The sequence below is a fragment of the Pimephales promelas genome, chromosome 22, assembly GCF_988280905.1.
Source record: "Pimephales promelas chromosome 22, fPimPro1.hap1.1, whole genome shotgun sequence".
Classification (NCBI taxonomy): domain Eukaryota; kingdom Metazoa; phylum Chordata; class Actinopteri; order Cypriniformes; family Leuciscidae; genus Pimephales; species Pimephales promelas.
This window is the reverse complement of record NC_142790.1, coordinates 41748-155495: the sequence shown is the minus strand read 5'-3', so window position 1 is coordinate 155495 and position 113748 is coordinate 41748. Positions and strand designations below refer to the sequence as shown.

Genomic DNA, 113748 nt, shown 5'->3' with positions numbered 1-113748 from the left:
AAACATGTATGAGTTTATTTTTTGTTGAACACAAAAGAAGATATTTTAAAGAAAGTTGGTAATCAAACAGTTGACAGCAGCATTAACTACTTCAGCATTTTTTATTACACAGCACTTACAATAATGTTCACACACACACACACACACACACACACACACCGCTGCTACTCCTGATCTCTCCGGAGAGACGCGTCTCATCGCGCTCTTCCACGCGTCGCGCAGCGTCAACGCTCGACAGGACTGACTCGGACTCTCTGTGTCTCTCGGACTCTGTCGGCTTTCTTTCCTCGAGCTCGTCGCTTCCACACGATCATATCGAGGCAGGAACTTCAGTTTCTCTCTCATCAGGTCAGTGTTCACTTGTGTCTGTGAGTCAGGCTGACGGACATTTAAACAACATACAGAGATTATATGGCTTTAAACTGTCTTCTTATCACACGATCAGTAGACAGTAGCGATCAGACTCAGAGGTGTCCAGATGAGATTATGCTTTATTTATGGTTGCTTTATTTCACTGTTTCTCTGAGGTTTGATGCTATAGTTTATGTGAGAGGTTTAATAATGAGGATGTATTGGTTTCACAGTAGGCTATATTAAGATTACTTTTAATATTAAAATAAAATTATATATTGTTGTAAAATGTCTTAAATTATTAAGTCATTTACAAACAATCTGTAGGCTAGTTCATGAACATACAATATGAATATTAAAACATGCAAATTGTAACTATTTAAATGCAAACATTTTGTTATATCTTACTTTAAGAGACGGTCAGAAGTTATTATATATAAAAAAATATTGCCTTTTTAACCTTTTTTAGATAGTAAAAGCCTATTCAGATTTGGGCATACATTTTGCGCTACAATGACTTTGAAAACAACTTCCAAATAATAACAATATTAATAATAGTAATAAATAAAAAAAAGCTTGAGACTCAAATTGTAGATGCAATAATTTCCTAGTTTTTTTTATTTTATTTTATTTTTTATAAAAGTATATGCAGGTCTTTTGTCCGCTGGACCGACTCATCACATGAGCAAAATGAAGATATTTATTTCATATATATTATAATACATATTATATTGTTTGCTTAAAACCTTTTCTGCCAATAAAAGTATGATGCCCCTGAAAGGAACTGCATTAGTTGTAGGATTTTAGTTTTATTCATTAAGATCTTATTTGAAACATAGCCTAATGTGAATAATTCTAATGATTTTTTTGTATATGTGTTTAATATTGAATAAATTTGCAATATTCAACAGGGAAAACCAATCCAGTAATGAATACCGACAGTTTTTACTGCTTCAGATTTGTGTGGAAATCGTTATGTATTTAATTTTTCAGGATTCTTTAATTAATAAAACGTACAAAAGAATGATGAAGATTTAAATAAAAAAATACAATTATTATTATCCATAAAAAGATCAACAGAATAAATGGGTTAGTAAAATGACAGACAGACCCCTGTGAGGTTTTGGACGTGCTGACTGAAGGAGACGACTGTGGATCTTCAGGAACATCTTGATATTTTAGCTTCACTAACAACATAAAGAATATAATATCAGCATAAAGAAAAACAGAAAGAATGATGCCAAAAACTGAAGTATGACGAATGCTCTTGGAGAAACTCATAACTCTTTATCTTCTCTGTTCTTTATAGTCCTTTCAAATGCATTTATTGTGTCTCAGACTGAGTTATGCTCTATCTCTCTCTTAAATTCAAATGGCTTAATTGGCATGACTGTACACACACACACACACACACACACTTGGTCACTGCAGTGGTGGGCAGTATAGGGAAACACACTGAGGTCAGACACACACACACACATTACACATCTCTGTCTGTCCCTAATATCATCTTTATCTGCTCTGTCTCAGTCATGGCTGTAAAGGTCTTCATTAACTGAATGAATCGGTATATTTAGAGGTGTCTCTGGACTGTATTATGACGAGCGTCTCTGTCTCGATCTCTCGATCTCTGTCTTTGATCGGGACTCAGGATCCGTCTCTCACACTCTGGAGATATTCTCAATATTTGATTTCAGAGTTCGGTAGAATTGTAATTACGGTGTGTTTTAGTTTCCTGATCCCAGTGTTCCAGATGTGTATTTTTAGACTGTTTGATAATCTGGTTTATTCTGATGTGTGTGTGTGTGTGTGTGTGTGTGTGTGTGTGCAGGTGGTTAGTGTTAGAGTTAGTCGGGTTAGGAAGTCTCAGACCTGAGGGACTCTTTTTGGCGTTCAGTTCTTGGGTTTGTATGCTTTAAAATTGAGCGATTCTGTGGTTCTTTAATCTAGATGCATCCAGAATTTGAGGCATCTGTTTTGCATATTAATTAATGGAAATCTGCCTAATTTTGCCTTATTTGCATTATTGGGTGTTTTCCTTTGTAGTTTTTGGAGTTTGCAGATGTGTGTGTGCATGACATCATGACTTTTGCATAAACATACACGCCTCTTTCGAGTCAAGTGGCGTGTTATATCGACGCATTTTGAGCTATCCGCCTGTATCCGCGTCACCGCGTGTATGTCTACGCCATTAACGTCCGAGTGATTCCGCGTGTCTGTACACGCCGTCAAATGTCCGAGCGAAATGAAGCAAAATGTACATTTACATCTGCGGAGCGATATTTTTTTTCCTAGGATGGTAGGGGAAGACTCATAAATGCCATTAACCCCAGTGACGGGTAGGTTTAGGGACGGGGTTGAGGTAAGTCATATATTTATATACAGTAATAACGTTAAGTCAACCGCGTTCATAAACACGCTGAAAAGCGCGTTGATAGCACGCCAAAAATGGAAATATGAATTGCCGTGTCATACACACACTACTTCCTGAGATCAGTCTGGTGTGTGTAGGTCCTCTGCTGGATATCTGTCCCATTACATCTAGTGTAGCTCTGTTCACTGAGTGGACCCCCCGCCGTCTCTCTCTCTCTCTCTCTCTCTCTTTTCTCAAAATTGTTCCTAATGAAGAGGATGTATTATCTGAGTTTTTTATTTTTCCTATGTTAGATGATGTTTCAGGAATTTTTTTAAGCTCTGGAAAATCTCTATGTTTTAATTTTTTTTCAAGTACTGGTAAATCTTTTTATAAAGGTTGTGTTCTTGCTTTTAATAAAAAAGCGCTTAATGAGAGGGTTGATACACCATGGCGTAATGTTCTACAACTTGATGATGATAATAAACCAGAGTGGAGATCATTGTATAAGCCACCATTAGGTAAAAGAGTTGGGGACATACAATGGAGACTTTTACATGGTGCGATAGCAGTTAATGCTTTTATTTCAGTTTTAAATCCTGATGTTTCTGCAGAATGCCCTTTTTGTTCTAGTAGAGAGACTGTTTTTCATGCTTATATGGATTGTGTTAGACTACAAAGGTTGTTTTAGTTTATTACATAATTTATTTTATAGTTTTAATGAATCTTTTTCTATAGACGTATTTATTATTGGTTTTAGGTATGTTAGAAGAAATAGGTTTATTTGTCAGTGTTTAAATTTTCTTATAGGTCAAGCGAAGTTGGCAATTTATATGAGCAGAAAAAACAAGATAGAAGGGGGTGCTGATCAAGATATTAATATTATGTTTTTAGCCACTGTCAAATCCAGAATACTTATTGATTTTCCTTTTTATACTTCCATGAATGATGTTATTACATTTGAAGAGAAATGGTGCAAGAATGAGGCTTTGTGCTCTGTTATTGATGGACAAATATTTTTTTTCTCATCTACTAATATAGAATATAGAATGTAGAAATAAATGGAAAATTAGTAAATGGTCTTTTACTAATCTCTCTCTCTCTCTCTCTCTCTCTCTCTCTCTCTCTCTGAGTGTTTGGGTGCGTGTGAGAGTGTTCACGAGTAGAGGGTGAATGAAACATCAACTTTTCTGCTATTTTTGTTTTCTCTTTCTTTTAACTTATGGGGATTATTTAAAAGTGAGACCCTAGAAGGAAAAGAGCTTAATTTATTTATTTGGCGCTTGTCGCCGCGAGGATTGTTGACGGGGTTGAGATGGGATCTCGGCCTGAGGGCGGAGAAGCGCCACCAAGTTCGCTCCGTCATGGCGTCAGCTGTGAGGTTGAATCGAGTGTGGCGGTGGAGGAAGTTTTAGTATCAATTGGAGAACAAGTTGGATATGAGAACATTTCTTCGGCATCAAGAATGAATAGAGCTGTGGTGGTTTTCTTGAAGGAGGAGATTTTGGTTAACCGTCTAGTAAGCAGTGTAATTTCGGTAAGTGGACTTTTTGTATCTATTTCTCCGCTGGTGAACCCGACCCGAAAGGTAATCATTTCAAACGTGCCTCCTTTCATTCCTGATGATGAAATTGAGCGTGCACTTTTATTGTACGGGAAGTTCGCTAGTACGGTAAAAACTATTCCACTCGGATGCAAAAACACTGCGTTAAAACATGTTATGTCGTTCAGGAGACCGGTGGCAATGTTTCTGAAACAACCTGAATTGGAGAGGTGTCTTTTACAGTTTCACATGAAGGGAAGACATGGTCTATGCTAGCACAGGCAGTTTAAAGTGCTTCGAATGTGGAGATGTGGGACATAAAATGTCGAAATGTCCTCATAAGGCTGGTAGTAGTGGTGTTAATAATGTCGTCACTCCGGCCGAAGATTCAGAGGACAGTGAATCTAATTCTAATCGAGAGCAAACGATTCCTACTGTAATCCCTGTTGTGATTCACACTGTTGATTCAGAGGTAAGAAACGAATCCAACGCAGAGCAAATTATTCAAAATGAAATTAAAGAAAGTGATGGCGGTGTTGTTGCATCATGTGCTTAGGTAGATCATGGGAAAGGGACTTTTGACAATACTGTTGCACTTGAGGAAAGCCTTGGATCAGAATGTAAGGAAATTGAGGATGTTCAGATGAAAGAAGTGGCTACAATGGAGGTGAATGAGATGTTGAGTACTCAGTTGGTTGGGGAGGAGGAATTAAGGGATGAGGATACCCTTTCGGATATTTCTGAGATTGGTTCTCAAAATTTATACTATGGTCTGGGTGAATACTCGATTCTGATTGGCTGCAGAGTGTCCGTTAAAAAGTGATAGAGGACACCTAGTAAAGTAGTTCTGGTGAAACTGCCTGTTTACCATTCGAAATGAATAAATAAATGCGCTGCCTACAACGGCTGTGAGTAACCATAGCAACAGGCAGTCACATGCTCTATCATCTAACGTTAGATATTATAGCCTAATACAACAATGAGCGACTTCGTGCTATTTCTTTTAACATTTATGGAGACTATGGCAACTTTGACGACTGGTATGCTGCTGAAGAAAGAAAAAATGTAAATAAAACGGAGAAAATTACACCGCTGCTGCTCTGCTCCATTGAACTCTATTGGTAACGACGTAGCTAACTTGCGACCATAGTTGGATAACGATGCTTTCGGGAAACGCACCCCTGAATGAGACCCTGCAGGAGTTTTACGCAGCTGTCCAGACAACCAAGGCAGGAGAAGGCTGACGTTACAGCGTTTCAAGCCTAAAATCCTCTCTTTGATCTGATTAATTTATTGCCCTCTATAACGTTAAGCGCAAATCGCTGGAGATCAGAGCTAATTGTTTTTTTATTGTTGTTTGATTAATTGTTTTATGTGTAATAAAAAAAAAACTATGCCTACCTTTGTGTTTCATGAAAAAAAAAATGCATTTGTGAAACTGAAGGGATACGAGCTAAGCGGACTATATATCCGGTTGCTAAATAAACAGTCAGGCAGGCAAGGCAAGTTATTATTTGTAAAAACTAGATTTAGCCTAATTAAAATATAAACTAATGTTTTATTTGGCAAGTGACCATGGTATAAGCGGGTTAATGCCCTCCGAGGTGTCCATTGTCAGGTTTTAATGGACCTCGCCGTCGTCCATTAAAACCTGACAATGGACACCTCGTCGGGCATTAACCCTTACATAGAAGAGATGTACTCATTGGATGAGATCAATGTTTTTTTGGACACAACATTTGGTAAAGTAGAGGTGAAAGATTTTTTCCCAGATGTGGAAAAATTTGTTTTTTCTGTGAAAGTACTGCAGCGCACAGCGAGTTATGATGTATTGAGTAAACAAAAGAGGTTTAGATTAAAGAAACTTGTTACGAAATTGAGGAAAAATAAAGGGCCGTCTCTTTTTAAAAAATAGTGGCTAAAGTGCACTGGGTGACTCTTATGATGTGTTATTTTTCTCTTTTTCTGTCTCTGTCCACTTTATATTCTAACTCTTTTATGGACAACTTAAGGGTGGGCTCTTTAAATATAAACGGAGGAAGAGATAGGACAAAATTAGCAGTGATTTCTGAATTCTTAAATATAAATCAGGTTAATATTGTTTTTTTGCAAGAGACTCACTGTACTGTACTATTAATTCTGTAATTGATAGGAATGGTGAAGAGCCACATAGTCACTCTAGTAAATTTCTGTCTAATATAATGGGAAAATATGATTTAATGGATGTGTGGAGAAGAAGAAATATTGGTGTGAGACGGTATACATGGATTAAAGTTGCAGAAAATACGGTTAGTGGGGCTAGACTGGACAGGTTTTATTTGAGTAAGTTGGTGGAAAACAGGGTAATGAGTGCATTCATATTGCCAAATGGTTTTTCTGATCATCATTTGATCTTATTTGATTTTAATATAAAACAATGTTCAAGACCTAGGTATTATTGGCATTTTAATGAGAAAATGCTTAAAGATGTGTCCTTTTGTGATAGTTTTAAAATGTTTTGGGAGAAATGGAAAGAAAGGAAAAGTGATTTTGAAAACCTTAGTCAATGGTGGGATGTAGGCAAGGTGCAAATTAAAGAATTTTGTCAAAATGTTTCTGCTTGTAATATTACAAATGTGAAAAAAAACTATACAGAGCTTGCGAAAGGAAATTGAATGTTTGGAAGAGGACTTGACGAATAATGAAAGAGCACAGGACAATGGTATGCTTTTAAGCAAGAAAAAGAAAGAACTTGGAACTGTGTTACAAGAACAAGTGAAAGGGGCACTTATAAGATCGAGGATTTGTTCAATCAAAGACATGGATGCTCCAACTTCATATTTTTTTAACTTGGAAAAAAAGACAGTTCAATATAAACAGATGCATTATCTTCGTTGCCAAAATCGATATATAACAACAAATCCATCTGAAATGAGAAAGTTGGCGATGGACTTTTATTCTGTGTTGTACAGTGCAGAAGAATGTGATCCTGGTAGTGCAAAAGATTTACTAAACGATTTAACGCAGTTGGAGCAAAGAAAAAGTCAGTTGTAGTTTCTGTAGTGCTGAAGAAACGATAGAGCATTTGTTCTTACAATGTTTGAGGCTTGGAGGTCTTCTTGAGTTGCTTGATTCTTGGTTTCAGGGGATTGGTGAGGAGTTTTCCCATAAAGTTTTTATTGGGGGACTTAAATACAAAGTGCTCGATAGAGGTAAACTGTGTTTATTAAATTACCTCAAAGCTTGCAATATGGAAAACAAGAAAAAACAAAGAGTTGAAAGTTGGTTCAACAAATGTAGAAATGATGTTGAAGTGTATGGTAAAAGGAAGGATAAAAATAGAATTTTCATATTATAAGCTGATTAATGATGTTGAAAGGTTTTTAAGAATTTGGGGTATAAATGAGGTTTTGTGTGTTTTTGATGATGCAGATTTATTTTTTACTTTTTAGTATATGTTTTAAATTATTTGTTGTTGAGGTAAAAGGATACAGGTAACAATGGTGTTGTAAAATCCTGAATTTAATGTAACAATAAAGATCTGTCCAAAGGCACAGGTGCTGATTCTCCCTTTATAATACTGTGAAATATTGGAGGTAAACAGAAGCAATTGGATGAAACAGAAGCGATTGAACATAATCATCCAAAACAGAGAAAATTCAAGAAAAGACAAACATTGTATTGGAAAATAAAATTGGGGGACATGTGATAGAATTAGATGAACTCATAAATCATCTGAGCATAATAAGGATATACTGTAGTTACGCTTGTCAGAGCTTTTGCAGCACTTTGGAAAGCCAAGTTATAAATGTCAAATTCGGAGTGAAAAATATTTCCTCTTGATGTACCTAACCCATTCATAATGCATTACTAATTTCTAAAATAACGTTTTATCTAATCCCTGTTCTCTAATTTCAACTTCTTTGCTCTTCAAGGCCTGCCAATAAACTGTCCAAGCTGCTATATGGAGATTGAATGTTGATTTTTTTTCGGTCGCTGCATGGATAGTAGATGATAGGATATTAATAGACTATTAAGTGTGAAAAATGAGTTAAATATAACAGATAATAAAAGTATTTGCAGTCGAATTGCAAACAATGTTCTTTGAAACAGGCCTCCCAATTGCAAAAGCCATACTTATACATAAACATTTGTGACGATCGGCAGCTGTAGTCCCCTAAAGAGCCTCAGGAGGACACTCTTTCCCTGCTTATTATTTGCATCTTTTCTCTCATTCTCCATCTGGTCTCATTACCTTTGATTTTGTGCACCTGTGTTTGATTATCTTGGTGAGTGCACCTGTCTTAAGCCTGAGTGGTCTTTTGTCCATTGCTGAGTTTTGTAAGTGTCATACTGCATGCTGAGCGTTTTCCTAGTTCCTAGTTTCTTGTTTCTTAGTGTCATCAGTTTCACAGTTCCTGGACTCCCTGTCTGTATCTGGTTTTCCCGTTTGCCTTATCCCTGCATGGTATGTTTGCTGATCTGGACTGCTAACCTGGTTTTGACTTCAAAACTTAAAAACAGAACAAAACAAGAAAAAAAAAGGAGAAAAAAAAAAAATTTCTTTTGTGTAGTTTACCATAGATACAGTTGGTCTGGGAACGCCCCCGGGAACGCCCCGTCACGTGATGTGAATTTAGCCCGTGGGGGAAAAGATTGCCTTGGCGCTCATTGAAATACATGTGACAATCATGCCGAAGAGTTGCTGTGTCGTTTTCTGTACCACCACTAAACTAACAAAATATAAATTGAAGTTACATCTACATCGTTTCTAATAAACATACAGAACCGGATAGGAGGACAAAATGGTCAATTTAATCATAACGTATTAGATTACTGTGTGAGTAGAGATCCCTGTGTGATGTAGTACTAGTATATGTTTAACTTGTATTAGGCAGTGGGCCAGATTTGTCTGACGTTACATCCCTTACGAAAAAGAACTATAGTAATCCTATGGCTATACGTTTTCTATAGTAGTGTATAATACTTCTGTGATGTTCTGTAATACCTTTGTACTTCTAGGCTTTGTCCCAAAATACTATAGTATTCCTATAGGAATCATAGGATTATCGTTACTATAATATTTTGTCCTAAAATACTACAAGATTCCTATAGATGTCTTTCATAAGGGATGTCTCGTTCACATTAGCGTTATCAGCTGAAGGTTATCAGCTCAATACAGACTGTAGTCTATGAGAATTCGGATAACTGTCAGCAAAGTCCCTCTGCAACTTCGTAAGCTAGTAGCTTCTACTACTGATCACCGTTTTACAAAAGGATTAAAAGTTTGGAGTGAAGCATATACAATTGATAAGAGACAAGGTTTTATGCACTTATATTAACTTATACGCAAGTTGATAGAGTTATGGGCTTGTGTTGCCGGTTGCTTCCGCGATGTCTTACCTGGAGATTCATCCAGATAACAATAGTCTGGAAACGACACCTCTGGCCATTTGGTTGGGTCATTGACCCTGTGATAGAGTGCAATGCTCTGAAGGGATAATACTGGTCTGACAGTTTCTTTTGACAGAGCTCCGGTCAAGGAGAAGGGCACGGAGAAATTATTCCAGCAAACTTTTTAATTATTGAAGTTTGAGTATAGACATCGTTGTACAAACAGTAATATATGCATTTCTGTGTGTGTGGTCTATAAAAGAAACAAGAAAATAAAATAATATTAGTCACGATGTACAAAGTATGAATATGTACAAATGTATACAGTAATATCCAATATAATAATAAACATTGAATTAGAATTCTAAAACAAATCAGTTTAGTCAAATATAAATCGGAAAGAGCCATAAATAACTAGTATACAAGCGGATCAATGGCCAAACATACATTCCAAATGGATTCGGCGCTCCCCACTTCCCTCCAGTGGAAGCGAGCGCAACTGCACCCCACGCTCCCAGCACGCGAGGGGCCCGGAGCGGGAACCAGACTCCAAGCGCGTCCAAAGACGACACATCGGCCAAACACGATTCAACTGTCGGACCAAAGGACACAACAACTGAAATATAGCACTCAAGAACACAGCCAAAGCTGAAACAGCGCAAAGGAAACAATCTCCAGCCCGACATGTCCCACAACAGTCCCACAACACCCATCAACTACCGAAATACACACAAAGCATGCATGCAAGAGACCCAACAGGAAAAAAGACCACAGCAAACAACATCCAAACAAGTCCGATGGCAACACCTGCATCCCACCACTGAAAGAAACCTACCCCCACCCACACTACGCACACGAGGGCCACCATCCCACAGAATGCAGAGTCGGTAATAAGGAAATGACGCACACAGAACGGAAATTATATCACTACAGTTTCAAAATAAAAGACCCTCTGACATAGCCGCCCCCAAATTTAGCAATAAATTTGAATCCCCAAAGAAAGTCTACTTAGTTGGAGTCGTCTTCATCCTCCCAGGCTGGCAATCGCACAAGGCGCACAACTGGCCGTAGGTAAGTCTGTCCCTTGATCTTGACTTCAGCCGCCCTGACTCGTCCATCCAGGCCGGAACGGGTATTCACCACTCTCCCGATGGGCCACTGGGCTCTGGGTAGCTGCGAATCTACCACCATTACCACCTGGCCAGCAGTCAGATTATCTGTGTCCTTGTGCCACTTCGACCGCTTCTGAAGATCCGGGAGATGGCGACGGATGAAGTTGGACCAGAAATGGTCTGCCAGGATCTGGCTGTGGCGCCATCTTCTTCTGCCGAGAAGGTCGCTAGATGCATAGACAGCCTGTGGGAGTGATGCATCACGGCGTCCCATCAATAGCAGATTTGGTGTAACAGGATCCGGGTCTGCAGCATCGGATGAGATATACCCAAGCGGTTTAGCGTTGAGCATTCCCTCCACTTCAATTAGTACAGTTTGCAGCACAGGTTCGGCAACGGTGTGGTCCTGAAGGATGACTTGGAGAGCTGACTTAATCGACTTGATCTCTCGTTCCCACGTTCCTCCAAAGTGTGGAGACCCAGGGGGATTGAAACGGAACTCGATCTGCTGCTTGGCCAGCTGCTCTTGGAGAGGACCTTCTAAAGCGGTGAAGCTAGCTTGTAGCTCCGCGGCTCCACCTCTGAAATTGGTTCCTCTGTCTGACAGGATCTCAAATGGCTTGCCTCGACGGGCGATGAATCGGCGGAGAGCCATTAAGAAAGCATCAGTGTCTATGTTCTCCAGTAGGTCAAGATGTACACAACTCGTCGTCATGCACTTGAAAATCAGACCCCACCGCTTCTCAGTCCGCCGGCCAATCTTGACGTTGTAGGGACCGAAACAATCGACCCCAGTAGACCAGAAAGGTGGCTTGTATAAGCGAAGCCTGGCAGGGGGTAGGTCTGCCATCTGAGGTACCACTGGAGTAGCGCGCCATCTCTGACATTCAACACAGCCGTGTTGATGACGCTTAATAGACTCTCTTCCTCTGAGGATCCAATATCTTCTCCTCATCTCGGCAAAGACCCGCTCGGGACCAGGATGTAGCAGTTCACAGTCATATTTCTTAATGAGCAGCTGTGTAACATGAGATTTGGGATCAAGGATGATAGGATGTATCGCATCTGGGTCAAGATCTTCTGCCCTGCGTAGTCTACCTCCCACTCTCACTAGGCCAACAGATTCATCATACTCGGGAGCAAGCGTGAGCAGGCGACTCTGTCTCGAGATGGGCTTACCAGCAGCCAGAGCTTTCACCTCTTCAGGGAAGGACTCACTCTGAGATTGTCTGATGACATGTAGTTCTACTGTTTGGACATCAGCTGCTGTCATGGTAGGACTATTCTGGCCATCAGCCGCCCCGTGAAGGCTCTCACGGGTAGCCTTGATAAGACTGTCCCAATTGTCTATATCAGACATAAGGGTCGTGTTTGGAGAGCAGGTGGTGACTCCACAGAACAATGTCTTCCGAAGTTCTTCTTCGTCAGCTTCTTGGGCTTCTATTAACTGAAGCACTGGCCAGGAGTCTGGATGTTGTCGGAGAAATGGTGGACCTTGGCTCCACCGGTTCGGCTGGCTAAGCTCGAGCAAGGGTTTACCACGAGTAAGGTCGTCTGCTGGATTGTCAGTTGTGTTAATGTACCGCCAGGTCGAGCTTTCAGTGTGTTCTTGAATTTCCGCGACCCTAGTGCCGACAAAGACCTTGTAGCGACACGAGTCGGAATTGAGCCACGTCAAAACTGTCATCGAGTCAGTCCAGAGATTGACTTGTTGTGAAGGGATTGACAGTTCTGTCACAATGACTTTAGCCATCTGGGCTCCTGCTAAAGCAGCACACAGCTCAAGACGTGGTATAGACAGTTGTTTACGAGGGCTAACTCGTGACCGAGCCATCACAAAGGCAACATGCACTTCACCTTGATTGTCTTGGGTGCGGAGGTAAGCGACTGCCCCGTAGGCTCTTTCAGAGGCATCGCAGAAGATGTGTGCCTCAAGTCTGAGTGAACCAATGCTTGCTACTGATGGGACATAGCATCTGGGAATCTCCACTTGTGGAAGATGGACTAGTTCACTTTCCCATTGTCTCCAGATATCCAGCAGAGCCTCTGGTCTAATAGGTTCATCCCAACCAACTCCCACTCTCCACAGGTCTTGAATCAGGATCTTCGCTCGGGTAGTGAATGGAATCAAGTATCCTATGGGATCATATTGTGTTGCCAGCACCTTATAGACATTTCTCAGAGTTGACTGTGAATACTCTACTGGTCTGTGGCGGTACCCAAGACAATCGGTAAGGCAGTTCCATCGAAGGCCTAAAGCTGGCTCTTCAGGATCCTGTCGAGGTTGAGACAGCCACAACTCAGTGCTTGCCGCTCTCGCTTCCAAGGGAAGATGCTCAACAACTGTGGGAATGTTACTGGCCCACTGCCTGATGTCAAAGCCTCCAGCTGAGAGCAGTTTACGCATCCGGTCAACAATGTTCTTGGCTTCATCAGCATTAGTGACACTGGTCAAACAGTTGTCGACGTAGAAGGCAGTCTCCACAAGGTGCAAGATGTCCTCATAACCGCTGCTGTTATCCTTCACATGCCGCTGAAGGGCGTATATGGCACAGCAGGGGCTGCATGTCGTCCCGAATGGCAAAACCTGCCACTCATATACTGTTGGTTCCTCCTCCCTCTTCATACCTCTCCAGAGAAAACGGAGAAGGGGCTTATCTTCTGGTAACAGTCGAACTTGATGAAACATCGATTTGATGTCACCACTGATCGCCACACTGTGTTCTCGGAACCGGAGAAGTACACCGAGGAGAGTAGGACCTAAGGTCGGACCGGGCAACAGTTGACTATTGAGACTCTGGCCGTTGTGCTGGTAGGAACAGTTGTAGACAATCCTCGCCTTACCATTATGGTGAACAACGTGGTGTGGCAGATACCAGGACTCTGTGGAGCTGTCTACTGTGTCAGGAGGTAGAGGTTTGGCATAACCCAACTGTTCAAGCTTCTGGATTTCTTGACAGTAGGTATTAGCTAAAGCAGTGTCTTTGGCTAGACGACGTTCTATGCTCCGTAGCTGTGGGAGCAATGTATGCTTTGGAGCCCAGAGTTTAGGTCTAGCTTTGCGCCTCAGCAGTGGAGTGGCATACCTTGGTACTCCATCCACATCTACCTTGACAGTGCCCCGTTCTAGCAGTTCTAGGGCCTGCTGATCTTCTTTGGAGCGAATCACAGTCTTGGCGTTGGCATACGGGTTTACGTCAACTTCCCACAGTCGTTCAACGTGCCGCTGCAGCTCTGAATTAGGAGACATGGTGAAGTAACAGTGTGAATGCTCACCAATGAAGTTGAAGTTAGCGGGGCCTTGCAATGTCCAACCAAGAGCAGTACGCACAGCCACAGGGCTCCCAGGAGGACCTGCTCGGATCGGTTGTTTGGGAAGCAGCAGATGTGGGAAGTCAGAGCCTATCAGCAGGAGAGGTTGGACCTTGTCAACGTTCGGCAGAGGAAGACCTTGCAGGTGGGAGTATCTGCGCATGAGCAACTTGACAGGATAGCTATGCTCAGACAGGCTCAGCTCACCGGCTGTGAAGGCATGAAAGATGTTGTACCTTTCTTTGGGAGAATGAGCCGGGGAGATGTCAAACGAGACAGCAGCTCCTTGTAGATGGATCACCTCATGGCGGACAGTACGCAAATGCAAACTCTCAGGTTCTTTGTGTAAGTGGAGATGCTGGACTGCTGAGGGAAGGATGAGGGTTCTCTCTGATCCGTCGTCCAGGATAGCAAACCCTTCCAGAGAGTGCTCGGCATTGTACAGGCGCACCTGGACTAGCTTCAACATGACTTTATTCGGACGACTAGGACGGTCAACGTATATAGTGTTGGGAGCAGCACTGACCATTAACACTTTCTTAGCCTCTTGGGAACATACTTCGTGGAGCACGGTCAGGTGTTGCTGTTTGCACACTTGGCAAGGCTTTTTCAGAGTACATGCCTCAGGTTTGTGGTTTCTGCCACACCTCCAACAGCCTCTGTCCTTAATCCAGGTAGAAATCTCTGATGGAGTGAGCGTTTTGAATTTGGGGCATAAACTGAGGTAATGCTCACGGGCATCGCAGTACGGGCAGTAAGGCTTCATACTGGGTTTACTTTTAGGTGACTTTGGGCTACGAACAGGATCTGGAAGGGTTACCTTTGCTCGGCTCTCAGTGTTGTAAAACACATTGGATGAAGGACCCTGGGATTTCCTTTGGCCCTTAACTGGCTTAGGCTGGTCTTGGAACATCAGAGCTGCTCGAGATGAAATGCGCTTGGCTTGTGACTTTAACTGAAGCCAAACAGAGAAGTCTTCAAGTGTATAGGTCTGATCAGTGCCAGTCCTCAGGATGCCGCGGTTTATGCTGTACTCCACAAACCCATCTCGATAGTTAGTAGGCAATTTGCTGAGCAGCCTGTCGACATGGGAGCCGCATCGTAGTTCATAGCCATTTTCACCCTCAAGGGAGCGGAGCATGCCAACAAGACCTTGTACTGATAGAGCAAAGTTATCAAACGCCTCTGGATCTCCAGATCGTACGGGAGGTGAGTTTAAGATAGTACCAAGCTCACTCTGCACAAGCTGACGCGGTTGCCCATATTTATCTTGGAGAGCCTGGAGAGCTGAGGTGTATGGCTTTGGATCGTGCATGTAGGCTTGGGCTAGCTTATGAGCGCTTGGCAGTTTCAAATGGTCGAGGAGGACTTGATATTTGAACTGCTCTGTAAGGTGAGCATGTGTATTGAGCAGATTATCCAAAGCCATCTTGAGCAGGGCAAAGTCTGACTCTTTACCTGAGGTGAAGTGAGGTAGAGTAGGTCTAGGAAGGCCATAAGATGTAGCAACTAGAAGCTCCATGAGGTCTGTGCCTGGTGCTGCCCTGTAATCTAAAGGCGCTGTGCCCGGTCGTGCCAAAGATGGAACATTAGGGTAAGGATAGGACTGCGTGTTGGCAACTGATAGCACTGGTTGTAAAGGATTAACAGGTGGAGGCACATGTCGGATCTGGGCTTGGTTATAGACCATCTGTGGCTGGCGAAATCGGCCCATACTCTGTTCTACTGACAGTGGCGGAGCACGTGAAGTAACGGCACTCACAGCTGGTCTAGGAGCCGACTGTGACGCTGGGTTGATGATTTCAGGAGGAGGAGGGGGGAGCATCGTAATATACGTAGGCTGAGGTTGAGCGAGTATACTAGTAGTAGTATAAGCACTCACTTGTGGAGCAGGCTGGACTGATAGAGGACTGGTCGAGTCAGATAAACTAATGACTGCATTGGAGACTGGTGTGAGAACATGAATAGGAGTAGAATGGAGCAGTCCATGTACACTTGATGAGTCGAGTATAAGAGGCTGAGCTTCTGATGAGGACCTTGGGTTGTACTCACATTCACTAAGGGGCCTGGAAGAACGAGGACTTTCACTTCCTTCTTCCTTCAGGAAAGACGTGATTAGAGCTGCTTGCGCCAATTCCATCTCTTTCCCTTTCAGTCGCTGTCGAAGCATCTGATGCCTTGTGATAGCCTCTTTATTCTTGTATGCCATCTGCGCTTTCTCCTCCAGTCGACGTCTATGCCGGTCTTGTTCTCTGATAAGTTCCTCCTTCTCCTCTAGAGCATCTCTGGCTTCTTTGTCCAAAAGAGTACACTGCTCGTCCACTAGAGTCTGCTCCATAATCTGCCGCTGTGCTTCTGCTAATTCCATCCGCTTGACCTGTTCCTCCAACATGGCACTCTGTAGTGCGGATAGCCCTTCTGCAACGGACCTCTTAGTTGATAAGGCCTCACTGACTTGAGATCTCGTTCTGCTACGATGAGAAGATACTGAGGATCGACATGACTCAGCTCTTACCAACGGCCGTGAAGGTGGATGAAGGATCGGGATGTTGTGAGCTGGGATTGCTTCTCGGAATTCCCCAGCTTTGGAGGCAGGAGGTACTGTAACTCTCGGTCTGTACCCAACTTCAAAGTTTGCAAGGGATGCTGGTAACTGTATCTCCCGCTGGGGTCGAGAACGCACTGCTGGATCTGCAGATGGTTGTCCTGGCTCCATATTGTCTCCAGAAGGCTGTCAGATCCGGCTCGAAGGACCATGTGATAGAGTGCAATGCTCTGAAGGGATAATACTGGTCTGACAGTTTCTTTTGACAGAGCTCCGGTCAAGGAGAAGGGCACGGAGAAATTATTCCAGCAAACTTTTTAATTATTGAAGTTTGAGTATAGACATCGTTGTACAAACAGTAATATATGCATTTCTGTGTGTGTGGTCTATAAAAGAAACAAGAAAATAAAATAATATTAGTCACGATGTACAAAGTATGAATATGTACAAATGTATACAGTAATATCCAATATAATAATAAACATTGAATTAGAATTCTAAAACAAATCAGTTTAGTCAAATATAAATCGGAAAGAGCCATAAATAACTAGTATACAAGCGGATCAATGGCCAAACATACATTCCAAATGGATTCGGCGCTCCCCACTTCCCTCCAGTGGAAGCGAGCGCAACTGCACCCCACGCTCCCAGCACGCGAGGGGCCCGGAGCGGGAACCAGACTCCAAGCGCGTCCAAAGACGACACATCGGCCAAACACGATTCAACTGTCGGACCAAAGGACACAACAACTGAAATATAGCACTCAAGAACACAGCCAAAGCTGAAACAGCGCAAAGGAAACAATCTCCAGCCCGACATGTCCCACAACAGTCCCACAACACCCATCAACTACCGAAATACACACAAAGCATGCATGCAAGAGACCCAACAGGAAAAAAGACCACAGCAAACAACATCCAAACAAGTCCGATGGCAACACCTGCATCCCACCACTGAAAGAAACCTACCCCCACCCACACTACGCACACGAGGGCCACCATCCCACAGAATGCAGAGTCGGTAATAAGGAAATGACGCACACAGAACGGAAATTATATCACTACAGTTTCAAAATAAAAGACCCTCTGACAGACCCAGTTTTTAATTAAATAAGAGCAATCATAACCTCTAGAGGTTCAAAGGGAGTCTCAACCAGACCCTCGAGGAATATAGTGATACAGGATCTGGTGATACAGCAAGAGGTAGGGAAGGACCCGTCTCTTGCTCATCACACAGATCCATGCGGGAGCCCCACGATGATAATGTGGGTGAGGTCTGGAAATAGTTCAGACGAACACACAGCATTTTCACTGTGAACAGTTCACAATACTCGCACTCGCCAGAACCGTGTGCTCCTCCACCAAACAAACAAAGCAGTAATCCTGTGTGTCCAGCTCAGACCTAGGACAGGATCGTAGAGGAACACAACGCTTACCGTGCTGTTGACTCATTTCTCTTCTTTTTGGACTTTTTAAACTCTATTACTGTAAAAAACTTTCAGAGAAAAAGATTGAAAAATGAGAAGTTTCTGCGCACTGCCAGTTAAAAACTAACTCCTAACAAAGATCTGTAGTCATATATAGAGTGAGAGAGAGAGTTTTGACGCACACATGCACAGAGTGATCTGAAGAAAAAAGATCTTGACGATGCACTTGTGTCTAAAAGTCTATTAATAGCCTTGCGCTGCGGTTGCGCGCCAATGACGTAATCGACCGAGGCTTTATTACCTCAAGGTCAATTCTATTGATGTGTTTTCATACAATATTCACAGCTGGTCACAGGTGTGAATAGAAAACAAAAAATAGAATACATTTTTACATACATATTTTTTTTTTTTTACAATTTTGTGTGGGGGGAACACCCTAAAAAACATAGCAAGTCATACCCTCTGCTTTCAGCAACACCCTGCTAACCACCCAAACATGGCAGGGGGGATTTGCTGCAACAACTCTTCTTCAGAAAGTCTACAATAGTTGAAGGCATATCCTCACCCTTGTTTTATCTCTCTTTCTCTGACAGGCACCAGAAACTCCTCCTCAACCATCAGAAATTATATCACTGTAATCACTTCAGGGATTTTTAGGTTTTTGCACCAACAACTTTGGAAAATCCACAAACTGCAAGGGTTTGTCTCTTCATGATCTGCATTGGTGATATTTCAGAATTTTGTATTTTCGTTCAGTCTCTGATCCATCCCGTGTGCTGATCCTTCACTCCCGTGTGCTGATCCTTCACTCCCGTGTGCTGATCCTTCACTCCCGTGTGCTGATCCTTCACTCCCGTGTGCTGATCCTTCACTCCTGATTCTTCACATTGACCAAGATGAGTGTTTGTGGCCGTCTCGTGTGTTGTACCGTCTGGCTCCTCGCTGTTCAGAACATGAGCTGGTCTGCTGACACGACCCCTGACACGACCCCTGACCAACCCCACAAACAGCCCACACACACACGGGACGCCATGCAGAGACAGAAACGCAACTGGGTTTGGAATCAGTTCTTTGTGCTTGAGGAATACACTGGGACGGAGCCGCTGTATGTGGGCAAGGTAAGACCTCTTCACTTGTTCCTCACATGGAAGGATTGTTTTTACAGAAGTTTAGTGTTTAGACTCATGAATAAGTTCAGTCAAGTGCTATACAAACTTGTAGTGGTATTTTTTTATTCTCTCTGAGCTACACTAATGCAATATTTGCTGCATAATTGGTATTAATTTCAGTAGGGTATTACAGAGTAGACTTCACAACACACAGAGAACGGCGTAAATCTTACAATATTACATTCTTTTTGCCATTTTATTTCTGGAACCTTTTGCCGTTTAGTAAACTGAAACTTTTGAGTAAAATGATTGACAGCTGCCCAGACAGCAAACTGACATTGAATCAACGTGGAAACGACGTCTCTCATGACATTGAAACAACGTTGATTTTGCTCATCGAATTAACGTTGAACCAACGTCAGACGCGGCATTCTTCAAAGCTAAATGAAAATCGAAAATTGGTTTGCTTTCATAACGTTGAAACAACGTGTTGATTTCAAGTTGATTTTCCGTTACTTTTGAAAGAATGACGCGTCTGACGTTGGTTCAACGTTAATTCGATGAGCAAAACAATGTCAGATCAACGTTGTTTCGATGTCATGTTTCCATGTTGATTCAATGTCAGTTTGCTATCTGGGTGTTCACCACATGTTACCATGATGTCAAACGGTTGGGGGAAAAATCATTTCTTGCAGATTTTAAAGAGATAGCAATCAAATGTTGGTGGCTTTTGTTTTCAAATATAAATAAATTGGGTTTTTTAAAGGATGAGGCTTCGTCAGTGCTTCTTAAACTTGTCCTTGTTCCCAGTGCACATGTGTGTCCATCATCAAACACACCAGATTCACTCAACAGGGCATCAGTCGCGTCCGCAGGATCAGGGAGACACACAGAAAGTGGTGTGTTTTACTATTCGGGGTGTTTATTTAGGCTGTTCTTCTCATCTTCGCTACCTCTATTGAAACAGCTTTGCATCATGGACGTTTGCCATTGCCAGCAGTACCAACCATACTTGGCACATTTCATCATAGTGTAATACATGCATTGTTTGTTGATGTTGAATCACAAATGGAGAGCATGAATGCACTTTTACTTCAAAGTATTCTGAAGCAGAACACAAATGCTCGTAAGGGCATGTCTGTGACCTTTTCTCCTGTTTTCTTGTGAAATGATAGAGCTGAAAGTTGACAACTCAACCACTTCAGACTGAAACAGAACAAGAGACAAAAACTGAACACGAAAAAGAAGGAAGGTGAGAGAGTGGATATTTCCACAGGCGAATGTGTCATTTGCATTTATATGATTTTTCCACGCTGACGTCCCTTAGGCAAGCCTGTTAGCAATGGCATCATGCCAAAGACTGAGATTAGATGAAGCAGCAGATAGATATTTCCTGGATAAACGTATGTAATGACAACCCTCAGACAACTTCAGAGCATGCACACATTGTTCGAGGAACTGAGCTAAAGCTTGAGTTAATGTCTGAGAGGCACGGAGATCTGATGTGCGATTCGATTAACTGGATCTGGCATATCCCAAATGCAACAAAGAATGTATTCATGCATGTATGGATTTTGTTGGAGGAATTGATAAAATACTTATTAACGCTTTTGGGTTTGACTAATTTGGGAAAGGCTCTTATGTGTGGGAATACACTGAACCTGTCTTGAATCTGGGTTTGTTCATTGGTGGACTCGTATATTTAGCTCGATTTCACACAGAGACTTGCATATTATGCATACGAGGAAGCACTTGTGGCTTTATCTTTATCTCTATAGATCTTTATCTTTGTCTTTATCTCATCAAAATGTAGAGCAGCATGTTAAGGCTTTTAACTCCACTTCCGTAAAGATCTTTAATGATTTTGCTCCTCCGAGGAATAAACACATCCAAGCAAACATCCAAGTCAGTTCTTTGGTTAAATGATGATATCAGGAATGTCAATGGAAGAATGCTGTAATCTTATCAAAGTTTCAAAATTCTGTGAAAGCAGCAAGGACAAAAATATTTTTCTGAGTTAATTGCAAAGAAATGCTTTTTATTTATTACCACATCAATTAGCACACCTATGCTCTCAGCATGAGAGGAAGCCTATAGACACGTTCGACTCGAGTCCTCAACAGTTTCAGCATCCCTCCTTCACCCTGAGTCCTCACAGCCAGCAATCGGGAAAACTGTGGGATTGGGCTCGGACCTCTCCTCAGACAGCACACCAGACACACACACCATTACTCTATCTGGCTTATTTCAGATACACACACCATTACTCTATCTGGCTTATTTCAGATACACACACCATTACTCTATCTGGCTTATTTCAGATACACACACCATTACTCTATCTGGCTTATTTCCAGTGGTGGAATGTAACGAAGTACAAATACTTCGTTACTTTACTTAAGTACATTTTTCACGTATCTTTACTTTACTTAAGTACAATAAATAGAGCCTACTTTTTACTTTTACTTCGTTACATTTTGCAGCAATTATTCTACTTTCTACTCCACTACATTTCTACAGCTTCTGTTACATTTTCGTTACATTTTCTGATCAGTTTTTCCCCTGCCAAAACGTAATCTGACCGTCCGTTCGTTGCACGTTTGTCTCACCAGTGACGTTTGGTTGCCATAGATACAGTATATCAACCCGGTCACACTAAATGCGTCTCGCACGCAGTGTGTTTATCGAGCCCGTTCTCGCGTTGGTTTATCGTGCAACTCATACGCGAAAATTTGTTTTTACGTGCATAGGAAACACACCGTGTGTAATATATGTTTGGTTTGGTTAGGATTATGGCAAGCCAAGAGGTTCATAATTACACCATAAATGAATCTCGTTTACTGCCAAACATAGTTATTAACATAGTAAGGATAAGCATGATGTGTATATTGCCTAATTGCAAGCTTGTTTCAGAAATGGTGACATTTTTTTCCATCATTATTGAACATCATTATAGGAGTATATTAGGTTGAATGAGTTAGAATTAAATGTTTTATTAATCATTAGAAAATAGACATTAAGATAATAAATTGTGATGCAAGTACTTTTACTTTTAATACTTAAAGTACATTTAAAATAAAGTACTTTTTACTTTTTACTTAAGTATGGTTGTCATTGTGTTACTTCTACTTTTACTAAAGTAAATATTTATCTGGGTATTTGTACTTTTACTTAAGTACTGAGATTCAGTACTTCCTCCACCACTGCTTATTTCAGACACACACACCATTACTCTATCTGGCTTATTTCAGATACACACAACATTACTCTATCTGGCTTATTTGTAAATGTGAATTTGTGGAAACCCGGCAGTCCTAGTGTATGTTGAAGTTGGGCTTGAACACGGTCTCTAATGATGTTTGCCGCTTCACCCGATGGAGGGACATAAGCAACACTGATCACAGTGTTCCCAAACTCTCTGGGTAGATATTAAGGTCTCAAACTTAAACATAAAAGTTCAATGTCTGGATTAAATACTGTGGACTTTACTGTTGTATGGCTACACCATCGGCCAGATGTCACTGCCTTTGCTCTTCTCTGATGGACAGATCATTCTGTCTGAACTTGTTCCTCTTTCAGCGAGCTTGGCGTCTTCAGTCGAAGCCCAGCTTCAGTAAGATCCAGCATCCCGAGACTCAAAGCTGGCTCTAGCTTCTTGAATCCTTCTATTGCTCAGGATTATTGCAGGTAACGGGTTAGGGATAGATTTGCAGGATTATTGCAGGGAACGGAGGTTTGCATCTTGGTTTTAGAATTGAGTATGAAATACTACTTCTCATGCTTTAATCATTCAAATGGTTTCAATCCTATCGTCCAATCACAACCCTTTGATAGATAGGACTACGCTGAAATCGATGGGCGAATGTGTTCTCGGCAGCGGCTCCTAGAACCGCTTCCACGTCTGCTGTTTTAATTGGTGGTTTATTCATTAAATAAAAATAGCTCGTTTACAATTGAGGTTTCAATGTTTGCTTTTATCAAAAATCATTTAGTTCAGTATAAATCCATGTTCCAGTTCTATTTGATGTTTAAATGTGCAGATCATGATGTATTTGTAGTTCAGACTGTTTGACACTTTCTACTGATGTCAAAGTATACTTTAAGGATTCGATCACTTCTGGCTGTTTTAATTTAATTATTTAATTTAATTTAAGCAATGCCTATATTAATGGCTCTTTTTTACATCACAGATTTAGCATTTGTCTACACCTGACTCTCTTCTATAGTGTTTTCTCTGTGATGGTGTGATTGGTCTTCCCGCGCTCCAGAAGATCTATAATCAGAAGTGTATGAATCGGTTGTGACTTTGATGGGAAGCTGATTGGTCTGTGAGCGCTGAAGCTTGTCTTATCCTCAGCAAAGCTGTCTGAAGATATTTTCACATTTGCATTTGTAAAGGGCCGTCTGTAGATGGTTCAGAGCTACTGTCAGCGTATGATGCACATGGCTGACTGTGCCGAGCTGACAACCTGCCTCACCATCACTCACCTTCAGTCGGGTTTAGCACACAGCAAGAGCTTTCACTCAGACACATGGAAATGACCATGACCCTTTATTGACCATCTGATGGATATCACACTCAAAAAGGCCAAAAGCTCCAATCTGATTGGCTGATTTTCAACTCCCAAAAGTCAGTGCACCTGCTTGAATTGGTAAATTACAGTGATGAGTATGTTGGACATTAATGTAAGGAAACTCAGACCATCACTAGATTTCTCTCAGGAGAGTCAGAAAACATTCAAAGTAGGAATTCATCTCTGTAGTGGTTTTGAAATATTTCTAAATTACTTTGTCTTAGCTAGACAACATCTATTTAGCACATTTTATTTTATAGGGTTAGATGCATTTCTGAGCATAAATATACTCAACCTTCTGTTTTTTAGCTTTAATGTGGATATTGAAAGGATGCTTGTAAGGCAGTATTTGATGGACCCAAACAATGCAGATATTTGACTGTTTACTGAATGGAAGATGACACTGTCTTCCCCCAGGACAAGAAGAAGACATGATAGACCTGGTCGACTTTTCTTTTCTTGTTTTGGAAGGGGTACCAGGGGTTGCATATGTCGAGGAAGCGACACCGTTGTGTAATGCAGCCGTAGTTATTGAAGTCGTTGCGCACTTGTTCACGCAGACATCAGACGTCATCCGCTCGTTCACGTTCACTGTGCAGAAAGAGCGAGAACGGCAGTTCTTACGTCCGTTACTGTAGTGCTGTCACTCACTGTACTGTAAAGTCTCTCACCGGCGAACGACACAGGACAATAACGCTGTCTCTGCTCGTCTCGCTTCTGGTGTGTGTGTGTGTGTGTGTTCATGTGCTTTGGAGGAGGCGTGGCTTTTTGACTATTTACAGGGAGGGTGGGATCACATCCTTTTAATGCTAGCAGGCTAAATTTAGCATTTCCCAGATCACATCCTTCACTCATGGGAAAAAGCACATGGGAAAAAATTACGCAGTTTGAAAATCGTATAAAGTATCCAAACATACATAAAACAATCAAAATACTCATAAATATGAACAGAAAACACTCTTTACAAATTAATCTGTCTATTATGAGAAATCCCACAAGTAATTGTAAACCGTTCGAGATGAAACTTTTAGTGCAGAGCTTACACAGAAACGATTCGCCCACAGCAGATCTCTTTAACTCTGCTGAAGATCGCTCGACCACAGTAGCCTATAGCGCCACCAGCCTATAGGAAGAGGAATCCCATTATTGCAGGATTTAATTAAACAACTCTCAACCTATAATATTTAACCCGTCACACTAAGAAAACTTCAGAGGTGAAATTCGAAAAGTTGAAATAGTAATTTAGGTTTATTATAACTTCTCTGTAATAATTGATTGTACTGTTTTGTTGAAAAGCTGTAATACATTTATTGACATCTAATGTGATTAAACAGCTGTAGAGTGTGTTCTGGTAGTGTATAAGTGTGTGTGTGTGTGTTTGCACAGCTGCATTCAGATGTGGATAAGGGTGATGGAAGTGTCCGGTACGTGTTGAGCGGGGAAGGAGCGTCTTCAGTCTTCACGATCGATGAGGACACAGGAGACATCCATGCCACCAAACGCCTGGACCGAGAGGAACAGGGTTATTACACGCTGCGCGCTCAAGCCGTGGACCGCCACACTAGCCTCGCGCTGGAGGAAGAGTCGCAGTTCATCGTGAAGGTCCAGGACATCAACGACAACGAGCCCCAGTTCCTGGACGGGCCGTACGCCGCACGAGTGCCCGAGATGGCTCCTCTCGGTACGTCTAATCGAATCTTTGCTCGTCTTCAACAGCGTATGATTACTTTCTTAGAAGGATACCAATAAAAATACATTTAAAAATAGCCAAGAACTACCATTCAAAAGTTTGGGATTGTTATGATTATTTATAATGTTTTTAAAGCAAGTCTCGTCTGCTCTCGAAGACTGCATTTATTTCACACACAAGGGCTGTACAAAAAAACTTGTGTGTGTGTGTGTGTGTGTGTGTGTGTGTGGACACTGCTTCACTGATTCAGGATCTGACATTGCTAGTTTAAAAAAATGTCTAATGTCTAAATAGAAAACATCATGTTAGAACAAGGAGAGATGAAACGGGCTGTTTAGACCCCAACTAAAGAAACTGATGTACAGAATGAGATTATTACAAAACTCCTGTGAGTTAGGAGATGATCTGCTTTTTCTGTGTTCTCAATATTTTCTCGCCGATCGGTTGCATCCAGCCGCAGCCGATGTCGAACACACCTTGTGTGTGGATCAGTCACATGACAGGTGTATTCAGTGTGTGTGGATCAGTCACATGACTGCAATAACTCTGGTATTTGATATCAGTAATTAAAGGGGAATCTGAGGGGATGCAAGCCTAAAAAAACATTGTGAATTCAGTGTTTCGCTCATTTCCTAGACACAATAAACCACAGTCTCACAATGTGACTTTTGTGTTGATTCTTGTGTACAGAAAACAGAAACCAAACTAGTGATCGTAAGAAAATGAGATATAGTGATCATAACGGTCAAATTTCAGCTCTTGTTTGGGGGAGGAATATGAAAAAGTGTCATCTCCTAAAATTAGTGGAGCTTTATTTATTTTCATTACTGAGAGATGACAGTCGGCTGCCTCGAGCACAGAACTGATGGAAAACCACAGACATGCATTTCTAGTACACAGAAAATGAATGGAAACCTGAGAATGTGATCATTCACTGTAATGAAGATGGACAAATGAGGGATGACAGAGAGAGAGAGAGAGAGAGAGAGAGAGAGAGAGAGAGACGGAGAGAGATTAGACTTCAGCTGCATAGTGTGTGTGTGTGTGTGTGTGTGTGTGTGTGTGTGTGTGTGTGTGTGTGTGTGTGTGTGTGTGTGTGTGTGTGTGTGTGTGTTTGTGATTTACATGCAAGGCGGTGAATGTGTAAAAAAAAAGCTGTTGTTTGATTTCTTGTACATTCCTAAAGTTTGTTTTTATGATTTGCTTTTTGTAGTAATCAGGTTAAAAGCATCAGTACTCCCTCTGCAGCAATTCTGTGACTTTAATCACTTATTTCAGACAGACTAATATGTTTCATTAAGGCCGTATCAAAATGGAACAATACCTCATCTTTTCTCTGTGGCGTTTTCATACTGTTTTCTTCCATGTGAAATGTCTTTGACTTTGACCCATGCAATGTGTTTCGTTTGAGATGAAAATAACAAACTATATATTAGCTTACTCTAATGATGTGGCTCCCAAAGACAGTCAGCACGAGCTCATGCTCAACAAACGCTTCCGGTTTTTAGCACATCTTGCTTAAAGTGGCTTTTGTTTATTGTGCAAAATGGATAGAGAATAGTCCCGATATCTCTGCCTAGATAAGCCCAATTATTTGTCTAGATATCTAAAGCTTTGCGTCTTGTTTTCTTTTCATGGTCAATTCATTTAGTAAAATACAATACATGCAATTTTTTATTTTGTGCAGCACTTTTACCTGGCCTGACTACGTCAGACTTCCTACTTCCGCTAATTTCATTTCGCTCCTGTAGTCAGTCTGAGATAGCAGCCTATCAGTTTACCAGCGGTCTTCGGAAGGCCGGCCAATCAATGAACAGAGGGCGGGCTGAGAGCCGTGACATAGACGCTAAGCCCCGAGGTTTACATTGTAGGCTAGAAAAATCAAAAACCAAAACGACCGTGGAAATGGGAAACGAGACAGGGGATGCATGCATGCACCTTTCTTTCCCAGTCCTTAAATATTTCCATGTCATGCTGTAATCTTGAAGTTTCCGACAGACTCGTGAGGAACGAAGAGCTGTGTTTAAAAGATCTAATCCTAAGTTTGAGAGTTGGCTACACATATTTTCTGGTTTCACTCTGGCAAAAATAAGTTTAGGGGCCGTGATTGTACCGTGGATGCGTAGATGAACTTCGCATAATCTACACAAGTTGTTTCCAGCCATGTTCATCAAGTGTTTACATAGACGGTGGACCGAGGGGAGATTTCGTGTTTTCAGACGATCTGTGTGGCTGGAAAACCCAGTTTTTTATAAAGAAAAATTGATACTTTGCACATCACTATAATATCTGTAACTGTTTCCAGGTTATTTTCCCGGCGAATAGAGCAGGCAGGGGTCCGACATGCATGACGTATTTGTTGTGTGTGTGTGGGAATGTGTTGGTGTTGGTGACGGCGGGTTTGCCAACACACTGGCACGCTGATATGAAGTTGCTATCTGTGCACATCTTTTCGAGAAGTGATTTTAACCCAGGAAAGACTGAACTGGTAAATCATTTTGCCCACTTATGCTATTTATTCGGTTTGGCACAAAATGTGAATGTAGAGAGAACATTATTCATTCTCACTGTTTTTATTTTATGTAACCATCTTTTGTCATACGATGTCCTGTCATTTCATTGTAATCTTTAATAAATATAAGTTCTGATTTCACATATTTAATCCATGGTATTGCTTGGACAGACATCAACATAAAAAAACAACCAAAAAAAAAACAACCAAAACGATTTGCCAAGGAACAATTTACAGATTAATGAGACCAAAGATCGCCTGTTAGGCATGACAAGATCGCCTGACATCAAACGCCAGAAGCTTTAACAGTTGAAGTTTGATCATGAATTTGAGGTCGATGCATGACGTCTGTGGTTTGATGCGGCTGTATCGGCGCATAACATGCATCATAAGTAAACTAATAAAATAATTAAAACTAGCAAAATAATTTTAAACTTCAGAGAAGCGTCCCCTAGTGAGAGAGAAAACACTTCTCTATTATGCCATTCCAGACTCTGTCTACGAAGCAAAGTGAAGTAGAGTCTGGCATTACCAGGCTAGCTTTTACCTACTATTACCTGCTTCCCCTTTGGTGGTTTAGCTTGATTCAAGTTGGCGATGGGGTCTCGAAGACACTATGGTGGTCTCGAAGTGCACAACAAAACTAAATTGATATAACTTTCATGATATATTGAGCAGACAACTTTGGTGACCTAACAGGCTTTTAGTTCCCTTTCGTCCTGGGAACGCCGACGTGTCGTCGGGGGAGTTGCCTGACGAATTGGGATCACGCTAGGGAGCCAACTGCCTTCGAGAGAATTAAAAAAAAGTGGTCGGAGCCCCCTCGGGTGGTTCCGGTTGTCTCCTTCGGGGTGCCACCTGAGGATCAGATGTCGATCGCGGCATCTGAGAAAGACTGGTCATATTCTGGTGATGACTCGGCGGGACTACCCCCTTCGGGTGTGGTGGCTCTGGCTGAGCCGGACCCAGAGATGGCTGCGATGTTCGAACGAGCGGCCACAAATTTCGGGCTTGTGTGGAACCCTCCACCGGGTCCCGAACCTTCGCGGCTGGATGATTTGTGTCTTGGAGTGGGCCCTTTTGCCGTGCCCTTGATGGCGGGGCGGCGCACGGGTACAAGGGAATCCCGCCATTGGAGCGGTCAGTCACGATGCAGCTGTGTCCGAAGACCGCTTCCACTTGGCGGGGTGCCCCTTCACTTCTCCCGTGTGGATCAGGTAGTGAACCTGCAAGCGCTGCCCCAAGAGGAGGCAGACCTAGCCCTTGCTTTTCTCTGTCCCGTCCGCGCCCTGCGGGTTTATATTGACAGAACGCAAAGCTTCAGGACCTCAGATCAGCTCTTTGTCTGTTACGGAGGCCAGCAGAAGGGGAAGGCTGTCTCCAAGCAGAGGTTAGCTCACTGGTTAGTGGATGCTATCACTTGAGCGTATGAGGCGATGGGTGATGCTTGTCCTCCCAGGTTGTGCGCTCACTCTACTCGAGGTGTTGCTGCTTCCTGGGCTTTGGCTCAAGGCGCCTCGCTGACAGACATTTGTAGAGCTGCGGGCTGGGCGACACCGAACACGTTTGCTAGATTCTACAGCCTACGTGTAGAACCTGTTTCCTCCTGAGTACTCGCTACAGCCAGTGGTGCGAGAGAATAGGTTGTGTCGGCTTGCTGCACCACTCCGTGCCTAGGCTGGATACGCACGTCTTTTTGCTCCGTTGGTGCCCTACGTGAGACTCATGAGTTCCTCCATCACCCGTCCGGTGCCAGGCGTGGTGGACTGCCAGGAGCCAGGTCTGCTACCTCTAATGGAGTTGTTTGTAGATTGGATGTTATGTCCAGTCGTTCTGTCGTCCCTGTTGAGTACGCTCCCACTTTACTTGGATTGGGACTGCCATATGTTCACTAACCCTCTGGGCTAACCCATGTGTGTATTCCAGGCCTTCATCAGGCGGCTGGCTTCCTCAGCGTGTTTTGACTTCTTTCCGTTGTGACTTGATTTCATTGTGTTATGAACTAATGTTTTCTTTTAAAACTGTGTTGTGCAGTGTTTCCCACAGAATTAGGTTCTATTTGCGGTGGTGTGGTGTTTGGGGACCAGGGCCCGGGGAGGGGGGTGAATAAAGGACAAAAGCTTAGGCCGTGCCACAGGGGCTTATATGTATTGTAATAAGGCAAAAAGTCAAACTTTAGAGGCATGTTATCAATAACCTTTATTGGAATATAAATGTACATAAGCTTAACTGGTGTACCCAGGGCAGGCTTAGTAACAAATACCCTTGTATGGTTGTCTTCTCTATATACACTAAAACATTCTGTTGTGTTGTGATTGTTTTCTTTTTCAATTCCGTTGTGTTGTGCACTACTGGGCCATGGTAAGACACAGCATTGCCATGGTGCAACTCACATCACATCCTGTTCCCTTCAGCTACAGTACATTGTTTCCTGATGCTCACTAGCGCATTGTGTTGCGTATGTTCTGCACAGGCACGACGGTGGTTCAGGTGACAGCGACGGATGCTGACGACCCCACTTACGGCAACAGCGCCAGAGTTGTGTACAGCATCATACATGGACAACCTTACTTCTCTGTGGAGCCCAAGACAGGTAACTTTATTTATTTTATGTGAGGTTGGCAAGCTTTCTGACATGATGAGCAAAGACTCAACGAATTGAAAAGTGAAAACAGAGTGCAAGAGGCAGGGCAGAAACCCATTGAGATGGTACATCGTGGTACATGGTACACGATGGTACAAACCCATTGAGATGGTACATCGACTTACAATATGTTGAATGACACGTCTGCTGTAGCCTGAAGGTGTCTGTATGCTCAACTCGTGTTTGATTGCCATCTGTATGTTTTCGTCATGGCCGAACAACAGCTACAAGAAAGAAGGCAACGGTTTTATCAGAGGAAACTCAATAAATATGATTCTGGTTTAATGTGCTCTGCAGTCTGCTGAATATGTACTGTATATATATAACCCTAAATGTGAACAAAAGTAATAGGGATCTTGCCTTGGCAAACACTAAATTACATCAGTATATATGACAGAAGCACTGACTGTTGATCCACTGTGAGGATGATTCTCTCTCTCTCTCTCTCTCTCTCTCTCTCTCTCTCTCTCTCGTGTGTGTGTGTGTGTGTGTTCATACCTGCTGCATTCTCATTACCCAGCATCCTATGCTCTCTGGCTGCCACCTGCAAAGCACTCTGGGATGAGTCTGAGACAGAGGCTGTAGGTCTGCTTGTTAGGAGTGTGTCGAGCGTCTCATTATTCTCTGATGCCCGTGGTGTTCACCAACACGTCTGCATGCTCCATATCATTGTTCATCTGTCATAAACTTTTTCCTTTTGATTCAGCTGAGGTCCCACATCTGAGGAGTTTTATAATGTTCCCGAGGCATGGTAGATGACACACACACACACACACACACAGATATGTGTTGTTAATGCCTTTTAGTTATTAGACTGTCTTTTCTCGCTCTTTCAAGCTAACCACGGTCATATGAGCTTCATCTTGGGCCAGGCGTACATGGAGCTGTTCTGACAGTCGAGGTCTTGATCCTCCACACAAACAATCACAACATCTGCGCTATTCCAATCTTGCCATTTTGACATTAAAGAGGACCAATTTTTTAATCTTGATGTGTTTCAGGCTCTCCTAGAACAGGTTTTCCTGCTTGAATGTTGATTATTCTCCTCATATTCTCCATTGTTGCGGCTCCTCTCTTCCCAGTCTGTCAGTAAAGCTCTGTTTACTTCCTGTCTCTATGAAGCCCCTCCTCCCTAAAGCACACTGTGCTCTGATTGGTCGGCTGGATCGGTGTGTTGTGATTGGTCAAGCGCTTCGAGTGTGTTTTGGAAATGCCCCGCCCCTTTCCATAACCGCCACTTTAACACACTACTAACTAACTCAACCAGGCCCCGCCCCTTTATTCTGCGCATGAATTATTATAATGAGGAATATTGTGACGTGTTCGTTCCCGGAAGAAACTCGAGATACAGTGGAGGCGTTTCAGGAGTTCAGGAACACTGACACTCATATAGAGAAGAGCTGGAGCTTCTCATGATCTAACAGCAAAAAGCAGAATACAACTCATTTAAGTTAAGAAATATATTTGATATGAGGCCCGCTTAAACCGTGCCAAATTATTTTAGTTCACTTTCAGATCAACTGCACTTTAGACATGATCAATACAAGATGCCATTACTGACAGCATCTCATCAATCATTCATAACGCCTGACCGACAGATGTGGACACATTTACAAATTTGGCAAAATGGTGATAATTTCTTTTAGCAGGCATTTCAATTTGGAAATACCATTCCTAAAAAATGTGCAGAAGATCAGTACAATGGGTATAGACCATTTCACGAGATGTAAACAACACTGGTCCAGAAGCACTTCCTGTTTCAGTTTTTTAACTCTACATAAAAGCTGGGATAAAATACAACCAACAGAACATTTAAAACTGAATCAAAAAGTTAAACAAACATCTTTAAGATGTTTTCTTTACATGTGAAATAAAGAAAACAGCTACAAACTGAAACAGGAAGTGCTTCTGGACCAGTGTTGTTTACATCTTGTGAAATGGTCTATAGACATTAACATTGAAAAGTTTCATATTTTTGGTCTCAATCAGTTATTACACCCAAAGTTCCTATTCCTTGTTTTGAGTCAGATCCGAAGTGCAGTAACTAGTAACTTGCTACTTGAATAGTCTTTTCATTGGATACCTAACTCAAATAATCACTAACATTATCACTTTTGCTTCTGCTTACGTTATTCTTCTACATGACATTATTTCTGTAACTTTTTCCCACCTCTGGTGACGTGTACACATCTAGCACCAGGACCAGATGGATTCTCTGACAAGTTTTATAAAAATCTTCTGTAGAGAATTTCAGCAATACATATTTTTATTGTTTTATTTTATGCATACTTTTTTTTTTCTGTAAAATATCAATCCATTATTGGTTTATGTAGGAGCACCAAACATGTTCAAACAGCATTTCAACAGAATGGCAAACATATTCACGCTGTGGTTGATTTGTGTAATCCAAAGATGTTTTAGATTGAATTACATGTTTTTCTTTGCACATCAGTGTATATTTCTAGAGACTAAATAAAGGCTGTTTCCCTCAGGCATTATCCGGACAGCCCTGCCCAACATGGACCGAGAGACGCGTGACCAGTACGTACTGGTCGTTCAGGCCAAGGACATGGTGGGTCAGATGGGAGGCCTGTCCGGCAGCACCTCTGTGACGGTCACACTCACCGACGTCAACGATAACCCTCCGCGCTTCTCTCACAGTAAGAGCTCAACATGTCTGACCTCTGACCTCTGATGACGAAGGACATTGGCTGGTTGTGGAAAGTGAATAAGATCTAATTTTCCTCATTAAAAGAAACACGTGTGGTTTTCAGTGTGAGACACATATTCACGCACCATACACAGTCCATCTTAACTGGGTACCAAATGCCCTTTACGTCTCCTACAACACTATGGGCTCTATCTTGCACCCGGCGCAAATGACTTTATACACAAACGCATGTCTCATTCCTATTTTGCACGTGCACAAAGCGGGATTTTCCCTCCACAGACGCACGTCGGTAAACTAGGGAATGAACTTGGGTGGATCGGCGCTAAAAGGAGGCGTGTTTCGGCGCAAACAATCCCTGGTGCTATTCTACACTTCCAGAACACAACTCCGCCGCTCCTTGTTTCCTGTCTGCCATTATTGGTCAAATTGATTAGTTCAGGTGTGCCTGACCTCAGTAGTCACGGCAACAATAATCAGACACACCTGAATTAATCAATTTGACCAATAATGGCAGACAGGAAACAAGGAGCTGGCTGAAGTTCAGGAAGTAGTGCAGCTGTGCATAAAGCCCATTGTAGTACTGAAGGATCAGACCTGTTTGCCCAATAGTGGCGAGACACATACATGTGACCCTAACCCTACAAATATTACAATGATATTGTCACTTAACGTTCAGTTTATTTAGTGTTCATGGGCTTTTAGTTTGTATTCTCTAATCACATGTGCTCCTTTGTTTGATTTTCATCTGTTATAATCAACACTAACTCTATCATCACAACTGGTCATGATTTGTTGAATCACCGTGTGTATTTCAGTTCCAGTGTGTGTTCGATCTGCGTAGTGTGTGTTGCCCTGTCGGAGTGTTGTTTGTATTAGCCTCATTGGACTTCAGATTGGAACTGTATTCTTCATCTTCGTCTGCCTTCCTACAACTTCCTGTGACAGATATAAATATATATATATATATCATCAGGCTAAAAACATAGTTAAGTGGATTGCAGGAAAATGTGCCTAATTGTCATGAAAAAATAGAAAATCATATGATCCTAAAATGAATGCAAATGAATTAATTCATTTCAAATCAAATCTTTCCTTTGATTTATGAGCTGGACATCAGCAGGTTCATGACAGGTCTGAGTGTGTCAATGTCGATCATGTCTCTGCCTCTAGAGTCGTACCAGTTCTCCGTGCCCGAGTCTCTGCCCGTCTCCTCAGTGGTGGCCAAACTGAAAGCCGCGGATGCTGATATCGGCTTCAATGCGGAGATGGACTACCGCATCATAGATGGAGACGCTCCCGGGGTGTTCAACATCAGCACAGATGAGGAGACTCAGGAGGGAGTCATCTTTCTGCTGAGGGTGAGATCATGAATTGACCAACTGCTGTCTCTGGCCCACTTAGGCAGGAAACATTACAGACACATTTGCAGCGGGTTGTTCTAGATTGCTAAGAACCTTCTGCGTCTATTTCAAGGCCATGTCTGCATGTTCCAGATTGAGGACAATCCGCATCCCACAACACTTTGTGTTCAAGACTGTCAAAGTGGATTCTGGTCTTGTCCAACTTCACTGACACCCAGCACATAATGAGTCGCATTGAATATGGTAAACAGAAGCTCAACTGTATCTCCAAAAAACAGCATTAGTTCTGGTGTCATATGCAGGGCTTGACATTAACTTTTTTGCTCACTAGCCAATGTGGCTAGTGGTTTTCCAAAGTTACTAGCCACACAGCACTTTTACTAGCCACATTTTTGTTGTTGGAAAATTAGGTTTTATATGATTAAAGTTGACAATGGGGATTAAAACCTGCTAAAATGTACTAATATTATCATTAGCTCTGATAAGGTTGTAGGCCTAAAGCTCCTTTTTTTGAAAACATGTCTATTAAGATAAACACATACAATAGCTTCTTATTGCATATAATAAAAGTGTTGCACCTTTTTTTACAGCAGTAAATACTGTAATACAAAGTAGAACAATTATCGAGCAACGAGCAAAGAGTAATTATTTTTTTCTACGAAAAAATCCACAATTAAGGCAACGGAATAAAACTTTATAAAGCCTTTGGATTGTTTGTTTTGCATCAGCATTTCCTCAGAGCTCTGACTTATTAATTATCATCAACAAGTATAGACATACAGGTCTTTATTTTCCAGATTATTCCCAAAAACACATCTCCTGCTTTCTTTAATGGCATGATTAACTTTATTAAAACATAGAATTAACTCTGGAAAGATAGTTGTGATATAAGGTGAAGTCACCTGTGGGGAAAAAAAAAAACAATCCGAGGCGACGGTTTTGCAATCCGTCCCCTCAGTTTATAAACTGTACTCACGGATTCTTAAACTGTTCCCTCGGTTTAACAATTCGTGCCCACGGATGAATAAACCGTACCCACGAGTTCCTAATCCGTGCTCTCAGATTTGTAAACCGTGCCCTCAGTTTTTGCAATCTGTACCCACAAATTCATAAACCGTGCCCACGCTTTCGCAATCCGGACTCACGGGTTTGTGGCTCGTCCGCGAGAGTGTGCCGCATGAATCAACCCTCCTGTTTAGATGCGTTTTTAAAATCCTTTTTTAAAATGGATAATTTCTTGCATTTTCTAAAAAATTAGGCTAGATTTAGGCTACTTTTTTTCTTTAAAATCCATTTTAGAGGAAAAAGCTCAGTATAATAAGCGAAAAAAATGACTAAAATAGGCTAATAACACAGAGTTCAAAATCTGTAAAAGGTTTGGTTATAAGGTATAGATTATTTTATGTTAAACATATTACTGTCTTCGGTGAACTCATTCATAGTAATAAACGCAAATAATAATTAGCTATCAAAATCCATTTAGGCTACATAGGCCTATTTAGAAGACGCTTTTATCCACAAAAAAAGAACAAAGCAATTCGTCAAATGTCAGTCTTAAGCTGCAACGCATTAATGGGCTAAGACTATAACAATTATTATATTTTTTAAGATTATAACGAACACAGGTTTTTAACGCATATCCAACTGTTTGTGTGAAGTCTCTCTATGGTTCCCGAGACATGCTCTTCTCATTTAGCACTGCGGGCAAAATATAGTTATATTAATTAATCCATATTAATTTGCGAATATTTTAAATGTTTAATAAAGGCAAAAAGTCAATGTTATTTTTTTTATGTGCACAAACATAAATATGCGTCAAATATCTGTGTCATAAATATTTGCATCAAAATCTTGTGTTTATTTGTGAAAATCTCAGCCCGGTATTATTATTGTCTAACCTGTATTATGACTTATATTTGACGAATTGCTTTGTGTCTTTTTTTTTTTTTTTGATAAAAGCATCTTATATCTAAATATGCAGCCTAAATGTAATAATAATAGCCTAATTATTATTATTAGACCTATTATTTGCGTTTAAAACTTTAAATGAGTTCTCTTAAGACAGGAATAGACCTATGTTAATCATAAAACAATTTATGAATGTTTTATTTTATAACTTTGTGTTTGTGTTATATTTATTTTTTTGTATGTGAAGTCCTTTTAAAAACAATGCATCCCGCATCTAAACAGGAGGGTTGATTCATGCGGCACACTCTCGGGGACGAGCCACAAACCCGTGAGTAGCCTACAGATTACAAACCCGTGAGTTCTTTCTAGTACAAACCCGGGTACCTAAGAGGGCACATGACGTCATCAGAGACACAGCACACCCTCAGCATATACTGTTCAACTGTTACCGTCTGGCAGACACTATAGGAGCATGAAAGCCAGAACATCCAGACTTAAAAACAGTTTTTATCCACAGGCCATCAGGCTGTTGAATGAATGACTCGATAAACTCTATACTCGCACTTTAATCACTGTTTGCACTACACTGTGAATGTTTGCATTGTTCAATGTATATGCTTTTTATAATGTTTTTAATGTCTTTCTGCCAAATGCAGTTCTACACTTGCATCTTTTACATAAATTGTGTGTATATTGTGTACAATTCTATATTGTGGGACACTTTTACAACTTAAGAATTTCATTGCATGGTGCAAATCTGTGCATATGGCACATAAACATCTTGAATCTTATAGTTTTTGTTGTTTTCTGAAAAGAAAATATCATACACTGACTAAGATTTTATTTTTGTTGTGTTTGTTGCTTTTCTTCTTTTAGCATGTCTTCTTTCATTCTGTCTTTAAATGTACTCTCTCTCTCTCTCTCTCTCTCTCTCTCTCTCTCTCTCTCTCTCTCTCTCTCTCTCTCTCTCAGCCTTTGGACTATGAAACTAAGAGCAGCTTTTCTCTGAAGATTGAAGCCACTAATCGGAATATTGACCCTCAGTTCCTGAGCTTTGGGCCCTTCAGTGACTCTGCGGCTGTAAAGGTCACAGTAGAAGATGTAAACGAGCCGCCGGTCTTCTCACCCCGGATCAGTAAAATGGTGGTGTCGGAGGCAGCGAGGGTTGGTTCTGTCGTCGGGGCGGTTTCAGCCCGAGACCCAGACTCGTCCAACAGCGCCATCAGGTAAATGTTTGATTTATTTGTGTGCTATGTGATTCATATCGCTGTTCATCTTACTATTGTCCTCTTAGCCATATATAATACAGTTGTAAACACTGACTGGACATCAGAAAGCACCCGTCAGAGTCTGTATTAGTGTCCTACTTCAATTCAAGTCAAGGAGATGATCAATTCTACCCAGCAGTTATGTCTTCATCAGTTTTCAAAGGACTTCCTAACTAACAAAGTTAGAGCCACTGGTCTGTAGTCATTCAGAATCTTTGGGTGGTTGCTTTTTGCAATGGGGATAATTTTAGAGTTTGGGACTCTATGTTGGCACAAAGACAAGTTAAAAATATAATAAAAAATGAAGCCTAACTGATCCGCACAAAGGGTCAGCATATGCTAATGCTGTTGGGGCCAGGGCTTGTACAAGACTTGCTATGTTTAAAAGTGTTCACAACATTGCGTTCAGAAAAAAAAGGAGTAAAAGGACCAGAATTAATTATACGGTCCCTTAATGCACCCGTTTCTTTGCTACAATCGTGGACATCGAACCTAGAATAAAACGTGTTAAACTCCTGTGCCAGAGCAGAATCTGCCGTAAAACCTTCTAAAAATGCATTTTCCTTGATTTGTCATTAATTCCAACAATGTCCCAGGCAGAGCCTAAATTATTGATACTTGGTTGTCTTTTAACTTTATCTTTGTTCCCCAATTTGCACCATTTTATTTCCCATTTGATCTCTTTTTCTATAGATTTTAATTCAGTGACACTGCCCCGTTTAAAAGTATTTTTTTTCTTATTTAACAGAATTTTAAGATGTTTGCTCACCCAGCGTTTTTGGGATAAATCTTTACTTCTCTATCCGGAATTACAGTATCTTCGCAATATGAGATCCAGGAACTGACATCTGTGAGCTCATCCAGGTCCAGATGATGTAATGAGCTCCTCCCACACTGTACGCTTGCAGTTCTTGTACAGCATCCTCAGACCAGAGCTTCACCCTTTTGGGGAGAACCTTCCCCTCTGTAAACATGTGCGATAAGCAGGAATAAGATGTCCACAATTATGGTCTGCTGAACCATAACATTGATCAAGTGTCTTGCCTTTTCTGGTAGGGCAAGAAGCTCTCATTGGCCTTTGGATGAATGTACACCACAGCAGCAACAACCTGTGGGAATTCCTGCAGTAAATCGAGTGGACGCATAGATACAGAAGGCAATTCAATGTCCTTGGTGCATACTGACGCTCTCACTGTAAAGTTTTTGCACCAGCGTTCATCGATGTACAAACACACACCCCCACCTTTGTTGATTGCAGCCTCTCGGTCCGTACGCAGCGGTGCACCAAACCCCTCTATTGCCATCTCGCTGTCCGGGTCTTTCTCCCCAAGCCATGTGTCCGTCAGTAAAGTCTCTTTACATTCGTGCTGATAACGAACATGGGCCTGGAGATCGTCGCTCTTATTGCGGAGGGACTGGGCATTGGCCAGGATGATGGAAGGCATGGCGATGTGAGGCAGGGGTTGCCGTCTCGCTCGAACCCGGATTCCTCCTCTCCGACCCCGTCTCCTAACTTTGCGGCGAGGTGCGCTAGCGTAGCCCTTCTTCCCGAACCCCGATCAAATTCCTCCAGGCTAGGGAAGACCAAGTCAGAAGGTGGCCTGGTGTTCGTAGGGTTGCCAAATTCAAGCAGAAAATCTCTGGTGTAATGGATCCTGCCCGTTGGAGGGTCGCCGTTCCAACCCTGGACCAGGTAGGACGCCGACAGTAACAACACGAGGGCCAGCCGCTCCATGCGAGTAGTGGCTACCATGATTTCTGTTTGTGGAGAGACTAGTCCACCAAGTGTGACCCAAGAGCTGCAAATAAACTGCGAGTCTGCTTAACATCACTAGAAACTGTAAAATGTGAAGAGCCACACTCCTGCGACTGCTGCCGCTCGCTGCGTCCACATGCGCCCTCAGATCACTTCTCTGTGTTTGGTCAGATAAAAGGTTGGTTGAATTATCAAATGGATAAAAAGTTTGACATTACAAAAATAAAGTCAACTTTTCAGCCATTTAGTTTTAGCCAAAGATTGTAAAGAGCAAGAACTTTGACGTTTGTCTGTGAGTGTTGAACGAACAGGTGTCAGGGTTCAGTCCCTATTTCTTGGTTTAGTGACAGAGACACTCCTGATTGGTCTTGTCTGTGTGCTTTGTTTCGTGTTCTGTGTAGCACGCGGTTGGGGTTTACATCATCTGCATGCTCTCATGTCTTGTTGTTGTGAGTACATGCTTGTCATGTGGTTTTCTTGTGCCATGTGCGCTTCTGTCATTAGGTGTGTCGGACATCGTGCAGGTGGGGAGGAGCTTTAGACTTTATTCTGTACAGTAATGGTGAACATTTTTAGATGTTTTGTTTTTAGGCAGTTAGAACTATATTTATTTATGTATATATACTTAAATAAAGTTTTATATATAAAGACCAGTACAAATGTTACTGCAGCTCATCAATTCAATTCAATAATTTATTACCATGTCATAGGAATTAGTCTTGGTACAACTCTCAAACATAAATAACCAAAAAAACAGACAACATAGGCCAACAATCCCCAGCAACAATAAGACGTTAGACCAAAACGGTTGTCACCAGTTGCTAGGCGACAAAACCAGACTGTCCCATTGAACAACTCCAGGGACACAGCTAGAGTGTTAATGTGAAATTAAATGTGAAAGTAAGGACATCTCTCATAAAGGTTTGCATCTTTAAATAGCAAAATAATTCCCTGAAAAACTAGCTAGCTTCTTCGCTAAAAAACACACAAAATACCATTGGAATGCTACAGTACTTCCGCCCCCTCACCGGAAGTTTCACCCACTTTATTTTTTACAGAAGCGCCCCCCGGAAACTTGTGGATAAAGATTATTTTATTGTCCGTGTTATTATTGAAAGACTTGTGACTGGTGTGTCCAGGTACTCCATAGACCGTAACACAGACCTGGAGCGGTTCTTCAACGTGGATGCTCTGTCTGGTGTCATCCGCACAGCCAAACCTCTCGACAGAGAACTCAATTCAGTCCACAACATCACCATATTTGCCACGGAGAACAGTGAGTATAATATAAGCCACGTCTGAAAATCTACATTTGCATAATTAAATGCAGAACAATTGTTTATACATGCCGTAGTCAGCATATATAGTATTTAAAATCAGCTCTGCATTGCTGGTTCTTCACCTACTGAAAACACGTCTGTGCTCTACATGCCCTTCCTCGAATCACACGTCAGCAGGACAATAACGCACTTGATTGTGAGTGTGTTCTTCTGGGACTGATTGTGGCCTGTAGCTCAGACTAACCCTAACCCTAACCCAGGGTTAGATCTCTATGATCTGAGCTGCTGACTAAAGCATGTCTACACAACTGTTCTGTTTAATTATGGAGAGGTGACACACATGCAGAATAACAGTTTCAAGGGGAAATAATCTCACTCCACAGAATCTTGATAAAACACACTCACTAAATGTCATTACGAACGTTATTCCTTCTTACAGATCAGGCCGGAAAGTTCTCCAAAAGTTAATTTACACATTCTCAAGATAAAGTAAACACTAAATAAAAAATAAAAAAAATGGTTTCACCAATGGACTTTTCAGGTTGGCGAATAGTCAACCATTCAAAATGACAAAAAATAATTCTGATTTCCAGAAGTCTTTTTTTGTCAGAAAATCATAACGATCTAGACTAGGGGTGTTCAAACCTGACCTGAACTGTCCTGCAGAGTTCAGCTCCTACCCTAATTAAACACACCTGAGCTTCAGACTCAGGTAGAAGCTAAAGTCAAGTCATGTCAGCTTTACAGGGATAACAGGAAACTGCAAACTGAGTTGTGAAAGGCAAGCTAAAGTGTTCAGGATGTTGGCCTTCCAGGAGCAGGATTGGACACCCCTGATCTAGACATAACATCATATTATTGACCCGTCTTAGACCACCAATCAAAAGTCACTTTCTATGTGGTGAGTCTGTATGTGTTAGCGAATAGCTGTTGATGCTAGCTGTGTTTGTGTGTGTCAGAGGACCCGTCTCAGGTTGGCAGAGGAATCGCTCTGATCACAGTCATGGACATTAATGATAACGCTCCAGTGTTTGCTATTGAGTACGAGACACTCCTGTGTGAAACTGCTGCACCTGGACAGGTACGTGTAGCACTGTGCATGTTTATTATGGGTGTCAAAATGCAACAATACATATTTACGGTAATAAAAAATAAAATTAATTGATTATGAGTTTAATTATGATGACTATAGTAATAACCAATCTGTCAAGGTTGTAGTGAAGGATGAGCAAGGACTCAACTATGCAGAGTGTTATGGGCTTTTATTTGTAATATATATATATATATATATATATAAACAGAATCAAACATTAAACTTCCCTGTGGTGGGAAACACTACCAACATGGGAACAATAGAGAGCCAGCTGGCAATATAAGGAGAATAGGAGGATAACATGAGAGAGCAGATGGGCAACAAACCAATAATCAGGTGACATAGCGGGGGGGGTAAAGATAATCGACAGGAGAACACATAGAAACAAACATAACAAGCCATGTGCTAACACAATCTTGTTCATTGTGTGAAGCCCAGTTTTTCTCAATTTTTGCCAAGACCCGGCTTCACAGACAGGGTTTAGATTAAGCCAGGATTAGGCCTTAGTTTAATTAGGACATTTAAGCAACTTTTATAAACATGCCTTAAAAACTTAAGACAAAACAATGGCACTGACTAATTTTAAGATATGTCAGTGTATGATCTTTTATTTTAGTGATCATTTTATTGCCCATGATATGAAGCCCTTACTTCAGACATTACTTCAGAATACTGCAGCATCAAGCATGCAAGTCTAAAAACTGTGAATGCATTGATCTGCCGTGATAATGGTCTGTCTCAGGCAAGTTCTCTTATGCTAAGTGTTCAAAGCTCTAGAAGTCATCAACACTAATGTGCAGATTCTCCAAATGCATTTTCTCTTAGTAAATAATAACTTATTTAAAGCAAGGAATAGAGGATTTGTATATGTTTGATATTTTGTTTAATTACTACTGTAGTTTATGTGACATTAGAATTGGACTGTGTGAGAAATTTCAATCTAGATTACATATATCTCTGTACAAAATTGCATATCATAGAATGGGTAAGGAAATTGTTGTTGTTGATGTTTGCCATAAATATAGGTAGTGCACCTTATACATTTGCCTTAGGCTCTACAGTATATACGATTAATAAAGCTTTACAGTTTCAAGTATTGCTATTCAATTGAAACTTTTAAATCCACAATACTTGCACCTAATTGTTTGTAGATACATGTCATCTACCTCTTTTTCTTTTCTTTTGTTGGCGACTGAGTCTTTTCTGCCATCCAAACCCCCAGTCCTGCAATGACTATAATATGTTCAGCATTATCTCAATCAGTGCCATGTTGGCTGAATCATGCATCCTCTTTGTGAAAGGACAATGTCCTCATAAGTTAATTACAGTATTGATTCTTGTCTTAGACATACAGATTTAGATCTTCTTAAAAAGATTCTCCTTCTGAGATCAGCCTCCAATTTCCTGCCAAATAACCACTTTGAGTTTGGACGATAAATGATGTCACAAAACCTAAATACCTGAATCTGTCCTGCCTCAACAAGCAATATGGGTCATAACATATATTAAATAGCACTTTCCACAAGAATTAGATATTCAGCTCTTAAAATTTTAAACTCTTTTTTTTTAAAGCAAATGGTTATTGAAAACAGACGCAGACATCTTGGATTCCAGGTCAGAATTGGTTGAGTCCAAGAATCGATTCAAAGACAAACTGTTTTAAAAACTGGATGGATGCATGGCTAATTTTCATGAAGGCATATTTCACACAAGATTTAGTACAAAAGGCTGAAGAAAATTTTAACTGATAGTGTCAGATATAAGAGTTTGCATACACCTTCTGGTGCTACTTGGACACGTCATCAGTGTAGTACCCGGGGTCATAGGGTGTTTCGGGTCTTTAAACTTCATACACCCTCACCCGGGCGACCCAGCCAGGGGTGATCAGTGCCCAGCTTGTGTCTAAGTGGCATGTTGCTCCACGTTTCCCCCCCTAATCCACAGCCACGAGAAGCCCTCTCTGCGACCTCTAAGATGTTCGTGGTGGCCTTCTTCAACTGTAGTCCTTTCACTCCAAGGAGTTTGAGGGTTCGCAGCAGTGAGCGACCAGTGAATTATATTATTATATAATAATAAATAATATCAGTCAGATAAAAAATACAATTTTTAGACTTTGCAAAGCTATTCACTTTAGTCCAGTAACTACAGTTGACACTGAAGATGGCAGACAGAAGATGGATATAATTTCAACACAAAGTTTAATAAATCTAAACAGGCAAGATACTCCAATTAGTGCAGAGAAACACAACTTATATAGCATTCCCCTTAGCGTATATAGCACTGGGTGTTATCCCTGAGGCGGTCTCCTGCACATGGCCACGGGTTTAGCTCTCCGCGCTACCAGGCGGATCGTTCCCTTGGATGATCTATGACTGCTCTGCTGACAGTGGAGAGGCATCTGTGGCTTACTTTGTGGGGCATCAAGGAGTACGACAAAGCGATCCTCCTAGATTCTCTCACCAGCTGGACTGTTTAGCGCTGCTGTCGAGATGATAGTGAACAGAATTAGAGAGGCGCATTCAGCTTCATTCCAAGTTCATTCCTCCCCGAGACGTGCAGGCTCCTACTAGACCGTCTGAGGTCTGGTACGAGTTCTGGAGGATGGTACAGAAGTGTAGATGCCTGTGCACCGCCTCCGAGGAGAGTAACCCACACTCAGATCAAAAGCTTCTTTATACATCAGAAAAAGAGGAGAAGGCTTATGTGAGGCTGCCATTCAAGTTTTTCCCCATTCTGCATTCCTTCTTCTCATTACTCCCTGCCATCCCTTTTTATTCAAATTATTTCCCTACAATATCTCTGAGGAGGGAGCTGGGGAGCAGACAATTGTAATTAGAGGAGAATAACAATAATAATAACATAAAAAAGGGGACTAGAAATGTGTGTTTGGCTCCCTGATAAAATATCTGTAATTAGAGCAGATAGATGTTTGAGATGATCGACTATGATAATTATATTCTCTTCTCTGTCACCTTCTCCAGGTATCTGGGTATTGAGGATCGAATGGTAGATCAAGGCTCGAAATTGCGACCAAAATGTAATCTGGTTGGGGTTAAGGTTAGGGACTACATTAGTAAACTAACCCATTAGTAAACTAATGTAGGGAATAGTAAATGAGGGATTAGGGTGTGATTTTGGTCTCAGAGAGCCACTGTTAATTCACAGTATATTTCTGTAGCCTATTTTCTCAAACTAAAAATATTATTACCCAGAATGGATTGTTTATTATGGTTTATTATGTAAAATTGTATGTTACTGTCAGAATTTGGGCGTTTTTTTTTTTGTTTTTTTACAGCAAGATTTTACAGTTTACATTATTGCAGTAGTCAGTAGTCTTCAAACGCTAAATATGCTAATAAAAATGGCTACATAGAATTATTGTGATTAAATTGATGTACAGGAAGATTGCTGTTACGATGCTAGTGCTGTTGCAAGAAGGATAAGGCTGTGGATCCATGTGCAGCACACGCTTTATTTACAAACTCGACAACATACTGGACTCAGGAGCATGAACAACCAACACCGCCGTTAACAGATCACATAAGACAAGAACTCACAAAGACAGGGTAGAAACACAGGGCTTAAATAATGAGGGACAAACAAGCTAAACCAGATAACGAGGGGGGCGTGAGAAATAATGAACACCTGGGATAATTAATAGACAGGGGACAACTGATAACAAAATAACAAGACACACAACCAACATTATCACATAGCCCCTCCCCTATGGGCGGCTCCTGACGCCCCTAAAAACAAAAAAAAGTTCAGGTGGGCGGTGAAGCGGAGGCGGTCCGGGGGAGGGACGGAGGGCCAGGCCCGTGCAGGGGAACCGGGCAAGGATAAAGCCCAGGCGGGCCTGGACCGCAGAGCGTGGTCGGAGCAGGACGAGGCGAAGGCCAGGGCGGAGCAGGACGAGCTGAAGTCCAGGGCGGAGCAGGACGAGGCGAAGGCCAGGACGGAGCAGGATCAGGCGACGGCCAGGGCGGAGCAGGACCAGGCGACGGCCAGGGCGGAGCAAGACGAGCTGAAGTCCAAGGCGGAGCAGGACGAGCTGAAGTCCAAGGCGGAGCAGGACCAGGCGACGGCCAGGGCGGAGCAAGACGAGCTGAAGTCCAAGGCGGAGCAGGACGAGCTGAAGTCCAAGGCGGAGCAGGACGAGGTGAAGTCCAAGGCGGAGCAGGACGAAGCGACGGCCAGGGAGGAGCAGGATCAGGCGACGGCCAGGGCGGAGCAAGACGAGCTGAAGTCCAGGGCGGAGCAGGATCAGGCGACGGCCAGGGCGGAGCAGGATCAGGCGACGGCCAGGGCGGAGCAGGATCAGGCGACGGCCAGGGCGGAGCAAGACGAGCTGAAGTCCAAGGCGGAGCAGGACGAGCTGAAGTCCAAGGCGGAGCAAGACGAGCTGAAGTCCAAGGCCACATTGCCTCCATGACCCTCACAGGATACCTACTGCCCCCTCCCAAAAAATACTTGGGAAAATCCACAGAAAAAGCCTCCCGGAGCTTGAAGGCCGCAGGCAAGGCGAGGCGCAGAGACGGGACAGGCAGGGCGAGGCGCAGAGGCGGGGCCGGCAAGGCGAGGCGCAGAGGCGGGGCCGGCAAGGCGAGGCGCAGAGGCGGGGCCGGCAAGGCGAGGCGCAGAGGCGGGGCCGGCAAGGCGAGGCGCAGAGGCGGGGCCGGCAAGGCGAGGCGCAGAGGCGGGGCCGGCAAGGCGAGACGCAGAGGCGGGGCCAGCAAGGCGAGGCGCAGAGGCGGGGCCGGCAAGGCGAGGAGTCCTGGTACACTCACCAGAGCCTGGCGAGCCGAACGAGTCCTCCTTCTCCTTCTGCGGCGGCGCGTCACAGGGCTAGACACACTCACTGGACTCAATGGTTCTCTCACTGGACTCAATGGTTCTCTCACTGGACTCAATGGTTCGCTCACTGGACTCAATGGTTCGCTCACTGGACTCAATGGTTCGCTCACTGGACTCAATGGTTCGCTCACTGGACTCAATGGTTCGCTCACTGGACTCAATGGTTCGCTCACTGGACTCAATGGTTCGCTCACTGGACTCAATGGTTCGCTCACTGGACTCAATGGTTCCCTCACTGGACTCAATGGTTCCCTCACTGGACTCAATGGTTCGCTCACTGGACTCAATGGTTCGCTCACTGGACTCAATGGTTCGCTCACTGGACTCAATGGTTCGCTCACTGGACTCAATGGTTCGCTCACTGGACTCAATGGTTCGCTCACTGGACTCAATGGTTCGCTCACTGGACTCAATGGTTCGCTCACTGGACTCAATGGTTCGCTCACTGGACTCAATGGTTCGCTCACTGGACTCAATGGTTCGCTCACTGGACTCAATGGTTCACTCACTGGACTCAATGACTCACTCACAGGGCTGACGTGAATCGTGTGCTCGGCTGGGCTGACGTGAAGCGCAGACCATTGAAGCTTGCTCTCCTCCACGCACACAGTAAACGCAGAGCCGCTCTTCAACAGCGCCAGGTCGATGTAACATTCTAAAGACCCGTGCGGATCTGGATCGGGCATCAAAGACCGGAGTGGTTCTTCTAATCCCCCACGGAAGAATATCTTCAAACATTGGGTGTTCATGTGCGCGAGATGAGCCAGTTCAATAAACTCCGCTACATACTGTTCAATAGTCCGACTCTCCTGATGAAGACGGAGAATCTGGATATCTGGACTCAGCATGGCTGCTGGATCACGATATGGTGAGTTCTTCTGTTACGATGCTAGTGCTGTTGCAAGAAGGATAAGGCTGTGGATCCATGTGCAGCACACGCTTTATTTACAAACTCGACAACATACTGGACTCAGGAGCATGAACAACCAACACCGCCGTTAACAGATCACATAAGACAAGAACTCACAAAGACAGGGTAGAAACACAGGGCTTAAATAATGAGGGACAAACAAGCTAAACCAGATAACGAGGGGGGCGTGAGAAATAATGAACACCTGGGATAATTAATAGACAGGGGACAACTGATAACAAAATAACAAGACACACAACCAACATTATCACAATTGCTTTATAATTCGATTTTCTTAAACCTGAAAACAACATGAAATTTCTTAGTTGTTTCTTTAAAATTATATAGGCTACACATGGGAATGTGGCGGTACGAAGCGATCCACATGATTGGAGCGCCTAATACCCTAAAATTAGAAAATTAAAATTAAAATCCTGGTTCTAGTAAATGAGGAAGGGGGTTCAATGGGGTTTTATGATTTAGGACCAGGGTACGGAAGCAGCTGGGAGCCTGGGGCAGCAGGAGGAGGCAGAAGGTTCTAGCACCAGGGAGGTACTAGAAAGAGATGGGATAACACATAAGGATGGAGAGGTATGGCCAGCACAAACTACGGCAATCCATTAGGTTCTGGTTGCCTAAAACCTTAGATTTATGAGTGGGACAGGGATAAGTGGATACAATCAGGGATGATATGTGTCCATTTTTTTAGGGAGAAGAGGATGATTACATTATAGGGATTACCACGGATGAGGTAGTGGGGAGTGGTGAGACTCAAGGAGGAGGAGTGGGAGAACAATAACAAGAAGGAGAGATGAGTGGAGGTAAAAGAAAGAGAGGGTAACTGGAGGACTATAGGAATGGTAAATGATAAATGATCTGGGGAACATACAGGAGGAAGACAACAGAGGAATGAGGCATTGGATGTTTAACAGGCAGGATCATGGAGGAGATAAATTGAAGATCCTGGTGCTAGGTGACTCTAATATGGGGAAATTGCCCAAGGTGTGGGATGGGAAGGTGCAAGTGGTGTGTTATCCGGGGGCACATTGGTCGAATGCATATGAGATATTGAGGAATAAAACCCTACGAGTGACAGAGTCACCTACTGTAGGTGATATTGTCCTTTGGCATCAAGGATAAGAATCATGCATCCACTGAGGTCCTGGGGAGGTTGATCCATAAAACCCTGGGGGCAGGTAGAGGCCACATTCCCAAATGCGCACGTGTATGTTCCCCAGATCAATTTTAATAGATTCCTTCCTAAGAAACAACGTTCTTGTCACAGGTCAAACGAATCATCCAGAGCGCTGGGAGAGGTATTGAGGCTCTACTAGGGGAGTGGGGTAACAGGGAGGGCCATGTGGGAACTCTTGGCGGTTTAAACTGCTGAGCGAGAGGCACACGGGTAACCAAAGCATTGGTACGGTGGTGAACCTCTCCCAAATAAGGAATCTAAATAAACCTGAGATGGGACTGTTGCAAAGAGGGTTGTCTTTTATTCCCTGGGGAATAGATTAGCGGGGGGAAGCGGGTCTGACAGACTTTCATAGGTGATTGAAACGCAGTGTTTTTTGAGGGAGAAGTGGGAGTGGAGACAAGGGGAATCCCGTTTATGGGTAGTTTGGGATGGGAGCCAAACATGAGTCAAGTTGCGGGTGTGGTTTGACATATCATGGAGGACGACCAGAGAGTAATGAAGGGGATGAGAGAGGTTAGGTGAGGTCTATAGTAATAAAACCAGCGGACAAAGGGAGTATGGTTGTGGTAATGGATCGGGAGCAATATGTGAGAGAGGCCATGAGACAGCTCCAGGATCAGGAGTTTTATTGGGGTTGGAGGGGCCGGTTTATCTAGAAACAATGGGCATGATTAAGACGGAATTGGAGTGGCTGAAAATCGAGGGGTTTCTTAATAAAAGACAACTGGAGTATCTTAAAGGACAAGATACACTGAAGGAGAGGAGGTTCTATTTACTTCCCAAAATACACCAGGGGAGGGCTACTTGGCCATTTCCGGACGTTCCTCCAGGGAGGCCCATTGTGTCGGACTGTGGGAGCGAAAGCTATGGTGGCACGTGGCAGGTTTCATTAATTGGCATTTAATCCCACTCTCGAATTGGCATACAATTCACCTCATAGATACGTACCCTTTCTTAGAGAAAGTGAAGGGAATGAGGATTGGTTCCCAAGCCAGTTTATTTTCCCTGCACGTGGAGAGCCTCTATACGAATATAGAGACCCAAAGAGGTCTGGCTGTGGTGAAATGTTGCCTGCAGAGGTACCCGCAGGAAGGGAGGCCCGATGAGAGTTTGTTTGTGGGAGAGAGAGGAAAGAGAGGGAAAGACTTTGTGGGAAAGAGAGGGTGAGGTTTAGGGTTAGATACCGAACCTTAGTTTGATACCAGCATTAAACAAGTTGGGTTAGGTTAGGGTTAGGGTTAGTAATGGGTCAGGGTTGGTGGGTAATGTTTGAATGGTTGAGCAGAGGTTAAGGAAAGGGAATGAGTTACAGGAAGACAGTGAATGATGAAAGCGAGTTCAAATGAGGGGGTAATGGTTAAGGAGAGTGAGGGTGGAACGAATAGACCGGGTTTTGAGTCTAGGAAAACTTTTTTTTGATTATTAGTATTATGAATGAGATTAAGAGAATGTGATTCAGGTTAAATTAAAGGATTGGTTAGATGGTTTAAATTTGTTAAATTAAGGGGTGTGAACTGGTAGGGGACAGGAAATTGGAAAGGGATAGGGAAGTGATCAGATAGCGTGAGGAAGCAACAGAGAGACCCGAGTTCGAGACCAGTACCAAACAAGTTTTGGCCTTAAGGTTCGTTGGGCAAAGGTTAATGGATGGGAATGAGTTACAGGAAGACGGTGAGAAATAAAATCGATAATTGAACTTCTGAATAACGAGTAACATTGTGGGACAGTGAGAGGAAGCTTAATGATAGGGTATTGAGGGAAAGTTGGAGAGATCGAATAACAGTGAGGGGACTAGGAATAATTGGACCATCAAGTATTGTAGGTATGTTAGGGACAGTAGGTGGCAGTATGCACTTTCAAAGGCCATGGTTGCAATCTGCCATAAAATGAAAAGAAGAAGGGCACAGTTTATTTACGGTTATACTTACTATGGTTAGTGTGATGTCTGTTGAGAGCTTCAGATGCCTTAGGGAGGATAATTGGTAGAAGAATGGTGATAAGGTACTACCCACCATTATGAGCCCCGTGACACAGGCCCTTCTTAGGTGACTTTAGATACCTTGCAATGTTAACGACAGGGTCACTTGTGAAGGGAGGTAAGTATCCAACCTCTCTGGGTCCACTTGGACAGCACGCAGAGAAGGTGGCCTGGGGTTGGCGGGCCGTAACTGGAACCCAAGCTTCTATCGGTGACTAGCATTAGTGGGTAGATTAATTGGTTGAGGTTTTTGGGGAGAGGTGGGAGTCCTTGGGTTTGAGCTATGCATAATAGTTATGATATTAATAATTGTAGTTATATAGGAAGGGTGGCAGCTCTGGTAGGGAAGGGTTAGGCCAATTTCTTTCGAATGGTGTCTCCCTCCTGTGAGGGGTATGTTTAGGTATGTCAGGGAATTCGGTCCTAATCTCCTGTGAGGGTAGTTTTTAGTGCTTGTGAAGGTAACGGGATAGACCAGTAACATCTCCCTCCTGTGAGGGGTAAGTTTCGGTATGCAAATGCAACCCTTCCTAATCCCATCTGGGGGTAAGTTTTAGTACTTGTGCAGGTACAGGGATAGCCCAACTACTTCCTAATTACGTCTCCCTCCCTTGAGGAGTAGATCTGGGAATTTTAAACCTAATGGTACCATAATATTCCAACTCAAGCCTAATCCTTAATGACGATACATGTATCATTGACAAAAACCAGTAGCCAATCATAAAACCAACTATCTAAACCTATTCCTCCAAAGACACATCTTCGGTGGTGTACCTCAGGACCCTCGTGTTTCGGCTCTTTAAACACCAGACACCCTCCCCTGAGGTGGCCCGCCATAGGGGGATCAATTCTTGGCGTGTGTCTTCTCCAGTCAAAAATTGTAATAATAATAATTTTGTCATTTAACTCAACCTTGCTGTAGGTTTTAACTACATCTTTTTGTCTTCTTGTGGCTGATGATAGGTTATTCAGACGATCAGTGCTGTGGATAAAGACGAGCCTCCCAGTGGCCATCGTTTCTATTTCTCTTTCGCTTTCTCTGCCGTCAATAATAACAACTTCACCCTCAGAGATAATAAAGGTAAACTCTGCAAACCATGAGAGAGAATTACAGGTACTGTTTGTATGATGCAGCAGTGTAGCATTTATAACCGTAACTTGAGATATTTCTAATGTTGACATTTTCATGACTGTTACAGGTGAATTGTGTAATTCCTGTGACACCAAACAGAATTGCAGGGTGTTTTTTTTTTTGGACGAATAGGAACTATTTGCAATTCTTTTTGCTGGCAAAGAAAATAATAATAAGTTTAAATGAACTGTATTTAAATTCATACCTTAAATATGAACACAATTTTAACACATTCTCGATTTTAGAGTTCAGATTTCTTTCTTGTATATGCAGACCATTGTCCTGGAATATTCAGACAGATAATCTATGTAACTTAGGTATATGGGTTAATTTAAGAACTGAGGTCAATTTTCATGTTAAGCCGAATCTCTAATTGGAGCCCTGCAAACCACATACTTGCAAATAAAGATGTGCACAGGTAGATTAGATAATGTATTTAACCACTCTTTTCTGTGTAATTACAATCGCTTTATCAGAAGAAACAGAAGATCCAAGTTCTTGGAATAGTCTTTAATGAAGAATTATAGGCAGTCTGTCGTGCAAGGACACATAACTGCAATAAACTCAAAGTCAGTGTACTTTACAGTAGGTCAGCAGAAATGGAAGATCCTGTCTTGGTGATAGTTTGCAGAGCTGATAATTCACATTGGGCAGTAACACAGTCCTTTTAAGAGGACACAAAGCCGCAGAGATTAGACTTGGGTGGTCATAAGCCTTAAGGTGACGGGGCAGAGAAAGCACAAAAGACGAGCACAACTCCTCTAGACTAGACAAGATAATACAAGGTAAAACTTCATGTTGAAAACATATAGCACAGCCATGTAGTAATAATCCTTCAAAGAACAAGGGGAACAAATGCTAGAATTAGAGAGAAAGTAATGAGACTAGAGTGAGAACAGGTGTTACAGAGAGCGAACAATAACAGGTGGGAAAATAGACAGAGCGAGAGAACAAACCCAGCTCATGACACACTTTCATATAATGGCAAATGGAAGCTTTAAAGAACTATAAATGTATTCTAAAACTATCATAAAAGTAATCCATACAACCTGTGTGTTATATTTCACGTCTTCTGCATCTAAATAATAGCTTTGTGTCACAGACAAAAGTTGAAAATCAGAGAGCTGTTAAACGTTGCGTCATCGTTCAAAGTAATGATGAACAGATGAAGGGATTCACTGCAATCTTTTAGTCCAAATAAACGAAACAATCCAGGAAGCACATGAGGAACAAAGGATAGTGTAACAGCTCATACTTAAACAAGACAAGAACCAAACTCATGACTTAAATACACTGGGGTTAATGAGGAGTGCAGGAGAACATATCTCTGACTATAGGAAGAAACGAGGAACTAATCATAAACCATGGAAACTAAAGGAACCAAAGGAAACTGAACAGAATATCAAAATAAGAGTCCACAAAGCTGAACATGACCGTGACAGAACTCTCATTCTCGCGCCGCAGATAGTTGTTCAACCGAGACAGGAGTGGGTTGTAGTGGAGGACGTAAGCAGGTGGAGTGGAGTCTTATGTTTGCTTATATTTTCTATATACATATTTTCCTCTCTTTTTCATGAAGCAAAGACAGTTTTCATGAAGTGATCGTGTTTTCCCATCTTCCAACTCTTCCATCCATCCATCCATCCCTTCATTCAGAGATTCATTCATCTCTCAATCCTCAGTTTGGTGTCAGGTGACCAGTCTTTATCCAGTCTAACACTTCAGACACGTTAATGAGTGTAACAGTTAATTTCACATTCTTAACCCTTGACCTTTTCCCGTCCCTCTCAGATAACACCGCATCAGTGCTGACCAAGCGAGCTGGTTTCCGGAGGCAAGAGCAGTCTCTGTACTGGTTACCAGTGCTGATCGTGGACAGTGGTAGCCCAGCCTTGAGCAGCACCAACACACTCTCAGTCCGTGTGTGTCAGTGTGACGTGGACGGGGTTCCTGAGGCGTGTGGATCCGTGGCCTTCTCTCTCCCAGCGGGTCTGAGCACTGGAGCTCTGCTCGCTGTACTGGCCTGCATCATCACACTGCTGGGTAAGACTGCCAGAGCACTGATCTCCAGTTATTATACGTCTTTTCACCCTCATGCTGCTAGAAAAAGATTGCTTACACTTCATCTAGTGACGTGCGTGTGCTGTTACTCTCAGCTCTGTTGTCTTCTCCTGTGCTGTAGATTTGCTTTCCCTCTGTATACACACGTGTGTCATAGAGCTAGGATGGAAGGAAAACAGTCTTGCAGCCATAAGAGCGTTGAATTCACAGAAATCCTAATTTAATTTACTTGTATTTATGTGTAGGTTATGAGTGTTGAATGTTGCTCCTGGTACAGACTGTGGAAACAAATTTCCTCTACTGAGGACAATAAAGAATGAATATTTTAGAAGACTTTACCCCCTGAGGTCGGAGGTCGCGCCGGCGATACCAGCTCACATTTTTTTCAGTGCAAAAGAGACTTAAAATACTCTGTTAATTTTGATCTTACATATACATTTTTCACATCATTAGATCTGGTTAAGTGTATATTTTCTTTTGTGGATACTCACAATAAAACAAAGTGTTGTGCTTTTTGCCAAATAAAAAAACAACAACATTGATTTGAGTTCGGCGTTCCCTCTCTCGCAGTGAAGTCCATTCTGAAACGCGTCCGGGACTGTATCTCAGCGAATACTCAGTCAAGCAGGAATACAGGCACAGGCATGAAGCTTGCATTCTCGTCTTTTAAATGAAGTAATTAATACAGACTGTAACCACACTGATGAACATATTCACTTTTGATGAGAGAGAAAAAAATAGAATTAAAACCTGTAACCTCTGACACGCTTGGCAAAAGATCTACCACCAGATCTACGGGTTGAGCAGAGCGGATGCACAGTTCGTACCCAGCTAGGGGTGCCGCCAGAAATGCTGGGCCCTATAGAAACCAAAATCGCTGGGCCCGCTACATTTTTTTACAGATAAAATTTTACCCAATAAACATGCCCAGTATACAGTGTTGGGAAAGTTCACTTTCTACACAAACTAGTTTTAAAATGAACTTTTAAAATGAACAAGTTCAGTTCATTGTTCACACTTCAAAAAATGAACCAGTTCATTCATAGTTCTTTTTTTCCAAATGTTGCAAGCTTCTTTATTATTATTATTATTATGATTGCCACTGCCCACACCACAGACGACAATTATTTTATCGACGGGCAAAGTTTGCACAGAAATGTAAGATGTAGACTTTACATGAACAAGCTTTAGCTGGCTCAAACTGCTCAATCAGGAAACAACAGCTTATTTCTATGGGCCTATTTAGTTTTCTTAATATAAAATATTAAGATATCAGTTTTGTAAACTCCGTACAAAATAAGTTTTGCGCTCTGTGGGGCAGAAAGCGATTCATATTTAAACAGTCTTTTTGCGGTTTACATAGGCTATTCCATATCGCGATTACAACAAAGCACTTATTAATAAATGACTTAAATAAATGCCAAATAAATAAATGGACTAAATTAATAAATATAATAATAACTAAATTATAACAATATAAAAACATCACTGAACTTACTTAAGCTGGATTGTAAAGCTCTTTTCTTCTGGAAACAAACTTTGTTGTATTTTCCTGTTATCTCTGTAAAGCTGCTTTGAAACAATCTGTATTGTAAAAAGGCCTATATACGCAAAATATGACGTGACTTGACTAAGTTTCTTTAAAAAAGCAACATTTTGAGCAAAAAGTTGAAAAAATCACATTTTTGTCATGTGACTACATTCAGATTGGATTCAGAGCGATGATTAAAACACAGATGAAGAAGATCAAGTCCATCAACAGCCCCAAAGCTTCACCGTCCTATAGCTCCTCCTAGGTTGACAGTTCATTCAGTAAAAAAGAAATCCAGTAAAGATAAGTGTACCAGAGTTTTGTTCCATTGTATCGGTGCAACCACTGAACCTCATGTTTGTCTCTCCTCTAGTTCTGTTGCTTCTGATCGTAGTGATGCAACGCAGACGAAAAGTGCCTCTTTTCCTGGAGGATGAGCGTGATGTGCGGGAGAACATCGTTCAGTATGATGATGAAGGAGGAGGTGAAGAAGATACAGAAGCTTTCGATATGGCGGCACTGCGTAATCTTAATGTCATCCGTGATTCGAAGGTACAAAACGTAACTCCAATTAACTCCGTTAACCCATACTCAGCTTCAGCTAGGACATCGTACAAAACACTTCCTGACAACACTGTCTTTCAAGAGTTTATCTGGGACAGACTGAGAGCGACTGATGTGGATCCGTCAGCTCCACCGTATGATTCTCTTCAGACCTATGCGTTTGAGGGAAATGGCTCGGTGGCGGGGTCTCTGAGCTCGCTGGATTCTCCCTGTTCAGATTCAGAGCAGAGTTACGACTACCTCAGCAACTGTGGACCACGCTTCAAGAAGCTGGCAGACCTGTACGGCAATCTTGATGGAAACAGGGTTTTCTCCTAGCCTTAATGGTCATGGCCTACAAACAATCGCCAACACAACAAATGTTATTGTTCTGCAGGTATAAGGACAACGTGAAAGGTCTACATTTCTTTAGTTGGCTTTAACAGGTTTGTCGATTCAAATGAAACGAAAGTGTGGTGCCAGGGTTTTATTTTTTAGGTGTACTGTAGTGTCCCTTCAATCTAACCACTGCCCTGATTAGTTTAGTTTCAACCTTAATCAAAGAAACCTGAGCAAACTAATCAAGAGTGCGTTCGACTCAGTGCAGGTCTGCTCAGACCCATCGCTGTCTGACTTGAAGCAGTGCAATCTTTGTCTGATTTAAACACTGTGCAAGCGTCGCTACGGGAAGCAGAAAGTCTTAGACTTCATGTATTCACGGGACTGTAGTCTACACCAGGATAAACGCTATGAAAGTTCTTGTAAATTGCCGTTGAAATGGTATTCTCAATTGAAACAGAGTGGAGGCTTGAATCAGTAAACTGTTTTTGAAATGTAATGACTTATGCTGGCTCTTCAATCTCGCCTTCAGAAGCTGCCTGCTAAGGCCAGCTGAATGGATAGCAAGCAGAACCCAGTATCGCTGAGAAAACACTTACAGGGAGGTCTGGTGAGGCCTATTACCTCATAGAAAGCTAGAAAACTGGTTGCTATGAACGCCGACTCTGGCTGTCGGTCCAAGGGTAGCCTGCTAAGGCCAGCCACCTGAAATTTTTTTTAGGTAAGAAACTGATTGCCATAGACCAATATTGTTGGGAACGGAGCTTCATGGTGGCCTGATAAGGCCAACCGCCTAACAGTGGTCTTACTAGCTTGCAAAAATTACCCACGCTGTTGGGGTTTGCCTTCTGGAAGGCCTAAACGGCCAACCATACAGTGGCAAATCTTATTTGGCTGATCATAATGGGGGCTTGCCTCCAGAGAGGCGCTCTGAAGCCAATTGTCTGATTGGCAAGTGAATTTTAACAGCCAAGCACCCCATGTTGGGGCTCAGGGTCAGGGAGGCCTGCTAAGGCCAGTGCCAGACCGTCAACACGGCAGACTGTATACCCCGTCACTCGAAAACTCATTTGAGGATTTAAGAGGCCAACTCGGCCTGAAGCAAACAAGTGCTGACAGGCATCTGCTGGGGACTTGCTTTCAGGGAGGCCTGGTAGGGCCTACTAACTGATAGCAAGTCTATTCTACTACCAATACAACACCGTTGGAAACCATACTACACCAACTCAAATATTGGGGCCACCCACAGGAGGCCTCCAGGCTGGCTACCTGGTTGCAGCTTTAATGTATGCCCCACAGCGTTGGGGCTCTCTTCTGAGGAGGCCTGTTAAGGCTTACTACCCGTCAGTGAGTCTATTGCCCGAACTGCTAGGGCCAACCACCTGCGGTAAGCTGGCCTAAAGAGCCCTTTTTGGGGCTGCCCATCAAGGAGGCTTGCTGAGGCCTACTACTTGACAGTGCAGTCTTCATTGGCAGATAAGCTGTTTATACAGTCCCTATAGAAAGCCCTCTCTTTCTCCCCGATGTCGGCCAGATTCAACCACAGATGTCTCTCCGTGGCCACCATCTCCACCATCAACCGGCCGGTCGAGACAGCAGTTTGTACGGTGGCCCGGAGTGCTAGATCTGTGGTGCGGCGCAGCTCAGCAAACTGCTTCAGGGGACATCCCTGGCTGAGATCCCCCAGCAGATCGGCCTGGTATGCCTGCAACACCGCCATGGTGTGCAGGGCAGGACCGGCCTGACCCGCTGCCGTGTATGCTCTGCCATTCAAACGCGATGTTGCTTTCAAAGGTTTGGATGGCTGTGTTGGAGCTTTCATCCCAAATGCAAGATAGTTCACAAACATCTCATCGATGGGTGGCATTGACACGTACCCATGTTCTCCTATGCCCTCAACATCAGCGAAACTAGCCTGCTGATGTCAGTGGATACGGGCAGAATATGGGCTCTTCCATGCCCTCTCGATCTCAGTATGAAGATTGGTAAGGAATGGATGGCTCACCTGAGCTGGTGGTTTATGGCCGGGGAGAAACCGATCATCAATACACCCGTATACACTTCCGGGTTGCACGCCTGAAGCGTTCCCCAAAGCGCCATCGACAGTGCGAGTTCCCTTTCAAAAGGGAACTACATATAGGTGAGTTTGATCAGGGTTTTAGTTGAACTCTCCAGGGCAGTGGTTATCCAGGGACAGATCTGAGGATTAAATATATATATATATATATAATAAAAAAAATTACACTTCAAAGAGTTTGTCCATGTTCAGAGGCTTCCAAAAGAGCAGCTAGAGTAAAAAAAAAAAACTGATAGGAAAAATGAGGATAATTATATTCATAATGAAGTAATCAACAAAAACTGTAATTTTCAGAACAGTCCAGAATCATCTACTTTATATCATTCAACCTGGTTAAAGGACAAATATTTCAACTTGCTTTAATTTTACTTTTGATTTCATGAACTAGGTTTGCATTCCAAATAATTGTTTTTGAATCAGCTTGAATCTCTCTACGAAAGTCTCAAAAATAATTCTTGAATGTTTTTTTTTGTAAACCTCTGATTGTTTATGTGACCTAAAAATGTAAAATTCAGTTCAGCAGTCTTTTTTTTAACAAATAACATTTGCTTTAAACTTAGTATAATAAAGCGAAAGCTTGCACAAATATGTGTGATTTCACAAGGCTAAGGATTTTATACATTTGTTTAAAAACTGAGCTTTACAAAGCAATGCCGTTAATATGTTTTTCACTGGAGATAAATATCACAGTCAAAGCTGAGCAAACAAACGTGCATATGCTCTTTTTACTCTTTTTAGTTCTACATTTTGAAGATACAAGGAAGGAAAATACTTAATGGATTTTTAAAAAATCCTGTTTCGTGGACAATAAAAAAGGACATTCGATTCTTCTAAACCCTACTGAATGCCTGCTATTCTTTTTTTTATGGAAGAGAGCAGGAGTCTTTGGTAATGTCCTGTTATAAAGGAAAGGTAGATCATTCCTGATTAGGAAGGTGAAGTCTTTATTTCTTGGTGAATATACAGGTAAGCCCATCCTAGCTAATGAAATCCAAGAATAGGACACATTTCTAATGAAACAAGTCTGCTAGGAGAGAGAAAGTATGACTTTTCAGTGTTTCTTGTTTCCTTTGAGTTTTTGTTGTTGAAAGGCAGCAGTAAACGCTGTGGGAGATTGAGAATTATGCTGGGCCACACACATCAGGCTCATTCCTTCATGATACTGACACTTTCATTCATAAGCAGTGATATTCTTCTTCTTCTTGTTTCTTGTATAATAGCGTTAAACATAATGCAGTTGTAGATTTATAGAAGAACACTGCACGGCTTGCAACAACACTTTTCCTCTTTTGAGATATTTGAAGTTTATGTTAAATAAAAGTCTCCTCGAGGCCTGACGCCGCACCCACTGTGTCTGTCTTTACTCGTCCCGCCTCACTTGTTAAATCTTATGTTTCTCCTCAGGTAGCTTTGCCCATACAGTCATTCTTCCGCTTTTGGATCATCCTCAGAAATGTCCAGCGCTGCTGTGCTGTGGCTTCTTTATTGCATCACTGCCCTGTTTGGCAGGGTTAATATTACAGGCAGCTTTCTCCTTAATGGTATGCCATACGCACCATAGCTTATAGTGATGCAATACCAGGTGGAGGATATGATTGTATGAGCATCATTTCATTGAAATCCGCAAGGTGTTCTTTAATTTACCGTGATGCAACCCGATGCACTGAGGATGCAACCCATCTCTGCTCGCTGGTAAACAGAGTCTGTCCTTGAGGTTATTGACACCACACACTTTGAAGATAGGCGTACTGTACATAGACAAAAGAAGAAAGTTTGGAAACATCAGATGAGTCTGGGAGAAAAACCCTTTTCTGTAACATAAAGATTACATAAATCATAAAGATTACATAAAGATTTATGAAATGCATGTAAATTCTAGAAACCTGGTTTGTGCAAAACTCAGAATTTCAGAATTGGCCTCCATTCAATTCATGAATTTGAATTGAATTGACCCGCCCCACAGGAAGTTGAATTTGAATAGATAGGATTAGTACACATTTAACCCCATACAACTAAATACAAATACATTCATTTTGTAATTTAATAACATAATTCCATTACATGTAACTCGTCACTCCTCAACTCTGCATACATTTTGTTCTAAATATATATATAAACAGAAGTCCATCTTAATTTTTTTAGTTTTTTTCTAAAGATCTACTAAAACAATTCTGGGAAATGGAGTCAATTAAATTACAATTAAAATAAACCAAACGTAATAATTTGTTCTGTGACTAGAGCTTTTAAGATTCACTGCTGGGGGGAAACATTTAATGTAATCTGTACAAGTAGTTCAAACTAATATCATTTATAGAACATGTAATGCAATCATATCTGACATATACTGTAAAGCTTCATTGTTAAACACTTCACTTAAAGGTGCAAAACGCAAGTATCTAAGTTTATGCAGAACTACGCCCCCCTCTGGTGACAAGCGAAACTGCAACCAGAGGTGTGCACGCTCATGAATCACACACACACGTTTGCACGAGCTGTTCATAACCAAAGGAGACGCACACATCTTTTGTTACAGTCATAATGAGGTAATACCGTTATAAATCTGCAAATCATTTAAAATATATGAAAGGAAAGGCATTCGAGTAAATTACACACTTATGTGTGTGTGTGAGGGGGAAACGGGGGTAGTAAAAAATTTCGGTTTTTGTTTCCATCTATCTCCATGTTGAACTTATTATGTCCATGCTATGTGCTTACTGTATCCACTTATGGTTGTATAATTATGGAAACACGTTCATGAACAATATAAGTTATTACTTTGTATAGGACCTGTTTGAGCCCTAGAGCAGACCGGAGATCCCTCTGTTTGTCGAAAGCCTTCCCGATGTTGACTCTCGTCTTATTCCGACGGCTGGCACTGGACAGACAGAAGTTGTATTTTCTTTGTCTCACGGTTGGGGTTTGGAATGAACTACAAGCCGGTCCAGCCCGTTCTCATCCTTTAACGTCATATAGAACGCTATATGCAAAAACGGCGCTATACTACGCACATGGCTCCCTTTATCGTTAATATAACACGCGAACCCAAGACGTTATAAATCCTTTAGCGTGAATATGACACGTACACCCTACCCCACACCTAAACTTAGCCCTCACAGCACGTGTTATATTAACGATAACGGGTGCCATGTGCGTAGTATAGCGCCGTTTTGTCACTAGCGTTCTATATGACGTTAAAGGATGAGAATGCGTTGGCCGGTCTCTTTGGGGCTGTTTACACCTGGCCACTTCATGCGGTTTCTCAGATCGGACAGCTATCTGATTTATCAAAACGATTCCATTACACCTGCTCACATAAATGTGTTTTTGCAAAAGGGATATTAATCCGATCTTTAATTCCCACGCTATATACACATTTTAATAAAGTGCACGTCACTGAAAGCAACAGATATGAGCTGCATTTTATTGATGATCGGCTGATTTCAAAATCAGCAAAGACAGCAATAAGAGAGATCGGCAACAGCCCTGGTAAGATCATTTCATTTCTTTACTTTTAATGAAGATGGTAGTGTTAAGCGTCTGCGACTTACTTTCACTTTGATTAGCGATAGATTGCGGCGCGCTGGCTTGATGAATAGGTGCTCAGCTGCTCATCTGAGGTGATGCGCGTCCTCATATATGACTAAAACAAAATGACATATAGCCTGGTTTCAACAAGCAGATGCATTTACACTTGTCCAGTTTCGTCTGAAATGCGGCCCAGACCACGTCCTCAAGTGATTTGAGCGATCGGATTCAAATCCGTCTCAAATGCGTTTCGGAGGGCAACTGGTGTTTCCACGATCGAATATCTATCCGATCACAGAAAACGCATGAAGTGACCAGGTTTCTGGACAGCCCCTTTGAATCCATCTTCTACTTTTGTGGAAAGTTGACTAAAGTTGTGTCACTTGAGTTGTCTTCGCTGATACGGAGAACGGCGGCGAACACAAAAAACTGCCAGACATAGGCACGGCACATAGCCAGGCGTGCCAGCCATGACGTCAGTCTCAGATTCAAGCCCGAATCCCTCTTATTAATTTTACTGTACAGGATTATAGAGGTGATCTCAGTGATCAGAGAAGGGCTCATTCAGCCCATCAGGTGATTGTTTAAGCATGTATGGGTTAGAAAACGGGTATTTTTAATATGAAATGTTGGGCAATGCACCTTTAAAATATGTATATTCATTTCTGTGAATTTTTTTATGTAATTGCCCTTCTGCTTCCTTTATTTCGAATTCGAATTGTAATTCTAGATGCTGTTTTTGACATCAATTCAAATTCAATTCAGAATTGTGCACAAGCCTGGTCTGATTTGATCAATATTTTTTAAGGCTCCAGCTTGTAATGGTTCTCACAGCCACTAGGTGGCCCCAAATTCTGTAGAATTAATTGTGTTTCTACTCATTAGTATTTGATTTCAACCAGCTGTGGTTCATTAGCTTGTTTGCGTTGGCCTATTACCTCTTCCCAGTATCTTCCTCACCAATGCAAGATCGCTTGTTAATAAAATGGATGAACTGAGACTTCAGGTTGCAACAGATAATGCCATCAAGAACAGCTGCATCCTGTTGATCACGGAAACCCGGCTCCACTCACACATCCTGGACTCGGCTATCCAGCTAGCAGACCACACAGCACAGCACAGCACAGCGCCGGGACAGGACAGGACAAGTGACTCTGGTAAGAGCAGACGAGGGGGGTATGTCAATAACTTCTGGTGTATTAACACAATGATATTGGACAGGCATTGATGCCCAGATTTGGAGTATGTGACTATCAAATGTTGTCCTATTTATCTCCCTAGAGAGTTTACTGTTGTCCTGATTACTGCTAGTATAGTATAGTATAGTATAGTATAGTATAGTATATATTTATTGTCCCTTTTAGGGGAAATTCTTTTTCACATTTCTATAAACGCTTTACATCATACATATGTATATTCACGGCAACATACAGACATACATATTTCATCCACAGTAGACGTTTGACACAGCCATATGTGGGAAAAGCATCTGCTGTGTATATTCCACCGGATGCTAATGCTAATTCAGCTCTCATACTTTTTAAGTGGCAGCATTAGCGATCAGCAGAGTAGATATCAATGATGCAGTGTGTATTGTTGCGGGGGATTTGAGATATAATCTAATCTTGACTTGTCTGTAAGTGAGTGCTGGTCATTTAAACTATTACTCTCGGTTTATCATCCTTACCACATACAACATCAATAGGCTTTATGCACAACTTACTTCCGCATTCTGTCTGAACACGTCTCATCGCTTCCGGTCCAGGTCTTTTGTATGTGCTTCATGAAATTTTTTGAGGTTTTACTCAAGATAACTTAAAAAGAGCGAGCAAAGATTAGCATAACCAATGTCCCTCACATGTGCAGATTGATATTTAAACGTTTTATATTTTTTCTTCTTCACAGTAACATTTATATATTTAAATGGAATAAAACGCCAATAACAGAGTGAACTAGTTAGCTGATTACCTTAAAAATCCACAGATATCGTAGTCAGTTCTTACGGCCGTTAACCTTTTCCAGGACAAGCGGATGCGATGAGACCTGTTTTCCGCTTTGGTCACGTGACGCTCCGCATAAAGCCTATTAAAGGCTGCGGTCGCCCTACAGGTTGGAAGTGGAATTGTCCATAATTAATAATTTATCCTAGCACAGCCTACTGTCGCACACACACTCGCTGTTTATCCAGCGCCGGCTTTGGAATGAGCATGAAATGTGTGGATTTCATGAAAGTACGATGTATTGCGACATCAGAAACGAAGAAAAACAAAATAATGACTATTAACGCTTGACGTAAAGCAAGTCAAATTTGTAGTTTTCTTATGTCTCATTAGAACTACAGAAACACGACCCGATCTGGCAACATAGCGTGGTTATTATAGCAGATCCAAAAGTGCCTTTCACCGAAACGAGTTTGGAAACATTAGAAAAACTTAACGTTGCTTTAAAGATACCTTTTTTCCTACCAATCAAAAGTCATTTGTAAATATCATAAAATACTTTCTTAAGAATGTCACTGGAAGTATGACAATAGTATGTCAAATTAGTATGATATCTGGAATTTAAAAGGGGAATTATATGTTAAAACAACTTGTCATACTCTGTGGCTTGTTGTAACAATCATAACATGAGTATTTCTGTTCCTTAATTGCTCTTCATGTTTCAGTGCTTCAGGTCTTTTGGGAGATTCAATTTTCTGAATGATCAATTACCAAAAGAGATATGTTAATGTCAACCAAGACCTGAGGGAGAGTGTGTCTTCTCAGTGGACAGAAATACCGACTGCAAGGGATTCACCGCATGAATAGATTCTGACACATCGGTCCTCATTTCTGTGTGTGTGTGTGTGTGTGTGTGTGTGTGTGTGTGCTTTTTCTCAGCTGTAGCATTTATATCATGCAAGAGAGAAACAAAAATGAGGCAGAAAATGCAGCTAAACTGAGACTAAAGTATAAAAACCTTTTTATTCAGCACAGGGTTTCAAAGATCTGGGCCCGTATCCCTAAAGAATTTTTGTGCAAAAAGTGGCTCCTAACGGCCAAAGAAAATTCTCAGAGTCATGACGTTTTCTTAGAATTTCCCCTAAAAGTGACATGAAAATCCCAGTTAATATAAAAGCTATTCCTCAAGATTCCTAGCGCTTAAAAGGGCTCCTAAGGCGAGATCTGCTGAGAGCAGGGAAGAGGACTTTTAAGGACTTTTCCCGGGACATGTGTAAAACGGTCACCGTGCTTTACAGAAATCTGAGTTGAGATGAGAACTGTGTGTAGTGTCCATTAGATTTTGACAAGTGAGGAGAGGAGATAACCGCTCTGCCGACTCTTTCTATTCTTTCTTTTATTTTATTTTTCTATTGTGACCAGATCTTTGTTTGTGTTTTTTTTTCTCGCTCGATCCCCGTGTGTGAGGACGAGTGTAACGTTTGAGTGGTTTTATTAAACGCGGGGAAATACGACAACTCTCGTCTCTCGTGCATCTGTTCATCCGACAACTAGTGCTATGTTTTTATCTCTGGGCAACATCTCAACTTTGCGTTACACATGTTCTGTTTCCACGTCCTGTCCTGACTGTTTATAAGTGATGAAAATGTCCTGGTTTAAAAAAAAAAAAACTGCTGGGAAAGATCAGTTCTACAGCAAAATATAGATGGACAAACAAGATAAAGAGGATAAACTAAAGATATAAATAGATTTTGTTAGTTCGTTTTTGTAAGTTTGTGAGTTATTTTTTGTTACATTTGGAGGCATTTCTTTTAGTTATTTATTATTTATATATTTATTTTTCTACAGAAGACATTATTTCTATCATTATTTCATTCGTTTTATAATCTGTCATAATAAAACATTGAGACATGAATATGATCACCCTAGTATAGTATTCTATTATTATTTCTGTTTTACATTAAGCGCCATGTCAGGGAATTAATTTGCATTTGCAATTGTTCACTCGGCTCATCGTCAGCGAAAAGCGCTTAGGTGTGAACACAAAAAACGCGTTGAAAAACGCTGACTAATAACGCGCGCTGATATTCGTCCCGGTGTGTACGGGCCTTTGATGGCTCAGGAGTTCCCCCAAGCAGCTGCACAAAATGGCCATTCTCCATTGTCTGTGTTAGTAGGATATTTGTTAACAAGCCTTCATAAATAGACCAGCCAGCAATCACAGACATTGATAAAAGCTGAGCCGTGTTACCCTCGTTAAGACCACACTGAGTTGTAACGTTGCAATTTCTAGTTCATTAAGGACAGCCCCTTGAGATAGGCCATCTTGTTTTCAATGGGGTCCAAAATATGCCATCTAGGATATTAACATGAGCAAATACAGTCTATGATTTGAAAAGGGTGTAATGAGCTTAAGTTTTCACATCAATTCTAATGTTAGGCTATAACCCCTACAGCTTACTATTCATTTTCCAGATATTTTCTTGAATGTGAAATATTATTTACAATTACAGTCAGCATAAGATTAGAGTGTATAATTATTTTTATTGATTTGAGGGTACATCCTTTGCTCATTATCACCAAAAGTTCATTTTCATCAAACTTGTAGGATCAACCAATCACGGCTTTTGAAATAATGACTCATACCTAGCAACGGGGTCAACCACACCTCCTCACTAAGATGGGATTCTCCATCCATGCCTTGCTCAGAGTTCACTGAAACTGTTCTGGAATCACTTCTACGCTCAAACTCCTGGCAAGGAATATTTAGGTTAAGTTCGGAGCTCTCTGAGACGATTCTCAGAATCTTTAGGGATACGGGCCCTGGACCAACATTCAATCGGCAAAATAATTTTTTACCATTATACTACACATAATATTCTATTTTTAGCTCCATTGGGACAGTTTAATCTCTTGCCATACTAACAAATAAATGTTTACATTAGTAGTAACACTATAAGATATTAAGCATAGTTTGAGAATCTAATTTATATTGTCAGAGTAAGAACTGGAGCAGCTGTGTTTTGGACTAGCTGAAGTTTGTTTAGGGTGTTAAGGGCGCAGGGCAACCACCCAGTAGAGCATTACAGTAATCTAGCCTTGATGTCATGAACGCATGAACGAACTGTTCCGCATTTGTCAATGAGAGCATATGGAGTAATTTAGATATATATTTTAAAGATGAAAAATGCGGTTCTACAGATACTAGACGCATGACTTTCAAATGAGAGATTGGTATCAAAAAGCACACCAAGGTTCCTTACAGACGACGAAGACTTAACAGAGCAGCCATCAAGAGTTAGAGAGTATTCTAGGCTGTTACGTGTGTAAGTTTTTTGTCCAATAATTAGAATCTCTGTTTTTTCAGAATTTAGTCATAGGAAATTACTAGTCATCCATTTTCAGAATAACAGTGAAAGCTAATTCCATGTTTCCTAATGATATCTCCTAATGGCAGCATGTATAGTGTGTGTGTGTGTGTGTGTGTGTGTGTGTGTAGCATGTACAGAGTGAACAGCAGCGGTCCTAGTACTGAGCCTTGTGGTACGCCGTACTGAACGTGTGATGGATAAGACATCTCTTCATTTACTGCTACACACTGATAACGGTCAGATAAGTGTGATTTAAACCATGCTAATGCAGATCCACAAACGCCAACATAGTTTTCTAGTCTATTTAAAAGAATGTTGTGGTCAATAGTGTCAAATGCAGCACTAAGATCGAGTAACACTAATAGAGAGATACGACCACGATCGGATGATAAGAGCAGATCATGTGTGACTCTAATGAGAGCTGTCTCGGTACTATGATGTGGTCTAAATCCTGATTGAAAATCCTGGCAGATATCATTTCTATTCACAGTCATTTCTATTCACAGACATATCATTTCACAGTTGTGAGGATACTGCTTTTTCCAGTATCTTTGACAGAAAAGGCAGATTCGAGATAATAAACTCAATGCACAACTTTGCACTGAATATGTGAGTGTCTGGAACGTATATTTCCTCCTCCAGATCTTCTAGCCAAAGAGCCCTAATAGTGTCAATAGACTCTGGACAAAGACTATGGATTTGAAATCTAGGTCCTGAATAAGATTTGTATGCACTTAATTTCTACCAGTTTAATCTTCATATTAAGAGAAATACTTTTTGTATTACACTTTATCTTAAAAATAAAATAAAATATGAAAATTAGGCAATATCTCATTAAATATGCATACATATAAACTCTTGAAGCTACAGATTTTCTGTGGTGATCACAATGACCATGTAGTGTAAGTGTAATACCTTTCAATGGAGTCATATTAGTCTAGAACATTTGAGATATTCTCCGCTAAATAAAGTGCACACAAACCTTATCCAGGACCTCTACTAAAAGTACATTTGTGAGATTAGACCTTTTACTGTGCAAATTGGAGTGAAAAAAACTATTCAAAGGAGTATCATTAGGCAGGAGACGGACATCTGGAAATGTAGCCCGAGCAAAACCACGAACTTGTAAGTATCTAATAAAAATGCTGCTTCAGAATTGAAAATTTGTCCCTAAGCTGTTGAACAGAACCAAACGTGCCATCAATATATAATTAATGAATTGGCCACAACTAGACCAAAAAAAATAAAAATAAAAATAACTGTCCAACAGAGACAGAGAAAAGACATGATTAGTGGCTATCAGAGCATGGATTGATTAAGACTGTTTTTGAGTCCAAATCTTAAGAGTGGTCTTAACTCAAGCAGGTAAAGTATAGTGTACAAAACTTTTCCATTCCAGACCCACCTAGACTATAATCTATCTCAAGACCCATCAAATACTGTTTTAATGCATGATGGTTCTGGTTAGGTTAGGGTGAGTCGGGAAACGCTAGATATTTTTAGAGCATTTTATTCCCTTTTCATAGTATGACATTCGTTTAATTTTAATACAAATTTATGATGCATCATACATTTTTTGACGACAGTTAAAATAGCAGCCTATTATTGGCTGTTATAATAATGTGAAGAATACAGAGTAGTTTTAGTCTGCTGCCTCAACTGATTTACACAGACATGGCAGAACACATTTAAAGAAATGAAAAAAGTACCCTACTGTAAGTTTGATCTTAGTGTAGTGTTTAGTGAATATAGAAAGAAATAGACTAATACTAATACTTTATGCTATGAGTGTTGATAAACTCATCACATTTTTCAGGGCAGAAAACACGTTTGTGCTTGTGTGTGTAAATATGAAATACTTTTTTGCTTTGAATAGATCTGCATATGTAACATGAATTCCAAGACATGAAAAACTAAACTAAGTGATTTTGAAGGGTAGACTACTTAGAGGAAAATTCTTTTTTTCATTCTTTAGTATTAATGGGAAATACTACACTTTTAATTTTAATTTAAGTTAAATTTTCATAACCGTAAATTTGACGATAGGATTGAAGAGTGGCCAGGGCAGCAGGGGTGGAAATGGACAAATTAGAAACATAAAGATGTAAATCATCTGCATTTAAAGAAACTTTTTAACTTGACACAATTTCTAACCATGTCCGTAATGGCACAGTTAGACCGAAGGAGAGAGGGCGTAAGGGACATCCTCATCTTGTGGAACGATATAGTCAGATTTAATCAGATTGAATGTTGTTTGTCATTTATTGCAGCCAGTGGGGAGGAACAAAACAACTTAAACCTTGAAAAGCCAGTGGGGAGGAACAAAACAACTTAAACCTTGAAATAAATTTCTTTCCAAAACCAATTTTATCCAAAGTATAGACCCTTTTTCAGTTGGTAAACATGGTGACGTTTTTTTGTGGGCGGAGCTTAGGTGGAGGCAGAAAGATCCCTCTGGCCTCATTAACTAACGCTCGTTAGCAAGGATTGTTAGCTTGTTTTTTAACAATGACTGGAGAAAATCCGATATTATCTTAATGTTTAAGGTCACTCAGTGTCCAGGACCGCGATTATTATTTCCAAAAGTTATTTTTAATGGACAGAACCAGATTGGCCGACCCGTAGCCGTCTACACGCTCACTCAATGATGGACGATCTGACAGGATTAACGTACGTTACCTCGGTTGAGTGGACTGACTTCTACACCTACCTTATAGAGAAACCGATCGTAAAGAGAAACTGAGGGCGTATAAATCTTTAGATGCCTATATGGTCCTGTGCAAGACTTGTGTGTACGATCCGCAGTTCTGCCGAGTCAGCGCCGAGACCACGACAATATAAAGAGTGACATTACAGTGCGATTTTAATGATGTGAATATTTTCTAGAAATAGAAGTTCCAGATACAGCATATTCATTTTTCATCAATTCTTGCACCGAACAACACAACAAGATGACATTTAATAATAATAACAATTAATTAAGCTCCTTATTATGTAGCCGAATCTGTGCTGTTTTGCATTGGCCGCCTCCAGTTTTCACCTTGTTTTGCCTCCAGCTAGCGCCGTGACGAAACTGTGACGCCGGCGCAAAAGGGGTCTATAGGATAAATTGCTCCACTCCACTCTATCAAACGCTTTCTCATCGTCCAACTAAATCAAAGCTTCTTCTGTATTAGCCTGAGAAGGATTGTAAATTATTTTAAAACGCTGCCTGAGATTAGAGAATAAATGGCGATTCCCAATAAAACCAGTTTGGTCTACTGAAATAATAGAACGTGTTTCAGTCTTAAAGCCACTCATTTTTAGCCTGGATGCCAGCCCGAACTCCGCCCACAACATTTTTTTGGTCGGGAAGTTCGGTCTGGACTCGATCCATTGAGGAGTAATTATGATCAGTCAAAAAATGATCGGGCCAATCAAATTGCCAGGGCGGGCTTTATATAATGATTGACAGGTGGTCTTCAGTAACGTAATCATCACGTTATCAAAGAGCGCATGCCAAAGATGACTGCAGCTGCAGAATTGAGATGTATAGATTCCACTGTCGCGTCTTTTGTAAAATAAATCGACAGCACATTCATTTTAATAGACGAACAGAGAACTGCAATCAAGGCATTTGTCGATCGGAAAGATATTTTTGGCGTCCTTCCAACATGATTCGGGAACAGTGTAACTTATCAGCTGACTCTGACGGTCGTTAAGAAGATGGGACGTAATGAAAAGCCTGTGGTCGTCGAGGTTTCTCCTTTGGTCACACTCATGGAGGAGTAAGGAAAAGAAGCAACACTCATTATTTAACTTCTAAAATAAATAAAGTTTGGCAACGTTCTGTATTTGAAAACTGCGCTATGCAAAGGAGTTGACTTACTGTGTTGCTCTGATTGGTTGTAGGTCTACCGACTATCCAATTGAGTGCAGAGTTTTTTTTTTTCCTGGTTCGGTTACGACACGCCTCATTATCAAAGCCCAACGGAGGAGTTTCAGACTCATATTCTCTCTTGAATATGAGTATGACGAAGTCAGGCTAACTAATTTTGATAACAGTTTGAAATCTACATTTATCAAATTTGTCAGACAGAAGGAAGTGCAGTCTAATGGGTCAAAAGAAGAGAGATAGAAGCCTGAGGGAGAAGGGCTCCTTCCAATTATCCATGAAACATATCCAATAATAAACAGGGAAAGGTTTTGCCAAAACACTTTATAGAATTCCTATATCGGATCCTGGACTTTCCCAAGACTGTAAAAAAGAAACTGCTACATCAAGTTCTTTGATAATAATCAGCTAATCTAATTCATCCGAAGATGATTTTTCAATAGAAGGCATAAATATATTACTGAAAAAGATGGAGAAATTAGAAGAAAGCTCTGATGAAGGACATATAAAGATCTTTGAATACAGAATTGATCTGTAAAGGATTTGTAGTAATACCTGAATTAGTTCAAATCTGGGGAGTTTGAATTGTTGGTACGTAATTAGATTAATGCAACCTCTGATGTTATCTGAAGATGAAACACATAGACTGATTAAATTACTCAATCCTGATCACAGAGATATGCTTCAACAACACTGCAATGATAAAGGGGGAACCTAAACTTGTGTGGCTTAAAAATATGTTTGTTGATAATGTTGCTTTCTGTATGAGCCCACAGGCGCAGCGCTGTCAGCGTCATTAGAGCAGGACTCATTCTGGGAAACAGCGAGAGCAATAGAGCAGAACTGTTGCATCATGTAATCGCTGTCTGTGTCAACATGATAAACAAATGCACGCATGCCACCCACACACACAGACCAGGCATGTCTAATGATGACAAACACTGAACAAACTGTAAACTGAACTTAATTATACGCATCAGGACCCCCCCCCCCCCTGTTCTCTTTAGAGAAGGGCGGCGTATGAGGCGGGCTGGGCGTAGAGTTGTGTAGAGAGAGAAGGGCGGTGTATGGGGCGGGCTGGGCGTAGAGTTGTGTAGAGAGTGAAGTGTGGTGTATGGGGCGGGCTGGGCGTAGAGTTGTGTAGAGAGAGAAGGGCGGCGTACGAGGCGGGCTGGGCGTAGAGTTGTGTAGAGAGAGAAGGGTGGTGTATGGGGCGGGCTGGGCGTAGAGTTGTGTAGAGAGAGAAGGGCGGCGTACGAGGCGGGCTGGGCGTAGAGTTGTGTAGAGAGAGAAGGGTGGTGTATGGGGCGGGCTGGGCGTAGAGTTGTGTAGAGAGAGAAGGGTGGTGTATGAGGCGGGCTGGGCGTAGAGTTGTGTAGAGAGTGAAGTGTGGTGTATGGGGCGGGCTGGGTGTAGAGTTGTGTAGAGAGAGAAGTGCGGCGTACGAGGCGGGCTGGGCGTAGAGTTGTGTAGAGAGAGAAGGGTGGTGTATGGGGCGGGCTGGGCGTAGAGTTGTGTAGAGAGAGAAGGGCGGCGTACGAGGCGGGCTGGGCGTAGAGTTGTGTAGAGAGAGAAGGGCGGTGTATGGGGTGGGCTGGGCGTAGAGTTGTGTAGAGAGAGAAGGGCGGTGTATGGGGCGGGCTGGGCGTAGAGTTGTGTAGAGAGAGAAGGGCGGTGTATGGGGCGGGCTGGGCGTAGAGTTGTGTAGAGAGTGAAGTGTGGTGTATGGGGCGGGCTGGGCGTAGAGTTGTGTAGAGAGAGAAGGGCGGCGTACGAGGCGGGCTGGGCGTAGAGTTGTGTAGAGAGAGAAGGGTGGTGTATGGGGCGGGCTGGGCGTAGAGTTGTGTAGAGAGAGAAGGGCGGCGTACGAGGCGGGCTGGGCGTAGAGTTGTGTAGAGAGAGAAGGGTGGTGTATGGGGCGGGCTGGGCGTAGAGTTGTGTAGAGAGAGAAGGGTGGTGTATGAGGCGGGCTGGGCGTAGAGTTGTGTAGAGAGTGAAGTGTGGTGTATGGGGCGGGCTGGGTGTAGAGTTGTGTAGAGAGAGAAGTGCGGCGTACGAGGCGGGCTGGGCGTAGAGTTGTGTAGAGAGAGAAGGGTGGTGTATGGGGCGGGCTGGGCGTAGAGTTGTGTAGAGAGAGAAGGGCGGCGTACGAGGCGGGCTGGGCGTAGAGTTGTGTAGAGAGAGAAGGGCGGTGTATGGGGCGGGCTGGGCGTAGAGTTGTGTAGAGAGAGAAGGGTGGTGTATGGGGCGGGCTGGGCGTAGAGTTGTGTAGCGAGAGAAGGGCGGTGTATGGGGCGGGCTGGGCGTAGAGTTGTGTAGAGAGAGAAGGGCGGCGTACGAGGCGGGCTGGGCGTAGAGTTGTGTAGAGAGAGAAGGGCGGCGTACGAGGCGGGCTGGGCGTAGAGTTGTGTAGAGAGAGAAGGGCGGCGTACGAGGTGGGCTGGGCGTAGAGTTGTGTAGAGAGAGAAGGGCGGTGTATGGGGCGGGCTGGGCGTAGAGTTGTGTAGAGAGTGAAGGGTGGTGTATGAGGTGGGCTGGGCGTAGAGTTGTGTAGAGAGAGAAGGGCGGCGTATGGGGCGGGCTGGGCGTAGAGTTGTGTAGAGAGTGAAGTGTGGCGTATGGGGCGGGCTGGGCGTAGAGTTGTGTAGAGAGAGAAGGGCGGTGTATGGGGCGGGCTGGGCGTAGAGTTGTGTAGAGAGAGAAGGGCGGTGTATGGGGCGGGCTGGGCGTAGAGTTGTGTAGAGAGAGAAGGGTGGTGTATGAGGTGGGCTGGGCGTAGAGTTGTGTAGAGAGAGAAGGGTGGTGTATGAGGTGGGCTGGGCGTAGAGTTGTGTAGAGAGTGAAGTGTGGCGTATGGGGCGGGCTGGGCGTAGAGTTGTGTAGAGAGTGAAGTGTGGCGTATGGGGCGGGCTGGGCGTAGAGTTGTGTAGAGAGAGAAGGGCGGTGTATGGGGCGGGCTGGGCGTAGAGTTGTGTAGAGAGAGAAGGGCGGTGTATGGGGCGGGCTGGGCGTAGAGTTGTGTAGAGAGTGAAGGGTGGTGTATGAGGTGGGCTGGGCGTAGAGTTGTGTAGAGAGAGAAGGGCGGCGTATGGGGCGGGCTGGGCGTAGAGTTGTGTAGAGAGTGAAGTGTGGCGTATGGGGCGGGCTGGGCGTAGAGTTGTGTAGAGAGAGAAGGGCGGTGTATGGGGCGGGCTGGGCGTAGAGTTGTGTAGAGAGAGAAGGGCGGTGTATGGGGCGGGCTGGGCGTAGAGTTGTGTAGAGAGAGAAGGGTGGTGTATGAGGTGGGCTGGGCGTAGAGTTGTGTAGAGAGTGAAGTGTGGCGTATGGGGCGGGCTGGGCGTAGAGTTGTGTAGAGAGTGAAGTGTGGCGTATGGGGCGGGCTGGGCGTAGAGTTGTGTAGAGAGAGAAGGGCGGTGTATGGGGCGGGCTGGGCGTAGAGTTGTGTAGAGAGAGAAGGGTGGTGTATGAGGTGGGCTGGGCGTAGAGTTGTGTAGAGAGTGAAGTGTGGCGTATGGGGCGGGCTGGGCGTAGAGTTGTGTAGAGAGTGAAGTGTGGCGTATGGGGCGGGCTGGGCGTAGAGTTGTGTAGAGAGAGAAGGGCGGTGTATGGGGCGGGCTGGGCGTAGAGTTGTGTAGAGAGAGAAGGGCGGTGTATGAGGTGGGCTGGGCGTAGAGTTGTGTAGAGAGAGAAGGGTGGTGTATGAGGTGGGCTGGGCGTAGAGTTGTGTAGAGAGAGAAGGGTGGTGTATGGGGCGGGCTGGGCGTAGAGTTGTGTAGAGAGAGAAGGGCGGTGTATGGGGCGGGCTGGGCGTAGAGTTGTGTAGAGAGAGAAGGGTGGTGTATGAGGTGGGCTGGGCGTAGAGTTGTGTAGAGAGAGAAGGGTGGTGTATGAGGTGGGCTGGGCGTAGAGTTGTGTAGAGAGAGAAGGGTGGTGTATGGGGCGGGCTGGGCGTAGAGTTGTGTAGAGAGAGAAGGGCGGTGTATGGGGCGGGCTGGGCGTAGAGTTGTGTAGAGAGAGAAGGGCGGTGTATGGGGCGGGCTGGGCGTAGAGTTGTGTAGAGAGTGAAGTGTGGCGTATGGGGCGGGCTGGGCGTAGAGTTGTGTAGAGAGTGAAGGGTGGTGTATGAGGTGGGCTGGGCGTAGAGTTGTGTAGAGAGTGAAGTGTGGCGTATGGGGCGGGCTGGGCGTAGAGTTGTGTAGAGAGAGAAGGGCGGCGTACGAGGCGGGCTGGGCGTAGAGTTGTGTAGAGAGTGAAGTGTGGTGTATGGGGCGGGCTGGGCGTAGAGTTGTGTAGAGAGAGAAGGGTGGTGTATGAGGTGGGCTGGGCGTAGAGTTGTGTAGAGAGTGAAGTGTGTAAATTGGGGAATGCTCGTTCAACAGTCTCTCTACACTGGGATAAAAGCTGTGGGCCAGTCTAGAAAATGTTAATCAAACAAAGGTAAAAGAAATCCCCCACAGCTCTTGACTGAAAAACTTTTGGAAACTTTACAAAGATCAATGTATATTTAATTTACACAGTGAGGAATACGCTGTGTTATTGCACATTTGATTACTTTATTCAAATTCCTGTACCTGAAAACTACTGTTAGACCTAGACCTACCTGAGTTTATTTAATTTGTAGCCTCTATTTGTTGAATTATTGTTAATTATTGTTAGAGTCATACGTACTGCGGCAGGAATCAGATTTCACTGATCATATGATGAGTAAGTGACGATATGAGTGACAAGACGCCGCCGGTCCTCCTTACTCACAGAGTACTCGCGATCACGAAATCGAAAGTGTAAATAAAACACAAGTGCGTATTCAAACTCAACTTTGATGGCGGCTCCTTGAATCATGCGAAGATCTCCCAATATAAAAGTTTTCTTATGGGCTGTATAACTGTAACCTTCTCGTAGCTAGACGTTTGGTCTTTATTTCCACTTTGAATATTGAGAGATACTTTGATTATGGTTGCACTTATTGTGTGCACTTAATAAGACTTAGATAAAACTGTGTTATTGATTTTAATTTATATTGTTTTTATTTCTGTGAACAATTTGTGGAAATGATTTCAGTTAGGAGGTCAAACGTTGCAGAATCTCATAATGTACAGTAAGGTCTGACGAGACTCTGAAATCTAACAGGACAGAAGCCGGTCAGTGGAGTTTGTGGCAAAACCTTTTACAGTGCTTGAGTATTGTTGTCTTCTACTGCATATGATGATTTAGACATAGAAAGGAGAAGTGAAATGACATTCATTACAAGATGATTAGATAAATCATTTCAAATGCACCTGCAGACTATTTTTCAAGTCATGTTTTTTATCATTGAGGATTTCTTACAAATACTTTAAAATCTCTTCTCGTCTTGTTCTCGTGAACTCAAACTGTCTCATTACAACCCTAGGAAATATATATTTGCTAAACAAATTAAGCCAACTAATATAATTCATTCATATCAGGATCGGACTCGTTCTGGAAAAAAAGTGGTATTGGTGCTAATATAATATAATATAATATAATATAATATAATATAATATAATATAATATAATATAATATAATATAATATAATATAATATAATATAATATAATGGGGCACCTTAGATTATATTAGATTATATTATATTCTTCAGATAAGGGACAAAACATGCCCATTAATCAAAATAGAAGATGCATCTAAAGGAAATCTGGATACTCATTGCTTTTATTTTAATAATTAAATAATTTCGTTTGTATTATTTTGAATACATGCTCTATACTTGGAAAATAATAATTGATGTGGATTATGGTTAGGGTTTAGCTAAACACAGGCTACAGATCCTTCGTTAGGGAGATTTCTGATTCTGCAGGGCGGCACATTACAATGCTTACCGTTACACTCAAACTAACATCCGCTTCTCGTATTCTGTGAGCGAGTGGAGACCCAGAATGAGATGCACTGTACTGCTAAAAGGAGAAAAACAAACCTCTGGAAGGATTGTTGTTTTAAATTAAATATTAGTATAAAATTAATTGTCTTAATTTGTTGTCTTGTCAATCGTTTGTTGTACCCTCAGTTGGACCTTTGTCAACAGTTTTTAACACCGTCAGATGAAGGTTTCTATTAATTTTGAAAGAAATATTTTATTATTTTTTCCATTTATTTATAAAACATCAACTGAACTACATGATATTATGACTGATTTACCTATATGTTTAATATTAAAAAGAAGGGTAGAGATTTAAGGAATTTAAGAACAGATATCCCTAACTCAATTTTTTTTATACCAGTATTACATGATTGAAGACTTTATATTGCTGTTGGATGAATCAAAATAAATGTGTAATGTTTAATGTGTTTTAAGTTATGTGATTACTAATTAGGTTATGAAGTGAATAAATTACATTTTTAGAAAAAAAAAAACATTTTCAGAAAAACCTGTTTCTTCACATGGTTAATTAGCTGAGACCTTTTCTCAATTTATAATTAAATGTACTGTTAAATAATAAAAACGAACTTCTAAAACATGTTTTGTCCCTTATCTGAAGAATCAGTGATTATTATTATTATATTATTACTATTGCAATAACACTGATATAGAAGAACCTAACACTGGTTGTAATCCTAAACTTGACTTGACTTAAACTTTAAAGGTGCAATGTGTAAAAATGTCGAATATCTATTAACAAAAATGCAATATGACATCCATAACTATGTTTACAGATGTATATAATAGAACTTAATTAATAAACCGTAATGTTTTTATTACCTTAAGGCTTAGAATGAGACATTTGTATCTACATAACCGTGGGCACCCCTTTTATTAAGGTCTACATATTGTGCCGTCATGTTTCTACCGTAGCCGAACGCAAACACACAGCGCTACAGAGCGCGCTTCGCCACTACCCTGAAAGAGAAGCCGCAGAAAGCTAGAAGCCATAGACCCCGTGAGTAGTGACTTTTCCCTTGTGAGTGGTGTAAAATATGTAGTTGGACTGTTTCATGTTACTTATGAAGGGATTTGACCACCCCTTCATCGCTGTGTTATGGGTTTGCTATGTGGGGATAAATGTGCTGTTACGTTCGTGAGACAGCTGATTAGTACATGTCATTGACCGTAAAACAGTATGTTTCAGGAATCACTAACCCGTCGATCTTGGAAGAGATCCAAGTCGATCGCGAAGAGTTTTCAACATCAGAGAAAAAGCCTATTGTGTGTAGTGAATGGTGTCTATGGGATGCGGAGGTGCGCTGCTGTTACAATCATGTCATTTGTGCCGCGCGCACCTTTGGGCTCATGCGGACGCGTCGAGTATAAACAAGGCGTTACGCTTTAACCAGTTCAGCCACAGTAACAGCTCATATTAGCCAGCTAAACCTTGACTACCCTGTTAGAAAACATATATAGCTGCATAGTTTCATGTGGCTCTTCTCCCTCGCTGTATTGCTACGTGGGGAGAAATGTGCTGCTGGTTACGTTTGTGAGACAATCAGCTGATTACTATTATTATATTAAATTATATATTAAGACCCTTGATCCTCACCGGACTATGGCTTTGTAAAATTTATCCATGATGTGGTTTATAATGCACTGTGGTTCAGAAACAACGTGACAGTGTTACACACTTCTGGCTTACTCTGGCTATTCTCTGCTGTCTCAGCCGACGAGATGTTTGTCCCGTTTTAGCCACCGTAGCTTCTTCGAAAGGGAGGTTGAGCAGTGGGCTGAGCCTTTAGTGCAAACCTGGTGCAAACTCGTAACTGAACCGCTAGATGTCGCTAAAAATCCCACACTGCACCTTTAAACTTGTCCCTCAAATCTTATTGGTTGTATTTAAATGTTGTTCCAGGAACATGTTAAACTTGGTGAAATCGGGTTCTGCATGTAGGACAGTACAACTTTTATTTTATTTTTTTTAGTGGCGAGCCTAACTCTCAACCGCACATAGCAGGATTCAAACCGGCATGAGAGGTGGGCACGTTAACAAGAGCACTAAAAAATCTACACCGCTTTACCATCAGTCGCTAGTGCTTCTCTTGAGATATAAATATAAATTCAATTATTATTATTATAATGTTACCTAATGGATGGATGTGTGGATGTACACATGTGTATTAGTGCCATATAGGACCATCATTCCAATTTTAGGGTCTCTGCAATATACATTGTCTGATGCCCAAAGAGTCTCAAAAGTAGTAGTAGAAGAAGAACAGGGTTCAAGATCCTTCTTTGTTTTGACCCCTAAAAGTTCAGTTCAGTCACTCCAGATTTGTAGGTATGATCATAAAAGCCACAGTGAGAATAGTTATTTGTCGTCAGGTCAGAATAAGGTGTCATCATCTGCTGCTCCCAGCCATGGTGAGAGCCTCAAGAGCTGTGGCCCCGAATCACGAGTTTGACTCATGCAAGGGTCGGATGCGTCAGACTCCAGCGAGCTCAGTGACCCCATGACCTCAGACTCCAGCGAGCTCAGTGACCCCATGACCTCAGACTCCAGCGAGCTCAGTGACCCCATGACCTCAGACTCCAGCGAGCTCAGTGACCCCGAGACCGACCCCGTCCCCTCAAACGCATATGTGTGCAGACAGTCAAAGGGTGGGACGTAGGGGTCTTCATCTGCCTCAGCCAGACGATCCATAATAAACTGTTGAAAGACCCCGTCCTCTGGTCCTATGAGGTGAGAGTGACGTAGAGACATGCGGATACTGCTGGTGACGTGTTCTCGACAGAGCTTACGCTCTCGCCGGTGCGGATGCCGAAGAGAAACTGTTTGGTTGGACTGTGTCTCTGGCACTGTAAAACTCAAGATTTTCTCAGAGAACTCTTCTGTTTCCAGCTCTTGTGTTGCCATTTTCTCCTGCCGTACTGTCTTGTATTTTCGCACAGCAAGAATTAACGTGGATAGCACTGCAGGGCAAGCCAGAAAGAGAAGTGTTTTACAATACAAGACAGCATCTATTTATAAAGCACATGTATAAACAACCAAAGCTGACCAAAGTGCTGTAGAGGACAGAATAAAACTAAGAAAAAAAAATACTACACTGTTAAAATTAACAATTTTTAAACTGGATACAATTAAGAAAATCTTACCAGGGTCAGGTCCAGAACTTCATAAAAATATCAAATACATTAAAACCGGTATTAAAATATGTAAAAATTTTGGATTACAATTAGGAATATCCAAAGCCGATCTCAAGGATCAGAATCAGGGCTGATTAAGCATTTATTTAACTCATTGGTTTCGACGCCTACCCTAAGCCTGAGCCTTTATTTTACATCAGCTGTCACGCCGGTGTTGTGTAGTAAGATTGCCAACCAGCGACTGCCATTGAATGGGTTAGAAGCGCAAATGTGCTTGAGAACCAAAGCGGTCTGTTCTAGCATCACAGAGCCGTCTGTCATGTCATTCACCGATACTGAGCCGCCTGTCATGTCATTCACCGATACTGAGCCATCTGTCATGTCATTCACCGATACGGAGCCGTCTGTCATGTCATTCACCGATACGGAGCCGTCTGTCATGTCATTCACCGATACTGAGCCGCCTGTCATGTCATTCACCGATACTGAGCCGTCTGTCATGTCATTCACCGATACTGAGCCGCCTGTCATGTCATTCACCGATACTGAGCCATCTGTCATGTCATTCACCGATACGGAGCCGTCTGTCATGTCATTCACCGATACTGAGCCGCCTGTCATGTCATTCACCGATACTGAGCCGTCTGTCATGTCATTCACGATACGGAGCCGTCTGTCATGTCATTAACCGATACTGAGCCGCCTGTCATGTCATTAACCGATACGGAGCCGTCTGTCATGTCATTCACCGATACTGAGCCGTCTGTCATGTCATTAACCGATACTGAGCCGTCTGTCATGTCATTAACCGATACTGAGCCGTCTGTCATGTCATTCACCGATACTGAGCCGCCTGTCATGTCATTCACCGATACTGAGCCGTCTGTCATGTCATTAACCGATACGGAGCCGTCTGTCATGTCATTCACCGATACTGAGCCGCCTGTCATGTCATTAACCGATACTGAGCCGTCTGTCATGTCATTCACCGATACTGAGCCGCCTGTCATGTCATTCACCGATACTGAGCCATCTGTCATGTCATTCACCGATACGGAGCCGTCTGTCATGTCATTCACCGATACTGAGCCGCCTGTCATGTCATTAACCGATACTGAGCCGTCTGTCATGTCATTAACCGATACGGAGCCGTCTGTCATGTCATTCACCGATACTGAGCCGCCTGTCATGTCATTCACCGATACTGAGCCATCTGTCATGTCATTCACCGATACGGAGCCGTCTGTCATGTCATTCACCGATACGGAGCCGTCTGTCATGTCATTCACCGATACGGAGCCGTCTGTCATGTCATTCACCGATACGGAGCCGCCTGTCATGTCATTCACCGATACGGAGCCGTCTGTCATGTCATTCACCGATACGGAGCCGTCTGTCATGTCATTCACCGATACGGAGCCGTCGGTCATGTCATTCACCGATACGGAGCCGTCTGTCATGTCATTAACCGATACGGAGCCGTCTGTCATGTCATTCACCGATACTGACCCGTCTGTCATGTCATTCACCGACACTGAGCCGTCTGTCATGTCATTCACCGACACTGAGCCGTCTGTCATGTCATTCACCGACACTGAGCCGTCTGTCATGTCATTCACCGACACTGAGCCGTCTGTCATGTCATTAACCGATACGGAGCCGTCTGTCATGTCATTAACCGATACTGAGCCGTCTGTCATGTCATTCACCGATACTGAGCCGTCTGTCATGTCATTCACCGATACTGAGCCGTCTGTCCTGTCATTAACCGATACTGAGCCGTCTGTCATGTCATTCACCGATACTGAGCCGTCTGTCATGTCATTAACCGATACGGAGCCAATATTGCAGCCAATATTGCACATCTGCAAATTGTATATGCAGTCTCATTTGCGTACAGAATGTAATTAGCATTATGACACTTCATCAAGCATCAATGTTATTATATTAGTGTGAGGTCACACTGGTATATCAGTATATTGATTATGAGAGCTTATTAGATTGTTCACTGCTGTCATACTTGCCTGGTTGAAGTTTGAAGAATATTCTCTCATTAACACAAAAGCTCTGCTAGAAAAGAGAGTCTTGTGATTCAGTACTAATGCAACCTCAAATGTATCCAACAATTAAAAGAGAAATGGAGAATATCCTGGGCTGTGTGCCACTTTTAAAAGATTCCCTTAGAATCAGATGGTCATAATTGCATAGTACCACTTCTCATTTAGCCTCACCTGCAAGAGTGATGAGGCAAACAGACAGGCCCAGTAGAATCTGCATGTTGAGATCCAGGGCGAGCGCCTGGGCTTCAACACCAGCTGATGGACAGTGACCGTTCGGCTGGCACACACACACTCTGATGGTGAGAGTGGTGGTGCTGGACAGAATGGGGGATCCGCTGTCTCTGATCACCACTGGAAGATAATAGTATGTGCGGTCATGTTGGGTGAAGGTGCTCCGCCGTGCCAGAATGCTAGCTGTGTTATCTGCAACAGTTTCAGATAACCATACAATTATATACACAAAAAAGTATCCAGAAGACTTGATCATTTGATCTGTAAATCAGTGGCATGCAGTGTTTTTCTGAAATGAGGAGGCAAAGGTAACGTCAAAGTCAGCGGACAACGGCGCACACTCTGACGTCAAACACAGCGGACAACGGCGCACACTAGGGGTGGAACGGTACATGTATTCGCATTGAACCGAAACGGTACTTCGGTGCATGAATTTACACTGAGAATACACGGTATAAAAATAAACAAAACTCGCGTGCATATTATTTAATATAATGCGGAACTACTGTTAGATACGTGGGTTCTTTAGGGACACATAATTAGTACCATGATCCATAGGTACCATCGGCTAGCTCTGAACCGTCTATGCTCTGAACGCGCGTTCACTTCAAACGTTGGCTTTATACGCGCATCCTCGCTTTGGACTAGCGTCGAACTTGACATGATAGACGCGAATTTGGCGCTCTATTCGGGTTTGGTGTGACCTCATAATGAACAGGCTGCGATGTCAAGATTGCAGTGTGTGTGTGTGAGAGAGAGAGAGAGAGAAAGAAAGAAAGAAAGAAAGAAAAAGAGAAAAAGAGAGAGAGAAAGAGAGAAAGAAAGAAAAAGAGAAAAAGAGAGAGAGAAAGATAGAGAGATGCGAGTGATAGAACAGTGGAAACATAAAAACTGTTCTTATATTTGTGTAGGCTCAAATATATGCTCCTCTGTTTGTATCACTCATTGGTATTATTTACCACAAAGTTTTTTTTATTGATGGATCGTTGTTTGTTTAACTATAGTTGTTTAATAAGTCTCGTTTTATTTTGAAATCAACTTCATCTTCCTTAGAAAAGCGTTACACCAACATAGGCAGTAAAAGGCACTGTTTGTGCCGCAGGTGTAGGATATGAGAACTGGCCATTCTAAACATAGAAAGCTAATGTTGTGGCAAACCTTGGTTGTCTCTGATGGTGAAGTTGGGATTGATGTGTTTGTCTGGGATCATGGAGAAATAGAAATGATGGCCATCTACAGGATCATCTGCATCAGTGGCACTGATCAACTCAATTAGCTTCAAGTGAGACATACAGAGAACATTATGATCTGTGCATGTACATGAATTCAAAAAATAAATAAAAATCCAATTATATACAGAATATGGACTTATTAGTGTACATATATTTGTTTTGTATGCTTTGAATACATCAGGGCACTGTTAGTTGTTAATCTTTCTGTTATCTCTTCTTTACTGATCTAAACAGTTATTGTAACTAAAAGGGGTGAGCAAGTAATTCTCAGAGGAGACAGAAAAAGCTCAATAATGTCAGGACCGATTATAAAAAAAAAGATTTAAACTGGCGATTTGTGTGCGTTACCTCTCCTGCCTGTGTGTCCTCACATACATAGGGCTGATAGTCTTGTGAAAGGGTAGGCACATTGTCATTGACATCCAGGACAGAGATGAGTAAAGACACAGAGGAGGACAGCTGGTCATCTCCTGAAAGGTGCAGCAACACATACATGTTACTGTCTGTTGCCCATCAATTAATCAATTTTGTTCATTTTCAAAGTGTGTTTAAGTAACTCTAAAAGATATATCATGGGGAAAAAGACACTATAATCTGAAATGTGTGATATTGTAACCTTCGATTTGCTTTCGAGGGTCAGGCATATGAGTACAAGGTCCTCTCTTTCGCCCTTTCCCTGTAACCTTGTATCTTCACAAAAGCTGGACTCACTATGACAGCACGTCTCAAAATGAGTGTGCTCAAGATGTTCAAGGGAAAAACACCTGTGGCATTAGCCGTCCTCTGTGGTGATTATGCCACTTGGATTGATGCATATGACACCGCTTTAGCATTAGCTACTGATTCAAGTCTCCAGACTAGTAGCCAATGCTACATGCTGCAGCAGCACACGTCACGTGTATTGCACGCCAATCTGTTTTGCTTAATCTGCTCTTGGACAGATCTTGCCTTTCTATGGGCTGGGGTTTACTTGGAACAAGTGTCCAGAGACGTTGTTGTCACAACAGATGTCCAAGACTGGTGCTGTGTGCAATGAGCTTCTGGACAGGACCATTACTGCAGTGACACATCAACTGCCTCAAGTTGCTAGTAATATTGCTGGCCCTTCATAGGTTAGTCTAACCGTCGATCCAAGACAAGCACCTTTTGGTCTGGATGGACAACACGGTGTCAGCCAAGGCAGTTTATGCTCACCATGCATGTCACAACTTTCCTGCCATCTCCTCCTCTGGAGTCAGCCATGGCTGAAGTCCCTGCGGGTGCTCAGATTTCATGCAAACACAATCGTGCAGTGGACTCGCTTACACGATGAGTTACACTTCAGGGGAAGTGGATGTTGGTCCAGCTGATCTGGAGTCATTTTGGCAAAGTGCAGGTAAAACTGTTTGCTTCCCATTGCCCGCTGTGGTATTCCCTGACTAAGCATGACCCCAGGGCCTTCGAAGTATGCATTTCACCTAGTGAGCCTACAGACGTTGTGCGTAAGGTCAGAGAATGAAGAACCAGTCTTGATGGTTGCGCTACATTGGCCCACCCGCACTTGGTTCTTGGGGCTCATGCACCTCACGACAGCCCCTTCTTAGCGAATTACCCAGAGGAGGGATTTCTTTCTCTGGGACGGGGCACAATTTGAAACCCGCGAAAAGACCTGTGGAATCTCCATGTCTGGCTCCTGCATGGGACACAGAAGACTTGATTGGGCTATTACCAGCGATGATAGACACCAACTCTCTGACTAGAGCCTCCTCTACCAGGTGGCCAATGCTTTGAAATGGAGTCTGTTCGCTAACTGGTGTGCTTCCCGAGGGGAAGACCCACAGAGATGCACAGATGGGTCAGCGCTTTCCTTCCTACAGGAGAGGTTGGAGGGCCGGCTGTCCGGCATGGTTCCATCTGAACCGCTGGACATAATGGTACCATTTCTACAGTTTAAAGTGAGCAGCGTGTCAAAACAACAGATCAGTTCACAATACAAGCGCTCAGGATTGTTTATGGTAATGATCTTTTGGCTCTATATCCTGTAATATTTTTATCTAGAGCCAAACCAGCTTCATTCAAGCCCTTTCCGCTCTGTGCGCATTAATTCTTTCTCCTACTTAAGACGTACAGCGCCACAATAAGAGCTACAGGTGAAGAGTTTATTTTGAAAACAGTAGCAAAAACACAGTGAGCAAAATAGATACTTTGGCTAAAACACTGCAAAAAACAAGAATGCTGCAAATACATGTATCTATCATACAGATGACTCTGACCATTTAACTAAACCAGGTTTGTGGCAGGGCCTTTCCCCATTGCATCAATATCAGACGCGTTGTTTTCAACATGATTGAGCAGCCTAATAGCATATTAGAATGATTTCTGAAAGATCATATGATACTGACGACAGGAGTAACAATGCCAAAAGTTCATCTTTGATCACAGGGACATTTTAAAAAAATATATTACAATAGAAAACAGTTTTTCTAAACTGTAGTAATATTTCACAATATTACTGTTTTTACTGTATTTTTGATCAAATAAATTCAGCCATGGTAAGCAGAAGAGATTTCTTTCTTTTTTTTTTTATTTACCGACCACAAACTTTTAAATGGTACGACGGCCCGAAGCAGATTCAACTTGTCGAATCGGCCGAAACAAAGCCGACGATGACCAATTTCAACCGAGTCCGACGGTGCGGAACACACTGAGAAAACTTAGTCGGCCGACGCACAAAAGCCGCCGACGGCTGACCGCGGGCTCGGTGTGTTCTAGGCTTCAGAGGTTGATGTATGTTCATGACAAGAATGTGCTCACTGATCTCTCTGGCGTTGATGGTCAAGTTGTACCAGGCAGCTGTTTCTCGATCCAAATGTTCGGCCACATACACTGTCCCATTACTAGGATCAATTCTGAATATCTGTCGTGTGTCACTGCTCTTTGAAATGCTGTATCTGTTCAAGGAAAACAATTGTTATTTGGGGAATTTTTTTCTCATATACTTCTATTGTTTGTTACCACATGCAGATTTCAACTATTCACAAAACATGTGGACTGTCTGGACAAGCACATAGACTATATGGCAAACATAATTTATTCTGTTCAGTAGATTCAGAATCTTTCGGTCTGTTTCTCCAGATTGCTCCAACTTTACAGGAGGTTCTCTTATTAGACACAACGTGATTGATGAATGTAAGCTAAGTAAGTAAGTTAGGGTTAGGGTTGGGAAATGTTTGGAAATGTATAGTATTGTAATCTAAAGCTGCTCCTCTCCTAGCATGGGTTGTGATAGACCTAGATAAGATCATTGATTCCCCACAGGTGTAAGGCCAATATGGATAAGAACCAAATGCCTACAAAACACCATGCCTGCCTCAATTGGACTTGACTGCAGTGCGAAACAGCATATTCTCAATAAAGTCTCCTGATTTTCACTTCTGAATTTCCTACAATGTCCGTGATTCTCACTAGTCTGACAGTAGAAAGGTGGCTATTGTGTCATGTTGCTAGCTGGGCTTTGAGGGGTTGAGTTTTATTTATTTTTTGGCGTTTGTGTTCATGTTTTTTTGATCTGGCCCTTGCAGTTCTGCCCTGGATGTATTACATTGACTGAGTTAGGCCACGTCCACACGAAGCCAGAGCTTCATTCTAAAAAAAAAAAGTCCGTAAACACGACGGCGTCTCGAAAGATATCTGCGTCCACACTAAACCACTGAAACCGACTGAAAACGATGTAGTAGACATCCAAGACCAGTATGTGGCGCTGTAATTCTGCCATAGAGATACACTAAAAAAGCGAGAAGAAGACTTAGAGCATGCGCATAAAACCTTGCGCGCTGTAGGCAGTAAAATAAAAGGCTTTTCGTTTTGAATTGTTGTTTGTCAATGTTGTTTAAACGTAGACATTTCAAGATTTCTATATATTTCAGAGTTTCGGATCATTTATGAGGCGAGCTCCAGTTCACGAGCAATGTAAGTTATATCACGCCGGAACGTCCATGTCCTGATTATATTCTGCTATAGCCTACGTATATTTGCTTCTTTTATTAAATCCAGGCAACTGAAACATTTATTAAAATAAAGATAAAATTTATTAAAAAACATATTCACTTCAAAGAATGGCTTTATACAAAACAAAATTTAATGTGGTCAAAATTAGCTTTCCCGATTTAGCCTTTGGCGCATAGGCTACATGCACCTGATATGCACACGGTTCACTTTTCATAGATTCAATAAACGTTTACTTTACATAGATTCAATAAAAAAAATATATAACATATTTAAACATAAATATTAAACTAAATACATTTCTTTAATGGATATAACACGTACGCTTAACCTACAGGGAAATGTAATGAGTGGAACATTGCAGGGGTGTGTTTTTGAATAGCCAAAATAATCAAATAATTCCCGTCGATTGTCGAATATTATTTTTGCTTTAAATCCCCATCCCTATAATACGAAATCTCTTTATCAGACAACAGCCAAGCAGCATACGAAAGAAAGTAGCCTATAGGCCTAAAAAAATAATTTAAACACATTAAAATAAATAATAAATAAAAGAATACAAGAGGCTCAGAGTGTCTGCCGCATTATATTTTATTATTATTCAAGCAGTTCGGCAGTTGTTGTCTGACTAGTCGACACGTGGGGTGATGACATCATCGTTTCACAAAATATACGGATTGGCCGTACACGCGAAAACGCAAGGGTGTCGTTTTCAGATTTATCCACCTTGGGACCCGGTTTCAAAAAATAGCGGTTTCACTCTCCCAAAACGCCGGATCCGTGTGGAAGAAACGCCAATACGTATAAAAATTCATATGTATACAGCGAAACGCGTCTTCGTGTGGACGGGGCCTTAGAGTCACCTGGCATTGAAGGGTTAGTATAGGTCCAAACGAGAAAGGAGAAAATAGAAATTAAAAATGAAAATTACCTCAAGGGGTTGTTGGTGGTGTCTGTGTCTCTAGCATAGATTGTACCGACTTGAGTGCCAATTTGGGCGCTTTCTAGAACTTTCCAGCTATAAAGTGTTTCAGAAAAGATGGGTGGTTCGTCCACATTTGTCACAGTAATTTTGAGTGTTGTCCTGTCTTGAAACTCATATGCACTTAAAAAACGTGTGTCTATGTTTTCATTGATGGCCTCAGCAACAATGACAAACCGCCTCTTGCTCTCAAAATCCAGTGGCTACAGAGAAGAGAGAACACTTATAAAAGACAGAAAAGATCTCCCAAGGGTGGATGTAAGGCTTTTTCTATATCTAAAAGTACTGCCTCAATATGATTGAATGTTTCATAATATAATATAATATATCAAAATAATATCAACACATTTTAATCATTAATTAAAATATTATTCAACAAAATTGTATATAAAAAATAAAGTGTCTTGAATGTTTGTTCTTGAATCTGAGAACATCATGTTCAACATTTGTAAACAATTATTATAATACATATAACAGGACTGTACTATGAGACCTGATCCAGTATGACAATCCCCTCTTGAGTGTCAGGGTCCGTCTGGATTGTGAAGGTGCTGCTCTCCTCGAGATCCTCTAAGCTGTAGTTCATTTTAGCGTTCAGACCAACATCACTGTCATCTGCCATTATTCTCCCCACTGTGGTGCCCACTGGGGCTGACTCTGATATAGCAAATGTGTACAAATCTGGACATAGAGAGGAAAATGATAGGACACTTTCAATGTTCATGTGCTTTGGCAACAGAAACACAAAAAATACATATAATGTAATAAATCACTGAATCCTGATAATGATATAAATTGTCACCACTCACACCCATGTGATTTTTTTTTTGTTTGTTTTTTTCTGCTACTGTGCAAATCCTCCATGGACATTTATTATTTAACCCTCTTAGAAACAGTTTCCATCACCTCATTATAAGATGTTATATAATGTTTTCTATGTAAGCAACATTGGCTGCTCCACAAAAAAAGCATACATTTAAAATAAACCATATGAGAATAAAGAGATTTCCACAACGCATGCGCGAGAATTGCGTTATTTTTCTACTACTTCTTGCGCATGCGTCGTGGAAATCTCGCCTAGGGCAACCAAAGGGATAGAGCCGGCCCTGGCAACATTTTTGACATTAGAAGCGACATTAGAACCCCTTACCCTTATTTATTTTCAATGTCATACACTCACGAGAATACTTTATTACTTGAACAAAGTAAATATACATTAATGAGCACGTATATTTTTGAAAGAACTAAGTGTTTTTAGCTAAGAATAACAAGAGCTAAGAGTTACACAGTGTAGCTTTAAAATAGGGCCCTATAAGTTTAATATGTTCTGTTGCATTTAATCAGCTGCTGTGCCAGTCTAATGAAATGATTTATTATCGACATATGCGGACATGTTGCTCACTAATGTGCTTTGGTCTGAGCGCTGTCATGATGGCTTACATTAAATTTTGTTGGTTTTGTGGCCAGTTGTCACCATATTCCACTGAAATAACACACAGATTGTGTGATATTACTGTATATTTGTAATGATTTGCATTTTATTACTTTTTGTATAATTTTGGTGTTCGCTTTCATTCTCACTCTGATGTTTGCTTGTGGCATTTCTTGTCAAATGTGCAGTATTATAGAAGAGGACACGGTAACCTAGGCTGATTTTAGGCTGAGTTTACTTTTTTACTGATGAGAGAAGGGGTAACAGGGCCAAGATTCGAGAGTCACGGTTCGCTACTGATATATTCAAATTTTATATTTAAGAAAACCTTAACCCTTTCACAGAAATATAATATAATAATATATGATGTGATAAAGCCATATTTAATGGGTATAAAAGGTCCTGTCTTTCCCATAAGTTGTGGGAAAGGGTTGGGGTTAAGTCATGTTTTGGTTTCTCACTGTGCTGGAAAGTGGGTCCGTTGTCATTGACATCCATTAGGCTGATGGTCACGGTGGTTGTGGCACTGTAGCCTCCGTCAAGTCCCAGCATATCTTTCACCTGAACCACAACCAGATATACCTCCCTGGCTTCTCTGTCCATATTAGACCATGATGTCACAATTATACCTGTGTTGGAGAGAATTAAGAATGAACGTTAAGCAAAGACTGTCCTTGTTCAAGAGTGCTAAATGTTATTTCTAGTAAGACAAGTACGTTTGCACTATATCAGGGTTTCTCAAATTTTGATTCTAGCATCTGTAAAACTGCATTCTTCCATCTTAAAAAATATATCTAAATTATGCTATATGCTTTCATAGACAAATGCAGAACAGTTCGTTCATGTGTTCATGACCTCAAGGCTAGATGACTGTAATGCTCTACTGGGTGGTTGTCCTGCACGCTTAATAAACAAACTCCAGCTCGTCCGAAACGCAGCCGCTCCAGTTCTTACCAGAACCAGGAAGTATGACCATATTAGCCCGGTTCTGTCAACCCTGCATTGGCTGCCTATTAAACATCGTATACATTTTGAAATCTTGCTGATTACTTACAAAGCATGAAATGGTTTACTGATGAGAGAAGGGGTAAGAGGGCCAAGGTTCGAGAGTCACGGTTCGCTACTGATGTATTCAAATTTGATATTTAAAAAAACCTAAAACCTTTCAGAGAAATATAATATAATAATATATGATGTGGTAAAGCCATATTTAATGGGTATAAAAGGTCCTGTCTCATAAGGTCCCATAAGTTTAATATAATTAATCTGTTAGTTTGATTGACTGATGTACTTGAGCGAGCTCTTAACGCATTATAGTCCTTCATGTCTATTGTTAGGTCTAGGCGATAAAACGATAGCGATACTTATTCATATCAATATCAAGAGTTCAATAAATGTTCGATAATGTTTATGCGCCAAAAGCGGAACAAAACTCATTTGCACCGCGCGCGCGCGCGCCTCAGGGACCGTTTATCCGCTCGGCTCAGAGTCCAAACGGCAGCGCGAGCTCACTAGAGCACGCGCGTTTACTCTGATCGGCCTGGGTCACGAGATCCAGTGAGAAGCACGTGAATTCGAAGAACACAAATGTCTCAGTGATTTAAACCAGTTTAAAGGCAGATGAAACAGCACTGATGAACAGAAGAAACACTGTGCACAACGATACAGTCAGAAGGCTTTTCCGTCTACAATTTCCCATAATTTACCATGGATTTACTGTAACGTTAGCCCTACTAAAATTAACTGCACTATGAAATGTGGGATTAACATATTGAATTGTATTATATTATTAATGTAAACAATGTAAGGACTAATGGAATATAATAACATTATTTAATAAAGTATTTAGACTACAATTTTTCATACAAATACCATAGAAACCATAAAGTAACATATTGCCATGATTGTGAGGTGCTATAGGCTATGCCCGGTTTTATCTGTGCTTATCATTATCTAAATGATGCTGGATGATGTTAAAAAAAGTGAAAAATCAAACACCTTGGAGATAACAGGTATAGCCTACTATGTTTTAGGAATGGCATAAAGGTGTGTGACTGACCAAGTCTCTGTCTTTAGATCAGTGTGTTTACTAATGTGCTTTTTAATCATTTGTTGTGGATCCAAACAATCTAAAAGCCAAACAGTCTTTCCTCATTCTTTGTGCAAGGCTCCTCATATAATCACCCAAAAGGGTCATTAGGGGAGGGTCTTTGTATTTCAAACACTGAATATTAATGGGTGTTTAACTTCTCCCTGCAGAAAGCTTTCTTACACAAAACATGTCTTACAAATTTTAAATGAATATGATCCCATCCCCTTTACGATCCACCCTAAAAATAGATAAGGAAGAAGCTACTCAAAGTTGAAACCGAAAAAGCTCTGTCTCCACCTAAAAAGCTCCTCTACGTTTGAGTCTAGTACGAGGAACATTGAGTATATTTAGCTTACTAGATCTTAGGCCGCGGGGCGGAATATAGTTGTGTAGAAGTTCAGACAGGTACCTTGGGGCAAGGTGATGCAGATATTTGTACACTAAAAGGAGAATTTTATAGTCAATCCTAAATTGGAATAGCCAATGGAGAGCTCGCAGGATGGGAGTTTTTTTCTTAAGAAATTTGGCCGCAGCGTTCTGGACCAATTGAAGACGAACGAGCTGGGACTTAGAAATGCCGCAGTACAATGAATTACAGTAATCCAAGCGGGATGTTATAAAAGCATGGATAGTTGTCTCAAGGGATTTTTCGGACAAGAAATGCTTAATTTTGGCAAGAAGGCGGAGTTGAAAAAACCTAGTAGCAACAACAGAAGACACCTGATTCTCTAGAGTTATTCGACTGTCTAGGAAAACTCCTAGGTTTCGTACACAGCTCATAGATTAATTACCTAAAAATATGTTGTCAAACTCAAATTTGTCGGATGGGGCAAAAACTATAACCTCAGTCTTTGAATCGTTTAAAGTTAAAAAGTCACTTGCCAGCCAAAGCTTCACGTCATCGAGACAGTCCATTAGAGATTTAAATGCAGAGGGGTCATTTCTTTTTATCGGCTAATAGATCTGCGTATCATCTGCATAAAAATGGAAAGAGATACCATGCTTTCTTATAATCGAGCCTAAAGGAAGCATACAGAGAGAAAAGTGAGGGAGATAAAATAGAGCCCTGAGGGAGTCCAGTTTCAACGGGAGCAGCAGAGGAGGCAAAACTGCCAATCCTGACTGAGAAATATCTGTCGGTTAGGTAGGATTTAAACCATTTTAAGACTAAACCTTTCAGCCCCATATATTTTAATCAAGATTGGAGAAGCAAATGATTGACAGTATCCAAAGCTGCAGTTAGGTCCCAAAGAATTAAAGAGCCCCTATCATAGCATTTGAAATGTTCCTATTTTTGTTTTAGGAGTTCCCAACAGTTTAACGTGCATGCAAGGACAAAAACTCTTTATTTGTCTTATAATATGCATTTATTTTTAACTGATTTGCTCAACGGCTCCCAAATGATTCGTTCGACGATTCATTTCCCCAAACACCTCCTTTGAGTGACACAAATCTGTGGCGATTGGTCAAATGACCCAGTCAGTTGTTATTGGTAAACCGTAGGCAGAGACTGTCGGCAACAGAACGCCATAACCAGGATTATAGCTTGTCAAGTGTTGAAAATTATATATAGTGTGAACAAACGTCTCCATCAAGAGCGAGCTTTCCCGGCGAAACTCACATTGCGGTGGCTTTTGAGGGGCAGTGCTTATTATATAGAGTGAAGTCATTTAGGAGGTAATTGCCATTTTTCAATGAATGTCTGGTGAATATCAAAAACAAAACTAACTTTACCCCGGTTAGAAGCTGCGCAGAGTGTACACAACACACACAACACAATATAACTATAGTGTGGTGCATGCAGAAAACATAATAGCAAACATTATTAATATTACTTACAGATTGTTATTCGGAGGAGGACGAACCTGATCCATATACACTGGATTGCAAATATTACTCGTTGCAAATATGAACTCTGACCACTGTTTTTTCACATGCTCGTCCCTGGACAATGGAAACAAGTGGCTGAACTGTCTTTGCAATGTAGAACACAGCGTCTTCTCGACATGATGCGACTCAGCTGGAGTATTTGAATGTGTTCTGGACGTCACTTCTGCGCGCTCAGTTGTTGGGAGCGGCCAATGACCTCTCTACGTCACGATGTAACAGCTAATGACTCGTTTCAAAAACAATTCATTTCATAGACTCAGAGTCGGCTCCCACTTTTGAAAGACAATAACTTTATATACGGTGCACTTTCAGATCTAAATCTTTGCAGGATGTTTTCAGTCCCTTAGAGCTATAGTCCACACTACATGAACAGTCATTTTCAAAAATCCATGATAGGTGCTCTTTAAAACCATGGAGTCACCAGCGTCAGTAGCAACTAAAATGTCATTTAGCACTCTCAGCAAAGCAGATTCTGTACTGTGTAAAGACAACCAGACTGAAGTTCATAAAATAATTTTGTTTATAAAATGGACATGTTTCACAATCCTTCATTGTGACACAGTATCTTCGTTTTGATCACTATACTGTACTTACAATTTTGTCTTTATTTTACATAAATGCCATTTAACCCTAACCCTAATGCATTGAGATTCAGATAATTTGAAACTTGACTGTTTAAAGCACTACGGTTATTGCTGAGCAAGGAATCGGCACCTGTTTTGGGTTCCACTGAGAAGTAGGGCTCCCCCTGCAGGATTGAATAGATGAGTTTAGCATTGTTCCCAAACAAAGGGTCATCTGCATCTGTGGCTGTTACCTGGATAACTGTGGTCCCTGTAGAGAAGAGAGAAGGGTGAATGAGTAAATAGTGGTTCATTCACAAATATCATTGTGTAACTGTCCATTGAATCTGCCATTGCGTGTCTGTCTCTCATTCCCAAGATTTTTTTTTTCAGTGGGTTGTTGTCACTGTCATCTTTGGCTTGCTTAAGCCGGGTTATACACTGTGCGATTTCAGCATGGTAACCTACTGACATTGTACGAGTAAATCGCATGTGATGTAAAGCCAAAGCTTTGGATTTACAGTGGAGAAAATATCTATTTGATCCCCTGATGATTTTGTAAGTTTGCCCACTTACAAAGAAATGAATGGTCTTTTCTTTTATGGTAGGTTTATTTGAATGGATAGAGACAGAATATCAACCAAAAAACAAAAAAACAAAAAAAAAAACAAGAAAGAAAAACATTATATAAAGGTTATGAATTGATTAGCATTTGATTGAGTGAAATAAGTATTTGATTCCCAATCAACCAGCAAGAATCCTGGCTCCCAAAGATTGGTAATGTGCCCATGTGAAACAGATTAGTCCTGTCACTTTAATAAAGTTTTCCTAATGTCAGCTTGTTATGTGTATAAAATACTATTTTAACATTTATTTACATTTATTCATTTAGCTGACGCTTTTATCCAAAGCGACTTACAATTGTTATATATGTCAAAGGTCGCACGCCTCTGGAGCAACTAGGGGTTAAGTGTGTTGCTCAGGGACACATTGGTGTCTCACAGTGGATTTGAACATGGGTCTCTCACACCAAAGGCATGTGTCTTATCCACTGCGCCATCACCACCTTCCATTCCATCCTCTCCACCACCATGGGCAATACCAAAGGGCTGTGGAAGGACATCGGGGACAAGATTGTAAACCTGCACAAGGCTGGAATGGGCTACAAGACCATCAGCAAGAAGCTTGGTGAGAAGACAACTGTTGGTGCCATTATTCAGAAATGGAAGAAATACAAAATAACCATCCATCGCCCTCGGCCTGTAGCTCCATGCAAGATCTGGGCTCATGGGGTACAGATGATCATGAGAATGAGATAAAGATGATCACAGGGATCAGCCCAGAACTACACGGGAGAAGCTTGTTAATGATCTTAAGGCAGTTGGGACCACAGTCACCAAGCAAACCATTGGGTAACACACTACACTGCAACGGATTGAAGCGCCTGTAAGGTCCTCCTGCTCAAGAAGGCACATGTACAGGCCCTTCTGAAGTTTGCCAATGAACATCTAAATGATTCAGAGAAGGCTTGGGAGAAAGTGCGGTGGCCAGATGAGACCAAAATTTAGCTCTTTGTCTTCAACTCAGCTTGTCGTGTTTGGAAGAAGTGAAATGCAGACTATGACCCCAAGAACACCATCCCTACAGTCAAGCATGTTTCTCTACTGTAAAATCTCGGACGAGACCCTCTTTCCCTCAACCAGAACACTGAAGATGGGTCGTGGATGGGTCTTCCAGCTTGATAATGACCCAAAACATACTGATGTAAATGCAATAATACTCTTTATTAAAGTCCACAGACAAGGAGGTCAGAAGGCACAAAACACAGATGACAGCCAACACAGTAAACAGTCGGGCGGACACCAACGCAAGATGGATGGTGATTCAGAGACCTCAGTGGACGACTGGTGCTCTGATCCCGTGAATGTCCCTCGAGATGGTGCTCGGTGATCCAGCGAGGGTGCGTAAAATCCTGAGATTATTAATGACCACAGAGGGTCAGGACCTCGGTTTAACGTCTGATCCGAATGACGGGTATTGTTACTCATTTGTTCCTGTGTAGTTATTCATTAATGACAGAACAGTATTCTAAAGTGTCACCTCAAACTGTGTATGAACATAAATTTTTTTAGCACTGATAAAATCATTTATTAACATAGACCATGCATAATATTTTAAGTTTTCTTTATTTGTCATGAACATATGAAACAGTGGGTCAACGCACCTGTGGGACACATCTCTGGGATGCTGGATATGTAAGGCTCATTGATAAATTCTGGAGCATTGTCATTGATGTCCTGGACTTTAATGATAAACTCAGATTCAGGTTCAACAGGCTGTTTGGATCTGCGGTTGATGGCCTGGGCTTGCAGTAAGTAGACGGACTTCAGCTCGCGATCCAGACACTGTAATGAGTGAAGGTCACCTGTGTACTCATCAATGATGAATATCTCACCAGCTCCTTCACCTGATAAGATGTACTTGATAGAAAAGTCGCCTGTGTCGTAATCTGATTTCAGCTGAAGGAAAATAAAGAGGATGTAAAAGAGATTTTGCAAGACATAACAACTATATATATATATATATCAATATCTAATTATAATTAATAAAAGTTGAAAAAAGACACCCTTGAGTTCTCACATTGACTATACACCGTCTGTCACGGTTTGGTGGCTGTAGTGAAGCGCATGATTTGGAAGTAACAAAATAGCATTTGATTGCAAATTTAAAACAAAGAAACATGCAGGAGATCACTTGGAGATCACTTGGAGACATATAGTAACCACTACAACATCAATTTTAAATAACACAGGACAAGTAACAGACTGAAACTGAGGACTTAAATACATGAGGGCAAATAAAGGAGCTGGTGAGTTAACACGACACACATGAACAGAATACTCCAATCAATCAGAAACCGTGGAAACCAACAGGCAGGGGACGAGCAAGACCGAACTGACGGCAAACTCTCCAACAGAAAAGGAAAGCTGAAAACAGACTCGGACTCTGACACCAGCTGAGCTGAGTAAGTACTATATTGCTATTGGAGACTAAAATGTGAATATATTTAAATGAGCGTTAATACGGTTTAATGTTGTATTGTTTACTATTCAAAAGTACATGTAATTGGGTATGTAAGACATTGCTTACAATTTTACTGAAATAATTAACAACATTTTCTGAACTCACACTTTAATAATAATATTATACTTTAATAATATTTAATAATATATTTTTTTTATTCTTCAATATTTTTTTATTGCAACTTAATATTGTAATGTTAGGTTTTAGGGGTTATTATTATTATTTTTGTTGGTAAATAAAATGGCTGTCACTGTAAGACTATCACAGAATTGGTTCATGAGCTCCCCATCCTTGTCTTTAAGCAATATGACCTTTTCCCACATTTCTTTAGTTTAGAGGTGTAAAAGCCCAGTGTGAACTCCAGTTATACCTGACCAATCTTCCTTGGTGTTGGATCTTCTTCTTCAACAAATATTTGGCTCCAAATCCAGCCACGTTTCACTCTCAGATGTGACCCACGAGAGGCTTTACTCGAACGGGTCTCTTGCTGTTTTCTTGAGATAAAAGTGTCACCCCCAAGCCAGCCAGGCACGATGAAGATCATGAGGAGCACATGAAGAACAGAACAGTTGTCCATTGTTGAGACGTTTTTTGAATCAGTGTTTCATTGAGTGTTAGGGCTGGATGTCAGGGTGATAATGCCGACGGGGGAGACAGACTCAAACAGGGTATGAGGAAAAACTCCATTAGAAGGAAATGATGACTTTTCTGTTTTTGAGAAAGAAGAAAGAGATTCTTAGAATGATTTATAGGGTTGAGGTGAAGGTGAACAGAATTCTTCAATAGACTGAAGTGTTGGAGTCTAGCTGGAGCACAAAAAAAAAACCCATTAGAGTGAGACTACTGGGTAATGATCAGGCTAGGTGTAATCTGCAAGGGTTTTATCATTTTAGGAAATAAACAATAACAACAACAACAAACATATCATATATTTAACCATGTTTAACCGTGGACTTGGTGTTGTTGTAGTATGCACTCCTAGCCGCCTGAAGTGCATACTACATTGAATTTCACACACTTTTGCGTCTCCATTTGCACGCGGATTTCCCACCCAAAACGCTCGTCTAAACGCAGAATAAAAAAAGATGACGCAACGCCACTTTTGCGTGTTCTCTTCAGAATCGCTTCCGTGTAAACATAGCTTTAGATACACAGTGAAGATGATTTCAAAATGACAGGCAGCTGTGAGGGAGGTGATCAGTGTCCGCGGATACAGATTGATGACGGGGAACACGCGTGCTAAATCCAAACAAACAGAAAGTCCAAAGAAGCCTAGTGGTGACAATGTGGAGTTTTAGTTGGTCTCTTCTGATCTGTGTTTCTCCTCGTTAGTCTTGATTGTTCCCAGCTGTGATTAGTCATTATTATCAGCCCTTGTGTGTCCTGTAATCATTGTTCTGTGTTGTTCTTTAATGGCTGTCATGTATTTGAGCACAGTTTTGTCTCCTTGGTTGTGTGATCAATTTTATTATAGGTGACATATTATGCCCCTTTTCACCAGTTGTAATATAAATCTGTGGTGTCCCCAGAATGTGTGTGTGAAGTTTCAGCTCAAAATACCCCCCAGATCATTTATTATAGCTCTTCAAATTTGCCCCTTTTTGGTTGTGAGCAAAAACCCGCCGTTTTTGGGTGTGTCCCTTTAAATGCAAATGAGCTGCTGCTCCGCCTCTGCTGAAAAGAGACCGAAGCCTTTACACAAGCTTCAGATACTCCGGCAATAACAATACAGGCCAATCTCACTGACGTCTTCAACGCCTACAAATGTTGGTGGATACGTTTCTGGTATGTTTCCCGTAGTCCTCCAATCGGAGTGTGCTTCTGAAAAAAATCTGTTTCGAGGGCTATGTAGCCCTACCCTCTATCACAACAAGAATCGGGACTCTAGACGTGAACGCGCCAAATGGAGGGTTAGAGCAAGGCTTTGTCTGTCTGTCTTGCATCATCAACACAGAACTAACATTGGATTCAGTTTGATTTTGTGAATCGTTTCGACCGGTTGCTTCCTATGAAACAGTTTACATTTACAGGTTGTATATATGTGTCACGAATCTGTTCCATACTCTTCCGGTCAATCACCACCAGAGGTCACCCACTCACAGCACTTCCCCATCATGCATTGCATTGACGACTCACACAGCTGATTTTACTAATCACACTCACACCTGAGAACTATCACACTCTATCTCACACTCTTTATAAGTCTTGGACGTTCTCTCCCTGATGCTGAGTGTTGTTTCGCTTTAGTGTTAGCTTCTCTACCGAGCACATCCATTGATCGTAGTCCTGCCTTGTCCTTGATTCTTGCCTGTTTCCTGGATTCACCCTTAGCCTAGCCGTTTGGACTCTGTTTGTACCTCATTTGGATCATTGCTGTTTCCCTGGATTCCCTCTCTTTGCCTTGCCCCTGTTGGATGTTGTTCGCCGATCATCTACCCACGCTCGCCCTAAGGATCACTCTGTGCCATGCCTCTGCCGTACCTGTTTGCTGCTCATTGACCATGCCTGTATTAAGACCATGTTTTGGAATGAAGCTTTGCATATGGATCCGCACGTCTCTCGTCTTGTTCGTCCCGTTACAATATGCTTGGCTGTACAATTTGGATGTATTGACAGTATCTGGCAGGTAAAATATTTACTTGAACACAGCTTCTGAAACTTAATATGATTCCCTTATATTTATATAATAAATATAGTTTGCTTCATAATAAATTAATTTTTCAACAGTCTTAAATTGAGCTGAATAATGATTCTTTTTGAAACTTATTCACAGATGAAATTGAATGTGTTTCATAATTGAAGAACTATGCATAGTTAATACTGTTATTTAATCTTGTTAATTTCCTTAAAGTTGCTTTAAAATGATGTTTTGTAAAAGTGCTTTCACCCCTTCATTGGAGGTCTACGGGAATTTGAGCCTGTTCGTAAACCCAGGATTGGAATTTTGAAAGTCGAATCAATTAGAAAAGATAAAGTATACTTGGTTTAATCATAAATACACTTTTAGTGTAGTGTCAGTGGGATTGTATTTTCAACCAAACCAATTGCAGTGACATGTTATTTTTGTATTCTATTTTGTATGTTTTAAATAAAGTATTGTGACTATCATTTACCTGTCTGTTACCTGTGTTTGTCTGTTGTTGTTGTTGTTGTTGTTTTAATTGTCAAAAAATGGGTTATGTTTAGGGGTGTCTGCCTGTAAACCGGACTGAAAAATAAATTCAACGTTTTTCACTTAAATAGTATCAAAATTTATTTCAAACTCAAATTCAACAGTGTTGAAATTAAGATAATGACAAATACAAATGTCTTCATTTTGCTGAATGAGATTGAACAAGAGACACAGTAAAATGACTTGATGTACCCATGTTACGCAGAATATAGGGACAACAAATAGTTCATTGTACATGAATGAAGATGAAAATATTCTGAACACAGTTCATTCAGTATGACAAGAGTTTTCCATCTTGTGAAAGTCTTTTAATTTAGTTCTGATATCACAGAGCAGGAATGCATGTGTGTTGCAATTTAAAAACGTCTCATTATAGTTTATGATTCACTTTAAACCAAACCTGGGGGGGGGGGGGGGGGGGTATAGTATAGTATATAAAAAAATAGTATAGTATATTTTACCATATTATTTATACTGTACATATTCACAAACATTTATCATATGCAACTTCATGTATTGAATGTGAAAGGGTGTGTTTAACATAGAGTATCATTTTGTGTTTAGTATTTTAAATATGTATTTATTATAGCACACAACTATTGTGGTAAAGCTTTTTTGAAAAGACAGCGAAGATGTGACTTTGTCCCATGCTACAGTCAAATCTTTAGCACACTTTAATTGGTCATTAGGGGAATCATGTTGTGATGTGTTGTTTACCGTCATGCATGATGGGTAATGACATGCTGGGTTCAAATGAAACTATGGAAAAACTAAACATCACATAAAAAAGACATTTTACATGGGTGAAAACTTTGTTGAAAAATCAAAAGTTAAAATGTTGTGTATGTGTGCTAATTAACATATGGAATAATTGTTTTTTTTAAGTTTAGACTGACATTAAATATTTCGAAAATGTTTATTTACTTAACTATCATTGATAAGCTGTCTATATATATATATATATATATATATATATATATATATACACTGTAAATATGTTTAAATCTGTTATTGAGGTTAGTGACATATGGTCAGTCCAAATGTTTGTCAGGATGTAATGTTGATGTTTTGCTGCAAACCAAAGACATATGCAAAATAGTATTTTTCGTTTTGGATACTCATTTTAAAGTCCCTGCAAATGTTCATGAAAAATGATCAGATTTAGTAAGTTAAAACAGCTCACCTGTGTCTCTGAACAATATTAGCAATTCCCTCAAAATCACCATCAAGCTTTCCTCAGTAGTTCATTACCACAATTTTAATGTGTTAACTGGTCACAGACGGCAGTGCTAACGCTCACATCTCTCAAAATGGTTCGTCCCTTCTATGACCACCTCCTATTCCTCCCCCATTTGTCTTTTTTTCCTCATACATTCTGGAGGAGAGCAAACAGTGTCTGTATTGTCCGAGCACAGTGACACACACACATCATTCTTCTTCAAGCAAACAGCAGTGGCTACAAATCTCAAACCTCAGACTCCAACAATACAGCATTTATTAGCTTTATCTCGCTGCAGGCCTGCTCTGCATTCGACTGAGTGTCAACTGTTCCCTGGACGGACAGGAAGAATGTTTCTGACATTTAAAGTCCCAATGAGCCCCATCTTCCTAATTAACACACAGGCATTATGACAAACACAGCAGTCCACAAAATGGATAAAAAGGGCTTGGTAAAAAGTTACGTTTGTTCTTTTACATTGTCATGTTAAGTACAGACCAGTGGCCCCAAAACAGGGTATGCAGTATATGAAGTGCATAGGGGCGCCACACGAGAAAATCTCCTTCAATAGAACTTTTGCTATAATCAGAAATAATTAAAATAAAAGTTATTTGTTCAATTTTTTGAAAGGAAACGTTTTAAAAGTGTATGTATTATATAAATATCAACTCCTCACCCTCTGACATTAAGTCTATGAATAAAATGTATAGTGGAAGCATTGTGGGGTGCAGAACTGAAAAGGAAAAGGGGAAAGGATAATGTTACATCTGATCTCTAACCAGCAGAGGGAGCCCTGACTTGAATACTGGCCACACTCCATTTCTTCCACAGTTACTTCCTGTTTGTTAGATATAAAGAGCCATGCTTTCCACTAAGGCTTTGAAAAATATTGCCATTTTTTCTTTCATTTTATTCATATTCTATTTTTGCAAGTGAAACTAAAGTCATCTTTATTCATCTTTCTTGAAAATATTTAAAAGCAGAATGTGGTAATATCATCAGGGCCGCAGATGAAATACCATCCACATCATCAAGCACTCAAACAGAAGCACCATCATCTACCCAACAGCCCACACCAAGCTCAAGTATTTATTTATTATTATTTTTATATACTTATTGTATTTTATAATTGTTCACCATTGATGTGTCTTATATTCAGTCAATACATGTACAGTCAATGAAAATAATGAAGCCAATAAAAATAATAATAATTATTTTCCTCACACTTCTAAGGTGGAAACCTTTGGCTTCTGTTGGACAGTGCTGTGGAGCAAAGCTCAAATGCCACGTCTGATGCAATCGTAGAAGTGGATAAATACCTTACAGAGAGAAACATACAAAGTGCTGAAGATCCACTTGAATATTGGAGACTGCAGAAACATGTCTACCCCCACCTACATACATTGGCATTACAGTTTCTTTGTACCCCAGCCTCCTCTGTACCATGTGAAAGAGTGTTCTCTAAGGCTGGGGAATTACTGTGTAAGAGGAGAAATAGACTCAGCCCCAACACAGTGAAACAGCTTTTATTTCTAAATAAAAATAATTAAAAACTGTACAACCTTTCTGTCATTCCTACAGTTACATAAGCACTATCACAGCCAAGTGTCAAGCATTTAAAAACATATGATCCTATCAGACAATGTTCTTATTCATTATGTGTGTGTGTGCAAGGGAGAGAGATAGAGTAGGCCTACATTAAATCTTATTGAATCATCAAGCTTATATTATATTTTATTGTCACACTTTAATGGAAAAATTAATTTATTAAATGAACAAATCAAACACAAACATGTAAGGTTTTTATTTGTACACATAACATTGAAACTCTGTATTGTGTTGTGGTTGCTTCATCTGCCAGAGCCTCTGGCTGCTTTATTTTAAATAAGCACCAGATGGCGCTGTTCTCGACACTCTCGAAGCTTTGAATCTTTTCCCGGAACAGTCAAGGGAATGCCTCATTGCTTCATGAAGCTTCATTTCCCCATACCTAATACGCGCATCGAGGCTTCAGTGTCATACGTAACATATAGTTTAAATGTTGTGATCGTAATCCAAGGCTTTCTGAAGCATTTTTAGGCTTTCATCAAATTGTGCCACTCCTTGATCCCAGTTTCATCGTCTTCATTAACACAACACAGCTGAACCTCGTGAACTAGTCAGGTCTCCATTCTCTCCCAGTTAGTTACTATGGTTACTGTCGTTGGGTTAATTTACCCCAGCTGTGTCTCATTTCCCTGATCTGTTATCTGTGTATTTAAGCCCTCTGTTTCTCCCTGCTCAGCTTGCATTACTTTAAGTTGTAGTTGATGTGTGGTTCTCCTCGTGGATTCTTCTGGTCACTGGTCTATTAATGTCTCCTGAAGTTATCTCCTTTGTTGTGTGCTTTAATACATCCACCATTTTGTACCTGACATTTATGAGCACATTTCTAAAGCAGAAATACGTGTTTGCTATGCCTCCTTTCATCATAGAATTGGGATGCTTGTATTGTGAGTATTTCTATTTATTTAAATGAAACTCATTTTTGTGTACTGCTCTTATAAACATCCCAAATAGATTTTGGAGATTGAGATTTGATGTTTGATGGGTATTTTACAGTCTCTTTTATCTGCTGGACTTTGTCAGTGTTTTGCTGGTCTTTAAGAGTTTTTGTATATTTCACTTTATTCGCTTTCACACATTTTTGGATTTATTATTATTATTGTTGTTTCTTTAATTTGGTATATCTTGTTAACTGTTCTGTTTCCTCTGTAGATATAAATGAGTATGATGTGAACTCTATCACTGAGATCGGATCGTTCATGTAGTTATTTTATGTCCAATGATCCATCTACAACCTGTCCTGTGTTTTTTAAAAACTCATATTCCAAATATGGCCTCTGTTACTCTAATGAATTAACTTAATTTGATGATTTTGCTCCAGTGAGCTCTTGATTGGAACGAGTACTGCATGTGTGTGTGATCTGTCTGATTTGTGTTTTTGCAGGAGCTGTTTAGAGGCACCTGAGTGAGTCAGATTTCAGATACTGAGGGTCGTCCTGCATGTAGTGACCGGTAAAGTTCAGGTGAGATCCATTCATGAATGTGCACCCTAAAACTCAAAGAATGACATGTTCACTGATGACCGCTTGTTAATGTTAATTTGTTAACTTGCCTATTTTGCCAACATAATCAATTTATACTTTGCAGTTTGTGGTTTAAATGCTTGTCTGTTATGAGTGTTTCTCAGGATCTCCACATGCTCTTGAGTATTAACAGATCCTCTGCATATCTTCAGAAGTCCTCCTTGTGTGGAGACAACAAGTGAATTATTATTTTTTCCATGTGCTATTCTCTGCACTTCATGTTCTCTTAAACCTTTCGTTTTGCACCTCACACTGTTTTAACCCTAATATTATGCAAACAAACTTTTATTTTGAGGCTTTGCCTCTAAGGCTATCTTTTGCCATCCTAATACATGAGAATCATCCCATCTATACGCTTGTATAAAAGTCTTTCTGGAATTTTCCTGGGCTTTTGCTGCCATAGATTAGCCTCTTTGGTATAGACTTATTAGTCTTTCATTCACTCTTTAACTTATTTTTTTTTATGTGTAGATCTAACCCTTTCTGGGTTTTTTCTTTAATAAATATTTTCTAGATTTTTTTTTGACTGTTTCACTAGTTGTCTTCTATTTGATTTTTATCTTTTTTTCTTTTTTTCAAAAAAATAAAATAAATTTCGAATCCTTAAGCATATCCACGCACACGCCATTTAGCAGGCGCTTAACTGTTCAATTACTGGCCAGAATTAAACAGTTAAAGCCCCAATCTTTAATCTTAACTCCTTTAACCTCATTTATTATCCTCGGGTTAGGTCGAGTAAGTCAAATCTGCTCTAAATCATAAGCATTCGAATGGTATTTACAATTTGTTCAGATGACTTCTCTGTGGTCAGTTCTTGGTTTATTAACAACACTGCTAGACAATTACTTGTAATTAGCATTAGTTATTTATTAATGTATATATTCCAGAAATAAAAGTTAGGCTCAAACTTAAATTCTATACGCTCAAACTCTGGAATATCCTTCCCGATATGGTTCGACGCTCTGACTCGCTGTCACAGTTTAGAACTAGACTAAAGACACATCTCTTTAGCCAATCATTCACAAACTGCTTACCTTTTATTCCTCTGATGAATCTGAATGCATTTAATACTATAAAACTTGATGACTCTGTAGGTTACTTGTATTGGTTGCATAGTTTTTACAGTCATTACTTTCCTGTGTGTATTGCGTGAATGATGGGTGGTTGGGCAGATATTGTGTTTTTGCGGTAGGTGGTATGCCATACGGAACCATTGCCACTGAAACGCATTATCGCGACAGTGAGGCTCGACAGCCTTAGTCAAACGGGTTGGTGCGTATGGTTGGGTTGCGGAGAGTTTGTGAGATTGGGGTTTTTAACATCTACTCCTGTGTAATGGAAATCATTATGAACATCAGCTATGCTAATTATTTCCCATCTGTTTTCTGCTGTTATCTCGGGACGCTTGTCCTGAGAAAAATGGCGTTCGTCAACTCCAGTTTGTTAGAGCTTTTGTGCTGCCTGCGGGAGTGAACGACATCAGGCTGCGGCTGACGGAGGTTTTGAAGGACTACAGGAGCCTGATCGAGACGGTATGCAACACATCACCTGACGCAATGATCATTGTGTCTGGATTGCTTCCCACGTACCGACAAGGACAGGAAAGGTTCAGTAGATTATTTGCACTAAATGAATGGTTAATGTTATTGTGTGATTGACAGAAACTGCTCTTTGTAAATAATTGGAATCTGTTCTGGGAGAGACCTATGCTGTATCATACTGATGGCCTTGACCCCAGCAGAATCGGAGCGGCTGTTGTGTCGGACATCTCCAAGACGTTACACACCTAATGACTAGTAAGTCAAAGTCCAAATCACAGTCTTTGTTTTCCAAACTTAATTAATATGCTTAGTGTGGAACATTTACATTGAAACTGTGTATATTCCTCGTTTAGTGACGCCTGTGGAGAGACGACTTGATGCCTGTAAGCTGTGAGCTGCTGGATCGGCGGTCAGCGCTTGAAAAATCACGTGCCGATGTTCACAAGTCAGTGATTAGTTACTCTTTGACTCCGACTTCATTTACTCCATGTTTTTCTCTGCCCAGGAGGATGCGATCATCTCTGGCTTCATTCACTCCGGCACTGACACAACACCATGGATCACACAGTGGAAGACAAGAGCCAGGACCAGAGCAAGAACCTCTCCGCCGCCCCTCCCGGTCTTCGAGATCTCCACCCAGAACAGCTTCTCCCCTCTTCGTTAGTCGGAACGCAACGAAACCGTGATCATCGGCACGCCCATGGTCCGTCATGTCTGTGCTACCTCAGGTAAGGATAAGGTGCGCACTCACTGCTTTCCTGGTGCTCATGTTCTTGATGCCTCTGCACAGGTTCCCGAGATCCTGAACGGTGATGATCGCGTCGGAGCTGTTGTGCTGCATGCGGGAGTGAACGACATCAGGCTGCGGCAGACGGAGGTTATGAAAGGACTACTGGAGCCTGATCGAGACGGTACGCAACACATCGCCTGAAGTCTTTCCTTCACTCTTTAACTTATTTCTTATGTGCACACCTAACCCGCTTTAGTCGTCTTCTATTTGGTGATTTTTTTTTCTTTTTTTTTTTTTTTTTTGCAAAAAATTCTAATCCTTAAGCATATCCAACCACATGCTATTTAACAGGCACTTAACTGTTCAATTACTGGCCAGAATTGAACAGTTAAAGCCCCACATTGGGTGCCATGTTTTACGGTGTGCTTTAATCTTAACACCTTTAACCTTATTTATTATCCTCAGGTTAGGTCGAGTAAGTTAAATCTGCCCTAAATCATAAGCATTTGAATGGTACTTACAATTTGTTCTGATGACTTCTCTGTGGTCAGGACTTGCTTAAGGTTTATTAACATCAACACTGCCCGACAATTACTTGTAATTAGCATTAGTTATTTATTAATGTAAATAGACCAGAAATAAAAGTAGGCTCAAATGTAAATTCTTTATGCTCAAACTCTGGAATAGCCTTCCCGATATGGTTTGAAGCTCGCCGTCACAGTTTAAAACTAGACTAAAGACGTATCTCTTTAGCCAAGCATTCACATACTGCTTACCTTTTATTCCTCGGAATCAGATTGAATGCATTTAATACTATAAAACTTGATGACTCTATAGGTTACTTGTATTGGTTGTATAGTTTTTACGGTCATTACTTTCCTGTGTGAATGATGGGTGGTTTGGAAGATATTGTGTTTTTGCAGTAGGTGGTATGCCATATGGAACCGTTGCCACTGAAACGCATTACCGTGACAGTGGGGCTCGACAGCCTTAGTCAAACGGGTTGGCGCGTATGGTTGGGTTGCGGAGATTTTGTAAAATTGTGGGGTAACATCTACTCCTGTGTAATGGAAATCATTATGAACATCAGCTATGCTAATTATTTCCCATCTGTTTTCTGCTGTTATCTCGGGACGCTTGTCCCGAGAAATATGGAGTTCGTCAACTCCAGTTTGTCGGAGCTGTTGTACTGCACGCGGGAGTGAATGACATCAGGCTGAGGTTCTGAAGGACTACAGGAGCCTGATCGAGACGATACGCAACACATCGCCTGAAGTAACGATCATCGTGTCTGGACTGCTTCCCACTTACAGACAAGGAAGGGAAAGGTTCAGTAGATTATTTGCACTAAATGAATGGTTAATGTCATTGTGTAATGAACAGAAACTGCTCTTTGTAAATATTTGGAATCTGCTCTAGGAGAGATCTAGGCTGTATCGTGCTGATGGCCTTCACCCCAGCAGAATCGGAGCGGCTGTTGTGTCGGACATCTCCAAGATGTTACACACCAGATGACTAGTAAGTCAAAGTCCAAATCACAGTTTTTGTTTTCCAAACTTAATTGATATGCTTAGTGTGGAACATTATTTTGAAACTGTGTCTATTCCTTGTTTAGTGACGCCTGTGGAGAGACGACTCAGCCTGTGAGCTGCTGGATCGGCGGTCAGCACTTGAAACATCACATGCCGATGCTCACAAGTCAGTGGTTAGTTACTCTTTGACTCTGATTTCATCTACTCCATGCGTTTCTCTGTCCAGGAGGATGCGATCATCTCTGGCTTCATTCACTCTGGCACCGACACAACACCATGGATCATGCAGCGGAAGACACGAGCCAGGACCAGAGCAAGAACCTCTCCGCCGCCCCTCCCGGTCTTGGAGATCTCGACCCCGAAACGCTTCTCCCCTCTTCGCGAGTTGTAACGCGACGCCACCGTGATCATGGGCACGTCCATGGTCCGTCATGTCTGTGCTACCTCAGGTAAGGATAAGTTGCGCACTCACTGCTTTCCTGGTGCTCATGTTCTTGATGTTGTTGCACAGGTTCCTGAGATCCTGAACGGTGATGAGCGCGTCGGAGCTGTTGTGCTGAACGTGGGTGCGAACAACATAATGCTGAGGTTCTAAAGAAGGACTACAGGAGCCTGATCGAGACACAACACATCGCCTGAAGCAATGATCGTGTCTGCACTGCTTCCCACTTACAGACATGACTAGTAAGTCAAAGTCCAAATCACAGTTTTTGTTGTCCAAACTTAATTGATATGCTTAGTGTGGAACATTATATTGAAACTGTGTCTGTTCCTCGTCTAGTGACGCCTGTGGAGAGACGACTCGATGCCTGTGGGCTGTGAGCTGCTGGTACAGTGGTCAGCACTTGAAACATCACACGCCGATGCTCAGAAGTCAGTGGTTGGTTACTCTTTGACTCTGACTTCCTCTACTCCATGCGTTTCTCTGCCCAGAAGGACGCGATCATCTCTGGCTTCATTCACTCCGGCACTGACACAACACCATGGATCACACAGCGGAAGACACGAGCCAGGACCAGAGCTAGAACCTCTCTGCCGCCCCTCCCGGTCTTGGAGATCTCGACCCGGAACAGCTTCTCCCCTCTTCGTGAGTCGGAACGCGACGCCACCGTGATCATCGGCACGTCCATGATCCGTCATGTCTGTGCTACCTCAGGTAAGGGTAAGGTGCGCACTCACTGCTTTCCTGGTGCTCATGTTCTTGATGTTGCTGCACAGGTCCCCGAGATCCTGAACGGTGATGAGCGCGTCAGAGCTGTTGTGCTGAACGTGGGAGTGAACGACATCAGGCTGAGGTTCTGAAGAAGGACTACAGGAGCCTGATCGAGACGGTATGCAACACATCGCCTGAAGCAACGAGCCTTGCACATCTAACCCTTTCTGTGTCTTATTTAAATCTTTTCTAGTTTTTTTTTTTTCGACTAAGTTTCACTAGTCGTCTTCTAATTGATTTATCTTTAATAAAGAAAATAAATTTCTAATCCTTAAGCAGATCCACGCACACGCTATTTAGTAGGCGCTTAACTGTTCAATTACTGGCCAGAATTGAACAGTTAAAGCCCCACGCTGGGCGCCATGTTTTACGGTGTGCACTTTAAACTTAACACCTTTTAACCTTATTTATTATCCTCAGGTTAGGTTGAGTAAGTCAAATCTGCCCTAAATCATAAGCATTCGAATGATATTTACAATTGTTCAGATGACTTCTCTGTGGTCAGTTATTGCTTAAGGTTTATTAACACTGTTCGATTACTTGTAATTAGCATTAGTTATTTATTAATGTAAATATTCCAGAAATAAAAGTTAGGCTAACTTAAATTCTTCATGCTCCAAAAACTCTGCAATCTACTCCTGTGTAAGGGAAATCATTATGGACATCAGCTATGCTAATTATTTTCCTATCTGTTTTCTGCTGTTATCTCGGGACGCTTGTCCTGAGAAATGGGGTTCGTCAACTCCAGTTTGTCGGAGCTGCTGTAATGCACGTGGGGGCGAACAACATCAGGCTGAGGTTCTGAAGAAGTTCTACAGGAGCCTGATCGAGACGGTACGCAACACATCGCCTGAAGCAACGATCATTGTGTCTGGGCCGCTTCCCACGTACAGTCGAGGACAGGAAAGGTTCAGTAGATTATTTGCACACACCTAATAAATAGTAATTCAAAGTCCAAATCAAAGTCTTTGTCCAAACTTAATTGATATGCTTAGTGTGGAACATTATCTTGACACTCTGTCTATTCCTCGTGTAGTGATGCCTGTGGAGAGACTACTCTGCCTGTGAGCTGCTGGATTGGCGGTCAGCGCTTGAAACATCACAAGCCGATGTTCGCAAGTCAGTGGTTAGTTACTCTTTGACTCTGACTTTGTCTACTCCATGCGTTTCTCTGCCCAGGAGGATGCGATCATCTCTGGCTTCATTCAGTCCAGCACCGACACAACACCATGGATCACACAGCGGAAGACAAGAGCCAGGACCAGAGCTAGAACCTCTCCGCCGCCCCTCCCGGTCTTGGAGATTTCGACCCAGAACCGCTTCTCCGCTCTTTGCGAGTCGGAAAGCGACGACGCGGTGGTCATCGGCACGCCAATGGTCTGTCATGTCCGTGCTACCTCAGGTAAGGATAAGGTGCGCACTCACTGCTTTCCTGGTGCTCATGTTCTTGATGTTGTTGCACAGGTTCCTGAGATCCTGAACGGTGATGAGCGCGTCGGAGCTGTTGTGCTGAACGTGGGTGGTTCTGAAGGACTACAGGAGCCTGATCGAGACGGTATGCAACACATCGCCTAAAGCAACGAGCCTGGCAAATCTAACCCTTTCTGGGTCTTCTTTAAATCTTTTCTAGATTTTTTTTGCGACTAAGTTTCACTAGTCGTCTTCTAATTGATTTATCTTTAAAAAAGAAAATAAATTTCTAATCCTTAAGCACATGCTATTTAGCTGGCGTTTAACTGTCCAATTACTGGCCAGAATTGAACAGTTAAAGCCCCACGCTGGGCGCCATGTTTTACGGTGTGTGTGCTTTAAATCTTAACACCTTTTAACCTTATTATTTATTATTCTCAGGTTAGGTCGAGGAAGTCAAATCTGCCCTAAATCATTAGCATTCGATTGGTATTTACAATTGTTCAGATGACTTCTCTGTGGTCAGTTCTTGCTTATGGTTTAAAAACACTGCTAGACGATTACTTGTAATTAGCATTAGTTATTAATTAATGTAGATATTCCAGAAAGAAAAGTTAGGCTCAAACTTAAATTCTTTATGCTCAAACTCTGGAATCTACTCCTGTGTAAGGGAAATCATTATGGACATCAGCTATGCTAATTATTTCCCATCTGTTTTCTGCTGTTATCTCGGGACGCTTGTCCCGAGAAAAATGGCGTTCGTCAACTTCAGTTTGTCGGAGCTGCTGTAATGCACGTGGGAGTGAACGACATCAGGCTGAGGTTCTGAAGAAGTTCTACAAGAGCCTGATCGAGACGGTATGCAACACATCGCCTGAAGCAACGATCATGGTGTCTGGGCCGCTTCCCACGTACAGACAAGGACAGGAAAGGTTCAGTAGATTATTTGCACACACCTAATTAATAGTAAGTCAAAGTCCAAATCACAGTCTTTGTTGTCCTGTCCAAACTTAATTGATATGTTTAGTGTGGAACGTTATCTTGAAACTGTGTCTATTCATTGTTTAGTGACGCCTGTGGAGAGACTACTCTGCCAGTGAGCTGCTGGATCCGCGGTCAGCGCTTGAAACATCACAAGCTGATGTTCACAAGTCAGTGGTTAGTTACTCTTTGACTCTGACTTTGTCTACTCCATGCGTTTCTCTGCCCAGGAGGATGCGATCATCTCTGGCTTCATTCAGTCCAGCACCGACACAACACCATGGATCACACAGTGGAAGACACGAGCCAGGACCAGAGCTAGAACCTCCCCGCCGCCCCTCCCGGTCTTGGAGATTTCGACCCAGAACCGCTTCTCCGCTCTTTGCGAGTCGGAAAGGGATGACGCCGTGGTCATCGGCACGCCAATGGTCCGTCATGTCCGTGCTACCTCAGGTAAGGATAAGGTGCGCACTCATTGCTTTCCTGGTGCTCATGTTCTTGATGTTGTTGCACAGGTTCCTGAGATCCTGAACGGTGATAAGCGTGTCAGAGCTGTTGTGCTGAACGTGGGTGGTTCTGAAGGACTACAGGAGCCTGATCGAGACGGTACGCAACACATCGCCTGAAGTAACGATCATCGTGTCTGGACTGCTTCCCACGCACAGACAAGGACGGGAAAGGTTCAGTAGATTATTTGCACTAAATGAATGGTTAATGTCATTGTGTAATGAACAGAAACTGCTCTTTGTAAATATTTGGAATCTGCTCTAGGAGAGATCTAGGCTGTATCGTGCTGATGGCCTTCACCCCAGCAGAATTGGAGCGGCTGTTGTGTCGGACATCTCCAAGATGTTACACACCAGATGACTAGTAAGTCAAAGTCCAAATCACAGTCTTTGTTTTCCAAACTTAATTGATATGCTTAGCGTGGAACATTATATTAAAACTGTGTCTGTTCCTCGTTTAGTGACGCCTGTGGAGAGATGACTCGACGCCTGTGGAGAGACTACTCA

At 41.8% G+C, this 113748-nt stretch overlaps 2 protein-coding genes and 1 long non-coding RNA gene across 4 annotated transcripts; 1 reads left to right on the top strand and 2 right to left on the bottom strand.

Annotated features, from left to right (window-relative positions):
- Window positions 1-3895: 3895 nt before the first annotated feature.
- On the top strand, window positions 3896-58665 carry LOC120475728 (cadherin-7). The gene is made up of 12 exons (XM_089125574.1): window positions 3896-4241; window positions 18609-19133; window positions 25085-25379; window positions 30374-30493; window positions 33037-33204; window positions 34386-34573; window positions 37457-37710; window positions 40648-40784; window positions 41748-41869; window positions 51785-51902; window positions 53745-53996; window positions 55919-58665. Exons 2-12 carry the CDS (start codon window positions 18912-18914, stop codon window positions 56425-56427), a joined length of 2385 nt encoding a protein of 794 aa, XP_088981700.1. The 5' UTR covers window positions 3896-4241; window positions 18609-18911; the 3' UTR covers window positions 56428-58665.
- Window positions 58666-59182: 517 nt separating this feature from the next.
- Window positions 59183-63368, bottom strand: LOC148969497 (uncharacterized). The gene is made up of 2 exons (XR_016149160.1): window positions 62968-63368; window positions 59183-60252 (listed from the first exon to the last, which is right to left on the bottom strand). It is a non-coding gene; the product is annotated as an uncharacterized LOC148969497 (long non-coding RNA).
- A 13392-nt stretch (window positions 63369-76760) lies between these two features.
- Window positions 76761-102318, bottom strand: cdh19 (cadherin 19, type 2). Of its 2 annotated transcripts, none has more exons than XM_039666381.2 (12): window positions 102165-102318; window positions 98180-98517; window positions 96950-97244; window positions 94877-94996; window positions 90642-90809; window positions 89242-89429; window positions 88698-88951; window positions 86576-86712; window positions 84131-84252; window positions 83709-83826; window positions 82491-82742; window positions 76761-80085 (listed from the first exon to the last, which is right to left on the bottom strand). In XM_039666381.2, exons 2-12 carry the CDS (start codon window positions 98384-98386, stop codon window positions 79499-79501), a joined length of 2448 nt encoding a protein of 815 aa, XP_039522315.2. In that variant the 5' UTR covers window positions 98387-98517; window positions 102165-102318; the 3' UTR covers window positions 76761-79498. The 2 variants fall into 2 exon arrangements, with proteins under 2 accessions (XP_039522315.2, XP_088981708.1); XM_089125582.1 differs by having other exon boundaries at window positions 82491-82670.
- Between the last annotated feature and the right edge of the window lie 11430 nt (window positions 102319-113748).

Coding starts and splice junctions, on each gene's coding strand:
- LOC120475728 (XM_089125574.1), top strand. CDS start 18,912: ATGAGTGTTTGTGGCCGTCTCGTGTGTTGTACCGTCTGGCTCCTCGCT. Junction 25,380..30,373: donor GCCCGAGATGGCTCCTCTCG/GTACGTCTAATC, acceptor TGTTCTGCACAG/GCACGACGGTGGTTCAGGTG. Junction 34,574..37,456: donor GAGTCATCTTTCTGCTGAGG/GTGAGATCATGA, acceptor TCTCTCTCTCAG/CCTTTGGACTATGAAACTAA.
- cdh19 (XM_039666381.2), bottom strand. CDS start 98,386: ATGGACAACTGTTCTGTTCTTCATGTGCTCCTCATGATCTTCATCGTG. Junction 94,997..96,949: donor CCCAGAGATGTGTCCCACAG/GTGCGTTGACCC, acceptor TCTTCTCTACAG/GGACCACAGTTATCCAGGTA. Junction 83,827..84,130: donor AGGACACACAGGCAGGAGAG/GTAACGCACACA, acceptor TCTCACTTGAAG/CTAATTGAGTTGATCAGTGC.